The sequence below is a fragment of the Amblyraja radiata genome, chromosome 9, assembly GCF_010909765.2.
Source record: "Amblyraja radiata isolate CabotCenter1 chromosome 9, sAmbRad1.1.pri, whole genome shotgun sequence".
Taxonomy (NCBI): domain Eukaryota; kingdom Metazoa; phylum Chordata; class Chondrichthyes; order Rajiformes; family Rajidae; genus Amblyraja; species Amblyraja radiata.
The window spans coordinates 16,571,196-16,715,374 of record NC_045964.1 but is presented as its reverse complement, the minus strand read 5'-3'; the positions used below and the strand labels follow the sequence as shown (position 1 = coordinate 16,715,374).

Here is a 144,179-nt window from a genome sequence, read left to right as displayed (position 1 = left end):
CGGCCGATTAAGGCACAGCGGGCGATGTAAGGCCCTGCGATGGGCCGATTCAAACCCCGCGATTTAGGGTGGGCGAAGTTGCCGTTGTGGGAGCACCCGAAAATCGGTCTCCCACCAGGGACTGCGAGCTCCCGATTTTATCTGTGGTCGAAGCCTCCGAAGCTCTGCAGTCGGTTCGCAGCCGCCGAGCCACCACAGCCTCCAAGTCAGCCAGCTCCGTGATGGTAAGTGAGTCCATAGGCACTGCGACTGGAGCCCTCAGGTCGATTCCGGTTGGAGGTCGCCAGCGTTAGGCCCAAGCGAAATGGAGACACGACAAGGAAAAGGTCGCGTCTCCGTTCAAGGAAGAGATTAAAAAGTTTAAAAGTTTCCTCCACCCTCCCCACATATACACAACTAAAAATAAACCGAAAAATAAACCAAAAACATTCTCTAACAAGACAAAAAAAAGAAAAAAAGACAGTCGGACTGCAGGTGAGCCGCAGCCACTAGGCGCCGCCACACAATTTTTGTCACACAAAGAAGCTGGGAACACTGCTTGTGGAGGGAGGAACAATGTTCTTTATGTATGATCTCTTATCCAAACTCTTCATATTATTCATCACCAATTGATCTTGCCTGACTTATTAGGGGTTGGGCAGGAACAGGCCCTTCAGCCCACCCTGTTTGTGCTGACCATGATGCTAATATACACTGTGTGAATGTGTGTGAGTGATTGGTGGTGGTCGGAGGGGCCGTAGGTGTTAACGCTGGCGGCCTCCAACCGGAATCGACCTGAGGGCTCCAGTCGCAGTGCCTATGGACTCACTTACCATCATGGAGCTGGCTGACTTGGAGGCTGTGGTGGCTTGGCGGCTGCGAACCGACTGCAGAGCTTCGGAGGCTTCGGAGGCATTTGTTTTAAATTGTTTGAAATATCTATTGAACTACTGCGGCACATGGGCACCAGATGCTTGGGTTCGATCCTGACTACGGGTGCTGTCTGTATGGAGTCAAAACCCTGTGATCACCTGGGTTTTCTCCGGGTGCTCTGGTTTCCTCCTACACTCCAAAGACGTGCGGGCTTGTAGGTTAATTGGCTTCTGTAAATTGCCCCTGGTGTGTAGGATGGGACTAGTTGAATTGAATTGAATACCTTTATTGTCATTCAGACCTTACGGTCTGAACGAAATTTCGTGCCTGCAGTCATACATACAAACATACAATAATAAACAACAATAAACACAAATTAACATCCACCACAGTGTATCCTCCAAACACCTCCTCACTGTGGTGGAGGCAAAAATCTTAGGGTTACTGTCTCTTCCCTCCTCTTCTCCCTCTGCGCTGAGGCGATTCCCCACCGGGCGATGGCACAACAGTCCCGCGGCTCACCGAACCCCACAAACGGGCCGGTTCAAACACCGCGGCCCGGGGTGGTCGAAGCTGCCGCCCTCCAGTCCAGCGTACGCAGCCGCTGGCCCGCGGCTGAACCCAGGACTCAGGTCACTGCCGCCAGAACGCCGTCCCAGCCCCCGGAGCACCGTTCCAGCCCCGAGCCGGATCGCCCTCACGTGAGCCCTCACGGGAGCGCAGTTCCAGCCCCGAGCTGGGCCTCCCTCATGGGAGCGAGCCTAGGGCGAGTCCTGTCAGGCTGCCTCCGGAGTCTCAAGGTCGCCAGCTCCGCCATTAGGCCTCAGCGCAGACGGAGGCAGAGAAGGGGGATACGACAAAAAAGTCGCATTCCCCCGAAGGGAGAGACAGCAAGCCCCGTTTCAAACCCCCACCCACATAAACACAACCTAAAAACCAAAAACGTAACTAGACAAAACGAAAAAAAACAACACAAAAAAGTAAAGACAAACGGACTGCAGGCGAGCCGCAGCCGTTCCCAGCGCCGCCACTTCCGGTTTATGGTGATCGAAGGTCGGCGTGGACTCGATGGGTCAAAGAGCCTGTTTCCATGCTGTATTTCTAAACTAAACTAAATTAAACTACTGCCATAATTACCACTACTCTCCCTCCCCCCATATCACCTCTATTCCAATCTCACTGTCTTTACTTCACCAATAATTAATCTACATTCAACAGATTTGGGCCCCTTTTTCTGGAATTCTCTCCCTAAACTCTTCCCGATTCCTCGTCTCCTTTAAGGCTTGGATTAAATCCGCCTCTGTGAATGAGTTTTAGACTATTGCTAGTTCATCCAGGTTTGGATTAGGTTTTAAGACACGTAAATGGTGCAATATCAATATAAACTATTGTAAACTCATTCTTTTCTTGTGGCATTTGGTTCACTTATTCCAGATTCTCTGGTATCTTGCATTTATTAAGCCTCAGGGCATCCCATATCCCTCTGCAGCTGATGCAGTAATGTTGGAAATAAGGCAGGCAATATGTCCATTGATGATGATGAGTTGATGACGTCCGCTATTATCGTCTGCCATTATCGCGCGAGGGGGGGGGGGTAAAGTTTAACTTAAGGCCGGGATGGAAGAACTGCAGCGTTAGGGAGGGTTAAACCTGTGGGAATTCACAGGCCTGAGAGCCGCTGAGCCCCCCCGGTCCCACACTCGGTGCACCAGGGATGGACCCAGTACTCACGCCATCTTCATGCCGCTCGCTCTCTCCGCTCCCACAACTGCGAGGCGCCAGTTCGTTGTTAACGGGTGGATGTATCGGGGGGTGGGGGGGGCGGTGCAACGGGAACCTTGGTCCACTATAATAGTAAGATTAAATGAGAACTTACCAGTTTGAAGTTTGATCTGTATTTTATGAGGAGTTACGATGAGGGATTACGTGAAGAACCCGCTCAGTGCGCAGGCGCGGCATACTTCCAAGCAGCGGTGTGGAATCACAGATAGACACAGTTATTTTGAAGTAAACATAGTAAAGATAAGGAGACATCAATTTATTAGTTTGATCCATATAATGAGGGTGGGAGCGGAGGGCACGTAATCCCTCATCGTAACTCCTCATAAAATACAGATCAAACTTCAAACTGGTAAGTTCTCGTTTAATCTTACTATTTTACTTCGGAGTCACGTGAGTGACTACGTGAAGATTTCAAAGCTCTGTGATTTCAAACCGTGTAACAGTTTCATTTCACTCACTGCCGAAGTTCTTGAGGGAGGAAGTGTTATCGTAATGAACCAATGAGTCTATTTGTAGAAAAACACAATGGTAGTTTTTAAACAATAACAACAAAGAATTAAGTTGCTCCCCTGGGCTTAAATTAAATATTTGCAGTTCGTAAATCTTTACTGCAAATAAACCAGGTTTTGCCAACGGCTTATTATAAAATTTCTGAACGGTTTTTTCCCTTCCCACCATCCTGCTGTAGCCAGGACGTGGTCTATAGGCATGTCCATTCTTTAGCCGTCGACATGGATGCTGCCCTGGTGGAATAAAATTTGTACATGTTAGTGTTTATCCCAGCAGTTTCTAGCACCTGCTTGAGCCATCTCGCAATGGTTTGGCTCGTACCGCACCATAAGGTTTTTGTGACTGACCCACAAGGCTTTTCATCTCCCTCGAATATTCTGGTTGTGTCTATGTAGGATAGTAGGTGGGTCATGGCACATAACCGTGGTTCTGGTGAGTAAGCCACGACTGGATTAGGTGTTCCTGGTCTGCTCTGTTTGACCAGTCGCTGGATAACGACAGATCTGGTCTGGAGCTGGGATCATGTTGTCCAGTCGCAATAGGTGTAGTGACTGGACCCTCTGAGCGGATACAAGTGCCATCAACATGAGCGTCTTTAGTGTAGCTTGCTCGAGGCCGGGGGATCTGGCTGGTGGCCATTCCCTGAGATATGTCAGGACCACACTGATATCCCAAATATGGGTATACCTGGGCTTAGGGCTTGATATTGTAAATGCCCTTCATCAGTTTTACCACCAGTGGATGGGATCCCATCACCTGTTGTCCTGGCGCCGGTTTGAGATAAGCAGAAAGAGCACTCTGCGCTGTGTTGATGGCACTGTAGCTGATCCCTACATCGTGGTGTAGATGGCCAGGAACTCCAGTATGTTGGTGGCTGTAGCTGTTGCGTATGTTGTCCATGTTTCCTGGCAGTACTTCTCCCTTTTTTGATGCTGGTTAAGTACTGCCTCTTGGTGGATGTTCGAAGGGATGCCGACATGGTGGTGATGGTTTGTTTGGACAATCCCAGTTCCAGGTAAGGTCTGTTCAAACTTGCAACCCAGGCGTTTAATTTTCTCATGGCATGGATGTTTAGCTTACCTGGTAGGTAAGTAGCTGATAGCCAAATATGTCTTTCGACATACCATTGCCAAATCATGTTGACCAATTTGTCGCATGATAATGATTTTATGCCACCCATATGGTTAATATAAGCCATCACCGTAGTATTTATCAATTTGTAACCGAACATGCAAGTGCTGCATATTAGATACATATGCTTTTAAACCATAAAAGGCGCCCAACATCTCTAGATAGTTAATGCCCAGTGTAAGTAGTAATGATGACTCTAGTTTAGTCCATCTACCACTTGTGCTGGATATGGAGTTAGTCGCTCCCCAGCCTTGAGCACTGGCATCTGTTTGAATAACTAAAGTAGGGTTAGTGATAAAGATAGGGCTGAAACTATGCCAAACGTTTTCTGCCCACCACTGTAGCTCTGATATTGCTTCAGTGGGTAAGTTCATGACACGATCATAGTGACCTGTATGTCGTTTTATTGTCTGTACCTTTGCTCTCTGTAAATTTTTTGATAGTGCAAAGGTCCGAATTGTGTAGCCGGAAATGCTGCTACCATTTCCCCAATTACTCTTGCTACTTGTCGAATAGTTGGTCGCTCGTTGACCATTAATTTGTTGCATGATTGTGCTAATTCAACCATTTTTGCCTTTGGCAAGGTAACAGTCATATGGACTGAGTTAATTGTGAAGCCCAGGTAGTCCATGATAGTGGATGGCTTCAACTTAGATTTATCTGGATGTAGGACGAACCCCAGAGTTTCGAGGAGCTGTTTTGTAGCTGATACTGCTGCCACAGCCAATTCCATCGTTTTCCCTACTATCAGAATATCCTCCAGATATGCCATGACAATATGTTTTTGTTTTCTTAGTATTGCCATGGCTGGGTTCAATATTTTGGTGAATAATCTTGGGCTGAAGTTCGCCCATAGGGCAATGCTTTGTACCATCCAGATAAATTTTAGGTATCTGCGATGATCCTTGTATATGGGTACTAGATAGTAAGCATCTTTAAGATAAATGCTTGCCATGAAGTGTCCTTTGGAATTCAGTTGTTTGGCAGTAACATATGTCTCCATTTTGAAATGTATATACTTAACAAATTTGTTTAGTGATGTTAAGTCAATGATGATGCGACAGACACCATCTTTTTTGGTTTTAGTGAATATATTCGATACAAATTCCAAAGGTTCATGTTTGGTCTTTTCGATGACCCCCTTTGTGATAAGTCTCACCAGTTCAGCTTGCCCCTCACGTTTCTCTTTGACGGAGGGAGAAATACCCTTTGGGGCCATTGTTGAACTGGCGGCGTTTTTTCTGACATAAATTGTATTTTGTATCCTGTAATGTTGTTGAGTATATACTTGTCACTCGTGACCATACCCCATGCTTCTTTAAACAAGTGTAATCTCCCCCCTGTTAATAAAGCATCCTTATTCTCTATATGCTGGTAGGGACCAGACCCACCTACCTCCATGGTTATTGGCGATTCTGTTTCTTCATTTTCCTGAAGATTTTGTTCTGACGTGCTGGCGATGTTGGGGGGAGGCGCATTTTCCAGAGGGTCCGCTGCGGGCCCTGATCTGAAAGATCTTTGGGGATAATGTGTGGACCCCAAGCGTTCATCAGTCCCATATTGCGGACGTCGACTGGTGGATGCCGTGGGGTGCTGCCGCTTGGGTATCGGAGGTCTTGGTTTGCTCGTCCCGGGGCCTGCCCTCATTAGGCCGAAGGTTTTTGATGCTTCCTGCATCTCCTTCAGTTTTTTATTGAAATCTTTCCCAAATAGCAGCGCGTCCGTCTCCGCAGCTGGGCCTTTACACAAGCCAGCAAATTTGGGATTGAGTGCAGGTCTTATGTTTCCCTCCGGAGATTGTTGATCTCAAATTGTGTGGTACACATTAATGCCAGCACATCCTGCTGGCAGGTATCCATCTCCGTGGTCTCCACGGAACGAGCAAAGGCTGTGATGGCCGACGTCAGGAGCCTTAGGATCCGCTGTAGCTTGAGTTCTTGGGACCGGATGTGTGACCCACATGCCCCCAGATTTGACTGTTGACACTTTTTACTTTGAGGGCCTCACCGTTTTCTGGTGCTCTGTTGTTTCAGCACCTCAGCGAGCACCTTTTCCAGTAATGGTTGATGCTGGCCGCCATTCTTGGTTCCAGCGGTGCTCCAGCCCGTGGGGTTGCTACAAGCGGTCCATCACACCCAACAGCTCTTCATGTTCCTGCACCCCTGGCATACTCCCGAATTCGTCCGCCTGCCCCTGTTCCAGACCAGCCCAGCCCTGGTCACCAATGCTAGCCTCCAGTAATGAGGGAGCAGTGGGCAGTGCATGAAGCACTGTGGAGGGGGTGCCTGACCTCCCTCCGCCAGAGCGCTCTTTCTGCGCATCTCGCTGGAGCTGCTCCAATTGCTGTTGGATGCAGCTCAGGCGGCTGTCTCTCCTCCATTTAGGTGGAGACATGTCCCCATCCGACGAATCGGACGCCACCGGCCGGATGCCTGTTCGGATGGCTAGACATCCAGCCCGCAGTTCAGGCACTAGCGGGACTGGGCTCGGCGCGGTGATGGGGATAGCGGAGCGCCCGGTAATTGTTCCTACCGCCTTCTTCTGGAGCTTTTGTGCCTTGTAGAAGCGAGAGCGCCCCTCAAGCAGCGCGTCTCGCAGGCACCTGCTCCGTGAGCCGCTCCAGCGGCTCAGGCGGCTGTCTCTCCCCCCGTGCGGGTGGAGAGACGTCCCGTCCGACATCGGGAACACCTGCCGGATGCCTCTCGAGTGGCTATGCGTCCAGCCCGCTGCTTCAGGTACTAGCGGGCTGGCCTCGGCACGGTGTCGGGGAATTACGGAACACCGGGTAACGCTCCTACCGCCTGTTGCTGCCCCCCTCCCCAACGGGAAAACGGGGACAGTTTTGTTCCAGAGACTTTTTCTCTGCCTGTAAAAAACACAAGCAGAAAAAAGGCTCACCTGTAAACGAAAAACCCGACCTCAGGATACTCACCTGACGGTCCGGTTCATTCTGTAACGGGAGCGCCTAGCTCCCGTGGCAGCCGCTGTTGCACTGCTGGCGTAATGCCGCGCCTGCGCACTGAGCGGGTTCTTCACGTAGTCACTCACGTGACTCCGAAGTAAAATCAAAATCGGTCCGTTATTGTGAACGTTAACTGTATTAGTGTCTGGTTACCTAATATAACTGATAATTTATTGCATTCTTACTTGTGTTGTTGCGTTAGTGTGCCTGCAGAGCCGCAGCCAGTAAAAATGGCATTGCTTGGGTCTCGGTGTATGTGACAAATAAACACACATGACTCTTGATGGTTTATGGGAACAATTACAGGGAGAATGAGATTGGTCTGTGAATTGCCTTTGACTGAAATGAACGAAGTGGCTTCCTTCTGTATCACAACAAAGTAACATGGACTGAAGGATGAATATCAGCCAGGGGCAATATGGGATATTTACTGCTACCAATTGGGCAGATCATATTAACATTTCATCCAAAAAGGCAGCATCCATGGAAATACAGTGGTCCCTTGGCATTGTGCTGGAATTCTAATCTGCCTTATGGACTCAAGATAGGCACAAAAAGCTGGAGTAACTCAGCGGGACTGGCAGCATCTCTGGAGAGAAGGAATGGGTGACGTTTCGGGTCGAGGCCCTTCTTCAGACTCAGTAATTAATTCCGACAACTACTTTATTCTCTCTACACCAATGACTGCACCTCCACAGACCTGAACACATAGCCCCCTGACACAGAAGGCTAACTGCTGCCGACTGATTAACAACTGACACTTTAAGTTGCCGATTTGAAGAATTTGATTTTTCTGAATTGTTTAATAGTTCAAACCTGCCACAAACCTTCAACTTGAAATGTCACATTTTTTTTATTTCTTCCAATCTATCATTTTTTAATGACATAGAATTGCCCATTGGATTCATGCCAGCTCTCAGAACAAAGCCATCAGACACATTCCCCCATTTCCCTCCTTCGGACCTATTCTTGCTTGGGTGTTCAACAACTTGCCCTGCCTTCTACCTACACGAGGATAACTGACAGCAGCTGACTAGCTTCCGGCATTTCCTTGGCATGTGGGACGAGTGTGGAATACCAGGAGAAAATGCATGTGGTCACAGGGAGAACAGGCACCTCAACCCCCTACCCTGTGCTCTACCTGGGCTCGTTCTTCTCCCCTCCCACTTCCACCTCTATTCCTTCCTCTAGACTCACAATTTGCAACTCTTCAAACATTTAGTCTCACAACTTCTGCCTTTTCGTCTGGCCCAGCAGGCCACCGCAAGTGAAGACCCGGCGGGTCGCCCTTGACCATGCCTGTCAGCAGTCCTGGTTCGTCGCCATGAAGAAGGACTCGGTGCGCTGTTGCCTGCAGGGAGAAGCTCTGAATCCGCCGAGCTCGGACCCGAAGACCGGAGAGTCGAGGAGTAGGCAGCCGCTGAGGACGATGGAGGTGGGGAGTGGGCTGGTGGGAGAGGGGCTGGGGTATTGCCTCCAGCACCTTCAAGGTCAGCTGCAGTAGGCACCTCCAGGTCAGTGGCAGTCGGGCAAGGAGATGGGCTTCACTTTGAGGGCAGAGCAAGGAGATGGGCTTCACTTTGAGGGCAGAGCAAGGAGATGGGCTTCACGTTGAGGGCAGAGCAAGGAGATGGGCTTCACTTTGAGGGCAGAGCAAGGAGATGGGCTTCACTTTGAGGGTGATGGAGCAAGGTATGCAGCAGCTTGGGGCTTACCTGGGATTACCTGGATCAGGGGCACTCCAGTATATCTAGGACATGGACCAGACTTTGGAGACTATGCAAAAAGAATTTCACAGTGTAGTGCACATGTGACAATAACGAACCATAAAGAACCATTGAACCCTCTGCCTAACAAAATCCCCCCTCACCTGTATCAACCTATTGCCGACCAGGTTTCATCCTGTCATTCCTCTCTTCCAGCTTTCTTCCCCCCCAACTAACAATCAGTCTGAAGAAGGGTCCCAACCCAAGAGAGAGTTAGATTTGGCTGAAGGAATCAAGGGATATGGGGAAAAAACTGGAATGGGGTTCTGATTTTAGATGATCACCCATGATCATATTGAATGGCGGTGCTAGCTCGAAGGGCCGAATGGCCTACTCCTGCACCTATTTTTCTATGTTTCTATGAAACATCACATATCCATGTTCTCCAGAGATGATACCTGACCCGCTGTGTTGCTCCAGCACTTTGTGTCTTTCATTTTTACAAGCAAAGTATCCTGAGATCCATAATCACTGTGCACAAATGCTCAGCGAGTTGGCTACAAAACAGACAATGGGTTGCACAAAGGGTTGCACAAAGAATGGGAACTGATGTCCCATTTTCACCACTGTACAGTTTTACTCACAAGTCTAATGATTTCGACACCGGATACAGCACCACAATTTCAAACTCCGCAGATGGCATCCAATTGGAATTTGTATTTGGTACAAGAGAGGATTCAAGAATAAAGACTTTGCAGAACAAGCGTATGGTTAGAAATTGGAAATGTACCGTGCGGATTCATGTTTATTGATTTTATATGAAAACTTTGGCACTGATCTCTGAAACAAATCGAAAATTACTGGTGTGAAGAACAGAAAGGCCACAGATATTTGTATCATAGGAATCTGAAGGTGGTAGATCAGCAAAGGGGAAAACATGAAGTGCTGGGGCAGCTCAGTGGGTCAGGCAGCATCAGTGGAAGGAATGTCCAGACAACATTTCAGGTTGGTACCCCTCTATAAACTGAAGAAGGCTTCCGACCCAAAATGTCATCTGTCCATTCTCTCCACAGGTGTTGCCGGACCCATTGAGTTACTCCAGCACTTTGCATTTTCCTCAAGATTCCAGTATCAGCATTTTCTTGTGTCTCCAGATCAGCAAAGGAAGCTGGCTGTACATCTGGAGATCACTGAAATTTGTAACATTCCTCTAAGAAGTCCATGCACAGCACAGAAATATTCCATCCAGCCTGTGACCTATGCACGTGTTTATGCATCACGTAAACATCTGTGTCCAGAGATAGCTGAGAATCAGGACTTTGCAACCATAAGGTGTAATTGAGGCAAAGAGAGTTATCTGAAGGGGGAAAAGGACATACTGTGATGTGAACAGAAGTGCTGGAAGTACTCAACAGATTAGGCAGCCCCTCCCCCCCCTGGAGGGAGAAACAGAGTAAATATTTCAAGACCTATCTGAAAACTGCTGGAGATCCGAAATACTAGAAACACTCAGCGTGTCTGTGCAAAGAGAAATCATTAATGGTTCAGGTGTAAGAACCTTATCCACACCTGCACGTTTCATAGCACATGACTAAACTGACACATCAACCTCGCTTCTCCCTCCACAGCCTGTCCTGCTGAATGTTCCTGTCTTAGTTTAGATTAATTTAGTTTAGTTTGGTTTATTTTAGAGATACAGCACAGAAACAGGCCCTTTTGCCCACTGACCTTTGGCCCACTGAGTCTGGACCAACCACGATCCCCGCACATTAACACCATCCTGCACTAGGGACAATTTAAACTTATACCAAGCTAACTCACCCACAAACCTGTATGTCTTTGGAGTGTGGGAGGAAACTGGAAATCGAATAGTTCGCAGAAACCCCACGTGGTCACAGGGAGAATGTATAGATAGCACCCGTGGTCACAGGGAGAATGTATAGATAGCACCCGTGGTCACAGGGAGAATGTACAAGCTCCATATAGACAGCAACCGCAGTCGGGATCGAACCCAGGTCTCTGGTGCTACAAGTGCTGTAAGGCAGCAACTCTACCACTGTGTCACTGTGCTGTCCTGTGTATATTTCATTTTTCCAGCACATGCATTACTTTGCTTTTGTACAAGCTTTTACCGGCAGAGTGAAGAAGATGTTTATGTGAAGCATAAACACTTGGATAGGTCACAAATTGGATGGAATATTTCTGTGCTGTGGTCCTGGCCAGAAAAAGGGCTCTAATCTGACGCACATAAATTAAGGCCAGTCACATGTTTAGTGATTGTTAACAGTTCCAGGAGCCTGGAAACCATGTTGGCCAATCTTTAGAGATGTTCGACTCCCACTTTACCCAGTCATTCTGTAGACTGCATTTCTTTAGACTCTACTTTAGACTTTAGCTTTCGGAGATATAGCATAGAAACAGGCCCCTCAGCCCTCCAAATGAGCACCGGCCAACGATCGGCCTGGACACTACCACCATCCTACACACCTGGGACAATTTACAATTTTACCAAAGCCAATTAACCTTCAAACCTGCATGTGTTTGGAGTGTGGGAGGAAACGCGAGCACCTGGAGAAAACCAACATGATCACAGGGAGAACGTACAAACTCTATACAGACAGTTCCAGTAGTCAGGATGAAACCCGGGTCTCTAGTGCTGTAAAACCCCTGTCCCACGGTACGAGTTCATTCCAAGAGTTCTCCCGAGTTTGCCCTGACTCAAACTCGGAGATTTACGGTAATGGCCACTCGTCGGTACTCGGGGCTCTCGTGGACATTTTTCAACATGTTGAAAAATCTTCACGAGTCTTCCCGAGCTTACCTGCCGTTAGTGAGTCTTCCTGAGTATCTGTCATTAGCGTTACGAGCCGCTAAGAGACGTCCCCGAGCTCCGACGTACCCATTACATTCATTCTACGTGCTTACCACGAGTTTGATTTTTTTTTAAACTCGGGTGAGCGCTTGAATTAACTCGTACAGTGGGACAGGGCTTTAAGGCAGCAACCCTACCACTATGCCACTGTGCTGCCCTCCGCTGCATTACCCGCTCGAGAAGGTAAATGTAAGAAATGGATTCAAAGGGACAGATTGGGTTTAAACAGTGTTACGCTTTAGTGGCTGAACATCATTAGATCACATGCAGACAATAACACATGTAGCACAATGAGTAAATCTGCTGCTTCGCAGCTCCAGCAATTCAGATCTCTGGCGCTACACGCTCTCTCTGTTTATATGTTCACCCTGCGATCATGTGGGTTTCCTCCTGGTGCTCTGGTTTCCTCCCACATCCCAAACATGGCGGCTGTAAATTGCCCACAGTGTATAGATGAGTGATGGAATGTGGGTGGTGGATCTTGATAGAAATGTAGGGAGAATAAATTAGGATAAGTGTAGGATTAGTTTAAGTGGATGGTTGATGGTTGGTGTGGACTCAGTGGGTTGAAGACTTGAATCTATGCTACATGACTATCTTTTATTTTGTTATCACACTAGGGAAAGAGACTACTTGGACCATCAAGTCAATGTAGCTCTCATCAGCAACCCCAGTACTTACTTTCATCATTGCCCGCGGTGGAGTCGCTGCCTTACTGCGCTTACAGCGCCAGAAACCCGGGTTCGATCCTGACTACGGGTGCTTTCTATACGGAGTTTGTACGTTCTCCCTGTGACCGCGTGGGTATTCTCCGAGATCTTCGGTGGCCGATTGACTTACCAGCATGTCTTTGGAATGTGGGAGAAAGCAGCGGTCCTGGGAGGAATAAAGGAAGTCTCAGGGAGAATGTGCAAATTCCAGGCATGCAGCACTCCGTCAAGATCAAATGCACCACCACGTGGCCCATTATGGGCCAGCACTCTCGTTGGGATTGCAGGATGGGAACATCACCACACCAGAAGGAGTGGGTGCAAGGTGTACAACAGTGCAGGTGTGGCATCACTTAAAAAACAAATCCAAATAAACTTTAACCAGAATTAAAAATATATACAAAACTAGAAGCGTGCACAAATCCTTCTGACATTTTCACAGGCTATACATACATTAATTAGCGTGGTGTTTCATAGTGTACATAGAAATGTCCCTATACCCGGCACCCTTGCCACTCATGTGGCTCTCACTGGGATGATATCCCTTCCCTCGTTCGAGGGGCGTCTCCACCATACCCTGCCCCCCCAATGTCCAGCAGCGGAAGGACCTTAGGCTGTTCTCCCACGCAGAGCCTTGCCATTGGCTGCACCAGGCTACATTGCTTCATTCATAGAAACATCGAAACATACAGTGCATTGAGAAAGTATTCAGACCCCTTCACTTTTTCCACATTTTGTTACATAGAATCATAGAATCATAGAAAGTAGGTGCGAGAGTAGACCACCAGGTCCGTCGAGCCCGCACCGCCATTCACTCATGGCTGAACACTAAACAGACACACTTACCCACAAACAGTAGACACAAGACACAGAACACAAGACACTACCCTCCCCTTTATACCGCTATCACCCCTCTCCACCCCAAGAACCGCGTGATCTCCTGGGGGAGGCAAAAAACCGGATAAAAACCCAGGTCCAATTCGGGAAAAAAAATCCGGGAAATTCCTCTCCGACCCCAATCCAGGCGATCGACATTACAGCCTTATTCTAAAATTGATTACATTCATTTTTTTATCATCAATCTACGCACAATACCTCATAATATAAAAGCGAAAACAGGTGTTTTTGTAATTTTTGCAAAATTATTTAAAAGAAATAACTCAAATATCACATTTACGTAAGTATTCAGACCCTTTGCTCTGACTCTCAAAATTGAGCTTCGGTGCATCCTGTTTCCATTGATCATCCTTGAGATGTTTCTACAACTTGATTGGAGTCCACAAGTGGTAAATTAAATTGATTGGACATGATTTGGAAAGGCACACACCTGTCTACAGTTGACAGTGCGTGTCAGAGCAAAAAACAAGCCATGAAGACGAAGGAATTGTCTGTAGACCTCCAATACAGGATTGTGTTGAGACACAGAACTGGGAAGGGTATAAAACATTTTTTTGCAGCAGCACAGGTCCCGAAGAGCACAGTGGCCTCCGTCACTATTAAATGGAACTTTGAATCCACCAGGACTCTTCATAGAGCTGGCCGCCTGTCCAAACTGAGCATCAGGGGAGAAGGGCCTTGGTCAGGGAGGTGACCAAGAACCGGATGGTCACTCTGACAGAGCTCCAGAGTTCCTCTGTGGAGATGGGAGAAACTTCCAGAAGGACAACTATATTTGCAGCACTCCACCAATCAGGCCTTTATTGTAGAGTGGCCAGAGAGAAGCCACTCCTCAGTTAAAGGCACATGACAGCCCGCATGGAGTTTGCCAAAAGGCACCTAAACAAGATTCCCTGGCCTGAGGAAACCAAGATTGAACTCTTTGGCCTGAATGCCAAGTGTCACGTCTGGAGGAAACCAGGCACCGCTCAACACCTGGCCAATACCATACCTACGGTGAAGCATGGTGGTGGCAGCATCATGCTGTGGGGATGTTTTTCAGCGGCAGGAACTGGGAGACTAGTCAGGATCGAGGGAAAGATGAACGGAGCAAAGTACAGAGAGATCCTTGATGAAAACCTGCTCCAGAGCGTTCAGGACCTCAGACTGGGGCGGAGGTCTCCTTCCAACAAGACAACGACCCTATGCACACAGCCAAAGCAATGCAAGAGTGGCTTTGTGACAAGTCTGTGAATGTCCGTAAGGGGCCCAGCCAGAGCCCGGACTTGAACCCGATCGAATATCTCTAGAGGGACCTGAAAATAGCTGTGTATCAACACTCCCCATCCAACCTGACAGAGCCTGAGAGGATCTGCAGAGAAGAATGGGAGAAATTACCCAAATACAGGTGTGCCAAACTTGTAGCGTCATACCCAAGAAGACTTGAGGTTGTAATCGCTGCCAAAGGTGCCTCAATAAAGTACTGAGTAAAGGGTCTGAATACTTATGTAAATGTGATATTTCAGTTATTTATTTTTAATTATTTTGCAAAAATTTCTAAACACCTGTTTTCGCTTTATTATTGTGGGCTACTGATAAAAAAAATGAAATTAATCCATTTTAGAATAAGGCTGTAACGTAACAAAATGTGGAAAAAGTGAAGGGATCTGAATACTTTCTGAATGCACTGTATAAATTAGGTGCACGAGTAGGCAATTCGGCCCTTCGAGCCAGCACCGCCATTCAATATGATCATGGCTGATCATCTAAAATCAGTAACCCATTCCTGCTTTTTCCCCATATCCCTTGATTCCGTTAGCCCTAAGAGCTAAATTTAACTCTCTCTTGAACACATCCAGTGAATTGGCCTCCAAGTCATAAATTGCTTTATCCCAGTTTGTTGATGGAGGTTCGTTCAGATAAACAGTCACCAGCAGGCATGTGCAGGCACATTGTAATGCCGGCGAGGTGGGTGGGGGGGGGGACATGCTTGTACATTGCAACCTTTAAACTGGAGCTTGAAAAGAACCTCCTTCTTATTGATCTTGGACCCAGAGCCGTGTGTGACGGAGAGAATGGGCGCAGTGAAATCGTCATTCTGAAGCAGCATTCTGGAAGCTTAGACTAATGGCCCATATCCCTCTGTGACAATCTAAATTGCTTTAAGAAAAGGAAATAAAAAAGAGGGCATCTTTAAAAATAACTTTAAAGCAGTCATTTGTCATGGAACTCCAACTGGTTTACTGGCATCCCTGAGGGAAGCAAACCTGCTATCCTTGCCTGGTCTGGCCTACATGTTAATCCAGCCTCACATTTGGATGATTTACATTTAATGGCTCTCTCAAGCGTCCAGTGGTTTCAGCAGGGATGAACTATAACTGTCAGCATAACACTCACATCAAAACTTAACATCGTTTCCAGTAATAATTTTCATATAATTAAGGCTTGAGACATGGCCTTGTGAAACATCCCCAAAAAACCACACAGAAAATGTGGTTTTCTTTTCGCTTTCAACCACTGATTAAACTGCACCTCGGCAATCTATATTATATCAACTCTGCAGTTCCCAGAAGAAAGCAGAAACTGTGCACAGACTACTGCACGCTTGTTTGAGGTTTGCCATAAATTACATCAGTCGCTGGGGTAAATCAGAGAAAGTAAGTGCAAACTACAATGGACAATGTTTAATATGCAGTCACGCGTATTACCATTCAGTTGCACTTTATTATTGAAACCTAACGCTAATGTATTCATCCAAGATTCTCCCCAGTAACCAAACATAATCAGTGTTTTCAATGAAAGGAGCCAAGAAGACATCCCCAAGAAAAACAAAAATGGATTATTCAATTCGATACATATCTGATGTCACAAGGCAGATCTTTAACTGAAGTTTACGGTGAGTTTGTCACTGTGACGGGTGAATTTAATCAAATGGCAACACAAGGTGCCAGGAACAGTGTAATGCTGCTGGCACAGACATGCATTGCTTTCCCTGCCACAGAGCAATGCAACAAATAATATGGAGATTGTTTCAGACCTGGGACATGTGGAGTTTTCAAATCACAACTGTGTCAATGCAGAAGCAATTCAATCTGTAGCTCACTTATGCAGCTCTTGAGAAAAGGGCCTTGGTGTATTTTGTCATTAGATCAAGAAAGGATTGCTTGTTACATAATATGTGCTAAGGTCTCACTTCAGCATTCAGCTGAGGGTACATCTCTCTACAGAATCCCTTTGGTTTAAGCTATTGAATCCTGATGTAGAGCATGTTTAGAGATATCGCGCGGAAGCAGGCCCTTCGGCCCACCAAGTCCGCACCGACCAGCCATCCCCTGACACTAACAGTATCCTACACACACAGGGACAATTTAACATTTATACCAAGCCAATTAAGTCACAAACCTGTACGTCTTTGGAGTGTGGGAGGAAACCGAAGATCTCGTCGAAAACCCACGCGGTCAAGGGGAGAACGTACAAATTCCATGCAGACAACACCTGGAGTTAAAGCCCTGTCCCACGGAGTTCATTCCAAGAGCTCTCCCGAGTTTGCCCTGATTCAAAATTGGAGTTTGCCCTGATTCGAAATTTACGGTAATGGCCACTCGTCGGTACTCGGGGCTCTCGTGGACATTTTTCAACATGTTGAAAAATCTTCACGAGTCTTCCCGTGCTTACCTGCCATTAGCGAGTCTTCCCGAGTACCTGCCGTTAGCAGTACAAGCCGCTAAGAGTTGTCCCCGAGCTCCGACGTACCCACTACGTTCATTCTCCGTGCTTACCATGAGTTTGATATTTTTAAACTCGGGAGAGCTCTTGGAATGAACTCGTAGCATGGGGCAGGGCTTTTAGGATCGAACCTGGGACTCCAGCGCTGCAGGTGCTGTAAGGCAGCAACTCTACCGCTGTGCCACCGTGCCGCCCCTTTGATTGATTGAAAGATACAGCATGGAAATAGACCCTTTGGCCCACCAAGTTCACGCCATCTATCGATCGCCTGTTCAAAGTAGTTCTATGTTATCCCACTTTCACATCCAACACTAGGGGCAGTTTGCAGGGGTCTACAAACCCCCATATCTTCGGGATGCGGGAGGAAACCAGGGCACTCGGAAGAAACCCACGTGCTCACGGGGGGAATGTGAAAATTCCTCATAGACAGCACCGGAGGTTTGGATCAAGCATGTGCCTCTGGTGCTGCGAGGCAGCAGCTCTACCTGCTGCACCACTCTGCCGCCCCTGATGCTCGAAGCTGCACAACCCTCTGGGTTACTCCAGCAATTTGTTTTTTTCTCTAGATTCCAGCATCTGCAGCTTTTTTGCGGCAAAGAAGGATTAATTGTGCAGTGGTCACAATACACAGGTCGATCCCTCATCCTGAGCTTACATAGGGGTGGGGACAGGGCAGGGCGACTATGGTGAGACTCAGTATTGTTCCCAACACCGAGAAAATAAAGATACTCAATCTTGGTTTCCATTCCTGTTTGTTATTCAAAAGCTCATTCTGAGTAAATTTTGTGGAGAATGAGTGTTAACGGTGATGACTCCCATAGTAAAATAGCTGGTATATTCTGCTTTGGCTCGGGAGGAGTGGCCACTTATAAAATATAAATGCATTTACAAAAACATGAGCGGAATAGACCCACGGAGCCTCTTGCCCAGAATAGGGACATTGGGAACCAGAGGTCATAGATTTAAGGTGAGGGGGGAATGATTTAATAAGAACCTGAGGGGTAACTTTTTCTCACAAAATAATTGTGGGGGTATGGAATGAGCTGCCGGAGGAGGTAGTTGAGGCAGGTACTATTGCAATGTTTAAGAAACATTTAGACAGGTACATGGGTAGGACGGGTTTAGGGGGATATGGGGCAAATGCAGGCAGGTGAGACTAGTGTAGATGGGGCATGTTGATCAGTGTGGGCAAGTTGGGCCGAAGGGCCTCTTTCCACCCTGTAGGACTCTATGGCTCTGTAAGACCTTGTATGTACAACATAGAATTTAGGCCATTCAGCCCCACAAATCCATGTTCCATATAACTCTATTCCCACAATACTTCACCTCATCTTTTCTCCATTGTACACCTTCAATGAAAATTAATCAAAATGTACTTAGGTGCACAACCTATACTATCTTTCCTTTGATGTGCCTCGATCCTATTCACCTTTACCACCATGTGGCAGCAAGCTTCACATCTGACCACCCTCTGCTACAGACCTTTCTCCTCAAGTCCTGATTCAATGCCTTGGCGATGACCTTATCTGTAGTTTAGAGGTACAGGTTTGTAGGTTAGTTATCTTTGATAAAAATTGCAAATTGTCCCTAGTGTGAAGGATACTGCTAGAGTATGGGGTGATCGCTGTTCAGCATGGACTCAGTGGGCCCGAAGGGACTGACTCCATGCTGTATCTCTAAAGTCTAAATTAAAGTCTAAAGTCTAAAGACCTCAATGTTGGCCTTGCCCCAATCTACAATTTTAACTTGTGGGCCTGCTCTGTCTTCATCTACAACTATCTTTAACTTCATAGAGCAGTGGTCGCTGGTGGCAAATGGCTCTTCAACGAACACTTCATCCACTTGCCCTTCCCAAGTTCCTAAGAGTATATCAAGCGCTACCCTCTGTAAATGTAGGTGGATTTTGTGAGGTTGCAGCCCTGTTTATTTGAAAGGAGACAATTGTCTGAAGAAGGGTTTCGGCCCGAAACGTTGCCTATTTCCTTCGCTCCATAGATGCTGCTGCACCCGCTGAGTTTCTCCAGCTTTTTTGTGTACCTTTGAAATTTGATGGTTGTTTTCAATTTTCTTGATTCACGTAATACTATGTTAAATGGGACAATGGAATAAAAGTTCTGGTTAAGAAAAGATGGGATGGTTTAATAAGTTAATTGTGACTATGAAATAATAGTTCCTTGTTCGAAAAATGATGAGATCCTTTAAATCCAGGGAAATGTGTTGAGATGTGATGGGACAGGGCCAGTAATGCACTGTGAGCTAAATACAAGGCAGAAAATGAGGAGAACCCAGCAATTTGAACCATGGATGAGTGGGGAGCAGATGCCACAGTGTGACCTTCCTGGTATGAAGGGCAGAAGTCTACTTTGGTTTTGTCACTCTCTGCCCACTCCCACATTATCTCTGGCTCAGTTAAGCTCTGCTCTCATTAACTGCTTGCCATGAGTCATTTAGTCCATCTCGTTTGATGTTTCTCTCCATCTGTTTACGGCTGGAGATCTTGTTTTGCTGAGCCGCGACATTCCTGACTAAGGAACGGGGACTGGAGGGGGGTCAGTGCTGACACATGAATTGAATTGAATTGAATTGAATTGAATGCCTTTATTGTCATTCAGACCTTACATGGGATCTGAACTGACCTCCAGCATCAGAGAGACTGGAACTCATTTGGCAACACGACATGAGAGATAGCAACAACATTTCATATTCTACCTGCCTTGAAAGTGGCATCACAGGTAGATAGAGTGGTCAAAAAGGCTATTGGCATGTTCATAAGTTCATAAGTTATAGGAGCAGAATTAGGTCATTTGGTCCATCAAGTCTACTCCACCATTCAATCATGGCTGATCTATCTTTCCTTCTCAACCCCATTATCCTGCCTTTTTTCCATAACCCCTGACACCCATACTAATCAAGAATCTATCATTCTTTGGCTTTAAAATATCAATTGACATCCTCCACAGCTGTCTGTGGCAATGGATTCCACACATTCTCCACCCTCTGACAACTAATTCTATGACTGAGTATACAGGGGATGGGCGGTAAGAATGTAGCATGGAAACAGGTGAGTCAGGCAAAGTCTCAGAGGCAGGGTTTGAGCTCCGTGTCGCAGCTTCTCAGTAAGATACATTTCTGTCAGCTCTGCAGAAAGGCACCCGCAAGACTAGTAGTTACAGCCTTGAACAGCCTTGAGCCTCTGTGCAAGCTTTCATTCACAGTGAGTGTTTCTGTTTTATATTCAGTGGCTCTGATCCACGGACCTGTCACAAGGGGCAGGCCGCCAGCGGGGAGAATGCCTCTCTGTTTGGCCCTTCGTTTTTCCAGAGGCATTAATCATTTTTTAACAAGCCTTTTGTTTCTCAGAGCTCACATTCAAGGTAAGTGTTGCTTGCCAGGTTGAGAAGGAAGACGAGACTGAGTAAAGGTCTCAGTACTATTCATTCAATGCCACGTAGTTACAACTGAAATTGTGGCTTACTGTCTTTTTGACACAGGGGCGCACACACACACACACACACACACACACACACACACACACACACACACACACACACACACACACACACACACACACACACACACACACACACAAACACACACACACACACACACACACACACACACACACACACACACACACACACTCACACACACACACACACACACACACACACACAAACACACACACACACACACACACACACACACACACACACACACACACACACACACACACACACACACACACAGATGGCTATCTCCATTGAAAGGGAAGCAGGGCGAGAAATACCCCGTAAAAAATAACAAATTGTCGGAGGAACTCTGCGGGTAGGCAGCATCTGTGGTGGGAAATAGACTGCGATTTGTGTTGGGAGTCTGAAGAAGGGCGCCCACACGAGACAACACCTGTCCATTTTCCTCCACAGATGCTGCCGGATCCACAGAGTTCCTTCGGCAGCTTGTATTTTGCTCAAGACTCCAGCATCTACAGTCCTTTGTGAGGTGAGAGAAATAGATGGAAACACTTAGAGTCACACGTGCGCACATCTGTGTCCAGGGAGGGAGGGACTTATTTATAAAGGGTGATACTAACATACGTGTAGAGAAGACATGCAGAGGAAGATATACAGACTGAGAGAGCAGACAGGGAACAAATATGGAAGTCAAGCCATTGACTTTTCCTTAATTAGAAAGATGTAGAGAACGTCATCCCAAGCCAGAGAACTAATCATTGCAGTTGGTCTGTAGAAATGAGTCGAGAGCAGAGCATAACCCCACCTGCCATCTCACCCCTCATGTTAATAACATGAAATGGTTTAATATCTGTTGACTAGGTACACACCACAAGAGAGTCAAGAGTGTTTTATTGTCATTTGTCCCCAAATTGGACAAGTTCTAGATGGGAAAATAAACTTTCCCTACAGGTTGAGGACACTTGATTAGCAGGGTTGAGTCCAAATATTGGAACCACCCTTTCTGGATTGAAGTTAGAAAACTCTTCTATACACAAAAGACACCTGGAAATTAGAACCATCTTTAACAGATGGCAATTGATGTTGGGTCAAGTGTGAATCAGAATCTGAGATTGCTAGTTAACTGGTATTCAAGGAAGTGGGGAAAGGATGAGTTAAGTCACAGAGAGTTAAGTCACAGAGCAGCCGTAATCACATTGAACTGGGAAATGCACAAGGGGACATAAAGCCTGCCTTGTTTCTACCTTGCTGTGTATGTGGGAGCTTGTCATTTTCAATGGGGCTGCTGCATTTCCCATGTACAGTAACAGCAGTAATTACACTTTTCAGTCTTGCCCCTAGAAAAGTGGCTAGTTATAGCTACATTAATGGGCCAGGTAGTTTAACATCAGATGCAGTCTGTAGTCACCGTTTCTGAAGTTGACCTGATGGAGATTGACCAATATCATTGCAGGGAGGTTCAGTGGTGATCCTCTGGCAACACAGTGGCACGGAGGTAGAGCTGCCACCTCACAACTCCAGAGATGTGGGTTCAATCCTGACCACGGGTGCCGTCTGTGTCAAATTTGTATGTTCTCCCTGTGATCGCGTGGGTTTCCTACGGCTGCTCCGGTTTCCTCCCACGTTCCAAAGGCGTGCAGGTTTGTAGGTTAATTGGCTTCTGTAAATTATCCCTAGTGTGTAGGATAGAAATAGTGTACGGGTGATTGTGGTTGGCGTGGACTCAGTGGGCCGAAGGGTCTGTTCCCAAGCTGTATCTCTAATTTAAATTAAACTAAACTAAACTAAACTAAACTAAACTAAACAAGGGTTTAAACCAGACAGGCAGGGGGATAGGAATCAGATTAATAGGCTAGAAATTGAACGGAGTGAAAGGAAGATAGATGGGTGGTGAATCTGTGGAATTATTTGCCACAGAAGACTGTGGAGGCCAAGTCAATGGATATTTTTAAAGCAGAGACAGATAGATTATTGATTAGTGCAGGTGTCAGGAGTTATGGGTAGAAGGCAGGAGAATGGGGTTAGGAGGGAGAGATAGATCAGCCATGATTGAATGGCGGAGTAGACTTGATGGGCCAAATAGTCTAATTCTGCTCCTATTACATGACCTTATGATAAAGATTAGGACCAGTAAGTCCCAAAGAAAGAACGGGCAGGGAGAGGTGAAGGAATATGGTCAAGCAGATGGGAGGATGTGTGTTTCTTTCATAGCCAGGAGAATTGTGTGGAAAGCAGATTAACTTAGACCCTGGGTACACAAAAATGCTGGAGAAACTCAGCGGGTGCAGCAGCATCTATGGAGCGAAGGAAATAGGTAACGTTTCGGGCCGAAACCCTTCTTCTGAAGAAGGGTTTTGGCCCGAAACGTTACCTATTTCCTTCGCTCCATAGATGCTGCTGCACCCGCTGAGTTTCTCCAGCATTTTTGTGTACCTTCGATTTTCCAGCATCTGCAGTTCCTTCTTGATAACTTAGAGCCTGGATTGGTGCTTGGGACATTGGTGCTTTGTCCATTGCAGAAACATGATTGCGAGAGGGACAGGACGGGCAGCTCAATGTTCTGGGGTTTCAATGTTTCAAACATGATAGATGGGGGGGGAAAAGACATAGAGGATTTGTTCTACTAATCAGGGTGATGGCGGCACTCAGAGATCATACTGGAGGGTTTGTCCACTGAGGTGATATGGGTAGAGCATAAAAATAAGCAAAATGCAAGCACTCCAATGGGATTATCCTGTAGGCCCCCAATAGCATGTAGGAGATAGAGGAACACATATATAGCCAGATTACCAAAAGATATCAAAGCAGCAGGGTTGTCTTAGATTAGAGGGTGACTTTAACTTCCCCAATATTGATTGGGACTTGCTCAGTGCCAAAGGCTTAGACAGGGAAAATGTGTCAGGTGTATCCCAGAGGATTTCATGAAACAGTATGTGGATGGTCCAAACAGAGAAGGGAACATACTGGACCTGTCTGACGAAGGGCCTCGACCCGAAACATCACCCATTCCTTTTATCCAGTGATGCTACTTGACTCGCTGAGTTACTCCACCATTTTTGGTCTATCTTCGGTGTTTAAACCGGCATCTGCAGTTCCTTCCTACACATACTGGGAAATAAGCCTGGCCAATTGACTGGTGTTTCAGTTGAAGAATATTTTGGGGATAGTAATAAGTTATAGTGATAGTGATAACCATAAGTTTTAAGACTGTTTTGAATAGGCAAGGCAAGGCAACTTTATTTATATAGCACATTTCATACACGAGGCAGACTCAAAGTGCTTCACATAAAAACATGTCATACAATAAATGAAATAATAAAATGAAATAAAATAAAAGAACTAAAAGAAAAGAAAAGTAAAATTAAAAATGCATTATAAAAAGTGCAAAAGTTAAAAGTGCAATGTAGTTAAGATTTAGCTGAAAGCTAAAGTAAACATAAAAGTTTTCAGTCTTATTTTAAAAGTGGTCAAAGTTGAGGCAAGTCTTAAATCTTCAGGAAGTTTATTCCAGCTATTTGTTGCATAGTAACTAAATCCTGCTTTCCCATGTTTTGTATTTACTCTGGGAATCACTAGCAGATTGGTTTCAGAAGATCTTAGCGGTCTAGAAGGCTTATATAGTGGAAGCATGTCAGTGATATACTTTGGCCCTAAACCATGTAGTGATTTATAGGTGAGCAGCAGGATTTTAAAATCAATTCTCTGACATACAGGGAGCCAATGTAAGGATTTAAGAATTGGTGTAATGTGTTCAAATGTTTTGGTCTTTGTTAGAACTCTAGCAACAGCGTTCTGAACAAGCTGTAGCTGCCTGACAGTTTTTTTCGGAAGACCTGCAAGGACGTGATAGGGATGTCTTGACCTTGATCTTGACTTGTAAGTTACTAAATTGGAGTAAGGTAATGTAAATTATAATGTTACCCTGCAGGAGCTTGGGAGGGAACATTGGGAGCAGTTATAGACACAAGGAACTGCAGATGCTGGTATAAAAAAAAAGATATGAAGTGCTGGAGTAACTCAACGGATCAAGCAGCATTTCTGGAGAACATGGATAGGCAAGTGTTCAGGGGTAAGTCCACATCTGACGTATGGGAGTCATTTAAAGGACAGTTGATCACAGTTCAGGACCAGCATGTTTCAGTAAGGAGGAGCCACAAAACTGGCATGGCAAAGGAAACGGATGACCAAAGAGGTAGTAACTTTGATCGAAAGAAAAAAGCACATGCAAGGTTTAAGTAGATGAAATCAGGCAGCATCTTTAAGCAATATAAAGCAAGGAGAAAATAACTGGTGGATGATTAGAAAAGACAAGACAAAAGGAGCCCTGAATGGCTTTGGCCAGTTGGATTAAAGAGAAGCCCAAAGTTGTTTATACCTACGTTGAATATAAGAGGGTAACCAGCGAGAAGGTAGGATTACTCAAGGATAAAGGAGGGAATCTGTGCTTGGAGTCAGAGGATGTAGACAAGGTACTAAACTAGTATATTGTATATGTTTTCATCAACAAAGACATGTAGGACAGTGAGTTCAATGTGGAGAGTACTAAAATGCAAGGGAAGTTTGAGATTAAGAAGGAATAGGTGCTGGGGCTCTTGAAGAGCATTGAAATGAATAAACCCTCAGGGCATGAGATTTATCCCAGGTTGCTAAGAGAGACAGGAGAGGAGATTGCGGAAGACTTGACAAATATATTTGTGTCTTTTCTAGCCACAGGTGAGGTCCCAGTGGACTGGAGAGAAGCTAATGTTTTTCCTTAGTTTTAAAGGGAAAGTAGCGGGAATTCTGGGAATTATAGGCCAGTCAGCATCACATTGGAAGCTACTGGAGAGGATTCTTTGGGATAGGATGTACTCCTATTTGGAAGAGAATGGGTTAATTAGGGTCAGTCAGCAAGCCATTGTGCACAGCAGGTCATTTCTTACTAAATTGGTCAAGTTTTTTGAGGGGGCGATGAAAGTGATCAATGAGAATGATGAGGGAAAGTGCAGGCTTGGCGATCGCTTCACCCAACACCTCCGCTCGGTTCGCAATAACCAACCTGATCTCCCGGTGGCTCAGCACTTCAACTCCCCCTCGCATTCCGAATCTGACCTTTCTGTCCTGGGCCTCCTCCATGGCCAGTGAGGATCACCGTAAATTGGAGGAGCAGCACCTCATATTTCGCTTGGGCAGTTTGCACCCCAGCGGTATGACCATTGACTTCTCCAATTTCAGGTAGTCCCTGCTTTCTCCTCACCTACCCAGCTCTCCCTCAGCTCACTGTCTCCGCCTCTTCCTTTCTTCATCCCACCTCCCCCCCCCCACCCTCAGAAGGGTCTCAACCCGAAAAGTCACCTATTTCCTTCGCTCCATAGATGCTGCCTCACCCGCTGAGTTTCTCCAGCATTTTTGTCTTCCTTTGATTTTCCAGCATCTGCAGTTCCTTCTTAAACAATGAGAATAGTGAAGTGTATGTTGTATACATAGATTTTAGTAAGGCATTTGATAAAATCCCCCATGGTAGACTGATCTAGAAGATTAAAATGCATGGGATTAATAGCGACTTGGTCATACTGATTCAACACTGGCTCACTGTTAGAAGGCAGAGGGTTGTGGTGGAAGGACAATAATCATGCTGGAGGTCTGTGACCAGTGGAGTTCCAGAGGGATCTGTGCTGGAACCTCTGCTGTTTGTGATACATATAAATGATTTGGACGTAGATTTAGACATGGTCATTAGTAAGTTTGCAGATGACCCCAAGATTGCTGGGGACATGGAGTGTGAAGAAGGCTCTCAAAGTATACAGTGGAATATAGATCAGCTACAGGAATGGGCAGAGAAATGGCAGATGGAGTTTAATCCTAGTACGTTTAGCTTAGTTTAGAGATAGAGTATGGAAAAAAAGCCCTTCGGCCCACCGAGTCCATGCTGACCACCTGTACACACTATGTTATCCCACTTCTCATCCACTCCCTAAACATTAGAGGCAATTTACAGACCACTTTTAACCTGCAAACCACATGTTTTCGGGATGTGGGAGGAAACCAGAGAATGTACAAAATCTATACAGAGAGCACCTAAGATCAGGATTGAACCTGGGGTACACAAAAATGCTGGAGAAACTCAGCGGGTGCAGCAGCATCTATGGAGCGAAGGAAATAGGCAACGTTTCGGGCCGAAACCCTTCTTCAGACCTGGGATCTCTGGGGTCCTGGGGTCTCTGGCGCTGTGAAAAAACAGCTCTACCATCTGCATGTGAGGTGTTGCACTTTGGGAGGTCAAATGTAAAGGCAAAATATACAATTAATTGCAAGACACTTAACAGCATTGATGTACAAAGAGATCATGGGGTCCAAGTGTATAAGGTGGTAACACATGTGAATAGAGGGGTAAAGAAATAACATTGTGTGCGTGTCCTCATTGTTTGGTGCACTGAGGATAGGTCAGGCAGACATGATGCACCTATATCTGACTCTGGTTTTGCCACATTTGGAGGATTGCGTGAAATTTTGGTCACCCAAATACTGAAAGGATGTGGAAGCTCTGAAAATGGTGCAAAAGAAGTTTATCATTGATGATAGTCACAAAATGCTGGAGTAGCTCAGCAAGACAGGCAGCATCTCTGGAGAGAAGGAATGGGTGGCGTTTTTGGGTCGAGACCCTTCTTCATACTGCCTGGATTAGGGGGCATTAGCTGCAGGTTGGAGGGACTTTCCAGACAAAAAAGCCAGAAGTTGTTGGAAGACCTATTAAATGTGTATAAAATGATGAGAGGTATAGTTAGGATAGGTAGTCAGAAAGGATGGTGGGTGTGTGGATCGAGCTGTCAGAGGAGGTAGTTGAGGCAGGTACAATTGCAATGTTTACCTGCATTGGACAGGTACATAGACAGGACAGGTTTAGAGGGATTGGCCCAAACACAGGCAGGTGGGACTATTGTAGATGGGACATGTTGGATAGTGTGAGCAAGTTGGGCCAAAGGGCCTGTATGACTTAGCAATATAGCAATGACATTAAAGCTGTAATTATCTTCTAATCTCGAGTAAAGGCATTGACCACAAAATAAATAATTCTGATATGTCGTTATTTATTGAAATCCCAAGTCAAGACCTGCATAATCAGCAGTAATCGAGGCAGTGAAAGGCATTGTTGAATTGCAAATCTTTCACATGCAACCAGTATTAACATTGTCCGCCAACATGTAGCAACATTAACATCTTAAGCACGTCAAATAACAAGCAAGTTGCTGTTACTGAGCTGCCAATGGTATAGAAAGCTGGAGCACTGAAGGAGAGTGTCAGGCAGTGTGAGGGGTGGGTGGCCTGGGATCTACCGCTGCTTATGCTAGGAAAACAATATGTATGACGTGCCTGAATTTCCAATGTTTTCCCTCCAACCGGCAGAGTGAGGTTGGAAAGGTGACCCCTGTCACAGCACTCCAATCACTTCTGGACTGCCCTGGATTCTCTGGGGATTAGAATTTAATTTACAACGTGCAACAGAGGGAAAAGCCATAAGGCATTAAAAAATACGGTGTGTCTTTCATTTCATTTTATTCGTTATTAAAATATTAAAGATCAAATAAAAAAGCCTGATTTATTTGGAATTGCCTTTGATTTATGGCATCATCAGGCAATTTGTACGCCCCCGCCCACGGCTCCTCTTCTCCTGTTTCATCCTGCCTACGTTTTCATTTTGTGCTTGTCCTGTCAGCCAGTTAGAGGCATGGTGTAAGCATGGAGGAACTACATCCCAAAAGAGGAGTTCTTGCATTTATAAAGTACCACCAATATAGTAAAGCATCATTAGGCACTTTATTGGGAGTTTAGTCAGGTAAAATATGACACCATAAGGTCATACGGTCATAAGTGATAGGAATTAGGCCATTTGGCCCAGCAGGTATACTCCGCCATTCAATCATGGTGGATCTATCTCTCCTTCCTAACTCCATCTCCTGCCTTCTCCCCATAACCTGTGACTCCCGTACAAATCAAGAATCTATCTATCTCAGCCTTAAAAATACCCATTGACTGCCTCCACAGCCTTTTGAGGCAAAGAATTGCACAGATTCACCACCCTCTGACTGAAGCCATATTGAGATTGAGGAGTTAAAACTCGGGTCAAACAGCTTGGTTTTAAGGACTGATTTACAGAAATAAAGTGGTGCAAGACAAAGAAGTGGATAGTTTTGGAGAGGAAATTCAAGAGTTTAAGAGTTACGTGGCAGAAGTTGGTGTAAAGGACTTAGGAAACCAACTATTTCAGATATCTTACAGCTACAATAACAGGAGGATACTAAAGAACTGAAAAAACTTATCAGGCGCCGACCTGTAGGGGGTATGGCTGCCTAGCCTGCAGCTGTCTGTATTTCATTTCATTTTTTTTATTTTTAGTTAGTTTAGTGTTTTGTTTTTAAGGAGTTCTAGCTTTTTTATGTGTGGGGGAGGGGGGGGGGGGAGGAGGAAACTAATTTTCAGGGTCCCTACCTGGTCGGAGATGCAGCTTTTCTCCGGGCTGCACTTTCGACCCGTCCTCGCGGCCTACCAGCGGGCCTGGAGCGGCATTTCCTGAGGGGACCGCCCGGAGCCTCGGCATCGGCATCGGCATCGGCGGCGGCTGCGGAGCTGCGGGTCCGAGGAGCGAGGGGACCGCCCGGAGCCTCGGCATCGGCGGCGGCGGCACCGGCATCGGTGGCGGCGGAGCTGTGGGTCTGAGGACGGCGGTGCAGCGCTGGAGCGCCATTGCGGGGCGGGCGGTGCCTTGCCTGGGTCGCCGCGCTGGAACTCCGGTGAGCTGGGACCGGCGTTAAAAACATCGCGGAGCTGCGGGCGGCGGCGCCGAACTTTACGCGACGAGATCGCCAGTTGAGCTCCATTCGGCGCGGCCTTGTCGGCTCCGGAAGCCATGGTCTCGAGTAGGGAGGCGGCCGTTCCAGGGTTCCCATGCCGCTGAGAGGACTCTCCCGACACCGGAACATCACCACCCGGCGAGGACGGCCTGGAACATCGGGCCTCCGTAGAGGCAACTGTGGAGGCCTCAAACAGGCCCGACTATGGGTGGACATTGGGGATGGGACTGGACTTTGTGCCTTCCCCCATAATGGGAACCATTGTGGGGGGATGTTTTTATGTTAAAGCTATTTATTATTGTTATGTTGTATTCTTTCTTATGTGCTGCATTGGCAAAAGGAATTTCACTACATCTAGGTGTATGTGACAATAAATCAACCTTTGAACCTTTGAACCTTTGAAAGGGTAAACTGTGAGGAGCTATTTCCTGTTACAGGAGAAATGGGGAAACATAACCTTAAAATGAGTGCAGTGTCATTCAGTAGAAAAGTATAGAAGTAATTTTTACACGGAGGTTTCTAGACGTCTGGAACCCTGATCCAAATAAACATTGAGACTGAGGAGCTTTGAAACTGAGACAACAGATAACTAAGGCAGCATCTCTGGAGAGAAGTAATGGGTGATGTTTCAGGTCAGAAGAAGGGTCTCGACCCGAACCATCAACCATTCCTGTCCCACTGAGTTACTCCAACTTTTTGTGTCTATCTTTGGATCTTTGGATTAAACCAGCATCTGCAGTTCCTTCCTACAGATAACCATGAAGGATCAAAGGGTCCCAGCACTGAGCCTTGCGGTACCCCACTAGTCACTGCCTGCCACTCTTTGCTTCCTGTTTGCCAGCCAGTTCTCTATCCACATCAATACTGAACCCCCAATACCGTGTGCTTTAAGTTTGTATACTAATCTCTTATGTGGGACCTTGTCGAAAGCCTTCTGAAAGTCCAGATATAACACATCCACTGGTTCTCCCTTATCCACTCTACTAGTTATATCCTCGAAAAATTCTATAAGAGATGTCAGACATGATTTACCTTTCGTAAATCCATGCTGACTTTGTCCAATGATTTCACCACTTTCCAAATGCTATCCCATCTTTAATAACTAGCAATTTCCCCACTACCGATGTAAGACTAACTGGTCTGTAATTCCCCGTTTTCTGGCTCCCTCCCTTCTTAAAAAGTGGGGTTACATTAGCTACCCTCCAATCCTCAGGAACTACTCCAGAATCTAAAGAGTTTTGAAAAATTATCACTAATGCATCCACTATTTCTGCGGCTACTTCCTTAAGTACTCTGGGATGCAGCCTTTCTGGCCCTGGGGATTTATCGGCCTTTAATCCATTCAATTTACCTAACACCACTTCCCAGCTAACCTGGATTTCACTCAGTTCCTCCATCTCATTTGTCCCCTGCTATTTCCGGCAGATTATTTATGTCTTCCTTAGTGAAGACGGAACCAAAGTAGTTATTCAATTGGTCTGCCATGTCCTTGTTCCCCATGATCAATTCATCAACATCTCAACCCAACATTGTCAGTGAGAATCCTGCACCCAAACAAGGAGCGATGGATGAGGAGAGCTGACCAACAAGTTGGCCTACTTTAGTCAGTGGTACTTGAATAATGGCACTGCGGGGTGCAATCTTCATGTGGTCCACCCTGTTTCGACTAATGCAATCAACCCGATGTGCACTAACAAGATCAAATAGAACAAGTTGACGTACAACTTTTAGGCTGTGCACGCCTTTGCAAGAAGAAGAAGAATAGCACTGCAGTGAATTGAACCAAGCTATCAATGGAATTATTTAGCCTATTTAGTTCAAGAAGAAGAGGATTTCGAGTAGAAAGGGAGATGTGGTTTAGAGGTTGCCTGACCTTATAAGAAGATAAGAAATGGAAACAGGAGCAGTCTATTCGGCCCCTCATGCCCATTCATCATTCAACAAGATCACAGCACTGCTACTTTGCTGCACCTATGTCATATCATTTGATTTCCTCAAAACCTAAACATTTCTCTATTTGCATCTAAAATATATTCAAACACTGAGCCTCGATGACATGCTTTGGTGGAGAATTCCAAACATTAGCCTTCTTCAGGATGAAGAAACCTCTTTCCATTTCTCTTCTGAATACTCGACTCCTCAGGCTTTCAGCAACATCTCAGCAGAGATATGATAGAGGGACACTTAGGTTACCAGGCTAGTGGGCGGCACAGTGACACATCTGGACCTCGGGTGCTGTCTGTGTGGAGTTTGTGCGTTCTCCCTTTGACCGCGTGGACTTACTTTGAGTGTTCCGATTTCCTCCTACATCCCAAAGATGTGCGGGTTTGTTGGATATTTGGCTTCTGTAAATTGCCCCTAGTGTGTAGGGTGTGGGAAAGTAGGATAACATAGAACTAGTGTGAGCAGATGATTGATAGTCGGCATGGACTCAGTCTGCCAAATGGCCTGTTTTCATACTCTAAATCTAAACTAAATGTAAAACTAATACAGAAGCTGTAAGGCTGAGTTCAAACCTTAACGGCACCAGTGTGATTTACCTTCAGTTTACAAATGGAAATTATTTAAAATAAACCAACTGATCTTAAGTAACAATGATCACAAGCATTGTCCTTAAAAAACAGCTGGTTCATGAATGTCCATTGGGGAAGAAGTCTGTTGTCCGTATCCAATCTGACTCATTCGTAACTCCAGAGTCATCTATATGTTTGACACTGAAGTGGTCTGGCAGGCCATTCAATAATAAACCACCACCAATACCAGTTGTACCGCTTCCTTGAAATAGAGAAAGAGTAAAAGATGACTGATCACTCAGAATCGACATAGGCACGAAATTCAGAGATAGCAAAGTTCCTCCCAGTTGACCTTGCAAAGTCCTTGTCACAAAAACACGGGACCTGTATCTAAACATGGAGTAATGCCACAGATTAGTCAGGCAACATTCTGACATAAGCTTCTCTGCAGAGGCATAGCGTCTAAATAATGTGCCAGACAACTCCTTCGGTTGAAAAGAAACAGAATTGTTGAGCTGCTTTTGAGTGCTTTGGAAATATTGATGTTCAAAGGAACCTGGGTGTCTTTGTAGACAAATCATTGTTGGTTAACATGCAGGTGAAGCAGGTGATCAGGAAGACAAATGGCCAGTATTGCGAGTAGATTCGAGTACAAAGGAGGGGGTATCTTATTGAATTAACAATGCTGTGGTGAGAGGATAAGTTCTGTGTTGGCCTTGTTACCGAAAGAGGACATCATTGCTACAGAGACAGTCCAGCAATGGTTCGAGTTTAGTTTAGTTTAGTTTATTGTCACGTATAGCAAGGTACAGTGAAAAGCTTTTGTTGCGTGCTAACCATCCAGCGGAAAGACAATACATGATTACAATCAAGCCATTCACAGCCCTCATTCTCCTGACTTTTCCCTGGTATGGCAGGTCTGTCATATAGGGAAGGATTGAATAGTTAAGCCTTGATTCTCCAGAGTTCATAGGAAGAGGGGTGAGCGCACTGGGTGTGCAATATACTTACAGGCCTGTTGCAGGGAGAACGTGTCCCAGGTTAAGGAGTTCATAACAGGCGCTATAAGGGGAAGTCTGGAAAGTCAGGAAATTGGGTGGCAAATCTTTGCTATTCTATGCCCCAGAGGACCATGGGAACTCAGCCATTACATTCAAAATCTAGGTCACTGCTAGGTGTTGGAAGAATAGGGATATGGGGATAGCTCTGAAAATAACAGCGAGGTAGAAGATGTAACAGAATGGTCTAATTCTCCTCCTGTGTAGGAAGGAACTGCAGATGCTGGTTTATGCAGAAGAGTTGGAGGAACAGTACCTCATATTTTGCATGGAGTCTCTTGTCCAGAGTAAGTGATTCGATGACAAGTGGACATAGGTTTAAGGTGAAGGGGAAAAGACGTCATAGGAATCTGAGGGGAAACTTTTCACACAAATGGTGGTGGATGTGTGGAACAAGCTGCCAGAGGAGGTAGTTGAGGCTGGAACTATCCCAACATTTAAGAAACTGTTAGATGGGTACATTGAGGGATATGAACCAAATGCAGGCAGGTGGGACTAGTGCAGCTGGGACATGTTGACCAGTGTGGGCAAGTTGGGCCGAAGGGCGTGCTTCCACACTGTATCACTCTATGACTCTAACCCCCCTCATCCTCCTGCGTTCCATGGGATAAAGACCTTGCCTACTCAATCTCTCCCGAAAGCTCACATCCTCTAGTCCTGGCAACATCCTCATGAATCTTTTCTGAACCCTTTCGAGCTTGTAAAGATGTTGAATACCAAGTCTGTGCTTTGCTGGAGATGATCAATGCCTGGTAATTGAGTGACTGTCAGATCCGCTCTATGTCAATTCTATTAAACGCCATTCATTATCTTGGACAGAGTCCTGAGTATGAAGATGGGATATTGACTGCTGTGAATCCAAGTGATCAAACCTCATATAATGAAGAGACCATACCTACAACGAGGTGCTAACCAGTTACACTGCAATACAGGACCAGATGCATGCTGAACTGCAAAAAACATTATGCACTATACAGAGCTAAGGAATTTTACAACCAATGCATCAGATCGGGGTTTTAGACTTTAGACAGCTATTATGCAGAAACAGGCCCTTCGACCAGAGATCACCCATACACCAGCACTGCCCTATGCACTAGGGACAATTTACAATTTTAAAGAAGCCAATTAACCAATGGGAGGAAACTGGAGCAGCCAGAGAAAACCCACACATGTCACAGGGAGAATGTATAAACTTCGTACAGACAGCACCTGTAGTCAGGTCTCTGGCGTTGCAAGGCCACAACTCTACCGCTGAGCCAATGTGCTGCCCCCTAGGACTGGCTCTGCAGTCTTACGATACCTAGTCTTGAATAGCGGAGAACAATTAAACAGCTTATAAGAAGAGGAAGCTGCAAGAATACTCCTGGCATCAGCAATGAAACAACCCAGCAAGTGAGTGCTAAATCCAGGCTGAACCATTTGCAACCAGAAGCGGTGAGTGGATTGTCTACCTCAGTTTTCTCCAGAGGTCTCCATGATTGCAGATACAAGCCCTCAGCTGGTATGATACTCTCCAAATGATATCAAGACACAGTAGCACCATGGGTCCTCACCACATCTCAATACAGTTGCTGAAGACTTGCGCTTCAGAACTAGGGTAGAAACAAGGAACAAGGTGCTGATTCATACACAAAATGAAACAACGTGCTGGTGTAACTCAGCAAGTCAGGCAGCATCTCTGGAGAACATTGATATGTGCCATTTTGGGTCGAGATCCTTCTTCAGAACTAGCTGTACCTCCAGTCAAGCTGATCCAATTCGGTCGTAATTTTGGCATCTATTCAACGGTGGAAAAATACCCAGCTACATGCAATTCAAAAATGCAGGACCAATCCTATCCTGCTAATTACCTTCAATCTGATGGAAAGTTTCTGAACAGTGCTATAAACTGTGCCTTGCGGTGACTCTTTTGTGTACTTTGTATGCACTGTATTCACTGTACCTTCATAGTACATGTGACAATAAAGTATCTATCTATTTATCTATAAAGTATCACTTACCAATAATCTCCTCCCTGTACCAAGCTTTGGTTTTACTGGGAACCATCAGCACCAGACCTCATCTCAGCCTTGCTCCAATGAGCTACATTCCGGAGTTGAGGTGAGAGTGTCCATGCTTGACACCAAGGCAGCATTGGAGCCAAGTTTGACGTCAAGTAGCGTTGGTAAAACTGACCGAAATCAATGAGTATTGAGAAGACATATTCCAGTGGTTTAAGTCATACCTTGTAGAATGGAAGTGTGGTGTGGTTGTCAGAGGTCAATCATCCCAGCCTTGCGACCTCACTGCAGGAGTTCCTCAGGATAGGGCTCCAGGGCCATCCACCGTCAACTGCTTCATCAAGGAATGGGTTGAAGAATGGTTGGTGGAGTTTAACACAGAAAAGTGTGAGGTGTTGCATTTTGGGATGTCTAACAAGAGCAGGACCTACATAGTGAATGGTAGGCCTCTGGGGAGTGTTGTAGAGCAGAGGGATCTAGGAGTGCAGTTGCATGGTTCCTTGAAGGTCGAGTTGCAGGTAGATAAGGTGGTCAAAAAGGCTTTTGGCATAATAGCCTTCATCAGTCAGAGTATTGAGTATAGAAGTTGGAAGGTCATGTTGCAATTGTATAAGGCGTTGGTGAGACTGCATTTAGGGTATTGTGTTCAGTTCTGGGCAGCATGTTATAGAAAAGATATTATCAAGCTTGAAAGGGTTCAGAAAAGATTTACAAGGATGTTGCCAAGACTAGAGGGTCTGAATTATAGGGAGAGGTTGAGTAGGCTGGGTCTCTATTCCTTGGAGCGCAGGAAGATGAGGGGTGATCTTATAGAGGTATATAAAATCATGAGAGGAATAGATTGGGTAGATGCACAGAATCTCTTGCCCAGAGTAGGGGAATCAAGGAGCAGAGGACATAAGGTTCAAGGGGAAGGGGGAAAGATTGAAAAGGAATCTAAGGGGTAACTTTTTCACACAAAGGGTGGTGGGTGTATGGAACAAGCTGCCAGAGGATGTTGTTGAGGCTGGGACTATCCCAACATTTAAGAAATAATTAGACAAGTACATGGATAGGACATGTTCGGAGGGATATGGACTAAGCGCAGGCAGGTAGGACAAGTGTAGCTGGGACATGTTGGCCGGTGTGGACAAGTTGAGCTGAAGGGCCTGTTCCACACTGTATCACTCTATGACTCTATGACTCTAATCCATCCTTACATTGTATGGTCAAGAGTGGGGATGTTTGCAGATGATTGCACAATGTTCAATTACATTCACAACATGCTCAGCGGAAGAAGCAGCCTGTACCTGCACGCAGCAGGCCTAGATAACCTTCAATCATGGATTGATAAGTGGCAGGAAACATTCACATTAAAATGGTGCCAGGCAATGAGCATCTGCAACATGAGAGAGACTAACTATCCCTCCTTGGCTTTCAGTGGTGTGGCAGTTGCTGAGTTTCCTATTGATGACATCCTGAGATAGCAACAATAAGGTTTAACAAGATCAGCCACGTGAAGGTCATGGCATTGCAGGTGTATAGCTCCTTGAAAGTGGTATCACAGGTAGATAGGGTGGTCAAAAAGGCTTTCAACACATTGGCCTTTATCAGTCAGGTTTGAAGGTCCTATTGCAGTTATATAAGATGTTGATGAGGCCTTATTTAGAGTATTGTGTTCAGTTTTGGGCGCCATGCAATGGAAAGAGGAGGATGGAAAGATGCTGTCAAGCAGGAAAGGGTTCTGAGCAGAATTATGATGATATTATGAGGACCTGAGCTATTGGGAGTGGTTGAGCAGGCAAGGACTCTATTCCTTGGAGCACAGGAGGATGAGGGGTGATCTTATAGAGGTGTACAAAATCATGAGAAGAATAGATTGGGTAAATGTACAGATTCTCTTGCCCATGGTAGAGGAATTGAGAACCAGAGGTCATAGGTTTAAGGCGAGGGGGGAAAGATTTAATAGCAATCTGAGGAGTAACTTTTTTACACAAAGGGTGGTGGGCGTATGGAACGAACATTCAAAGAACATTTAGACAGATACATGGATGAGATAGGTTCAGAGGGAATTGGGCCAAATGCAGGCAGGTCGGACTAGTGTAGATGGGAGATGTTGGTCGTTGTGAGCATGTTGGGTTGAAAGGCCTGTTTCTCCACTCTATGACTGTGCCTACAAATGCATGTAAAGCCCCTGTCCCACTTAGGAGACCTAAACAGCAACCTCTGGTGACCTTGCCCGCCACCCAAGGTTTCTATGAGGTCACCGGAGGTTTTGGTCTCTCTCCCTAATGGTCGAAAGTGGTTTCCGCTTGGTCGAGGCTTCATTTAGGTTGCTTCTATTTTTTCATCATGATTAAAACCGGCCTTGACCAAAAATAGGTTGCCGTTTTAAAAATCGATCATTTTTTAGTCGCAGGTCTAGTCGAAGCCTGTTTTCTTCATAGTCGAGGAAGGTGTTCAACATATGCGTGGGAGGTGGTAGGAGGTTGCAGGTCCCCTCGACCTAGATTTTTTTTGGGTGGCGGGCAAGGTCACCAGAGGTTGCTGTTTAGGTCTCCTATGGGACAGGGGCTTAAGAAGTTGGGTATCCAAAGGCAAGTAACTCACCTTCTGTCACCTCAACATTTTTTCATCATCTACAAGAGATTTGTCTTGAATTGATACATTTTGTCGATAATGTACATGTAACAATTAATAAGGCGTGGAGGAATGTTGATGACAGAGAGACCAAGAGGTCCAACTCCATAGTTCTGTGAAAGTGCTAACAGTGATCAATAGGGTGGTGAAAAAGGCAAATGATGTGCTTGCCTTCATTGACAAGAACATAAAATTTGACCATGAAGAGTTGGGATGTTATCCTGCAACTTTAGAAAACATGATATAAATAGCACTTGGAACATTGTGTGCAGTTCTGGTCATTGCACTATAAGAAATATATGACTGCATGGAGAGCATGCAGAGTAAAGAAGATTCATTTGTGGACATTAGACACAAAGTTCTGGAGTAACTCAGCGGGTCAGGCAGCATCTCTGGAGAAAAAGGGAGGTTGACGTTTTGGGTCTTGACCCTTCTTCAGACTGACAGAATAGGGGAGGGAACTGGAGGCGAGAAAAGGCCAGAACAAAGAGAGGCCAACAACTGATGACCAAGGAAGGGTGGAGACCATAACGGCCCCTTGTTGACTGGGGAAGCGGTGATAACGAGGGATACACGGATGGGAACAGTGGAACTAGTGGGATGACTATGGTGGGGGAGTGAGGGGGGGGGGGGGGGGGGGGGGGAGGCAGGGAATGTAAGGGTTACTTGAAATTAGAGAATTCACTGTTCATACCTAGCATTGGTGGACATTGCCTGGGTTGGAGCACTAGTAATGAGGAGAGATTTTGGAGAACATTGATATGAAAGTTCCATCTGCTCTCTCAGCCGAAAGATACCTCGGTATCAATGCCAGTGCGGGGAGATCTCTATGGCAGCCCAGTCAATAGTTAGCGCTCAATCAATATAACTGAAGTGGATTATTTAGTTAATATCCCATCCTGTTTCTGGGAGTTCGCAGTGCATAACTTGTCTGCGGCATTTCCCAGCGTGTCGACAATTCAGTGGCAGTAACAATAATCTCCGTAATGTCCTGGGTTTACGGAACATTTGTCTTTCATTTCCTTTCTAATTGTGGGCAGATGCAGCCTTCATCTTGCCATAACTCTACCGACCGTACAAGAAATAAACCCTCAAGAATGAGCTTTAGCACTATTATCAGCCCGCATTCTCTCTCTCTCCCGGTCTGTCTGCCTCTGCTCCTTTCAGTTTGAAGAGGGAGCTCCTGGCATTACGCACAACGGGCCTCTGGACAAACCTTCAGAAATCTAGACCTTCCCAAGAGCTGGTCCAAGTGGATGGAACTTTCCCCCTCCTCCACCACCGCTTTATTAATCCCACAGATTCCGGGTTTGTTTTGTTCCTGCGTCGTTTATACAAATGGGATTGAAAGGAATCCGGGCCCATTTATGGTGAATCAAAGCACACACAAAAAACTTGGCCAACGGTTTGAAGTGTTGGGCAAGAATCACCGACTTGTCTAATTTTAAACTCTCTCTCTTTGACCTCCAGGGCACCGTGGGATGAACACTGGACTAACATGCCGTTAGCATTCATCTTCCAAGCGACTGCACAAGAGACCGCGCTCAGCCAGAGCTACTGGTTGTGTGGATGGAGGGAGGGAGGGAGGGAGGGAGGAGGGGGAAAGGAGGCAGCAAGGGATGGAGGGCTGGAGGCACTGATTTTGCCAGTTGCAGGACAACGTGACAGTCTTCCGTACAAACGAATTGCTGACAAATTACCACCACCGGGAGTCAGCGCCTTGCTTCGTTCTGTAGTGCTCAGCAGTGGCGAGCAGAAATAAACGGAGACATGTCGGCAGTTAATGTATTGTTGATTAACGAGAGAGAGAGAGAGAGGTGATGATTTGAGAAGGGTCTCTCTGATCCGAGAGAGACAAACCCCCAGCTCAGGATCCCGCCGCTCTCTCTCTCTCTCTCTCTCCCTCTCTCAATGTCACGATCCAACACAGGAAATCTATCCAGCCGGCTTCCTTTCGCTCGGGGAGGGAAGGTTACAATTAGCTTTTCATCGAGGGCACATTCGGCAGCGCACTGAATTCTCCAGGAGAAAAGCAAGACATCGGGTAAGACAGAATTGCAATTTTACTTGGATCGGCTGAAGCTGAGTGGTTACACAGCGCGAGGATCTAAGCAGGAAATGTCCAGTTCCCCCCAAAATTACAACCATTGGTGATTCTATTCAAAATGCAAGCAATCAAAGCATTTTTCCTTCGCAGATTTCGCCCGGATAACTCGACCCAGTTGTATCGTATCTCCCACCCGTAATCCAGCCCCGGCGACAGTTCTGATTTCAGCATTCTGTCGGGATTGTGGGAGATGAATTGAGGAATTCTGTCCCTTTCAGAGGGATCCCTGACTATTGCGATCTGCGTACATCGCTGAAGGGAATCTCCAAAATGTCCAACGGGCTATCAGTAAGGGGGCGATGGGGGAATGGCTGTCAGATGAGCTGATATCTCTGTCTGGAGCTGCTTAGAAAGCGTTTGAACTTATGTGTGTGTTATGCTGTTGCTACTTAGAACCACAGAAAAAATATGAAAAAGAGATTTCAATGCTATGCTTTACTGTGGCTGTTCAAATCATACCCGGTTAGGCTTCACGGTGGATTATGATTTGTCCTCAATTTTAATTTTTTTTTAAAAATAACTTGTTAACGCAACAATTATGTGACAATTGAAGGGTCCCGACCCGAAACGTCGCCTATTCCTTTTATCCAGAGATGCTCTCTGACCCGCTGTGTTACTCCAGCTTTTTGTGTCTATTTTCACTTAACACACCCGCAGTTTGTTGCAGGAGGTTTTAGATGGGGGGGGGGGTTGGAGGTGGCGATGCGGGGTGAGAAGGGTTTGTATGTGTAGTTTGCAGAAGGGGGAGTTTTCAGACGTTGTGGCTTCTAAAATCGCCACCGACACTAAAAGCCGCGGCAAAGTTTTGTTCCAATGCATTTCTTCGTTAAGCACGGTGGTGGGCAGCAGGTCAAAGCGCAAAGTACATGCGATGGAAATGGCGCTAAATCCACCCAGCCCGATCTTGCTTCCTGGCAGTGGAACCACTGGTTCTTTACAGGACAGGGGTGTGTGAGGGAATCGGAAAGGACGGGCTATTGCAAGTCCTCGGAAGTTAACGAGGAACACCTCAACCAAAGGCTTTCCAAAAGGTTACATTAGAAAGCGGCAGACAATGGATTTGCAGTCAGCTCATTCAGCGCAATTGAGTCTTCATGCCCATCACTGTCTGTTTGCTTTGCAACATCAAAGACAGCACATGCCAACTGGAACCCACCTCTATAGTTATTTAAAAAAAGTAAAGTTGGAACGGGTTTGGATTGAATTCACAGCAGGTGGCAGCAAGGAGTCACTCCCCATCGTCCATAGGCCGAGCTGCTGGGAAATACATAAATATATACACAGCTCTCAAGCGGTGGCAACGCTTACAATAATCATAGAGTCATACAGCGTGGACACAGGCCCTTCGGCCCATCTTACCCACTCTGACCAACAGCATGTCCCATCTACACTGGTCCCACCTGCCTGCATTTGGTCCATATCCTTCTAAACCCATCCATGTGCCTGCCCAAATGTTTCTTAAACGCTGCGATAGTACCTACCTCAACTACCTCCTCCGGTATGTGTAGGGAGGAACTGTAGATGCTGGTTTACACCGAAGATGGACACAAAATGCCGGAGCTACTCAACCGGACAGGTAGCATCTCTGGGCGCTGCATATGTCCATCCAGAGATGCCACCTGTCCCGCTGAGCTACTCCAGCATCTCGAGTCTACCTCCTCCGGTAGCTTGTTCCATACGCTTACCGCCCTTTGTGTAAAAAAGGTTACCCCTCAGTGCCCTCCCCCCGCCCCCCCTCTACTTAAACATATGCCCTCTGGTTATGTATATCTGTCCCCCAACTTTGGTTCATGGAAACACGAGCGGGAAGCCGCTATCTTGCACTCTTACTAATGAGTGACCCGCAGTAAATGAACTTAACGCTAGAACATTTCAACGAGAATAAAACAACAAACGTTGTGCTGGGCAGTGAGAGAGGAACGACGTGCGCCTTGGTGGAGGGGTCGGTTTGTGGGTCCTGTGCCGCGCAGAGGCTGGGACGAGAGTGGCGCGTTTGACTTCAGTGCTTTGTGTGTGTGTGTGTTGGACGTTGCTTTTACTCTTTTACTCTTCATCACAGAGTCCGCTGTTGGGCCCGCTTTGCGGACACCAGACGCTCCACAATGCCGAGTGTGCCTGAGGTTTCAATTAAGTGCCCATTCCGCCACACTGCGTAGGATCAGAGTTTTCTTTCAACGACTCTCCTCTCCGGGGAGAGTTGAAATAAGATCCACAGAAGTTATTTTTATAGCAGGTACACAAAATTGCTGGGGAAACTCAGCGGGTGCAGCAGCATCTATGGAGCGAAGGAAATAGGCGACGTTTCGGGCCGAAACCCTTCTTCAGACTACGTGTGGCTTAATTAATACATGGCGTTTAGTTTGATGAAGAGTATATTTGAATTGGATAACATTAACATTCAGTGAACTGGGTCATTCCAGAGATACAAGCAGCTCTCAGGAAAAAATAAATCTACAACAAAGTAACTTCAGTTCTTTACTAAAAAAATATGCCAAATGGTCTTAAAAGATATTTGCTGCGGGCAGATTTTGAGTGTATGGATTTTAAAAGTAAGCACAATGCAATTGAAACCAATGAATGAATTTGGGTTTATTTTTAGATCAACATGTTTCAACTTCATTTCTGAACCCTTAAATCTTCCAGTGATTGAAGTTGGGTTGAAATGATCAGTGTCTGTGTGTGTGATCAAGGGTTGCTGAGTGACAATGTGGGGGAGCTGGATTAAATCCTGTACAGTTTCGGTCAGTAATACATGGATGCTGGGATAGAGAGGGGTTACCCAGTGAGGGTGATCACCCAGTTCCCATTCCCACACTGATCTGTCTGCCCTGGCCCTCCTCCACTGTCAGAGTGAGGTCGTACGTCAATTGAAGTTAGGATGGAGGAACAGCACCTCATCTTTAGCTTGGGCAACTATTAAACGGTGAATAGTTTTGATCTCTCTCAAAATAAGAGAAGTTATCAAAATTTGATAACTTCAGAAAAACCCTTGCATTCCCTCTCTCTCCATCCCTCCCCCACCCTAATCGTTCTACCACTTTCACTGTCATCCTGCTTAGTTTCACAGTTTGTATCCACTCATGATCCCCTTTTCCACAGCCAACAATGGACCATTGTGGGCTCCACCTTTCCTTGATTGTCGTTGCTGGCTTTGATTTGTCCTTTTCATACCTTTCATTCACTTGTTATTCATAACTTTTCATACCTCTAATTCCCCTCTCCCCTGACTCTCAGTTTGAAGAAGGACCCAACCCGAAACATCAACGATTCCTTTTCACCAGAGATGCTGCCTGACCTACTGAGTTCCTCCAGTATTTAGTGTCTATGTTCGGTAAACCAGCATCTGCAGCTCCTTCCTACACATTGTGAGGGAGTTGATTAACATCAGTGTAGATGCAGTTAGCAACACGTGTCGCAAGGGAAGATGGGTTAATTAGTGGCAGTGAGAGGGAGATGGATTCACATCAGTGGAGGTAGAGACAGCAACAGTGTGTTGGAGGAGAGGCTAATTGAGTGACATTGTGAAGGAGACAAAATGTGTAAGAAGGAACTGCAGATGCTGGTGTACACCGAAGATAGACACAAAATGCAGCATCACTGGAGAAAAGAAATAGGTGACGTTTTAGGTTTTGAGTAGAAGGGTTCTGACCCAAAAAGGCACCTATTTCTTTTCTCCAGAGATGCTGCCTGACCCGCTGAGTTACTCCAGCATGTTGTGTCTATCTTCCACATTGTAAAGGGGATGGATTAACATAAATAAAAATACTAATCTGGAAATTAGATTTATTAGCATTTGATGTTCATCATAGAATAGAGGGGTAGAATGCCCTAGCTTTCATTTCTATATGGAATAATGGTTATCAGGCTATTAAATGTGCCCGTCCAGGTGTAATTTATCTTTGAGAGACTGTAATTTCCCTGGAGTCTGCTGTGCAGCTGAACATGCCACACTTCATGTACCACATGTTTCCTCCACCACTGGCACAAATCGTCACGTTTGGATACAGTCTACGTACTTTATTGAATATTCTCTGACAAGCAAGGAGCTAGTCAGTAGACAATAAACAATAGATGCAGGACTAGGCCATTCGACCCTTCGAAGCCTGCACCGCCATTCAATGTGATTATGGCTGATCATCCACAATCAGTATCCTAATCCTACCTTCTCCCAATATACCCTGACTCCACTATTTTTAAGAGCCCTATCCAGCTCTCACTTGAAAGTATCCAGAGAACCGGCCTCCACCGCCCTCTGAGGCACAGAATTCCACAGACTCACAACTATCCGTGTGAAAAAGTGTTTCCTCATCACCGTTCTAAATGGCTTATCCCTTATTCTCACTGGAAGAAGCAGAGAGAGGGTCTGTCAGATGACATGACTACCCACGGCTGAGGATAATGAAAATTCCATTGGGATGACCCTTCACTGTCCACAGCCGCTGTACAATTCACGTTAGGGCTGTGGGCTGTGACCTCCAGCCCCTTGTCTGACTCTGAACCCACAGGGGTGACGACACTCATAGCATGGATGTTAATCAGGGCAAAGTTCATAGGTTCATAAGCGATAGGGGCAGAATTAAGCCATTCAGCCCATCAAGTCTACTCCGCCATTCGATCATAGAAACATAGAAAATAGGTGCAGGAGTGGGCCATTCAGCCCTTTGAGCAGGCACTGCCATTCAATATGATCATGGCTAATCATCCAAAATCAGCACCCCCTTAGCCCTAAGAGCTATATATAACTCTAAATCATGGGTGATCTACCTTTCCATTTCAATCCCAGTCTCCTGCCTTCTCCCCATAATCTCTGACACCCGAACTAATCAAGAATCTGTCAATCTCCATTTTCTGGCCGTCACAGCCTTCCATGGCAATGAATTCCACAGATTCACCACCCTCTGACTAAAGAAATTCCTTCATATCTCCTTTCCAAAGGTACGTCCTTTTATTCTGAGGCTTTGGCCTTTGGTCCTAGACTCTCCCACAAGTGGAAACATCCTGTAATGGAAACATCCGCTCCACATCCAAAGCACCAACTGGGTGCTGCCCAGAGGCACAGAGCACCATTTCCTCCCGCTAACTCTCCCCTTGGCAGCAATGTCAAGGGCTAGCACCCTTCCAGTGACCAACATAGCCACAATACAACCATTGAGAGTACTCATGCAATCCCCAAGCACACAGTTCCCATTTAAGTGCATAGTTCTCGATGCACATCACCACAAATTTGGTAGAGTTGTCACTTCACAGCCCCAGAGACCTGGGCTTAATCCTGACCTCTGGTGCTGTCAATTTGGAGTTTGCACGTTCTCCCTGCGACCACACGTGTTTCCTCATAATAGAGTTTCTCTTAAAGAAACTTACAAAATTCTTAAGGGGTTGGACAGGCTAGATGCAGGAAGATTGTTCCCGATGTCGGGGAAGTCCAGAACAAGGGGTCACAGTTTAAGGATAAGGGGGAAATCTTTTAGGACCGAGATGAGAAAAACATTTTTCACACAGAGAGTGGTGAATCTGTGGAATTCTCTGCCACAGAAGGTAGTTGAGGCCCGTTCATTGGCTATATTTAAGAGGGAGTTAGATGTGGCCCTTGTGGCTAAAGGGATCAGGGGGTATGGAGAGAAGGCAGGTACAGGATACTGAGTTGTATGATCAGCCATGATCATATTGAATGGCGGTGCAGGCTCGAAGGGCCGAATGGCCTACTCCTGCACCTATTTTCTATGTATCTCACCATAGCTCTTCCCTTTACACAAATTTACAAATTATTTCAAAACCTCCATTAGGGCTCAACACAATAAATAGCACACGTTTAGTGCGCATAAATAGGAAGAAGTGCTATTTCCAGGCAACCGTCTGTACCGCTGGATGCTGGGTAAGATATCATTAAGTGACATCGTAAGGGAATTACGATGTTCCTGTTCCAAAGGTATAATCTAATCTAATCTAATCTAATTAGATTAACATACACAGTCACGGGCAGCACTGGGGTGGTGGAATTGTGTAGCTCTGTGAAGCATCTGGATTAATGTTATGGTCAGAAGCGTTCTGTGTTTGGAAGGGAGTTTAGTGAGCAACTATTGGATTAATGTCAGTAGAGATTCAGTCCATAATTCTGCCAACATTTAGTCAATAATGTAATTTAAACGATGTGTTCGGTAATTCAGCCCTGCATGGAGTGTCTCTGAATGATGTCAACACAGGGTTTTAGCATTAATCATACCATTTTCTGTTGCTACTTAGCTTTCAGAAACAGTAGCTTCAAACAACACTCTCTTCAAAAATCAGAATGACATTCGGATTTAAGTCCGAATGCTAGGTCTCGTTCTTTAACATGGCAACAATACTTCCTCTTATAAAGAGATACCCCTGTTGAGAGACTGGAGTAGATTCACCTTACAAAAGATGGATTGTTAAATTGCACCAACAACCCGCTCCCCCTCTCCTCCCTGACTATTCATGAAATGGGTGTTTGAATGCAGAGATCCTTTTGAATTTAATTTTCTTGAAATAATATTTAAATTACATTAAATAACACTGTGATAAATGATATTTTCGCCTTTACCTCATGGATGAAGAGAGCAGTATATTTAACCCATTCCTTGCTTATATTTTTCTGTGGAAGGTTCTAATAACAAAAGCCCTTTAAGACGTTAACGTTGACCTCCCCGGCATTCATAAAAGTTAGGCTCGAGTAGAACTATAGAAGCAGGCTGAAGCCTGTTCTACAAGGCTGAAGTCAGCTAGAGCAGGAGGCAGTGAGGAAGTGGTAGAGAATGTTTGTTGGGGTGGTGTGGGGTGGTGTGGTCTACAGAGGGGTAAGATGGGGGTGGGGTGGGGAGGGGTAGGGGTGGGGTGGTGTGGGGTAAGGTGGGGTAGGGGTGGGATGGGGTAGTGTAGGGTGGGGTCGTGTAGGGGTGGGGTAGTGTGGGGTGGTGTGGGATAAGGTGGGGTGGGGTGATGTTGGTTGGTGTAGGGGTGGTGTAGTGTGGTGTGGTGCGGGGTGTAGTGTAGTGTGGGGTGAGATGGTGTAGGGGTGGGGTGGGGAGGGGTAGTGTAGGGTGGGGTGGGGAGGGGTAGGGTTTGGGTGGTGTGGGGTGGTGTTGGATAAGGTGGGGTGGGTGGTGTTGGTTGGTGTAGGGGTGGTGTGCGGTTAGGTGGGTTGGGGTGAGGGTGAGGGTGGGGTGGGATAAGGTGGTGTGGGATAAGGTGGTGTGGGGTGGTGTAGTGTGGTGCGGGGTGTGGTGTAGCGTGGGGTGGGATGGTGTAGGGGTGGGGTGGGGAGGGGTAGGGTTGGGTGGTGTGGGGTGGTGTGGGGTATGGTGGGGCGGAGTGGTGTTGGTTGGTGTAGGGGTGGAGTGTGGTGTGGGATGGTGCATGGTGGGGTGGGATAAGGTGGTGTGTGGTGGTGTAGTGTGGTGCGGGGTGTGGTGTGGGATGGTGCATGGTGGGGTGGGATAAGGTGGTGTGGGGTGGTGCATGGAGGGGTGTGGTGGGGTGATGTGGTGCGTGGTGGGGTGGGGTGGTGCGTGGTGGGGTGGGGTGGTGTGTGGTGGGGTGGGGTGGTGCGTGGTGGGGTGGGATAAATATAAAAATTAAAGTCAGGCAGAAGAAGGCACAACATGCTGGAGTAGCTCAATGTCAGGCAGCATCACAGGAGAACATGGATAGGTGACGTTTTGAGTCAGGACCCTTCTTCTGACTGACAAGTTGTATAATAGTTTAGTTTAGAGATACAGCGCGGAAACAGGCCCTTCGGCCGACCAAGTCCGCACCGACCAGCGATCCCCACACATTAACACTATCCTACACACACAAGGGTCAATTTACATTTATACCAAGTCAATTAACCTACAAACCTGTACATCTTTGGAGTGTGGGAGAAAACCAAAAGATCTCGGCGAGAACGTACAAACTCCTTACAGACAGCACCCATTGTCGGGATTGAACCCTGATCTCTGGCGCTGTAAGCGCAGTAGGACAGCAACTCCAACATCGTGCCACCCCAATAGTGGCTGATCCATTTCCCGTGAATAGGTATGCTCCCTAGAATCAGATGTGGACAGTGTCGGGCGGGGACTAGATTCAGGTATTTTTAATTTTTACATCTGACATGGCTTCACCCCACTCATTCCTTTTGTGAGCCCATTGTTCCCACATATTCTTTTCCCCAATTCAAGCATCCCAAAGTACTGTTTCTGTACATTGCTGAATGGTTTGTCAGAACCATCTAATTCCTCTACAATCTTAAATGCATCAGCTTTATTAACACTCAACTTTCTCTTTTCCACAGAGAATATATCCAATATTAATAATTACTTCTCATTATCCTTTTCAATCACGTAATCATTCTGGTTGCTCTTTTGCATATCCTTTCTAAAGCTGCAACATTACTTTCATACTGTTGTATGAAAACAGTATGAAGCGGTAACCCTTTATGTTTTACAATCCAGACACTTCAACTCTCTAGAACAAAGTCTCCACTGTCCATCTTGTACGGTGATAGTGCAAATTTCACACTTCCAATCATTCAGGTTGGAGTTTCATCTTTGTAATACCTACATTTCCCTTTCCAGGTCTGTCATTGGGATGACAGATGGCACAATGGGCTAAGTGTTCGGCTGGCAACCGGAAGGTAGCCGGTTCGAATCCCGCTTGGAGTGCATACTGTCGTTGTGTCCTTGGGCAAGACACTTCACCCACCTTTGCCTGTGTGTGAATGTGTGTGAGTGATTGGTGGTGGTCGGAGGGGCCGTAGGTGCAGATTGGCAGCCACGCTTCCATCAGTCTGCCCCAGGGCAGCTGTGGCTACAGAAGTAGCTTACCACCACCGAGTGTGACTGAGGAGTGAATGAATAATGCTATGTAAAGCGCCTTGAGTATTAGAAAGGCGCTATATAAATCCCATCCATTATTATTATTATTATTACTTGTTCTCCCCTATGGACAAAGAACTGTGGAATTGTTTGCTACAGAAGACTATGGAGGCCAAGTCAGTGGATATTTTTAAGGCAGAAATAGATAGATTCTTGATTAGTACGGGTGCCAGAGGTTTTGGGGAGAAGGCAGGAGAATGGGGTTAGGAGGGAGAGAGAGATCAGCCACGATTGAATGGTGGAGTAGACTTGATGGGCCAAATGGCCTAATTCTGCTCCTATCACTGATGAGCATGAATTGCCTCTTGTCTGTACTATTAGTCATCGTGCCTTCTCCAAACTCACTTTAGGCATCTATCAAAGGTAGAGAAAAATGCTGGAGAAACTCAGCGGGCGAGGCAGCATCTATGGAGCAAAGGAATAGGTGACATTTCGGGTCTGAAAAAGGGTCTCGACCCAAAACGTCGCCTATTCCTTCGTTCCTTAGATGCTGCCTCACCCGCTGAGTTTCTCCAGCATTTGTATCCACCTTTGATTTTTCCAGCATCTGCAGTTCTTTCTTAGGCATCTATCAGTTCATCTCTCTTGTTTATTTATCTCAGAATCCAGCAACATTACTTTTATTGTTTATCTCCCCTCTTCGTGCCATTTCCAATTAAAAATCCTTCCACGATGGCACAGCCAGGAGAACAGCTGCTTCTCAGCTCCTTAGGGACCTGGTTCGATGCTGACCTCGGGTTTAATCTGTGTGGAGTTTGCATGTTCTTCCTGTGACCAGGCGTGTTTCCACAAGTGTGTTGGTTTCCTCCCACCTCCCAAAGCAGGTTGGTTGGTTAACAGTGTGTTGTAGGTTACTTCCAGTAGCTGTACGGCAGGAAAATCAGAGTGGTGTTGATACAAAACTGAACGGAATGCAGGGAAAGGAGCAGGGGAATGAGTTTGATAGACTTGCTCTGAGAGGTGGATTCGATGGGCTGAATGGCCTCCTTGTAAGCTGTGAGAAAATATATGAGGTACCTTTGTAGCACTCCAAGCATGACTTTTCAGGTAAAATCTGCTTTTAACCTGTGCCATTTACCTACAAGGTAGAGAGTGCAATTTTTAGCAATTAGCTACACAGTAGTGCCTCATCTCTCATCAAGTGTCAACTCACCTACACTCAGAATTAAAAAAATCTTACAAGAGGCAGTAATCTGCCAAGTAATTCACAAAACCTAGCTAATTTTAGCAGAGGTTTGGACACAGATTCTATAGAGATTCCAAGAATCTCTATAATCTTAAAATTCATAGAAATTCATTGTTATACAGCATGGAAACAGGGCCTTCAGCCCATCTGGTCTATGTTGATGGAGATTTCTGTGAAACCTCATTCTATTTGCATTTGTTATTGTATTTATTATTATATTGTTAATCCTGGTCAAATTGAGGAGGCCAGGACCCTAAAATTGAGTAAAGGCTTCAGGGCTACTAGGCCATTTGGTCACTTTAAAAGTGCTTTCTGTAGAAATGGGACAAGCTGCAGAATGGTGCCAGTTTGTCTAGAGCCTAGATCTAAGCTGCAGGAAGAGAATGGGAACATCTGCAGACCCTGGCAATTAGGTGCAAAATGCATAGAATGGATTGGATGAATGCAAACCAGACATACACTTTGTAAATAGTTGTAAATAATGTGGCAAAGCTTTACTTTGCTGAATGTTGATTGGATGAGATATTGAGCCTTGTCTAGTTTTCTTGCATATCAGGGCAAATGTTGCGATGTTCGTTTCCTCTGAGAAACACTGTTTGAATACAATGTATTAGCCACTGTATTATTGGGTTAGGGAAATGTCTGTCAAGTATGGGGTTAATCGCTATCTGTAATTGGATTGTAAAGAGACCACCCCCATGTGCTTCGGTCCCTCGAGGTCCGGGGACCTATAAAAGTCCGCTGCCACGAGGTCCTGTGTTGATCTTCTGGGAGAGCACTTAGGACTGCGTGAACTTCTGGAGTGTCTCTGTTTGAGCGAGGCCTAGAGGGCTTGATCAGGCAGATATGAGGATCTAACCCACGGTGGTTAGGAACAGTAGTAGGAACTGTGATTGTGTTTTGTCAAAATAAAGTTTAGATGTGCAAGTGCTTGACTCAGTGATTTTTGACTGAAACTAGACTGGAGGGAAGCTTAGAACGAGCAATTTACATTGGGGGCTCGTCCAGGATCTCAACAGACCCCCAAACGCAAGTTTGCGATCAAGGGTGTTGAGCTGTATCGATCGTGAGTGCAGAAATCGGGCCCACTGTGCAGGTTTTCACATTGGTTTTCAGCACTTCGTTAGTCGGAGCGGATCGATCATTCGTGGGCTTGGGAAAGGGTCTAATCGAGATCATTAGAACAGGATCTAGCAAGCACGGGGGGGTGGTTAGCACTCCTTTGGGTTTGGGGCCCATAAAACCAGGATGGGGTTAGAGGCCCTGCTGGGGTTGGGTTAGAGACCTTTTCCTAGGTTAGAGGCCCAAAATTTGTAGATGGCAGACTGCAACTGCTTTAACGAGAGCCTGAAGCGCTTCATTGGGCAAGGGGTGGCCCAAGGTTAGATTTGGTATCCAATTGGTGGGGTATTGAAACACAGGTCTGACCTACGTATTGATCTATCTTTGCCAGGAGCGTTGATTGGAAAGGTGCGCTCTGAAATTGGCATCGACGACTGCCAGCGCGAAGAGGCTAGGCGTTGAACCCTCAGTGCCCAGCAGAGAGAGGTGTCTGCGTGAAGATATCTGAGTCCCTCCCTGAAGTGACGGACGAGGAATCTCGTAAAGGTACTGGGCTCGGTGGTCGGAGTATAGATTGGCTGGGAATACTCTAGTCCATTCGAGAATTTAATTGGCAATTTCAGTTTGATTCGAGAGCCAGCGTATGAGAGGGATACGTACTAAAACTAGGAGTTCAAGAACGATTCTAGATTTGCAAAATCAAATTTCCAAATACAAAATTTCACATTGAAGTTCTGCCCATAAGGTAGAATTGAATTCTTGTAGATAGAACTTTGGTGTTTATTCATGTCCGTGATTGATTCTGAATAGCGGCTGATCAACACTGAATAGTAACCCTCTGATCAATTGTTGATTTGTTTCTGATAGAGAAGAGTACCTGAGAGACGGGAACCAGTTGACTTGGTGAAAAGTAATCCGAATACGAAGGGTACTCCTAATTCTGTAGAACTTAGAGAGGAGGGATAGAGGTCCCCCTATAGATGTCCAGTCTTAGCGTAAGATAGTAACATGAGGAGGAAATGTAGTCATTTAAGGAGTAGTACCCCTCAGCAAAGAGTAACCTAGGAAGGAGAAAATCTTCGGTATCGGAGAGAGAGGTTCACTGATTGATAACAGCGTGACGCGGCGTTGAGATCGAGTGTTTTCAAACTGTGTGCTAGTGCTTTAAATCATTTTTGTAAATTGTAAAAATCTAGATTTTTGTATTGTTATCGGATCCGAGTTGTGAAAATATTCCGTGTATGTAAATAAATTTAGAGTATATTAAGATTTAGAAAGTAAGATTTGGGGTGTGTTAATTTCGCAGACTGCTATTTGTATTGCTGCTTGTGTGAGTGTTTACAGATTTGGATAATCGAAGTAAAAGTGTGAATTAAATATTTGTAATTGTTTAGATTGTAGTATTGTGAGAATCTGAGTCATGGTGGTTCGATCAGGGGGTGTAGTCTTTCGAACGCTGTGTCGGGGGAGGAGTCATTCCACTGACCGATTGCGCCACAAGGAAGATTTATTAGAGTGTGATCGCTAGAAGATCTATTTTATTTAAATGGAAAGACTCTAACCCTCTGACCACACCCCATTGGTACTCTAAAACGATATCATGTTTACATTTAGAAAAAAATCAGGAGTGACATTGTTGAACCCTTGGTTAAATTTGTTGAGACTTGGGGAAGATTTATTCAACATTTTCACACAAAATAAATTGCTCCCTCTCCAACCGTTAAAAAAATTATTTTACCTTTATATGGTGGAACAGACTTGACGACAAACAGGGACAAATTGTTGAAATTCTCAGCTCAGATTCTGTTTTGCTTTTTTTTCTAGTTTGGGGGGGTTTTGTTTCTTCCTTTTTTCTCTTTTTTTCTTTTTTTTCTTTTTATCTTTTTTGTTTTTACATATATAAGTTTTCTTTTAAACATTTAACTATATTTACATAGAGACCGAGAGGTCTATATTCAATGTGTATTTTGATACCGGGCATATTGAGATTATACCTGTTATTAATGTAATCCTGATCCCTATGTATCAATATCATTGTTATGTTTATCATTATTCTTTTTGTTTTGTTTTTGTTTTTGGAAAAAAAAACAAATAAAAAGATTTTAAAAGAAAAGAAAGAAAAGAGTGTGATTTATTGGATGCTTGTAGTTTATATTGGGGTGTATTGGGGATTACTTGTAATCAGGGGAATACTTTCGTTTTTGATTGTAGTTTTAATAGCGTGGTTTGGATTTGTCTGTCTATGCGAACTTAAAGTGGATTGAGCGAGAGAGATTGCTCTGTGGAAGAGACTGAGATCAAGAGTTAGACTTGGATTGAGAAACCGGAGATCCTTTGTTTGAAACATAGAAACATAGAAACATAGAAAATAGGTGCAGGAGTAGGCCATTCGGCCCTTCGAGCCTGCACCGCCATTCAATATGATCATGGCTGATCATCCAACTCAGTATCCTGTACCTGCCTTCTCTCCCTACCCCCTGATCCCTTTAGCCACAAGGGCCACATCTAACTCCCTCTTAAATATAGCCAATGAACTGGCCTCAACTACCTTCTGCGGGAGAGAATTCCACAGATTCACCACTCTCTGTGTGAAAAAAGTTTTCCTCATCTCGGTCCTAAAAGATTTCCCCTTTATCCTTAAACTGTGACCCCTTGTTCTGGACTTCCCCAACATCGGGAACAATCTTCCTGCATCTAACCTGTCCAACCCCTTAAGAATTTTGTACGTTTCTATAAGATCCCCCCTCAATCTTCTAAATTCTAGCGAGTACAAACCGAGTCTATCCAGTCTTTCTTCATATGAAAGTCCTGACATCCCAGGAATCAGTCTGGTGAACCTTCTCTGTACTGAGTTGAATTAAGTGATTGTGATCTAATTAATAAGAGAGTTGGGAGAGCGATTGAATATGAGCGAGTGGTTTGAATAATTGAATAGGAGCGATTTGGTGAGTGATTGAGTGAGTGATTGAGTAATGGTTGAAAGAGAACGATTGTGCGAATAGATGTGAATCTGAGAGACGATTAGCCATTGTGTGGGAGAGACTCCATTGATCTTGGAGTCTGAGGAAGGAGTGAGTTTGAATAGGTGTTAGTGTCTGGAATTTTATTTTGTATTGTAACTATTGTGCAGGAAAAATGGGGAATGTCTCAGAGAAGGACCGATCAAATAGATCAGGAAGCCCGATAAGGATAATTTGCGAGAAGCTTCCACAAGAAGCAGACAGACTAAGAGGATTATCTGGAGAACTAAATGCAGTTTTGAGAAGCGAACTTTGGCCACTGGGTGGACTAAAATCTGTAATAGGAATAAACTATATAGAAATGATTGTCAAAAAATATGGAAATGGTGAAGAAGGAAATGAATTAATTGGAATATGGAGAATGTTCTTCACTAGAAGGAAAATAAATAAAGAGATCGTTTTACTGTCCACTCTAAGAATGGCGGCATATAAATTAAGGATTTGAGGGGAACACGAGAGAACTGGTCCTTCTCGGGACATTCCAGAACAGGGACAGGAAGATAGTGGAAGCCAACAGCAGGAACAGGAGCAGGAGAGAATACCATCTTCTAAAAGGGAAACTTCTGAGATGGCTCTTAAAGGGGAGGTAACTTATCAAATTTGGTAAGAGTGCAGCAGTATTTGTAGACCTCGAAGGGAGAGGGGCTCACAATATGCCAAGTTGGGCAGAATTTTTCCGAATAGAGCCAGAGCATTCCTCACAGCACTCTCCTGTTCCCAGTTCGGAGACACCATGCGCAGCTTGCGAGCAGGGCACACGGGAGGAGTCAGCGTTATCCTCGGTTCCTCCCAGATCCTCCCAAATTCAAATCTGAATAAAAAAAATCGGGGAAGGATCCTCTAGCTCCTATGATTGCTCCACCAGTGGAGGACAGTATGGGAGATCAAGGAGCTAGAAGGAAGGTTCTGCCAAAATGGAAACCAAAATTAATTAGAAACTCCAGTAGTGAGAAAGTGAAGGAATCCTTCCTGAAGTACAGAGACAGAACAAATGGCTTTTCTGAGGGTAGGATAGCAGGAGGATACAGAGGGATTGATCCGGACACTGATAATATTATTATGTCGGAGCAATTCCCTGACGATGGGGGTATAGAACGGATTCCCCGTAGGCAGTTCGTTTGTAGAATGCTGCCTACTCCACCTTTGGTATAAAGTCCCGCATTAGGTGTAAATGTTCCCCTGGTCACAGATGTTCAGACTTTAATACAGCCTGATCCAACACAGCTCAGAGACCTATATTAAAGATTTGAAAAAGGGAAATAAGGACGAAGGAAGATAAGGAGGAGGAAGATCTCAAAGCTTGGATAGATCCAGTGGCGTAGCGTGGGGGGGGGGGGGGGGGGGGCCAGAGAGGCGGGTGCCCCGGGCGCTAAATTTTTAGGGGCGCAAAAAAATAGTTGGATAAATTTTTTTTATAAAATGGCACAAAATTTGTTCTAAAGGCACGCTGCACCTCTTTAGCAGCCTTCCCCTGAATTATTGTAATAAAATGTAAATGTTTTTGTCATTTTATAATTTTTTTTATCTAACAATTTTTATGCGCCCCTAAAAATGTATCCAATAATTTTAACCAACCAGCGATCTCTGCGCCGAGGCCAGGCCACTGTCCCAGCCATCGCTCTCGTCCACTGGGCTCGTGGTCGGGTCGAGTGGCCGCTGCCGCCGGAACGTGCCCCAGCTCCAAGTTCTGGTCGCCGCTGTCCCAGCTCCGAGGCCAGGCCGCCGCTGCCGCTGCTCCAGCTCCGATGCCGTGTGGCTGCTGCCACTGCCCCCGCTCTGAGGCCAGGCCGCCGCTGCCGCCGTCCCAGCTCCGAGGCCAGGCCGCCGCTGCCGCCGTCCCAGCCGCTGCCGCCGCCGTCCCAGCCGCTGCCGCCGCCGTCCCAGCCGCTGCCGCCGCCGTCCCAACCGCTGCCGCCGCCGTCCCACCCGCTGCCGCCGCCGTCCCGGCCCCAATGCCGGGCGGCCGCTGTCGCCGCCCCAACTCCGAGGCCAGGCCGCCGCTGTCATAGCCGCCGTTGCCGCTGCCCAGCTCCGAGTTCTGGTCGCCGCTGCCACTGTCGCCGCTGCCGCTGCCCAGCTCCGAGTACTGGTCGCCGCTACAGCTGCCCCAGCTCCGAAGCCGTCATTAGGCCTCGGCACAGGCGGAGACAGGGGATACGACAAAAGAAGTTGCATCCCCCGAAGGAAGAGACCAAAAACCGCTAATGAGGAGGCGCAATATTTTAAACTGCCCCGGGCGCGCAAAACCCACCCTACGCCACTGGATAGATCTACCATTCTGAGAGCCAACCTGTCCTCGGTTTGGCTGGAAAGGTTATAGAGCGGTCCGACCTGATCAGTGCTACAACTGTGGGGAATTGGGACATTGGAGTCGGTCATGTCCTGTGAGGGGGTACTGCCGAGAAGCAAGGGAGCAAAGAAGAGGGCCATGGGGTTTCAGAAACCAGTGGATTCTGAGAGGTTACCGGGGCTCTTGGGACCCCAAGGGTAGAGGACGAGGACACTGGCAAGGAGATCAGTGGGCAGGGACATTTTGGCAATCAAACCCATTTTGTTAGCCTTAACCTGGCAGTTAATACCACCTAGTAAATTTGAAGGCGTCCTCACATGGCCCCAAAACAACAATAAGAAATGGAAAGAACATCACCCCTTCCAAATTATAGGTGGAAACACAAATAATCTAATTCTCGAGAAACACTTACTGAAAGGAAGAAGTAAGAAACATAGTAACTGGTGTGAGAAGGAATGGTAACTAAGGAGAAGAAATGGCACTAGGGAGAGAAGAAACAAACTTATTGTGCAGGAGGTACAGGAGTGGGGAAAGAAGTTATTATACTAACGTGTTGCTGAGTTTGAGCCTGCAGGACAGTATAATTGACAACATACTATCTGGGGAGTGAGGTAAAGAATATACAGACCACTTGAGAACGGGCAGAAGACAGCAAAGGTAATGTAGCTCCCCAGAAACATGAATCAACAAGCAGGAGGAAATGATACTGTCCTGCCCCTTTAAGACAAATCTGGGAAGGCCAACCAACAAACAGAGCTCCTCAGTATCCCTACTCCCTTGAAACTGACATCAGGAAAGAAGAAGAAGAAAACCTACCCTAGTGCCAACTTTAACATCATCTAGCTTTTGACAACAGTAAAGGAAAGGAAAGTAACACTAAGCTTTCCTAAAGAAACAACACAGACAACCTATGGCAACTATTGGGATGAGCTCCACTTTGAAAAATTAATTTGAAAAAAAGACATTCCTCTGTGGTTTAGGATAAAACACTTACTTTGATTCTAAATTATGATTATTAGAAATAATGTATAACATTTTGAATTTGGTCTCCTAAAATTGTAAGTTAATGAATTGGAGGGACTTCAATGTTTTGAGATTTAGAACTGACTTGTGAGATTTGGCTTAGGGATATGTGGAGTTTGATTATTAATTGATATTGTTATTGTCTCATTCCCAGACAGGCAGCTAAAGATGGGAAGAATTATTCAGAGAACACCAGGAAGGATGGAATTTGGGAAGATCTGGTAACATGGAAATTATTCAGAGATTAGAGTTGGAATTGGAAAAGGTCAAAAGAGGAATTGTGAGCAGTAGGACTTCACTTTAAGAGACCGGACTAGGAAATTACTCAGTGGTTAAGAACTAGTATAAGCGAGAACCCCTAGACTGAGAGCGGAGCCAACATAGTAAGGAAGAAGTACTGCAGGAGAAATCTAGTGAATTAGAAGGAGAAACTTGAATGGGTGTAGGAATAGCAGAGCCAATGCATATTTCACCGATGGATCTAAATTGTTTAACCCTTGATGGTAAAGCGGCTTCTATTATCAAGGTGGAAAGAAATTGTCCCTAGATTTGGCATTCTTAATTGGATTTATGATTAAATTGACAGCATATAGAAATTGATTGCTTAAATTTGAACAGCTGGGAATTCCACAGGAATTGGAATGGAATTGTGTTATCAGCCACACTGCTGTGGAATGAGACTGATGAGATGGACACTGAAATTTAAAACAGTAAATTGAAGGCTGAGACTGAATTTGGTTAAATTGGAACATTTGCCATGGTTTGCTTTAAAAAAAGTCATGCCTGTAGGGAAATCTAGACTGAACCCAGCTGAGATTTATATGGGAACCCATCATCAGATATACATACTATAACATTGTGTGCATTTGGAGAGAGCTGATTAGCGTTGATCCTAGGATAGTAAAGAGTATATTAGGGAACAGAATAGGAATAGGAATACAATGATAGAGTAGAATATAATAGAGTAGAAAATGGATGGTATTGCAGAATTACAATGAATGTATGGGGAAGCATGGGTGCATGATGGTAACTTGCTTTGTTCCAGGTTTTTCAGGAATTATAGGGTATAGGTTCAACTATGGAAAGGGATGGAAGAATGGGCAACAACACGGATGGAGGGAAATCGCGCCCACAAAAACTCAGGAGGTGAAGACTCATCAGACGGAAATTGTGAAGCTACGCCCACAAAAACTCTGACAAGATTCTGGGAAGAAACATAATCATCTTGTGTTTCTGATAGATGGGAATTGTAATGGATGCACATATGTACATCTGGTTAGCTGATTATTTGACTATTTGGTTATCATAAATGATAGGTTATCATATATGATAAAAAGGAAGGAATGTTAATCCTGGTCAAATTGGGGAGGCCTATTACCCTAAAATTGAGTAAAGGCTTCAGGACTGTTAGGCCATTTGGGCAAATTTCTGTAGAAATGGGACAAGCTGCAGAATGCTGCCAGTTTGTCTAGAGCCTAGATTCAAGCTGCATGAAGAGAATGGAATCATCTGCAGACCCTGACAATTAGGTGAAACATGCATAGAATGGATTGGATGAATGCAAACCAGACATACACTTTGTAAATAGTTGTAAATAATGTTGCAAAGCTCTACTTTGCTGAATGTTGATTGGATGAGGTATTGAGCCTTGTCTGGTTTTCTTGCATATCATGGCTGTTGCGATGTTCGTTTCCTCTGAGAAACACTGTTTGAATACAATGTATTAGCCACTGTATTATTGGGTTAGGGAAATGTCTGTCATGTATGGGGTTAATCGATATATGTAATTGGATTGTAAAGAGACCACCCCCATGTGGTTCAGCCCCTCGAGGTCTGGGGACCTATAAAGGTCCGCTGCCATGAGGTCCTGTGTCGATCTTCTGGGGGAGCTCTTGGGACTGCGTCACCTTCTGGAGTGTCTCTGTTTGAGCGAGGCCTGGAGGGCTTGATCAGACAGATAAGAGAATCAAACCCGCGGTGGTTAGGTACAGTGGTGGAAACTGTAAATTGTTTTGTCAAAATAAAATTTAGATGTGCAAATGCTTGACTCAGTGATTTTTGACTGAAACTAGACTGGGGAAGCTTAGAATGAGCAATTTACAGGATCTATTGTTACCTTGTATCATCTATGTATTTACTGCTGTATCTATCATTACTGTATATGTTTTACTAGACAAGCTTCTTGCAAACAAGGAATTTTATCACTCCCTGGTGTATATGACAAAAAATTAATCTCATCCAATCTATTTGCCTGTGTTTGGCCCATATCCCCTTAAATCTTTCCTATCCATGTACCTGTCCAAATGTTTCTTTTTTTATAAGCAATTGGAAACTCATTCCATATATCACTACCCTTTATGTGAAAAACCTGTCCCTCAGACCCCCTTTAAATCTTGCCCTCTCACCTTAAACCTATGCCCTTTAGTTTTAGAATCTGCCCTGGGAAAATTATTGATTAGTTCGGGTGTCAGAAGTTATGGGGAGAAGGCAGAAGAATGGGGTTAGGAGGGAGAGATAGATCAGGCATGATTGAATGGCGGAATACCCTTGATGGGCTGAATGGCCTAATTCTACTATCACTTATGACCTTATGATCTTATGAAAAAAGACTTTGCCCACCCTACACATGCCCCTCAAAATGTTATAAAGCACAACAAGATCACTCTCAGAAAACAGTCCTTGCCTAATCAATCTCCCCTCATAACACTAGCCCTATAGTCCAGGCAACAACCTCGTGAATCTTTTTTCTGCCCTCTCTAGTCCTGTTGCCAAGCATCCACTGCCTCTCTCGGTCACCATTGCCTTCAATTTCATTGCCTCAATATTTTTTTTAACTATATTGCTATCTCTTCACCATTGCTGCGTCAAAATCCTAGACAGGATTGCAGGTGTACCCACACCTCAAGGATAGCTGGGGTTGAAGAAGGCAGTTCATCAGCACCTTCTCAAGGGCAACTAGGAATGGGCAGTAAATGCTGGCTCAGCCTGCTAAAACCATAATCCTTAAATAGTATGTCAACATTTTAAAGGCATTTGGACGAGTACATGAATAGGAAAGGTTTAGAGGGATATAGGCAAAACATGGGCAGGTGGGACTAGTGTAGACGGGCATCTTGGATGGCATAGGCAAGTTGGGCCGAAGGGCCTGTTTCCGTGCAGTGTGACTATGATCCCATGACTCTAAGTCAATAAACATAAAATTCCAAGGCTCTGTTGGCAATATTCGTAGGTTTCACAGGGCGCAGCGATAGAGTTGCTGTCTTACAGCACCAGAGACTAGGGTTCGGTCCTGTATGGCTGTTGTCGGTATGGAGTTTGGATGTTCTCCCTGTGACCTGCATGGGGTTTTTCCCGGGTGATCTGGTTGCCTCCCACACGCCAACGAGATACAGGTTTGTAGGTTAATTAGCTTTGGTAAAGTGGTAAATGGTCCCGAGGGTGTAGGATAGTGCCAGTGTAGGGTAGGGGAGGGGGGAGGGAAGGGCGGAGGGAGCGGGTGAGAGAAGATAGAGGAGTAGAGAGAGAGAGAGAGAGAAGAAACAGAAGAAGTTAGAGATAGAGAAGAGAGATGGTTAGAGCGAGAGAGAGAAGAGAGAGAAAGAGAGAGAGAGAGCGAGAGCAGGAGAAGAGAGAGAGAGAGAGAGAGAGAGAGAGAGAGAGAGAGAGAGAGAGAGAGAGGAGAGAGAGAGAGAGAGAGAGAGAGAGAGAGAGAGAGAGAGAGAGAGAGAGAGAGAGAGAGAGAGAGAGAGAGAGAGAGAGAGAGAGAGAGAGAGAGAGAGAGAGAGAGAGAGAGAGAGCGAGAGAGAGAGAGAGAGAGAGAGAGAGAGAGAGAGAGAGAGAGAGAGAGAGAGAGAGAGAGAGAGAGAGAGAGAGAGAGAGAGAGAGAGAGAGAGAGAGAGAGAGAGAGAGAGAGAGAGAGAGAGAGAGAGAGAGAGAGAGAGAGAGAGAGAGAGAGAGAGAGAGAGAGAGAGAGAGAGAGAGAGAGAGAGAGAGAGAGAGAGAGAGAGAGAGAGAGCGAGAGAGAGAGAGAGAGAGAGAGAGAGAGAGAGAGAAAGAGAGAGAGAGAGAGAGAGAGAGAGAGAGAGAGAGAGAGAGAGAGAGAGAGAGAGAGAGAGAGAGCGAAGAGAGAGAGAGAGAGAGAGAGAGAGAGAGAGATAGCGAGTAGAGAGAGAGAGAGAGAGAGAGAGAGAGAGAGGAGCAGGGAGGAGAGAGAGAGAAGAGCGGAGGCGAGGAGAGAGAGAGAGCCAGAGATCTCGAGCTCGCGAGCGATAGGAGCCGAACCCTCTCATAACTCTAATACCAAAATTCCTCTCCCATAAATAACTAACTCCCTCCATACCCTCCTAGCTCTCCGATCCTACTCTCTATCTCCTCTCTCGTGTATACACACATACACTCACAAACACATACACACACACACACACACACTGACTCACACACCCTATATATGACAGTAAACATTCTTGAGCGCGCCCTCTCCACTTTAGGGCTTCCGCAGTCAGTGGAACTTTTGCAATCAGCGTGACCACTGCACTTACCGGAAATTACACAATCAGTGCGACCTCTGCACTCACCGGAAATTACGCAATCAGCGCGACCTGTCGACTAAGTGGAAGTCACGAAATGAGCAGGACTTTTGAACCAAGCACAGTCGGACCTAATAAAGCATTTATTCCTTCCAAACACAGTCGGACCTAATAAAGCATTGCAGTTTCAAGCACAGGCAGGGCACCAGGCCAAACAACTCATGGCATTGTCATTAAGGGCTAACAAATCATTTATTGGAAGTACATTGCAGACTCACACCAGTTGATTCACAGCTTAGAATGAGTTGTGGCCTCTCCCTCGCGATCGTGCAGAGTTACTGAATCACGCCCAGGCATCCGGGGCTTTATAGACCTGCCCCCCCCCCGGAAGGGGCACTACCTTCATCATGGTGATTGACAGGCGAGAGGATCTCAAGGTTTATTAACCTTGGGCCTGACACACTGACAAAGTCAAGTCAGAACACTTTTCCTTGAGTGGAATTTTCAAAGACTAGAGAGGGCATAACATGAAGGTGAGAGGGGCAACGTTTAAAGAAGATGTGTGGAGTAGGTTTTTTACAAATAGGATGGAGGGTGCCTGGAATGCATTGACCTTGGTGTAGTGGTGGGAACAAGTATAATACACGCACGCACGCACGCACGCACGCACACCCCCATCCACATTAACGGGACGGAGGTGGAACGTGTTTCTAGCTTCAGGTTCCTGGGAGTCAACATCTCCGATGACCTCTCTTGGACCCACAATACCTCAACTCTGATCAAGAAGGCTCACCAGCGTCTCTTCTTCCTGAGGAGACTGAAGAAGGTCCATCTGTCTCCTCAGATCCTGGTGAACTTCTACCGCTGCACCATCGAGAGCATCCTTACCAACTGCATCACAGTATGGTATGGCAACTGCTCTGTCTCCGACCGGAAGGCATTGCAGAGGGTGGTGAAAATTGCCCAACGCATCACCGGTTCCTCGCTCCCTTCCATTGAGTCTGTCCAAAGCAAGCGTTGTCTGCGGAGGGCGCTCAGCATCGCCAAGGACTGCTCTCACCCCAACCATGGACTGTTTACCCTCCTACCATCCGGGAGGCGCTACAGGTCTCTCTGTTGCCGAACCAGCAGGTCCAGGAACAGCTTCTTCCCGGCGGCTGTCACTCTACTCAACAACGTACCTCGGTGACTGCCAATCACCCCCCCACCCCCCGGACACTTATTATCACTTATTATTATTTATTCAAATCATTTGCTATGTCACTCTTCCAGGGAGATGCTAAATGCATTTCGTTGTCTCTGTACTATACACTGACAATGACAATTAAAATTGAATCTGAATCTGAATCTGAATAGTGGCATTTAAGGAGGCACATGTATGTGCACGGCATGGAGAGATATGGATCCTGGGCAGGTTGATGAGATTAGTTTATCTTGGCATCATGTTGAGCAAAAACATTGTGGGCTGCAGGGCCTATTCCAGTGCTGTACTGTTCGATAGTCTAAGATAATAGGAATAAAGGGATGAGGTATAAATATGGCAAAAATGCTTGAACAGAGGTAGTGCATTCAATGACTAATATATATCCCTACGTTGTTCCACACTGCCATTTGGTGGCATGTTGAGATCAAGACAAGACCTAAGACGTCTTGTTGAGCATCATTGTCTGAAACTCATTTTCTCCTAACACATAGCTAACAATGGCCGTTCCTTTACCATCGTTACTTTTTTGCATCTTTCATTCATTTGTTCAATATCTCTCCACATCACTGACTATAGCCCCTGACTTTCAGTCTAAGGAAAGGTCTCGACCCGAAACATTACCTATTCCTTCTCTCCAGAGATGCTGCCTGTCCCGCTGAGTTGCTCCAGCTTTTTGTGACTATCTTCGGTTTAAACCAGCATCTGTAGTTCCTTCCTACACAATTTCCCAATTAAGATTCAAGGTCTAGGCTTCCCCAGTTTCCCAACATTTTCACTAATCTTCAGCCAAACATGTTGCAGGAGAGCATCGTTAAATATTGTCCCCTTCCCTGTAAGCCTTTTATTGAACAAAGTACTTTCGCAAATATGTCAAATGAACCTGGCAAAGAGTCTGCTTTAATATTTCAGCTCAATTGATTTAATAATAAAAAATCAATAACCATTGTACTTTATTAAGTGGCCGCCTTTTCACATAATGTGATATGATTTGGCTTAAAATGTGCTTATGTAGCTAAAAGTGAAGAGGACATTGCATGCGCTACTCTTGGGGTTTGATGCATTTAATCCTTCCATTTCTTAAAAAGGATACCTGTCCATGATGGGAACTAACGATCAAGGCAAAGAGCAAAGTCCATCTTGTTCATCTTCTATCATTCTGGTTGTTTACTGCAGTAGTGAAGTTGTGACTTATTTTCCCATATATATCTGCTCAGATGTGGGATGAAATAAAACTCAGTGACCTTGAGACTTGAGATAAAAAGGTTCCATGTAGCCTGCTCCTCCAAAAACATAGAACAGAACAGCACAGGAAAAATATCCCGATGTGTGCTCTGTCACGGATTTAACATGTATATTAATGCCTTGAGTTTACGTTGATACAAATACATCTATAGATGCTCCTGAACACATCATCAGTGATGTAACCTGGGGTCATTGGGTGTTTCGGGTCTTTCAACATGAGACACCCTGACCCAGGCGACCCAGCCGTGGTTGATCAGACCACGACGTGTTCAGGTGGCATTCGCTCCTCCCCATGGACCTTCTCTCCTGATCCAGAGCCATCTCGAGGCCTTCTCCGCTGCCTCTGTGGTGTTCTTGCTGGCACTTCTCCTCGCCACTCCGTTGATGACCAGTGCACTCAAGGCTTTGTAGAGCGATTGCACTGCAAAACCTCTGCAGCCAACCTCGATGGGCATACACCTTGCCTTCCAGCCCTGCTTGCGGCAGTCTATGACCAGCTCTTCATACTTGGCCATCTTCCTCTCGTAGGCCTCCTCCAAACGGTCCTCCCACGTCACTGTCAGTTCCAACAAGACGATGTTTTTGATCGCCACTGAGACCAGGAGGATATCTGGCCTCAGGGTGGTTGTGGCAATGAGCTGTGGGAAGTTCAGCTGTTTCACCAGGTCTACAGAAAGCTGCCAGTCCTGCGCAGTCACCAGGATTCCTGACGGATTTATTTTACGGACTACTTTATAACGGGTCCCGGTTATAGCGGATGGTCCTACCGAACATCACCGCCATGCTAGACTTGGCCGGGCTTGCCGAAGTCATCGCCGGCCCACACAGCTACCTTGGCCATGACTGCCACTGCCGCCACCACCACCTGTATTGCTGTATTGAAATCTTGGAGCTTGGTAGTTTAGGGCATATAAGGCTTTAGGTTTAATGTTGCCTCTGATAAAAGGTACCTATGTTAGTGCAGTTCTTGCTCAGCTTAAATGTTATTGTCGGGTGTCTACACGTGAAATGCCACATAGTATTACATTCGGTTATAGCGGACCATTCCCCCTTCTATTGTCCGTTATAAGGAGGGTTTACTGTATTGTGTTTCATGACTCCTTCATCCCGAGTGAGTCTGCACTACATTGCCAAACATGTTCATCGTCCTGCACTGCCCAATATTGATCCTGGGAGGGCAGATGCAATGAATCTTAGGATCACTTTGGGAAATGCCTCAAGACTTTGTTCAGAGGCATTGTGCAATGCAGGCCAAGCAAAGCAGCAGGATGCTGCCTGCTGGAGACAGCAGGTAAACGTTAGTGTCAGGCTGTGGACCAGGAGTCAATGGGCCATTGTCAGGTCCCTGGGAATAGCAAGAGCAAGAGAATCAGGAGGAAGGGGGAGGCTTCCAGGGTAGTGTCCCTATCTTGTAGAATCTATGCATCATTTTTGTATAATTTATGCTTTCATATATCTTCATGTGTATCATGTACCTGTAATACTGCTGGAATCAAGATTTTCATTGTCCTCACCATACTTGTGTGTCTGATAATTAACTGGTTGACTTGGACAGCATGGAAACTACGTCCAACTAACTTCAGCCCAACTAAGGTGCCTTCCATGGGCCTTCCTGAGCCAGTCTCATTTTCCTGAATTTTGACCCATATCTCAAAATATCTGCTACCCATGTGCACAAATATCTTTTAAGTAGCTAAATTGTACCTGCCTCTATCATTTACTCTGGCACCTTAATCCATATACCCATGACCCTCTGTGCGAAAAACTTGCTCCTTGGGTGCCCTTTAAAACGTTCTCCTCGCACCTTCAACCCATGGCATCTGTTGTAGATTCCCCTACTCAGGGAAAAAAGACTGTGATTATCTACCTTATCTATGCCACATGATTTATAGAGATCTCGATAAGATCATCCCGTTCTCCTCTGTTCCACAGAAAACAATTCCATCCTATACAATCTCTCCTTATAACTCAATGCTCCAGTTCTGGCAACATTCCAGTGAATCTTTTCTATAAGGCCTCTGTCTTTATATATATATTAAGGCAGATACACATGCACAAGTACAGTGAGCGACAATTTTGATTACAACAGTATATATATATGTGTGTGTGTGTGTATCCACATCGCGTGTACATACTGTATACACACATATACATATATACATACACATATATGCATACACATGCATATACATATACTAACACACACACATATAATATGTGTGAATATATATATGTGTGCGTGTGTATATATATATATGTGTGTGAATATATTTGTGTGTGTGTGTATATATATATAGATACGTATATGTATATATGTGAATATATATATATATGTGCGTGTGTGCGCGTGTATATGTGGCGTATATATATATATATATATACGCCACATATACACACACACACACATATATACTGTTGTAATCAAAATATGTGTATATATATATATATATATATACTGGACCAAGTGCAGACCCGTTGGGTCTGTTCCCCCAAAGTGCGGTTGAGGGGGGGGGGGGCGGCATGCAGCGTCACATACACTAACTACCCCCCCCCCCGCACTCACGCTAATTACCCCCTTGATATTATATTAATATTATTAATTTGCTCCTTTTACCCCATAACCACCCTATCTACTGACGCATAGCCCCCAACTTGCAGTCACATCTAGAGAGGGGAGGGGGGGGGGGTAGAGAATGAGGGCAGAGACACAGAGAGAGGGGCAAGAGGGAGAGGGGGTGGCGAGGAGGAGAAGAGGGAGGGTGGGTGAGAGGGGAAAGGTGGGGGTGAGAGGGGAGGAGAGAGAGAGTGAGGGGGAGAGAGGGGGGTGAGGGGAGGGGGGGAGAGGGGAAGGGGAGAGGTGAGGGGAGGGGAAGAGGTGGGGAGCAGGGAGGGTGGAGAGGGGCTGGAGAGGAGAGGGGGGCGAGAGGAGAGGTGGGGAGAGGAGAGGTGGGGGAGAGGAGAGGTGGGGGAGAGGAGAGGGAGGGGTTGAGGAGAGGGGGGGTTGAGGAGAGGGGGGGGTTGAGGAGAGGGGGGGGGTTGAGGAGGGGGGGGGTTGAGGAGGGGGGTGGTTGAGGGGGGGGAGGATAGGGGGGGAGGGGGGGAGGATAGGGGGGAGGGGGGGAGGAGGGGAGAGGAGAGGGGGGAGAGGAGAGGGGGGGGGGGAGGAGAGGAGAGGGGGGGGGGGAGACGAGAGGGGGGGAGAGAGTGCCTTTTTATTTCAACCCAAACCCCCCAAACAACCATTTGCAGGCAGTGCTTTTTTACTTTAACCATATTTTCATTTTCAAACCACATTAAGGGTACTTACTCACAGTTGTGTGGAAATGTGTTCAGTGTTTTTCACAGCTCAGAAAAACGTGACCCTCTGCCTTCCTCCAGCTTGCAGACTAATTGAGGCACACCAATTCCTGGTTTTATAGTCCATCCCCCCTGCCACCAGCGGGGGCAGCAGAGAGAATGGGGAATTTTGTAAAATCATTAATATCTCTGTCATTTTTCATCGACTGGAAAAATCCTCGGCACACATACGGCGGAGGGGGGCTCTGAGCGAGGTAGGTGGCCAAAAATGACAGCCGTAGGTGGCAGCGTTCTCTCGGAAATCGCAGCACAGATCGCCAAAACCGGTCAAGAACAGACTTTTAGTAATATAGATATAAATATATATGTATATGTATATATGTGAATATATATATATATGTGCGTGTGTGTGCGTGTATATGTGGCGTATATATATATATACGCCACATATACACACACACACATATATATATATATATATACACACATATACATATACATATATATTTATATATATATATACACATATACACCTGTATATATAGGTGTAGGCAGATGTGTGTATCTTAAGGCATTGCCGCATTGCGTGTGAGGTGTCACTTCTGAAAGATACTACCTTCAGGTTCAGCTTGTGTTGGTACTGGGCATTATTATTAGTAAGTCCCCTGAAGCATAGATCAGTGTCCTTCAGTAAATGTGGGTGCTCTCTTTTTCCCCTCGAGACAAAGTGCATGGTGCTGCCCTATGGCGAACATAGCCAGCAAGTCTCAAGGGATACCCATTTGTCTGATCACCAAACAGCAAAAGATCAGAAAAGGCCTCATCACAAATCAGTTCGAGATTTTTGGTTTGGTTTAAAACATCATAACTTTGTTCCACACTGTATTTCGGCCAATTTGGGGATTTAAAAAAAAAATGGGATTGGTCATTTTTGCCAAACATAACTGTGTTTTAGCGCATGTAAAATAAGTGAAATCCAGGTCTGGAGCATATTTCCTCTGGTGGGGGGAAATTAGCACAAGGAAAACATAATCTTTAGATAGACACATCATCTTTAGATGCACCACCAGTCATTAGAATTTTAGCAGCACTTAATCAAACAAATGTGGGTAGAAAAGTGGGCAGCCTTCTGCACCAGCCTTTCAAGAAGGTCAATAGATTTTTGTTAGATAAAAGTGTTGAACAAAATGGAATGAAGGCAGGAAAATGGTTTGAGGCACAGATCATAATTATCTAATTCTTCAATAAATTACTAGAACAGCTTCACGGGGCTGAATGGCCTTCTACCCCACCTACAGCAGTAACTGATCCGTGACTTAATTTACCTCATTGGCACTCTCAAGATACCTTTACATTGAGCCGTTCAGTCACATGAACAAGCAGTGGGAATATATCAGAAATGTACAGGAAAGAACTGCAGATGCTGGTTTAAACCAATGATAGACACAAAATGGTGGAGTAACTCGCCGGGACAGGCAGCATCTCTGGAGAGAAGGAATGGGATGACGTTTCGGGTCGTGATCCTTCTTATCAGAAATATACCTCATTATTTATGTGACATACAGAAATACTCGGGTTGCTGTTTTTGTTTCCCAAACTCTGCTGTTTATGTAGGTCTCAGTAAACAAGTTATTCAGTCCCAGCATTATTCATGTTGGATGAAAATATTGAGGAAAACCTCCAGAAGTAAAGATTTTTAAGAGAAGGTACTTTGTCCAGAAACTGGGGACAAGATACTCACTAACACATGCAGTATGACCATTAGCAGGAGTAGGATACTTAGTCCCTTAAGCCTGCTTTGTCATTCAACATGTTTATGGCTGATCTCAATATAATCTTCATCCCACAGTCCCTTTATCTACGGTAATCTTTCATCCCCTCGTTAATGCAGTAACTTTCGATCTCTGCCATAAAGATATTGAAGACTTAGGGCAGCATAGTAGCGCATCGATAGAGTTGCTACCTTGCAGCGCTAGGGCGGCGCTGATGGACAGCGCGGGGTCCTGCGACTCTGCCCGGCTCGGCCTGCGGACTCGGGAGCTGCGGACTCCGGTGGGAGGCGGCTGATTGGGAGGTCCGGGCCGCTGAGGAGGATGTTCACCGTCGGGGTTCAGCGTCGGCGTTCCACCAGCCCGGTGTGAGGGCCTGAACATCGGGCCACCCGGGGCGGCGACTGCGGGTGCTAGGAAGGCCTCGACCACGTGTGAACATCTGGGAAGAACGGAGGGGAGGCTGGCTGGACTATGGTGCCTTCCTCACCTTGGTGCCACTGTGTTATGTTGTGTCGTGGACTTTCAGTGTTTGTGCTTTTTTTAAAATTCTATTTTATTTTTAATATGTTTTATTATTTATTATTATTTATTTATTTTTATTTTTATGATACTGCCTGTAACGGAAATTCATTTCGTTGTCTCTAACTGAGACAATGACAATAAATTTGAATACAATACAATACAATAGGGGCCCGGGTTCGAGCCAGATTATGGGTGCTTCTATATGGAGTTTGCACATTTTCCCTGCGACCATGTGGGTCTTCTCCAGGTGCTCTGGTTTCCTTCCACATTCAAAAGATGCCCAGGTTTATAGGATAGAACTAGTTTATGGGTGATTATGGGTCAGCGCAGATTTGGTGTGTCGTAGGGACATTTTTCCTGCATCTTGCCTTTCCAATCCTTTTAAAAATGTATATGTTTCCATAAGATACCCTCTCATCCTTCTAAATTCCAGTGTTTCTATGAGTAGGTGAGACACTGAGACTTTTTTTTTGTAAACCAGCATCCTCAGTTCCTTGTGTCTGTCAATTCCTGGTACCAGTCTAACAAGCCTTCTTAGAATTGCTTCCATTTAATTTATGTATTTTGTATTCTTCCAGAAGTACTCTAATCAATACCTTGTATAACTAATGCATAACCTCCCTATCTTTGTGTAAAGTTGGTGTTAAGGCAAATATATGGAAGCTTTTATATATCACAAATGGGGAGAGGAACAAACAGTCATCCAGCACAGAACTAAGGTCCAACTCCACTATGCCAAACAAGAAATACTTGGATAGATTTATGGAGTTAAATGAAGTCACGGCGGTCACAGTGGCGCAGCGGTAGAGTTGCTACTTTACAGTGAATGCAGCGCCGGTGATCCGGGTTCAATCCCGACTATGGATGCTGTCTTTGCAGAGTTTATACGTTCTCCCCGTGACCTGCGTGGGTTTTCTCCGAGAACTTCGGTTCGTCCTTGTAGAAACGGTGCGGGAATCGTTGGTCGACGCGGTCATGGTGGGCCGAAGGGCCTATTTCTGCGCTGTATCTCTAAACTAAACTAAGTAGGGCAGCGTGGAATGTAAAAATTGCATGAACCATCAAGCCAATTGGCATGTTGCTTCAGATAGACACAAAGTGCTGGCGTAACTCAGCAGGTCAGGCCTCATCTCTGGAGAAAAAGGAATTGGATGACGTTTCAGGTTGGGACCCTTCTTTGCATGCCATCTAATGTTAATGTTAACCATGAGAGGGCCATCACAATGAAGGTGCTTACTTTGATAGAGTGCTGATAATAAGCTGCAAGGCAGAATCCAACTTCTTCACCAGCACTAAGCACATGCAAGAGAATCAGTGCCAATCAAGTCAATGGAACTGAAAGGCAGAAGATGAGACAATAAGAGGTGGGTACATTGGTATGAGTGAGGAAGGCCACATTTATGTCCACACTATCCTTTCAATAAGCATCAACAATGAGTGATTCCTTCTTGCACAAAAGAATTGCAAAGGTTAGTTCTCTCTTACAAATTCAAATGGATGATAGGCACTCAGGTATAATCCCCTGGTGTTGATGCATCTTGTTCCCCTTTTTCGTGGTTATAAAGCCTCAGCGTTAAAAAAAATGATGGTCACTAATTGGTAAATGGCGTTTCAGTGTCACAGCTTGCCTGTCATTTCAATTAAGGCAAAAATCCCTTTATCAATACCTGATACTTAATAGACACTTAAATAACATTTTGTCCTCTTGCTTTGTCCAGACAACAGTTAATACCACCTGAACTGGAGTTACATGACATTTTATAGGAAAGAGAATAGGAAAGCTGTGATATTGTATTTCAGACCAACTTGTTTATTCCCCATATTGTCAAAATTGTCCTGTGTATTAGTATTTAGGATAAAGGATCACTGAGTTTACTGAGGTACAGAATTAATTCATTTTCAAGTATCTTTGGCAGCTCGGTTGTGAATTGTAACTTGTAAAATAGATGTCTAAGTTAATGGTGGTCAGAGCCGATGATGGACTGGGCAGTGTTTACTACTTTTTGTAGTCTTTTCCGCTCCAGGGCGCTCAAGTTGCCGAACCAAGCCACGAGCAAGCCAGCATGCTGTCTACTGTGCACCTGTAGAAGTTAGAGAGAGTCCTACTTGACAAACTGACTCTCCGTAATCTTCTCAGGAAGTAGAGGCGCTGATGTGCTTTCTTAATAATTGCATCAGTGTTCTCGGACCAGGAAAGATCTTCAGAGATATGCACGCCCAGGAATTTGAAGTTCTTGACCCTTTCAACCATCGACCCGTTGATATAAACAGGACTGTGGGTCCCCAACCTACTCCTTCCAAAGTCCACAATCAGTTCCTTGGTTTTGCTGGTGTTGAGGGCCAGGTTAATGTGCTGGCACCATATGGACAGTCGCTCGATCTCTCTTCTATACTCTGACTCATCCCGGAGCTATGGGGGTGCTGAAGGCGGCCCTGGGCCAAGCTGAGCAGCAGGGGGGAAGAGGGGGGAAGGGGGTCAGACAGTCGGTCGGGCAGTTGGCCGGCCAGTGTTGCAGTGAGCGAGCGGGCGGACTGATGGAGCTGGTGTTATGGGGGCGCTGAAGGCGGCCCGGGCGGCGTGCAGGGCAGTGCTGCTCCCCACCATGTTGACATTCGGTGCAATCGTGGCCTCGGATGGGCTGCTGCTGATGATCCAGAAGGGCATGCTGGCCGAGGTGGACTCACTGAGCGGCCTCACATATGGAGTCCGCAGCCGGTCCCAAAGCGGCTCCAGCTCCAGCAATGGGCAGCTCTGGAAGGGGGGCGAGTTAGGGTTAGGGTTAGGCATTTTCCTGTCAGTGGAAGATCTTAGCCTTCCCCCAGCCTGGCACTGCCCAGCCCCACTATGGCTGTGACCCCCACTCTGCACACTGGCAGTCAGTGGGGTTCAGTAAACTGGGGAGTGCACAGGATCTGCCCTCACCCATTAATTAGGCGGGTTCAGGAGCCAGTGAAACCCGGGACCTCTGTGGCAGTCCCGGATTCAATGTTCCCATATACAGCTATATATTATTGAGCACTAGAGGGCGCTGTTACTTTTTCTAATTAGCTTAATTATTTAGTGTGCAATTATTTGCACTGACGAGTTATGAATTCCTTATCAATTATGTTTTATCTAAATCTGTGCCAAATTTCAAGTAGATACCAGACATGGGCCACAAAATTTAAAATCTAGAGCCCATTTGGCACCTTGGCCCACGGCCTATGAGTTACTCCAGCTCTTTGTGTCTATCTTTGGTATAAATCAGCATCCTTGTTTCTACATTCTACACTGTTTCTACATTTCTGGATAAGCAGATAACCAGGTCCCAAATAAAAATCGGATTTCCAGAGTCCATCTCCAACTCTCAAAGTGCTTCAACAGTTCTATACTGCAGGAGACCAAATTGATTTGCAAAACAAATTGGACTTTTAACACAACGGGCCACATCACAAATAGCTGAATTCTCAGTGCATTGAAAATGGCCATCCTAGACAACAGAAAACTATGCCAACACAGCAACCTCTACCCCATTGCCCAACCATTCTGCACACATCATGACACAAGGTGTTATCGCCTACCAAGTACCCCTCTGTGAAAAGCTGCTCAGTTCTTGCCCCAGTGTAGTTACCACCACTCACTGCCTCCCTGCTACAAACTGGTGTGCAATTCGATTCCTCACACTAAATCCTGTCTAATAACTATGGTCAAAAAGTGCAGGAGTAATTCAGCAGGTCAGGCAGCATCTCTGGAGAACAGATATAGGTGACATTTCCGGTCGAGACTTGGTTCGAGGATGAGAAAATATTGGATTTGTTTGTTGGGAGCCTAGTTTCAATGTGGCCAGCTCACAGCCACTGACTTGCTCACGGTGAATAGCAGAAGGTTTGTTCAAGCAGTAACTAAACTTGAGGAGATGAGGCTGACATCGTGTACAAAAAATAAAATAAATCACAAAGAAATTCGACATGATAAGTCTACTGAATATTCAGTTTAGTATTAGCATCTGCCAGTCAACGTTTTTCATCCAACTAATAAAGAACTGGCCTGTATCAGTTACTATATTAATGCACAGTATTCACTATTGTTCAATAATTGCTATAAATCTGTGTCATTTAACCAGTACTGTTGCAACAAGTTTATTCCGCCTTTCTCATCAGTCCCTGTCTCAAGCTGATCCAAACCATTTATAATCTCAGCCCTATTTTATCATGAGCTGATAAACTTTAATATCTCTGTCATCAAGCCTGTCTCTGTATTGATGCTGCATGATCTGCTGAGATACCCCTGTACTTTGCGTATTTTTATGTAAACCAGCATCTGCCGGTTTCTTCTATCCATGTATCTCACTGTGTCCTGGATTCTACTTCAGTTGCTTGAGCCCAAAAGTCAGGAATCTCCTCCCAAAGCTACTCCCATCTCCCCACCTCTCTGCCCTCCTTCAAGGATCTCACTCACTGCAAGGTTTACATCCCTCCTCATTTTAGCTGCTTCTCCACCTTGTCATGTACTTTGGTCTGTGGAGCACATTAGAGTATCAACTTTGAAGGCACCACATAAATGCAAGATATTTTTGTTGTAAGGAAGTATGGGATGGGAAGAAGTACAATGAACATGTGCTAAATATCTGCCAACCTCTCCGATCTGTGGAGATGCAGATTTGCACAGTGTGTGGGATTGGAAGACAAAAATGCATAGAATTCCAATTCCTAACTCAATTACAGTAACTAATCATTCTTTTATCTCAAAAATAAACTCATTTGATTTGGCTCAAAGTGGTATCTTATCTATTAAATCCTGCAATAATATCCCTTCCCAAACTATTGGTTCTTTGCAGATTAGTAGCTCAAATAATAAGGAAAATTGATTCAGGCTAACACAAGTGTCTATAGAAGCCCTTTGCTTGATTATCCATCTTATGTGTTGCATAGATAATGAAAGCTGTTCTATTACAGATAACTGCAATGCTCTCGAATCCCCAACCCTCATCACAAGACTGTTCATTCCAGCACTGAAAGTTGAATTCAATTGACTTGCAGTCTTCAAATGTACCTCAATATGGGACTTTCTGCTGATAAAACCATCCCATCTCTGCAGATACGAGCTGTTTACAAACAATATAATGTAACCTGATCCGTGAGTCAGAAAATCATTGAATCAAATTCCTGAGGGTCTGAGCCCATTTAACACTGTTGGCATGACAACATAAGAGTAAAGAGGTGCTGGGCTGTCAGTAGCCCTGTTTCATAGCTCCAGTTGCAAACAGGATTCATTCACTGGGTCCATGTGGAATATCTGGCCCTAATTCCAGGCAGGCTACCCAGCCACATCTTAGCTGGGGTCATCTTATAATTATGACCTCAGGTAATTCTTCATCCTCATGGTGTAGAGTGTCCAACCTCAACCTCTTAGCTGAGCTGATTAACTGCCACCTACCAATACGTGTGATTTCTAACAGCCCCAGTAGATGCAGTGAAGCTCTGGAGATGTAAAATATCCATAGAGGTCTCATCTGGTGTCCACTTCCAAAACTGAACTAACTAAACATTCTAAGCACACTGCCGAGATAAAACGCTGGAAACACGCAACATCTGAAGCAGTGAACGCTTCAAGTCCGTAACCCTTCAAATTCTGAATATCAAGTCATACAGTTTGGAATCAGGCCTTTTGGCCTACCTGGATCGTAAACATCAACTGTTTCTATTTTCACAGATGAGATTCAATGATTCAATTCAATGATTCAATTATTCAATTCAATGATTCAATTATACTTTTTTTTAAATGATTTAATGATACTGTATTGTCACATGTACATAGGGACAGTGAAATGCTTTGCTTTGCATTCAACCCGATATATCAGACCTCACCTAGGCAGAACACAAGTGTCACCATGTTTTTGGCGCTGTCAAAGTTACAAGAAGATCGTCGAATTGTTTGTGTCTGGCCTGCTGAATGTTTTCTGTTTGTATTTCAGATTTCCAGCATCCGCAGTTTTCATTATTTCCATTGCTAATTTGCTGAGTTGATTCTCAGACTTCTTTCATCAAAGGTACCCAGATAAACTGGTGTTCTCCACTGAGTGGAGGACGTTCAGGGCTAACACTTAGCAGCAATGCTCCAATTGATACAGGACATTGATCAAGGAGAAAGGAAGGAGATGGCGGTGCCAGGTGAAGCAGGTATTTAGCCAGTGATGGATGGCAAAGACATTAGCATTGCTGCCTCACAGCTCCAGAGATCTGAGTTCAAGAGTTCAAGAGTGTTTTATTGTCAAATACACAGGGACCAGAACAATGACATTCTTACTTGCTACAGCTTTACAGACATATTAAATGTAACAACACCACAAACTAATCAGTAAATTTTCTAGGTAAACCAGACCATGACAGTGCAAGTCAAAGTATGTTGTACAATTTTAGTAATTGAGAGACCATAGTAGTTCAGTGCTGAGGTCGGGTTGTAGAGGGTGGTTCAAGAGCCTTGATGGGAAGAAGCTGTTCTTGGTCATATGTTGAATTAGGCCATTCGGCCCATCAAGTCTATTCTGCCATTTAATAATGGCTGATCTATCTCTCCCTCCTAACCCCATTCTCCTGCCTTCTCCCTATAACATGTGACACCTGTACTAATCAAGAATCTATGTATCTCTGCCATAAAAATATCCACTGAATTGGCCTCCACAGCCCTCTGTGGCAAATAATTCCACAGATTCACCAGCCTCTGACTAAATAAATTTCTCCTCACCTCCTTCCTAAAAGAATGTCCTTTAATGCTGAGGTTCTGACCTCTAGTCCTAGACTCTCTCACCAGTCGAAACATCCTCTCCACATCCACTCTATCCAAGCACGATTCTGTACGTTTCAATGCAGTCCCCCCCTCATTCTTCTAAACTCCAGCGAGTACAGGCCCAGTGCCGACAAACGCTCATCATAGGTTAACCAACTTATTCCTGGGATCATTCTTGTAAACCTCCTCTGGATCCTCTCCAGAGCCAGCACATCCTTCCTCAGATATGGTGCCCAAAATTCCTCACAATATGGTGCCCAAAATTGCTCACAATTTCTTGAACCTGGAGGTAATGGTTCATGGGCTCCTGTACCTTTTTGTTGATAGTTCCAGCAAAATGAATGATAGTGCAGGTCAAAGATAACTTCGATGGTGGTGAGGTCAACACCTGCCAGGGACCAATCCTGCCCATAGCTGCTGGTTCAGACCTTAGCTTTTAGAGATACAGTGTGAAAAGTCCACGCTGACCAGCGATCACCTGGTACACAAGCCAGGGACACCAGGGACAATTTACGATTTTTCCAAAGCCAATTAACCTACATACCTGTATATCTTTGGAGTGTGGGAGTAAACTGAGCACCCGGAGAAAACCCTTGCGGTCACAGGGAGTCACAAACTCCGTAGAGACAGCACCCGTAGTCAGGATCGAACCCGGGTTTCTGGCACTGTAAGGCAGCCACTCTACCGCTGTGCCACTGTGCCGCCCCACCACTGGTTGTTAAGCTACAGTTATGGGCCTGTACCACTTAGGCGATTTTTCAGGCGACTGCCAGCGACTGTCATTTCGCCGGCGACTGGAACGGCGACTGTCAGAGTGGAACACACACACACATCGCTTCTATCACCAGCCCGTTATGGCACGCAGGGGACAGGGCAAGCGGGGGGAGCGCTGTCTGAGTGAAATTCACACGGTGCAAATCCAATGTGATACAGACACACACCGCGATTAACAGGAAGGTTGGCGCCGTAATTAAGATGGTGAAAACGGTGTACAGGAAGGGTCACGTAAGTCCTTTAAAAGAGGGGGTGAGATGGGGGTAGAAGGGGGAGAAGGAGTGGAGACAACTTTTAAGAAGCCAGAGATGCACAGCTGTGAAGCTCGGTGGACATTTACATTACCAGTCGGTTATTCTTGGTTCTGAAAACTACTGCTTACGTTTTTTTCCCCAATGAGCCAATGAAATTCACCGGTCAGCACTGGCTACAACCTATGACCTCCTGGCAACCCACAAGAACTTCCTGGCGACCCACCTACGGCATGAGAATTCTCGCTACTTTCCATAGCGGCTTCATTGTGGTCATCGCTAATTTGTCAACATGTTGAAAAATTTGCGACAGCCATAATGAGGCCGCGACAAGTTCCCAGAATGCGGGAACTTCTCACGACCATGAAGGCAACTACCCGGCAACCACCCGCGAACATGTGGCGACCATGTGGTGACCGCATAGTCTCCTGCAGTCGCGTGAAAAGTCGCCTAAGTGGGACAGGCCCATACATTGCCCTAGTGTGGGTGGCAGGGGAATTGGTGAGGAAGTGTTGATGGGGATGAGAGAATAAAGTGGGAGTTACTGTATATTGTTGGTGAAATGTGATAGACCAAAGAGTCTGGCTTCCAAGTTGTTTGATCTGATGTTTGGAATTAGAAAACTCTAGCTGAAAGGCCATGATTGTGACATATTCAATAGTAATTTTCAGAATAGACTGAACAATGTATTGAGGTGATGGGAAGGAAGAGGGGAACAAAAGTATCAGGACACCTTCAAATAGCAGACGTAGACAAGATAATCTGAACTGGACTGTACCCAGGCATAGTGAGCTAAGCCTTGTTTCCATATTGAGTGACGGAATGGAATTCAAACATTGGACAACAGCAGCAAAGCCACAAATATGGCTTGAAAGAGCTTTAACAGCTCATAGTGTCTGTTCAATTGTTGTACAGTGTTGAACATGTTTCCAAAGACATGAGGAGGAAGTGCACAGGTTGGCACAAAGGACTGCTGTGGCCACCTTTATAATTCGGAATCAGTTAGAGGCCTAGAACATAGAACTGTACAGCACAAGAACAGGCTCTTCAGCACACAATGTCTGTGCCAAACATGATGCCAAGACCAACTCTTGTCTGCTGCACATAATCCATGTCCTTATATTCCCTTGCATATGCCTATCCAAATGTCTATTAAATGCCTCCTCCACCATCACCACTGGCAGTGTGCACCTGACACTCACTACCTTCTGTGTGAAAAACAGTCCTTTAAACTTTCACCTCTCACCATAAAATTAGGTCAAACACAACAAATACCTTTGGACTATTTGATGGGAAAAGCAACACCAGAGGCATTTGTGGAGTGGAAGCACAGGCTCATCCCTAAGGATAAGTGCATTGAATTTTCTATAGTAAGGATGACCTTACATCCATTTGCAGTGTTCACAACCTCTTAATGAACCTCACAATTAATGAAGTAATTTTGAAGTACTGTTACACTTTGTAATCACGATGACCAGAAAGCACTACAAGATCTCACAAAGACAATATAATAATGACTGGTTCACTCCTCTATATCTAGTGGCTGGTAGAATAATATTGATAAATATTGATCTGGTCACAGGAGAAAATTCTCACCAAGATTCATGGATTTGTGCAGCACAGAGATGGGCCCCTTTGGCCTATGATGATTATGTTGCCTAATTGCGCTAATCCCACTTACCCACATTAGGCCCATATTACACTATGCAGTTCCTATCCAAGTACCTGTCTGGGTGCCTTGTACATGTAATGATTGTATCCGCCTCTATCACCTCTTCTCCTTCCAGGTATTCACCTGTGTGAAAAACCTTCAGATCCCATTAAAATTTCTCCCCTCTTGTGTTCAGCTTGCGCCCTCTAGTTCTGGACTCTTCTTCCCTGGAAAAAGACTATCCTTATGCCCCTCATAATTTGATATGCCTCTATTAGGTCACCACTTACCCTCCACTGTTGCAGTGAGAATAAGCCCTGTCCAACCTCTCCTTAAACCTATAGATCTTCATTGTAGGCAACATCCTGATATGAAAAGGTATGAACATTGATTTCTCTAACTTCAAGTAACCCTGGCATTCCCTCTCTCTCTATCCCTCCCCCACCCAAATCGCACCAGTTTCTCATTTTCATCCAACAAACAGCTAACCATAGCCTGTTTCCTTTATCATCATTACTTTTTTGCATATCTTTCATTGTTCTTTATCTCTCTACATCATCGTCTATATCTCTCGTTTCCCATATCCATAAACAGTCTGGTCTCGACCCGAAACATCACCCATTCCTTCTCTTCAGAGATGCTGCCTGTCCTGCTGAATTACTCCAGCTTTTTCTGTCTATCCTGATTAATCTGTTCAGCACTCTCTCCATTGTTTCCACATCCTTTGTCCAGTTTGGCAACCAGAACTGTACCGAATAGTCTAGGTGCGGTCTAACCAATGTTTTGTACGACTGGAACATGACGTCGCCACTCATGTACTCAACACTCGGCCAACGAAAGCAAGCAAAGCAAATACCCTTTTCATTACCCACTACACCAGCATCACCACTTTCTGTCAGCTATGTTCAGTTCAGCTCAGTTTAGTTTATTGTCACATGTACTGAGGTACAGAGAAAAGGTTTTGTTGCGTGCTATCCAGTCAGTGGAAAGACAATACATGATTTCAATCGAGCTATTCTTGAGTCAGAGGGTGTTGAGTCTGTGGAATTCTTTGCCGCAGAAGGCTGTGGAGGCCAAGTCAGTGGATATTTTTAAGGCAGAGATGGATAGATTTTTGATTTGTACGGGGGTCAGAGGACATGAGAAGAAGGCAGGAGAATGGGGTTAGGAGGGGGAGATAGATCAGCCAAGATTGAATGACGGAGTAGACTTGATGGGCCGAATGGCCTAATTCTACTCCTATCAGTTATGACCTTATGGCCATAAGGGAATAAAGTTTAGTGCAGGGTAAAGCCAGTAAAGTCAGATCAAAGATAGTCCGAGCGTCTCCAGTGAGAAAGATAGTGGTTCAGGACTGCTCACTTGGTGTGGTAGGGTGATTCAGTTGCCTGATAACAACTGGACTTGCATCCTGAGACCTCTCTACATTAATGCTCACCGGTCTATTTTCCATATATGCCCCACCAGAATTCGACATCCCTTAGTGCATTACCTCAACCTTGTCAGCATTAAATTCCACCTGCCACCATTCTGCCAACTTGCCTGCTGATCTATGTCCCACTGTAACCTTAGATAACAATCATGAAGAAATATAAAGGGGTCTTATCCTGAGAAGGAAGACATGGCTTTGACTTAGCATTTCATGTGAAGAGAATAACACATCTGTCAGTATGGACCTGAATAATGGAGTCAAGGCCATGGAGGGGGCTTTGAAACCGGCCTCCTGATACACAGGCTAGAAAGTAACAGGCTGAGTCAATGGCAATAGTCAGCTCCAGCTTGTCATGTACAACATGTAATGTGATGCAGACAGAATGAAGTATGGTGTGATTCCTATGTGCTCTGTACTTTATGTTAGTAGGTATTTGCTGAGATTGTACCTTGAAGCTGAAAAATCTCCCAAGTGTATTTGAGCTTTTCAGTTCTTATGAGCCTTTGTTCTTCCAAAAGAACATACACTTCTCTTGTTTATCTTCAGGCAAGTACAAAATTCTACCGACTTTGTCCTACCTTACACAAAAATCCTGCTCGGTCCTCACTCACTGCCCTGCCAGCCCCTTGAGTTCACAATTCCGAACCGAATTTTGAAATTCCCCCATTACACCAGTGAATGAAATTCAAAAATGAACTGTGGATGCTGGAAATCTGAAATTAAAACAGAAAATGTTGAGACCACTTAGCATGTCAGGCCAGTACTTTGATTTTATCCTTTGTGATCTCATTCCTTCCATCTCAGTGACATATTTCAACTCTACAACCAGTCTGAAAAAGGATCCTGACTCCAAACATCATCTGTCAACTTTCCTCCACAGATGCTGCCTGACCCACTGTGTCCCTATAGCAGTTTGTATTTTACTCAAGATTTCAGCATCTGCAGATTCTCACGTCAACTCATCAAGCTCTCTCTGTGCTCTCTGTGACAGCTTCATCAGCAAACAATTTCAGCTGCTTCAAATCCTGTTTTCTTCTGTCCTTACTGCCGCATATGAGCCGGCCCTCTGAAAATTTCCTCCCTATACCTCTCCACTCCTGTAAGATGCTCCTTAGATTTTAGAGGTTATGACATTACGAGGACATACAGTAGTTAAGGTAGATAATCTTTTTTTCCATGGTAGGGGAATCTAAAACAAGAGGGCATTTAAGGTGAATGGGGAAGGCATCTCTGCAAGAGGCAATTTCTTAAGGTGAATGGGGAAAGATTAAAGGGGATCTGAGGGACAAGATTTTCCAATGAGAGTGGTGGGTAAATGGAACAAACTGCCAGAGGAGGTGCTAGAGGACAATCTAATTACATTATTTAAAGGAATATATAGATAGGAAATGTTTAGAGGGACATAGGCCTAATGCAGATAGATAGGACTATCTTAAGCAGGCATCTTGGTAGGCCTGAGCAGGTTGGGCTGAAGGGCCCGTTTCTGTGCTCTATAATTAATTACTCTTTTTCACTCTTCACTTGCATCCATCAATCCTAATATCAATATGTTTCCTGGGATGTAAACAAGGCAATGTAGAGGTATATCGGACATTTCCCAAGCTTATGGAATCGAGGGTCCATTTAGAAGCCTGATGATAAAGGGGAAGAAGCTGTACCCATGTCTTGTGGCACACGCTTTCAAGCTTCTGTACTTTCTGGCGGACAGGAGCAGGGAGAAAGAAGCAATGACCAGAGTGGAACAAGTCTTCAATTATGTTCAAAAGGGAACTGCAGATGCTGGAATATCGAAGGTACACAAAATTGCTGGGGAAACTCAGCGGGTGCAGCAGCATCTATGGAGCGAAGGAAATAGGCGACGTTTCGGGCCGAAACCCTTCTTCAGACTCTGTCTTAATAGTCTTCAATTATGTTAGCTGCTTTTCTGGGGCAGGGTGAAGTGCAGATGGAGTCAATGGTGGGAATTTCTCTGCAATTTCTTGAGGTGTTGGGCACAGCTGTTTCCAAACTAAGCTTGGATACAACCCAACATTGTGCTTGCTATGGTGCATCCGCAAGTTTGTAAGAGTTGTTGGTGACATGCAAATGTCCTCAGTATCCTGAGGAAGTGGAGTTGTTGGTGTGCTTTCTTGGCTGTCGCATCAATGTAGTTGGTCATCGACAGATCATTAGTAATATTAATGCCAAGGACCCTGAAGCTTTCAAACACTTCCAGTTTGGCACCATTGACACTGATTGGGGCATGTACTCCACCATGCTTCCTGAAGTTGATAACTAGTTTCTTCATCTTACTGACATTGAGGGAGAGGCTATTATTCTGTCACCATGTCACTAATTTCTCTATCTCCTTCCTATACTCCACCTTGTCATTGTTCACGATCTGGTCTACCACAGTGGTGTCGTCTGCAAACTTGTAGGTGGTCCGCAAAAACATAGCTAGATTTGAATACAGGAGCTCTACTAACACTGGAGCCAAGAAGCATTTTATTCTTAATAGGGAAATACAGGATAACTGGCAGGAAGTGGAGGTTTAGGCTGTGGATGTGATAATTTTTTTATTGACGGTTGAACATTGATACGGAGATTTGGAAGAACTTGCCAAATCAAACTGTGCCAGGGAGCCATTTACAACCATCTGGGAGAGCAGTTTAATCATTCATTTTAATGGGACACCTTAGTCAGTGTTCCCTGGGTATTGCACAATTTCACCAGTTTATAGTCACCTGTGCCGAGGTACAGTGAAAAGCTTTTGTTGTGTGCTAATCGGTCAGTGGAAAGTTAATACATGTTTACAATCGAGCCATTCACAGTGTATAGATATGTGATCAGGGAATAATCTTTAGTACAAGGTAGTAATTGTAATTCTATTGTGCATCTGAAGAAGGGTGAGAGTTGTAGGGGACATGCCAAACTTCCTAAGCCTACTAAGGAAGTAGAGGCGTTGGTGGGCTTTCTTGGCCATTGCTTCAATGTGGGTGGCCGAGGAGAAGTTGTTGGTGATATTGACTCCTTGGAATTTGAAGCTTTCAACAATCTTTACCTCAGCACCATAGAGTTAGAAGGAGTTGGCCTAGATTATATGATCGAAGCTCTTGAGAAGAACTTCAGGCCACAGCCTCCTGACCAAAGCAGGTGAGCCGTGCGGAGCCATGAAAGAGGCTCCTGGACATCCAGAGTCTAGTACTACTTCGATATTGCTAAAAGCTGATAGTAATTAGGTCACAAATTTTTTTTAACTTGATATTATAAATGATGGCTAGGTAATGGATTTAATGGATATTAAACAAAAACAGAAAACCTTGAAAATATTCAGCAGGTCAGAAAGCATTTTCATATTTTGTTTCTGATTCATTTAGTCCATTGAGCCTATTCCATCATTCAGTGTAATAATGGCAGATCAGTGACCTAATTAAATAAACCCGTCTTTGTTCACGAATATCTTGATTTAACAAAAGCCTATTAATTTCTGATTTTAAAGCATCCATTGACCTGGCATGAATTGTCACTTTAGACTTTGGAGATATAGTGCGGAAACAGGCCCTTCAGTTCACAGAGTCCGCACCAACCAGCGATCACCCTGCACACCAAAAGCTATCCTACAGAATTGAGACAATCTTATAACTTACCAAAGCCAATTAACCTATAAACCTGCAGGTCTTTGGAGTGTGGGAGGAAACCAGAGCACCCGGTGGAAACCCATGCGGTCACAAAGACAACGTATAAACTCCGTACACACAGCACCTGTAGTCAGGATCTAACCCGGTCTCTGGCGCTGTAAGGCAGCAACTCTAATGCTGTGCCACTATGCCGCCCCTCCAGCTGTGCAGGACCATGCGGAGCTTCTACCACATTTAGAGTGTGAATGGTATCTATCTATCTATCTATCTATCTATCTATCTATCTATCTATCTATCTATCTATCTATCTATCTATCTATCTATCTATCTATCTATCTATCTATCTATCTATCTATCTATCTATCTATCTATCTATCTATCTCTAAAATGCTGATCTTAAGCCCTTCCAGTTTGCGGGGTTTTTCTATTTGCTCAAAAATGGTACGCGCAAAAACTTGTGCTGCGAGTGCAACAAGTTTCATTCCGATTGGTGGAATATTGTAAAAGTTAGCGAGGTTTAAAAATCTTAAAAAACACGTGTGCGCAGATCGATCTCTCCTGCCATCAGCGCCACATGGATTGGTCTTTTCCCCTGTCACTCCCTGGGACGGTCCGCCCCTTCCTGCGCCATTGCATCTTTACTGGAGCTGAGGGGAGCCGGAGGAGGTCTCCAAATGGACACCATTTTCAGAGGGACCGGAAGCGGCGCTGTGCGGAGTCAGAGATGTTGGAGATGTCGCCAAACGGAAAGTGGAGACTCTGATCCCGGCGGAGGAGAACGACCAGCAGCCAGTGCCCACTGTGAGACCCCATCGCACCGCCAGCTCCAGACCATTCCCTTCTGGTCCCCCTTGCTGGCTCCTGCACCCCTTCCCCGTGATAACCCCCTCTCCGCCATGGCTCTTCCCCCGTCTTTTCTCCAAGCTCTCAGAAATGAATGCAGTATCAAGATCAGATACAATCATAAATTAGTTTCCATCCCTCTATATTCCATCCCTCATATGATAGAGAACTTTCAATTTTTTTTTCCATCTATCCATTAGCTTTTAGCGAGTCCTTCTCTCTGATTTCTAGCTTCTCTCTACTTAGAAAATCATAAGATGTATCTTGGGTGCAAAGTTGACATTCTTCAGCACTTTCAACCTTACCCACCAATTTTCAGCACTTCCTTAACCTATCTATGACACTTTGCAAATATTGATTCCCATCTGCTCTAGTCATCAGTAATCATTGATATACAGCTTGTATTCCTTCACCTCCGCTATTTATCAATATTGTCATATATCTTTATTGGGAGTGGTGCAGGGAAAGACTCCAAATTCCATACAAATTAAATATTTGTGGACTTCGAAGTGTAACGTTATTTGGCAGGCAGCTGAAGAAAAGCTTTTAAACTTTCATCAAGCTCTTCCTTCTGGGCAATTTTTGCAGATCAGAAAGCTGAATGATCAGGTGAATTTCTGAAAAAATATTAATGGAAAGTTCGCAGTTCATGGAATTGATAGAATTGATGTACAGAGGGATGTTGGGGTCCAAGTTCATAGCTCCCTGAAAGTGGCAACACAAGTAAATAGTGGTAAAGAAGGCAGAAGGTAAGCTTGCCTTTGTCAGTCGGGGCATGGAGCATAGAAACAGGAATGTTGCAGCCAGGGCCGGCCTTAGGAGGTGCGGGGCCCAATTGGGAACAATTTTGGTGAGCCCCAGGTTCCCAGCCAAGGTGTGTCAGCCCTGTTATTTAGTATATATTATGAAATTGTACACTAGGGTGCTATGGATTATACACTGTCTTAATCTCTCCTGCTCCCGTTCGACTGTCAGTAGCTCCGCTGGCTTCCAACCTTTACCGTAGCAGCTAATTACCATTAAATTGCATTATGTGATTGGACACAATGCCCTTGGAGACAGCGGCTGATTGGACAGGAGGAGACCGATTTGTTGATTGGACAGGAATTTTAAGGCAAGCTGGTCGGTGATTGGACGCCACCCTGTTAGAGACAGCAGTTGATTGGCCGCCTAATAATCGGGCACAAAAAAATGGACAAATAGGGAAACAAAAAAATTGGAATTACGATTTAAATCTGATATAAGGTACATAGGATGGGTATCGATTAATTTTAATAACAGATTAAAAAAATAATGACAGTGAGTTTTAAGAAATTCTCAATGTGTCATCAATACATCAATCTACATTCCTCAGTAAATGTAATTGTGTTTTGACCAAGTATTAATGACGCCACGTTCCTTTGAATAAAATTCAAGGGAGTCCCATCGATGCATTGATGAATTGTATAACTACGTGTTAACTACTGGCTGTTAACAAGTGCTAACAGTGGTAGTTAACAAATCGTTTTTGTCTGATGGCCGGTGCAGTGGTTTTTATCCATGTTCGTTTTTAAACAAAATCCGTATTTAACAAGTCGAATATTTTTTTTTAAAAACCTGTATAAAACAATGCAAATTCATATTTTCGTATGAAATACGGAAAATTAGCGCGGGGCCCCCTTAGGCGCAGGGCCCAATTGGGAGCAATTGGTCCAATCGGCTGAAGGCCGGCCCTGGTTGCAGCTTTATAAAACATTGGTTTGGCCACATTTGGATTATCGTGTGCAGCGCTGGGCACAATAAGGCTTTAGGGAGGGTGCAGAAGAGGTTTAGCAGAATGCTGCCTTAATTTGAAGGTATTAGATATGAAGGTAGTTTGGACAAACTTGAACTGTTTTCTCTGGAATGTGAGAAGTTGATCAGAGACAATAGAAGTATATAAAATTATAAGAAGCATAGATACGGTGGACATTCACAACCCTTTTCCCAGGGTAGAAATGTGTAGGGAGTGCAGCGTAGGTTCACAAGGTTAATTCCTGGAATGGCGGGACTATCGTATGTTGATAGAGTGGAATGGCTGGGCTTGTATACTCTGGAATTTAGAAGGATGAGAGGATATCTTATTGAAACATAAGATTATTAAGGGTTTGGACATGCTAGACGCAGGAAACATGTTCCCGATGTTGGGGTAGTCCAGGACCAGGGGCCACAGTTTAAGAATAAAGGGAAGCCATTTAGAACGGAGCTGAGGAACATATTTTTCACACAGAGAGTTGTGAATCTGTAGAATTATCTGCCTCAGAAGGCAGTGGAGGCCAATTCTCTGTATGCTTTCAAGAGAGCGTTGGATAGAGCTCTTAAAGATAGCAGAGTCAGGGGATATATGGTCATATGGTTATATGGTTATATGATATGGGGAGAAGGCCGGAACAGTGTACTGAGTGTGGATGATCAGCCATGATCATAGTGAATGGCGGTGCTGGCTTGAAGGGCTGAATGGCCTACTCCTATACTTATTGTCTATTGTCTGTCCAGAGTGCATAGCTTAAAGCCAGAGAGGGAACGTTTATAGGAGATGTTCAGGAAAAGTTTATAGGACAAATGCCGGGCAAGCGTTTGTAGGCACATGCATGGAATACAGGTATATGGATCATGTACTGGCAGAGGACATTAGTTTAACTTGGCATCATGTTTGGCACAGATATTGTGGGCTGAAGGGCCTGTTCCTATTCTGTACTGTTCTACGTTCTATGTTTGTTCCTTAAAGGAGAAATTCCACTCGCACCCCTGTTATGACAGTCAGTACACTGGTACCCAATCCGAATGGACTTGTTGTCTTGATTTTCTTTTTCAAAGCGGCATGGAATAACACACACAGAAATAGGAGCAGGAGTAGGCCACTCTGCCCCGCAGCCTGTCCTGCCATTCAGTATGACCATGGATGAGCCACAGACCATCAGGCCTCATCCCTTCTGTGCCAGTACCCCACAGTTCTCAGCTCCCCGATCTTACAAAAAGCATCTACTTTAACCTTTTCACTGCCACGTTATTTTTTCTACTATTGGTCATGACCCGAGTCTACTCGGGGGTGGCACTGAACAGGTTAAACACCCAATGGATCCAGCCTTCATGACAGAGATTTCCAGGAGTTCACCACCCTCAATGAGAAGATGCTCTGAGGCATCTAATCTTGTAACTATGTCCCCTTTTTGACCAACCCTTTGTTCAAACATTTGATCTCTTGTCTTCTTAATGTAAACATAAACGTAGGCAGCCCAACAGCTCCTCAGACAGCAGTCCTGCCATCCCAAGGCTCATTTTGGTAAACCTTCCATTTATCTCACTCCATGGCTAAAAAGCAGCCAGCATCATCAAGGACCCGCACCACCCAGGCCGAGCTCTCATTTCACTCCTGCAATCGGGAAGAAGGTATAGGAGTCAGAAAAATGCAATGTCCAGGTTCAGGAATAGCATTCTTCACCACGTCCATCAGGCTATTGAATACTGCAAACTCTAACAAAACTCCAACTTACATACAGCCTTGGTTGCATTGTGAACTTCCTGTTTTATTTTGTTTTTTGTACTATATTGTTTTTTTATTTATTGAACTTTTAAAATATTTATTATAGTGAGTACCAAGTTAACAAACCCGTTGTGCCGCTGCACCTCTATCATCAGGCAAAAGGTATAGAAGTGTGAAAACGCACACCTCCAGATTCATGGACAGTTTCTTACCAATTGTTATCAGGCAACTGAATCATTCTACCACAACCAGAGAGCAGTGCTGAACTAGTATCTACCTCTTTGGTGATTCCAGGACTATCCTTGATCGGACTTTGCTGGCTTTATCTTGCACTAAAATTTGTTCCCTTATCATGTATCTATACACTGTAAATGGCTAAATTGTAATCATGTTTTATCTTTCTGCTGACTGGATAGCATGCAACAAAAGTCTTCACCGTACCTCGGAACACATGACAAGACACTAAACTAAATCTTGCAGAATCTTGCAGAAGTAAGAATTTATTTTCCCCGTTTCGGTACATAATGACAATAAAAGACTCTGGACTCTCTCTTGGAGAGTACTTATGACATTGTGTGTAACCAGTCTGATGAAGGGTCTCGACCCGAAGCATCACCTAATCATTTTCTCCAGCGAGCTGCCTGACCCGCTGAGTTACTCCAGCGCTTTGTGTCTATCTTCGGTGTAACCCAACATCTGCTGCTTCTTCCTGCACCCATTAGATCTCTCAACATCAATGTCCTGAAAATAAACATGATGTAAGCCAGAGATTGGAAAGTGATAAGAAACAGAGCTCTCACGTGGTCCGACTGAGCAGCTGCAAAGCTCAGGCACTTTCCAAAGTCCAAAGAGTGTGCAGGGAAACCTAGCAAAGTCAAATTCAAAGTATCCTTTATTGTCATTCAGACCTTCAGATTTGAAATAAATTTAATTGCCTTGCAATCATATAATAAAATAACAAAACACACAATAAACACAAATTTAACATCCACCACAGTGAGTTCACCAGGCACCTCCTCACTGTGATGGAAGGCAAAAGTCTTAAGTCTTTGTCTCTTCCCTCCTTGTTCTCCCTCTGCGCTGAGGCGATCCAGGCCTCCGATGTTGTGACCCCACCGGGTGTTGGCAAGTAAGTCCCGCGGCTCAACCGTGCTCCGCGAATGGGCCGGTTCAAACTCCGCGGCCCGGGGTGGTCGAAGCTGCCGCTCTCCAGTCCAGCGGACGAAGCTGTTGCCGCTGGGTCTAGCGTGAGCCCGTTTTCCATGCCCATGTCACAACCACAAAAGCAGGGGTAGATTACACTCACAGCCATTTCCAGGAGAAATCACACCCACCGTGACATTGCCCCATGCTTTTTCACCCCAGGTTTTCTGCCGCAGAAGGCAGAGGAGGCCAATTCACTGGATGTATTCAAGAGAGAGTTAGATATAGCTCTTAGGGCTAACAAAATTAAAGGATATAGGGAAAAAGCAGGAACAGGGTACTGATTCTGGATGATCAGCCATGATCATATTAAATGGCGGTGCTGGCTTGAAGGGCCGAATGGTCTACTCCTTAACCTACTTTCTATGTTTCTCTGCATTGATCACACACCTCAGATTAAAACTCAACAACCTGAGACGGTAATTCTACTTCTTAAATGCTGCCTGACTTGCAGGATCTTTCCAACATTTTCTGTTTTATCTCAGATCCTTTTTACCTTTTCATTGGAATCACAAAACAACCTGCATGCATTTTCCCCATTGCTGACATAAGCTGCAGCTTCTGACCCGAGTTTTAGGCTTTAGGCATTAGAGTTCTAAAACTTGTAAAACACGTTGCACTGAGGGTGATAATTGAAGGGTTTTAAGGAGCCTGCAAAGTCATAGTTTCAAGTGCAAACTTGATTATCCTGCCACCGTCTAACGGCTCCCAATAATAAGTAACTGGGGAACACAAATGATCCCCTAATCTTGCCCAATAACGTGTTCTGCCAAATACCACGCAAGAATGAATAAATCCCTGCTCCAATTACTTTCACGACTAGTTCAAAACCTCTGTGTTTCCCGATGAGAGACACACATCACTTTCAGAACTCATGGCCCTGCGTAAAATACATTGTGCTGTGTGGATCCTCACATCACAAGAATGAAGGGGAATACCTTTAAGGTGAGAGGGGCAAGGTTTAATGGAGATACAGAGGACAAGTGTTTTTTTCCATACTGAGGGTGGTGAGTGCCTGGAACGCACGCCTGGGGTAGCAGTTGAAGAATGTTTATTGGTGGCATTGAAAAGACTTTTGGACAGACATATGGACATGCAGGGAATGGAGAGGATAGACACAAAATGGAGTCTGGTTCCGACCAGAACCTTCACCCTTTCCTTTTCTCCAGAGATGCTGCCTGACGCGTTGAGTTACTCCAGCATTTTGTGTCATTTTGTGTATAAACCAGCATCTGCAGTTCCTTCCTATGCAGGAAATAGAAGGATAAGGTGAAGGTGCAGATAGGTAATTGGTGGTCTTGGCATCATGTTCGGCATAGACATTGTGGGGCAAAGGGGCTGTTCTTGTGCTGCACTGTTTGTTCTATGTTTTATCATTGTTGGTGAGAAAGGTCCAGATATAAACCATAGTTTTCAGCTAGCCAAATAAATAGATGTACAAAAGCAACCATTATGATCAGGTCTGTGGTTCTTTGATTTTTCTTTTGCTGAATCTCTTATTTATTTTGGAAACAAAAATTCCTGGTGAGAGAGGAATAAGACAAATTTGACTGAGATTTGATTAAAAGCTGCTCTACAGTGCCACCCGATGGACAGATGGTGAAGCTATCATGAAGGCAACAGAAAATTGCCATCATTATTATAAAAAGGCATATGTGGACCAATATGAAAGCAACTAAAATAGAGAACTCATGCATACTGTTGACTTCGGTTTTTTAAATGGAAGTGCAATGAGATACAATGATGTACAAAAATTACATTAGACACCCCGGAAAGTATGGCAGTGCAGGAGTACTAATGCTTTTCAATTTTCCAGCATCTGCAGTTCCTTCTTAAACACTAATGCTTTTCAATTCCTTGATTTTATTGATAGATGCTTGGGATAGACATAAAAAGCTGGAGTAACTCAGCGGGACAGGCAGCATAGAAGGAATGGGTGACGTTTCAGGTCGAGATCCTTCTTTCTGATGCGTCTGAAGAATCTCGACCGGAAAAACATCACCAGTTCCTTCTCTCCCAAGATGCTGCCTGTCCTGCTGAGCTACTCCAGCATTTCTTGGCTATCTTCTGTGTAAACCAGCATCTGCAGTTCCTTCCTACACATTTTGTCTATTCTTATGCTGCCTCACATCAAATGCTGCTTTCATACAGCTTTGAGGATCTGGATCGATCATGATTTCAGGGGCTCTGTGTACGGAGTTTGCCTATTCATCTTGTGACCATATGGATTTCTTTTGGATGCTGACATTTCCCAAAGACCTGTAGGTAAATTAATTGGGCACTGTAAATTTACTCCTTAGTGTAGGTCAATAGCAATAAAGAATGAATGGGGAATTGAGAGAGAATATGTTGCAGGGTGTAAGGAAATGAGGAGAGCGGGAAATCTGCTGGCACACATCCAGTACATGGAAGGTCTCCTTCTGTAGTTTGACTGGGGTAGGATCAGATCAAGGAATTGAAAAGGAATTTGCATTTGTATAGTGTATTTCCTGACAGAATGTCCCAAAGTGCTCTATGGCCAATGAAGTACACTAGAAGTGTTGTTATTGCTGTACAACATAAAAAATACGGTGACCAGTTTGCAAACAATACAATGTAAATAGATAAAATATGTAGGAAGGAACCGCAGGAGCTGGTTTGCACCAAAGGTAGATACAAAATGCTGGAGTAACTCAGCGGGACAGCAAGCATTTCTGGAAAGAAAGAATGGGTGATCCATTCTACATTTCCTTGATCATAATTGTCTTTGATCTATCGTTTTCGCACCTCACCCTTCCACATACCTCTAGTCTTCCTCTCCCCTGACTCTCAGTCCGAAGAAGGGTCTCGATCCGAAACGTCACCCATTCCTTCTCTCCAGAGATGCTGCCTGTCCCACTGAGTTACTCCAGCATTTTGTGTCTATCTTCAATGTTAACTGATGGTTTGCTATAACCAAAGGGCAGCACAGGGCACAGCTAAATATGTTACTACCTCACTGTGATGGAGGCCCAGGTTCAATCATTGTGTCAAGTTCCTACATTCTCCCCATGACCATGTGTATTTCCTCTGGGTGCCCGGGTTTGCTCCCACATCCCAAAGACGTATGGGTTGGTAGGCTAATTGCCCATTGTGTGTCGTGAGTGGTAGAACCTTGTGTGGTAGTTAATGGGAATGCGAAAATTTGAAAAATGGCTTGAATGAGGGATTAGTGTCAATGGATGGTTGATGGTTAGCATTGAGCCGTAGGCGTAAAAGGCCTGTTTTCACATTGTACCTCTCTACGAATGTAGGTGCTGCCCAGTACATGTTGTGCAATGCTCCTGCCTGTTTCAGAAATTATGCCAGGATATGATGGAACATCTCAAGTGAAAGGGGAAAGATAAAAAAGTGACTATCTCAATGTTAAATTGTTTTTTCAGTGAGCGAAGTTGACATGTGTAGTATTTCATGCATTTTTCATCACTGTTGGAGTCAATTTAAACTGACCTATGGAATTAATTTATAAATTAGCTAGTCCAGGATAGGAAAGTATTTGCAGTAAGCATTGACCATAAGATGTTGTTTCTTGTATTGGATTATTAATGCCATGTGTACTGAATACATTGAAAAACATTGTGCTATCCGGGCAAATCATACCATGCATGAGTGCAATTAGTTTGTACAAAAGCTACATACAAAAGATAAAAGAAACAAAGTGCAGAATATATGTTACAGCTACAGAGAAAGTGCAGAAACAAAGAAAAGTTCAAAGGCCACAATGAGGTAGATTGAGAGATCAAGAATACATCCTAGTTTATGAGAAGTGTGTTCTGGGAAAGGTGGGTGGGCCTTCAGTCCCTGGAGTTACATCCACAATTTAAATAACTGAGTGCTTAAAATTTCTTAAACAGAAATATCTGTGATCTGAAAAGGGGTCTGAAGAAAGGTCCCAGCCTGAAAAGTCTCCTATCCATTCCCTCCACAGATGCGAAAGAGTGAGATATGAGCTATACGTGGACAGTTATCCAGGATGACCGAGTTCCTCCATTTCTGGATAATTTCTCGTCCTTTTTATTTTAAACTCATCAATGGCCAACATGCTCTCAGCTGAATCAGCCTGAGCTCTGCAACCCACTCTTTAAATCACTCCACCTCTCAATCTCTCCCTCTTGAAGCCTGTCACTTTGACCAAGCTACCTTAACAGTACCTAAATTAGCTTAGCATTAGCTTTTGGTTGTTTATACACCTCCAAAATTCATTGGATCCTTTCATTACCTTTCAAACCTCATTTCTATGTTTCTATGTTTCTATATTAGATTAGAGCCAACACAAAAAATGCAACTTGTTATTGTTGATTTCGATGTGAATAACTGCAAATGGTAGCAGGTTGGAATTGATGCTTCTGTTATGGAATGGAAGTACAGGTACTACAGATTGCATGGAGTAAACATAATAAAAGTGGAATTATCAAGGGATTTAGCATCCTGGAAAGTTGTTAACCTGCCACTCTCAGAGTAAATGTATTCCAGGATGATAAAACAAAGCAAGAGAGGAAATTGAGGAGGCTTTGACTACATTCCTCCCTGCCTGCGATATAAATGCCAGAGTTATGGAGAACTGCAAATATTTGTTTTACTTAAGAAGGGAGGAAAGGATAAACCAAGCAAATGCACAATTATTCATTTATCTCTGGTAGTTACTGCAATGGCATGGATAGGATAGGCAGTTAGAACCTACTGTATCTCCCAGGGTGGAAATCCCCGACACTAGAGGGCTTAGCTATAAGGTGAGAGAGGGAAAGTATAATGGAGATGTGCTGGGCAAGTATTTCTTTACAGAGAGTGGTGCGAATCTGGAACGCACTGCCAGGAGTTGTGGAGGCCAATAAGTGGCATTTAAGAGGCTTTTGGATAGGGACGTGGAAGTGCAAGGAATGGAGAGATATTGATTATGTACAGGCAGATGAAATCGGTATAGGTCGGCATTGTGTTTGACAAAACATTGCAGGCCAAAGGGCCCATTCCCATGGAAAGCCACAGATTAATCAAGACAGCATTGACATATTAGAGGAAGGTTGCGTCTGACTAAATTGATCAGAGGTTTGAGAGGGTAATAAGGAGAGTTAATGAGTACAATCACTGTTGCACTGAGTTCATTCGTAACCCCAGTACTCCACAATGTGTATCCTTTACATACCCAACTGTCCCTTATATACCATTGTTGCATAAGATTTATCCTTTGTATTTCTTTACTCTTTCACAATTTTTGTTCCCCTGTATGTCATGTGTAGTCGTGTGTGTGTGTGTGTGTGTGTGTGTGTGTGTGTGTGTGTGTGTGTGTGTGTGTGTGTGTGTGTGTGTGTGTGTGTGTGTGTGTGTGTGTGTGTGTGTGTGTGTGTGTGTGTGTGTGTGTGTGTGTGTGCGTGTGTGCGTGTGTGTGTGTGTGTGTGTGTGTGTGTGTGTGTGTGTGTGTGTGTGTGTGTGTCTTTCTTCCTTCTTTGTCTTAGCGTTAATGTTAGATGTATGTAGTAGTCCTTATTTAGTTGTGTATTATGTGGGGGGTGGTGGGGGCGGTTGGGAAAAACGTTTAAAATCTTTCTTCAACGGAGATGCGACTTTTTTCCCGTGTCGTATCTCCGTTCGCACTACGGCCTAACATCGAGGAGCTGGGCAGCCTCCAGCTGGGATCAATCTTGAGGGCTCCAGTTGCAGCGCCTGTGGGCTCGCGGTACTGGCTGGCTTTCGGAGGCTGTGGTGGCGCTGCGACTGTGGCTGCAACTCTACTTTCGGAGGCTTCGGCCACGGGCCCTGTGGTCTGTAACATCGGGAGCTCGCAGGTCCCTGGTTGGCGAGGGACCTGCGAGCTCCTTTTCAGGAGCTCCAGCCACAGCAACTGCGTCCGTTCCGAATTCCAAGTCTTGAATCGGCCCATTCGCAGAACCTTTCATCGCCTGGCTCGGCTCAATATTGGGAGCCTCGTTCGCCTCGACGCAGCAGTTTGACTGCCAGACCGCAGGAGAAGCAAGGAAGAGATAAGATTTTTTAGCTTCCATCACAGTGAGGAGGTGCCTGGGGGAGAGTCACTGTGATGGATGTTTATGTTACATTTATTCAATTTTGTGTTTTGTTTGCTTTTTATTGTTATGGTAATGACATTTCATTCACATTAGTTTTGAATGACAAATAAATTCAATTCAATTTACATTTCCCAGTTTTCAATGGTGTATACCACCTATACACCAATGTGGATCCCTTTTCTTTCTTTCCCCACCCCCCATCAGTCTGAAGAAGGGGTTCGGCCCGAAACGTCGCCTATTTCCTTCGCTCCATAGATGCTGCTGCACCCGCTGAGTTCCTCCAGCAATTTTGTGTACCTTTGGATTCACTTCAATACATAGACAAGTCATCAGTCAGTAATTAGCCCTGAGACAGAACAAATATGAGTGGGTAGGTCAGTGTATATGGCCCCCAAAGCCAATGGAAGTGTTGTGGCAAAGAAACAGCGTGAGGTTTCCAGAGCTGGAAGCACAGAGGGCTGAAGGCACCACCATTGCCACCATTACTTTACAACCCTGAATTCAATCACACCACAATTTTTCAACTGTTAAACAGAATGAGGCTGATGTTTAACAACACATTTGGTTGATCTCAAAGTAGCAGGATGCACAGCAGGAGAAAGAAGCTTAATTAAAAAGCAAGATAAAAGCTTGCTCCCCGAGCTGGAGCCTTGTTGTAATCTCAGCATTCCAGTCACGCAACCCCATGAATCTGCTCCACTTGTTTACAGCTGTTTATAAATCTTAACTCTTAACTCAGCAGGACAGCCCCTTTCATGCTGATTAAACTTCTTTAATAAATGAACTGAATAAATGATAAATTGAGGAGGAAATAGTAGATGGCCGGAAAGAGGCAATGCAACGAATGATCCCAGTTCTGCAAATGCCAATCAGCATGCTCAGAAGCCACAATTAATTCTGGCGAAGTCTCTGCCCCAAAATATTTGCTTTTACTTCTCTTCACACAGGAAGAAGTTGATGGGAATGTGGATACAATAAAAACAGGATTAGTGTACATGGGGTGATTGATGGTCAGCACAGACTTGGTGGGCCGAAGGGCCTGTTTCAATGCTGTATCGCTCTATGAAATGCCACCTGACTTGCTGAATCTATCCAGCATTTTCCATTTCTATTCCACAAATTATAATAGGCTTTGCTTCACAGGCAGTGCTGCCTGTTAGTTTTAACACAGCAATTGCACGCAGACCAAGCTCGACGAAATTGTTTTTGGAGGTGTTGATTGAGGATGAATATGGGTACGTAACAATTCTCAGCTCTTGGATAAAGGTCCAGAGAGCTTTTGCTGGATTGGTACAGAGCCAAATCATAATATTGCTTCTACTATTGGGAGCAAAGTGATTATCTGTGGATAGAGTGTTCATAGAAATGAAACAGCACAGAGCAGAAAACTGTAGACCTGCAGTCAGCTGAACAAAGGGAAAACCAATTAAGACATTCAACCAACAAACCTCTGATGAGCGTCATACCAACTTCACTGGGCATGTATTACACTGGGCTGTATTTTATGTTAGGCTGCCTTTGAGCAGCTCCCAATGAATCTTACTATGGGTGCTGTCTGTGCGGCGTTTGTATGTTCTTCCCATGACCGAATTGGTTTTCCCCGGAAGCTCTCCAGGTCAGTACTGAACCTTCCAGCTGCACTAACTGCTGCACGTCCAACCATCTGTGATCGCTGTATAGAGGTAAGTCAGTGTGTCCTATTACAGGTCCTCCTTAGGTCCGGACTTATGGACACCCCGCATGTATGTATGAGCATTTTGCAGACCAGCGGGATAGAAAGGAATAGATTTAGCGGCTACTTCGGGGCTTCAGGCATCTTCCGCAAGGCGGGAAGGGGGCAGTTCCGCATGTCATCTCTCCCCGATTCACAGCCCAACCCGCAACATTCAGGGGCTGGGTGGAGCTGAGCAGGTATTGGAGCGGTGTCAGACTGACTCGCCCAATGTGCCACCACCGCTGGGCACACGCTACCCCCGCTGGGCCCACGCCACCCTCGCTGACCCCCGCTGGGTCCACGCCACCCTCGCTGACCCATGCTGGGCACACGTCACCCCCACTGACACCCGCTGGGTCCCCGCCACCCCCACTGGGTCCACGCCACCCTCGCTGACCCACGCTGGGCACACGCCACCCCCGCTGGGCCCACGCCACCCCCGCTGGGCCCACGCCACCCTCGCTGACCCCCGCTGGGTCCACGCCACCCTCGCTGACCCACGCTGGGAACACGCCACCCCCACTGGGCCCACGCCACCCCCACTGACACCCGCTGGGTCCCCGCCACCCCCATGGGGCCCATGCCACCTTCATCCCCCCCCGCCCGCTGGGCCCGTGCCACCTGCATCTTCGCCCCCCGCAAGAAAGAGGGGGGATGTGAGAGGGGGAGGGGGAGGGGGAGGGGGAGAGAGAGAGAGGGGAAGGGAGAGGAGAGAGAGAGATGGGGAGGGGAGAGGGAAAGGGGAATTATCTTTAGTGACATTGCAAAATTAAGGTAGGTTTTAGAGCTATTATATTTTCTCCTCCATATGAATAATATTAAAAAATATCAAATAATATCAAACAATCGGAACTGCTTTCTTTTCCTTGATAACAATACTGAAAAATATGAATTCCATAGTTTGTGACATAAATACACATTTTAATGGAATCATTATATACAGATGTAACATTTCCATTTTGAGATCGGGGGGAGGGAGGGGGGGTGCTGCGGGGAAATATGCGTCAAGCCGATAGCCTAATCGTTAAAGAGTAAAAAAAATAGCCTAATCGATAAAGCGCTGAGAAGAGGAATCAGAGCTGCCAAGGAAAGATACTCTGAGAAGTTGAGGAGCAAGTTCTCAGCTAGTGATTCTTCTTCAGTTTGCAAGGGCATGCAAGAAATCACCATCTATAAGAGGAAAGCCCCCCGCTCCTTGGGCAGTCGTTAGCTGACGAACAACCTGAATGAGTATTACTGCAGGCTTGAAAATCTGAAACGTAACCCTGAAATCCCCTCCCCAACAAACACAGCCAGACCCCAGTCTGCAAAGAATGGACCCTGCACCCTCTCCTTCCCATTCACCACTTCACACATACTTAAGGCAAGACACCAGTATGAAAAGAGTGGAACCTTTCCCACCCCACCCAACCACTTCACACCCACTCACAGCCTGACCTCAGTCTGCAAAGACTGGGCCCTTCTACACCCATCCCACTCCAATCACCACTTCACACCCAATGACTGCACCTCCACAGACACCTCTGTCAAGCTTCTCAAGTTTGTGGATGACAAAACCCTGATTGGACTGATCCAGGATGGGGATCTCTGAACTCTTTTCAGTTTGACATCTTTCCTATAACATGATGCCCAGAACTGAACACAATATTCTAAATGCGGTCTCACCAACGTCTTATACAACTGCAACATGACCTCCCAACTTCTATACTCAATACTCTGACTGATGAGGGCCAAAGTGCAAAATACGTTTTGACCACCTGATATACCTGCGACATGACCTTCAAGGAACCATGCAACCATCAACCATTCCTCTGCCCACCTGACTAATTGATCCAGATCCTGCTGCAATCTTTCACAACCATCTTCACTATCTGCAAAACCACTCACTTCTGTATCATCAACAAACTTGCTAATCTTGCCCTGTTCTGTAACGTTTCACAGAGTGCTGGGGTAACTCAGGGGGTCAGGCTGAGTATAGAAGTTGGGAGGTCATGTTGCAGTTGCATAAGGAGTTGGTGAGGCCGCATTCAGAGTATTGTGTTCAGTTCTGGGCATCATGTTATAGAAAAGATGTCATCAAACTGGAAAGGGTACAGTGAAGATTTATGAGGATGTTTCCAGGACTAGAGGGCCAGAGCTATAGGGCGAGGTTGAGTAGGCTGGGACTCTATTTCATGGAGCACGGGAGGATGAGGGATGATCTAATAGAGGTGTATAAAATCATGATTTGAATAGATATGGTTGAGTCTTTTGCCCAGAATAAGTGAATCGAGGAGCAGAGGACACAAGTTTAAGGTGAAGGGCAAAAGATTTAATAGGATTCTGAGGGGTTTGTTTTTCACACAAAGGGTGGTAGGTGTATGGAACAAGCTGCCAGAGGAGGTAGTTGAGGCAGGGACTATCACAACATTTAAGAAACAGTTAGACAGGTACATGGATAGGACAGGTTCGGAGGGATATGGATCAAACGTGGGCAGGTGGGACTAGTGCAGATGGGACATGCTGAGCCGAAGGGCCTGTTTCCACACTGTATCACCTTATGACTCTATCTTTCCCTCTCAAACCCATTCTCCTGCCTTCTCCCCATTACCTCTGACACCCCTATCAATCAAGAATCTATCAATCTCCTCCTGAAAAATGTCCATTGACTTGACCTCCACAGCTGTCTGTGGCAATGAATTCCACAGTTCACCACCCTCTGACTTAAGAAATTCCTGCTCATCTCCTTCCTAAATGGATGTCTTTTAATTCTGAGGCGGTGGCCACTGGTCCTAGACTCTCCTACTAGTGGAAACATCCTCTCCACATCCACTCCATCCAGGTTTTTATCAGGCTGGGACAGACGGCAACAGCTTCACAGCATGTCCCAACGCTTGTGTCCTGTCCTGCATCACCCAAGGCAGCAGAGATGTTATAGGAGAGGGCAAGCACCGTAACAAAGTAGCTCACGATGGTTTGGGTAACATTCAGGAATGTCCATGCATGCCACATCATGAATATTACTGAAGAACGGTCTTGACCCGAACTATAATCTATACCTTTTCTCCAGAGATGCTGCCTGACCCACTGAGTTACTCCAGCACTCTGTGACATATCACCTATCCATGTTCTCCACAGATGCTGCCTGACTCGCTGAGTTACTCCAGCACTCTGTGATATGTCACCTATCCATGTTCTCCACAGATGCTGCTTGACCCGCTGAGTTACTCCAGCACTTTGTGACTATTTTCCTTTCACCCATCTGCCCAAGCCCACTCTCCCCCATCCTTTCCTATGTTCCTTTCCACCCATAAACCTCTCTCTGCCTTTACATTGATTGATTGAATTGAATACCTTTATTGTCATTCAGACCTTACGGTCTGAACGAAATTTCGTGCCTGCAGTCATACATACAATCATACAATAATAAACAACAATAAACACAAATTAACACCACCACAGTGTATCCTCCAAGCACCTCCTCACTGTGGTGGAGGCAAAAATCTTAGGGTTACTGTCTCTTCCCTCCTCTTCCCCCTCTGCGCTGAGGCGATTCCCCACCGGGCGATGGCACAACAGTCCCGCGGCTCACTGAACCCCGCGAACGGGCCGGTTCAAACACCGCGGCCCGGGGGTGGTCGAAGCTGCCGCCCTCCAGTCCAGCACACGCAGCCGCTGGCCCACGGCTCAACCCAGGACTCAGGTCACCGCCGCCAGAACGCCGTCCCAGCCATATCACTCCTCTTTCAAATCTGCTCTACTTATCTACATGCATTTTTCTTCTTCACTTTTTAGTCATAGAATGATGCAGTGTGAAAACAGGCCCTTCAGCCCAACTTGCCCACACCGACCGACATATCCCATCTACACTAGTCCCACTCACACGCGTTTGGCCCATATCCATCTAAATCTGTCCTATCCGTGTACGTGTCCAAATGTCTCTTAAACATTAGGATAGTCCCAGTCTTAACTACCTCCTCTGGCAGCTTGTTACATACACCCAGCACCCTTTGTGTGAAAAAGCTACCTCAGATTCCTGTTAATTTCTGATATATTGGTCATAAATTTGGTGTAAAAATGCTCCAAAACAAGGCTCAGAATGGATTCAGAGAGCATCTAAAACCTCTGGACCCCGGCATCGAGGGACTTCACGCTTCGCGCTTGTGATGTGTGCAGCGCACACATTATTTCACATTCAGTTTTTTGTAATCCTGTCATGCCTCCCCCCTTTTTGAAAAGCTTTGTACGGGCCTGTTTCCGCACTGCCTTTTCTCTCAGTATCTAATAACTTGAACCCTTTTGTTTGACTGCATCCTGTTTCAACTCACTACACACAGTGCCTGCCTTCAGGCACTAACACAGTCATTAGTTCCAGTTTGGTTTATTGTTGCCACATGTACCCCCATGTTATAAAACGTTACAGAAAAAGTTGGCAGGTCTAAAACCAGAAAATGCTGGAAATGCTCAGCTCATCTGATGAAAGGCCATTTCCACCAATCTGGGTTTTTACTTCAGGTTTCCAGCATCTGCGGTATTTGCAGTAAGATACAAACCATTACGGCAGTAAGGAGATTGTAAGAGGCCAACTTCCAGGAGTCGTGCCGAGACCCACAAACAGGGAATGCAAACTGGGAATGCTGCAAACACTCAGCACCTGTGGAGGGAAAATGCTTCACGTCAATAATCCTTCATCAGGATTGGAAACGTGGGAAAACAAATTGGTTATTAGTTGAGGAGAGTGTGGCAAAGGGATGAATAGGATATCCCAGTGATTCAAATATTTACAAAGCTGTTTGGTTGATAGACTAATGGGATGCCTGAGATGAAAAAGAAATAAAGTGCTCAGAGTGATTAATGGAGGGATGTGGAGATAGGGGAGGATCGCCACTACCTGCCAATTGGAAAGTTGCTTTTATAACATCAACTGTACACTGTGTACCCGCCCTAAAGGTCCCATTATTCTAGCTTGCACTGCTCCTCAAATAGAATACATAATCGGTCCCCTTTTGTCTCCATTAACTACATTTGTTGCTGTAAAATTCAAACCGAAATTAACCATCAATAACAAACTATCTAATAGGCTTGATTTGTTGCTTGCTCTCATTATTCCAATAACATGATCTTAGACCATAAGACCATATGACATTGGAGCAGAATTAGGCTATTCAGCCCATCAAGTCTATTCCATCATTCAATCATGACTGATCTATCTTTCCCTCTCAACCCCATTCTCCTACCTCCTCCCCGTAACCTTTGACGCCCTTACTAATCAACAACCTATCAATCTCAGTTTTTAAAATACCCAATGACTTGATTTCCACGGTCTGTGGCAATGAATTGCGTAGCTTCACCACCCACTGGCTGAAGAAATTCCTCTTCATCTCCATTCTAAAGGTATGTCCTTTTATTCTGAAGTTGTGCCCTCTGGTTCTAGGCTCTCCCATTTCTGGAAACATCCCTTCCATGTCCATTCTCTCTAGGCCTTTTCTTGCAAAAATGTATAGCCATGATCATTGGAGATGGGGCTGCTTCACTAAAGGAATAATAATAATAATAATACATTTTATTTATGGGCGCCTTTCAAGAGTCTCAAGGACACCTTACAAAAATTGAGCATGTAGAGGAAAAACATGTAAGGGGAATGAAATAAATAGTAGAGACATGACTAGTACACAAAGTAAAGACAGAATTCAATACAAAACACAGTATGAGGCAATTAATGCACAGTCTTTCAAAAAACGGTGTGTACTTCTGACTGCACAGAAGAATATGTTGGCTGACCAATAGCAGTAAGCAAAGGAAGAGATAGGCAGAACGTATGTACTGAGATCTACAAGGTAACAATGAATCAAAAAGGAGCCTCTAACTTCCAGCATGTAGTTTTCTATTTAACAAATAGTGTTCTCACATAGAAAGAGTCAAAGTACAATTTTCAACAATATAATAATGAGATTTGCAAAAATATTCCTTTAACCAAGCTTCTTAGTATAGTTTAGAGATACAGCGCACAAACGGGTCTCTGGCGCTGTAATGGTTGTAAGGCAGCAACTCTACCACTGCGCCGCCATACCACCCCTTGTCTTCCAAGTTGTTTTCTCCTGGAGTAAGGGTAGAAAGGACCTGCATTTGTAGAGCATCTTTAATGACATGAGGTCATGAACGGAAGTATTTCTCTGGTGTAGTGATTGTTGCAATTTGGAGAAAGTGGCAGTGAATTCACACATAGCAAGTTGCCACATCTGATAATGACAAGAGTATGTGCTTTAGGGATCAGCATACACAGGAGAACTCCGCTACACTTCCCCTAAAGCATTCTTGGTGATTATTTACATCTACCTGGGAGCAGAGAGAGTCTCAGATTGATACCTGATCAAAAGATGTTTGACAATCTGAACTATTCGCTGAGTATTGTTCTGCAAGCTCTTGTGCTTACTTGATAAATAGCAAAGGTGAAACTGCCAACATAACATCCTCGTGGCCAAAACAGTGCTTCAAGCAGCGATTCTATTTGTCCAGTTTGGTGAACTACATTCAGTGCTCCTTTGCATTGACGAAGCTCAGCACATGGTTGGCAGGGCAGCGCTGTGGCGCAACAGTAGAGTTGCTGTCTTACAGCGCCAGAGACCTGGATTCGATCCCGACTACGGAGTCTATACATTCTCCCTGTAACCACGTGGTTTTTCTCCGGGTGCTCCGGTTTTCTCTGACATCCCAAAGACATACAGGTTTGTAGGTTGATTGACTTTGGTAAAAAAATGATGTTGTCGCCTAGTGTGTAGGATAGTGTTAGTGTACGGTGTGATCGTTGGTCACCATGGACTCGGTGGGCCAAAGGGCCTCTTTCCGTGCTATATTTCTAAAGTAAAGTAAAGCCTGACATGGTGACTTCTGTGCACTTTCCCCCAGTTTGAAGGGGTGACAGTAATTCTAATCTTTTTAAGCACAGAAACTGAAAATCCACTGTCAAATAAGTGGAAGAAAGATTGGCATCAAGCAGACTGATATTCATAATATGTTTCAAGGATGATGGTGAGCCCTAATGGCATAGAACTAGGGGAAGTAAATTCAGGATAATGCATCAGCCAGCTAGGATTTAAATGAGACGTGATATCTGCCTTTCTCTTAGAGCTACCATGTGATAGAGATCATGTCCACAGAATGCATAGAATTCACAGTGACTTGGGAAATATCTCTCTCGCCATTGGGAAAATCCAGGTGAGGACAACTTTGGTGATGGCTTTCTTTTCAATGCTTTGGGAGCGCACAGAAGCACTCGATAAACAATAGGAGTGCATCACCTCAGAAACGAGTTACTGCCCCATCTAATCATCACTCCTGACCCATCAGTGGATTCTGTAGGTTCCACACCAAAGCCTCATGAGTCACTTCAGAACTCACAAAACTGGAGTGGAATTGGTCATCCTTGGCGTCTGAAGATGTAAAGTAGTGATGCAAATTGATTTTTGCTGTGAAAATGGTCTTCGGGATCATTTGATTAGATTGGCCTCTTCTACACCTCTCAACTTCGCTTGTTTTATGATCTTGATATTCATCACCAATAGATAGAACATCTCCAATTGCCCTCCAATATTGAAACAATTTTAGGCAGGGTATCAACCTTACTTCCCAATATGTGTTTCATTAGAATTAATGGAAAGTAAGTTTGGCTTGGAATCCCTATAGTGTAAGAGAGAGAAGTGATCTCAACAAGGATTCTAAGGTTCCAAGAGGGATGGTCACTGCAGATGCTAAGGGGTTGCTTTCTCCAGCTGGAGAGTTTAAAACTAGAGGAGATCAATTTGAACTAAGGGATCAGTCATTTAGAATTGACATGAGATGTAACATCTTTATGCTCAGGTTGTACATTAAGGGCAGCATGGTGATGCAGCGGTAGAGCTACTGCCCTACAGCGCCAGAGACCCGGGTTCGATCCTGACTACGGCTGCTTGGCTGTACGGAGTTAGGATGTTCTCCCCGTGACCTGCTTGGGCTTTCTCTAGGATCTTTGGTTTCCTCCCACATTCTAAAGACGTACAGGTTTGTAAGTTAATTGGCTTGGTATAAATATAAATTGTCCCTAGTGTGTGTAGGATAGTGTTAATGTGCGGGGATCAGTGGTCAGTGCGGACTCGGTGGGCCAAAGGATCTGTATCTGCACTGTATCTCTAAACTCAACTCAACTGAAACCCTGAAGGTTCAAATTAATAGAGATATGGACATCAAGGGATTCAAAGGACATGGGAATTGGGAAATGTGCCAAAGGAATGGACATAATCTTGATTAACAAGACAGAGCCAATGCAAGGTCTGTTTCTCATTCAATTTCCTTAAATGAACTTTCCCAATTCCCAGAGGAAAGGTGGTCTAAGCAATATTGAACAAAGTACTGAAAGAATTACCATTTATATAACACCTTTCATTATTTTAAAATGTCCTGAAAAAATTTGACAGACAATTAGTTACTAGGAACGTGCAATCACTCATCATGTAAGAAATGCGGCAACCGGTTTATGTACAATCAAGGGTCCATGGAAAGTGGTGAGATAACGGAATAGATCAGTGTTTTTTTGAGGCATAAATACTGACCATAGAACACTGCACAGCCAGCTGGGTTGGCAACATACTCCCTCGGGTTAGTGGCGTTAAGTGGCACTCCTGAGATTTCAGCACAAAGAAACGAAAAAAGGGGCAGCACGGTGGTGCTGCGGTAGAGTTGTTGCCTTACAGCGCTTGCAGTGCCGGAGACCCGGGTTCAATCCCGACTACAGGTACTGTTTGTATGGAGTTTGTACGTTCCCCCCATGACCGCGTGGGTTTTCTCAGAGATCTTCGGTTTCTTTAGTCGGAGGGTAGTTAATCTGTGGAACTCATTGCCACAGAGGGCTGTGGAGGCTAGATCAGTGGATATGTTTAAGGTAGAGATAGACACATTCTTGATTAGAATGGGTGCCATAGAAACATAGAAAATAGGTGCAGGAGTAGGCCATTCGGCCCTTCGAGCCTGCACCGCCATTCAATATGATCATGGCTGATCATCCAACTCAGTATCCTGTACCTGCCTTCTCTCCATACCCCCTGGTCCCTTTAGCCACAAGGGCCACATCTAACTCCCTCTTAAATATAGCCAACGAACTGGCCTCAACTACCTTCTGTGGCAGAGAATTCCAGAGATGTCAAGTGTTTTGGGGAGAAGGCAGGAAAATGGGATTAGGAGGCAGAGATCAGCCATGATTGAATGGCAGAGTGGGCTGAATGGACTAATTCTACTCCTATTGCATGAACATATGAACGTATTTTCTATGAGTTCAGACTCGGTGGGCACAATAGCCTCCTTTGATGCTAGGAAGTTTAAACATTGTTTGATTCAACACACTTTGCATACCTGGAGGACACTGGGGGTGAAATAGTTAACTGGAAGTGCCTTTGGAGGCAGGGAGATGGGCAGCATTGCTTCCTGGTGACAGAATTCACATAAGAGCTGATAATCACATTGTTATTTGTGGGAGCTTGCTGTGTGCACAATGAATTTTTAACTTCATCCCTTGCTTTCTCTCTCCACCCCCTTCCCTTCCCAGTTCTCCCACCAGTCTCACTGTAGATTAACCCTAATTACAATGCGTTCGGTATCTCCCACAATATAGCAGGGAAATATACAGTAGCATTAACCAATATAGTAGTCCTAAAAAAAAGAAACTTCATTATGTCTAATGTGATTGTCCACCGAGTGGCGCCAGCAATGGCTGCCTCGCCAACAGTCTGTCTGTCCCTTTCCTTCTTTGTGTTTTAATAGTATGTGTTAAATGAATGTTTTTAGTGTTCTTTAGCTTGTTTTATGTGGGGGGTGGGGGAGGGGGAGTTGGGGGAAACTTTTTCTAATCTCTTACCTAGACGGAGATGCAATTTTATTCTGTACCGTATCTCCGTCCGCACTGCGGCCTCACATCGAGGAGTTGGCAGCCTCTGCTGGAGACCAACTTTTGAGAGCTTCACCGCGGGTGCCTACGGGACTTTAACATCGCGGAGCTCGCAATCAATTTACCAGGGATCGACCTCGGAGCTCCAACTTACGGACTTAACATCACGGAGCTCACGGTCTCTGATCAGAGACCGACTTCGGGAACTCCAAGTCGCAGTAGCTTCGACCACTCCGACGCATGTTTTGATCGCCCCGACACGGGACTTCAATCTGCCTGACGCGGGAGCTTCAACCATCCTGATGTGGGAGCTTTGACCGCCCCTACACGGGAACTTCGATCGCCCGACGTGGGGGTTTCGACCGTCAGCTGTGGGAGATTCGATCGCTCCGACTGCGGATGGTTCGACTGCCCCGACCGTGGGAGAATAAAGAGGAAGAAGTTTGGACTTTTTTTGCCTTTCATCACAATGAGGAATGTGGGAAATCTGCTGTGATGGATGTTTATGGTAATTTTTATGTTGTTGCTTTTTTTTTCATATGGCTGTATGGAGACCAATTCACTGGATGTTTTCAAGAGAGAGTTAGATTTAGCTCTTAGGGCTAATTGAATCAAGGGATATGGAGAGAAAGCCAGGAACAGGATGATCAACCATGATCATATTGAATGGTGTGTGCTGGCTTGAAGGGCTGAATGGCCTTCTCCTGCACCTATTTTCATTGTTTCTATGATTCTTAATGCTACTGCACAGCTTCAGCGGACTAAGATCAATCCTGACCTTTGGCGCTATTGTGTGGAGTTGTCACAAACTCACTGTGACCATGTGAATTTCCCCCGGGTGCTCCAGTTTCCATCCACACCCAAATGAGCATGTTTTGGTATATGCATTGTCAGCTGTAAATCACCCCTGGTGCAGGTGGGTGGCAGGAGCATTGAATGGACTTGATAGGCTTGAAAGATAATAGATAACAGGGAGAATGGGATTAACGGGATGGTTCTGAGAGCCGACATAATCTACATTGTATTTTTCTTCCATATAATGCTTGAGAGGGTGGAGGTGGTGGTCTGAAAAGGGTCTTGACCTGAAACATCACCCATTCCTTCTCTCCAGAGATGCTGCCCTGTCCCATTGAGTTACTCCAGTGTTTTGTGTCTACTGTATCTTCTTTTACACTAGCAGTTCCTTCCTACATGCCTTGATTTCATTGTTCACTTGAACGATGGCAATCCTTCTGCATTGCATTATGTGTCCAAAGCTCTGGAGCAGGACCAAAGCTTTCTACCGTGTAGATCAGATTAAAGAGCACCACCTGCAGAGCCATAATTAACCACAGTACCTTCTTTTCTCAACTAAGAAGTGGAGAGATCGGTTGCGAGTTCGCTAAGTCTTTCTCCAATGATATCCCTAATGCAGTTCAACCAGAGTGAATATGACGTTATTGTCCCACAGAGAAAAATGGAGGAACAAGGCTCAAGACTTGCCCTGTGAGAGTACTTGGAGAGTGGATTAGCATAGAATAGTGTCACAGCATAGTCACAGTAAAGGTCCTGTCCCACTTACGTGTCCTTGGCAAGCAAATTACGCGACCTCGTGGTCGCCTTGAGCTGATGCGGTCCCGCGAAGGTCGGGCGCGATTACATGCATATGCACAGCCGTCTGGAGCGTGTGACGTCATTTGAAGATGGTCACAAAGCTGGAGTAACTCAGCGGGACCGGCAGCATCTCTGGAGAGAAGCAATGGGTGATGTTTCGTGTCGAGACTCTTCTTCAGTCTGAAAAGAAGGGTCTTGACCTGAAATGTCACCCATTGCTTCTCTCCAGAGATGCTGCCGGTCCCACTGAGTTACTCCTGCATTTTGTGTCTATCTTCAATTTTCTTGGCCCCGCTCTGGGAGTAGAGTTGGGGGCGGATCTGGATCCGCAACGGCCGTGAGCCCCAGGCCGAGTTCGACGATCGTTTGCCTGCTTCTGCTGCTATTGGAGGTGAGACTTTGCGTCACGCTAGGGTTTTGGCCATCAGTTCCACGACAGGCCGTTGGCGCACGAAGATTTCGTTCACTACAAAAATTTCGGAGCCCCGCGCGATGTCGCGCACAACTACGTACCCCTCCGCACTTCTAAGTGGGACCGGCCCCGCGCAGCCATACGATGCCCGTACGCCTCAACGCAACCACGAGGTCACATAATTTACGTGCCAAGGACATGTAAGTGTCACAGGCCCTTTAGTCACTGTTTATCTGCTGGAGAGAAGGAAGCCATTCCACTGAGCACAATCATCTCCTTCACAGAAGTCCTACTCTTCCTCATAGACCTGCAATTTTTTCAAGATCAGGAATTTATCTATTCCCAATTGTCAATCTCAAGTATTGATGTAACTTTATTTTGAACTTGGCTCCACCATCCTTACAGACAAGGCATTCAGAATCACTGCAATCTGTGCAGTTAAAATACATTCTCGTCCACTTAGTGGTTCCTCAGCCAATTATTTCATCCTTCTGCCCCCACCCACCCCCATAAATACTTTGCCAAAACACCTCTGAGTTTTGAAACCTTATATTACATTTATTTCAACCAGGAGAGCAATCTCAGCTTCCCTGATCTCCATTAACTGTAGGCACTGTGTCAATATGGACAAGGAGAGGGAATCGGCATTAATGCCCTCACAAAGGCATAATTAATAAAAGGATCATGTAGATCTGCTTCGGGTACAAGAGTTACAAATCGCTTTTAATTGGTGAGTAATGACTGCCTAATAGACATGTCCCCATGGTCCTTTTTCAGCAGCAGTTAAATTTGCCTTAACTGTTGAACCAGGATTGTTTCATCAAAATAAATGAACTAATTAACACTTGGTCAGAAAGACACTTAGAATCGCCAGTCAGGGATCTGGGGAAAGGTTATGCATCTTTCCATTTGGATTAAGTTGCCCTTGTGTGATCTGTCCTCCTCCCTCAATATAATCCTTCACTTTGCACATAAAATATTTAATCTGCAAATGAGCATACCCCATTAATAAAAAATTTTTGCCCAGGTTTACGTAATTCCATATTTTCCAAAATTCTCTCAATACAGGAACTGTTCCTCTGGTTTAGAAAATTACATGTGACACTCTGCCATTTAGAAAAGGTGAGAGAGGCAAAGCAGGGAATTATAGACCAGCTAGCCAAACATGTATTGTCGAGAAATTATTAGAGCCTTTATTAAAGACAGAGATATTGAACCCCTTGAAAACCGTCAACTGATCAAAGATATAGCATAAATCTAGAAAGGGTAGGTCATCCTTGTCAAAACTGATTGAATATTTTGAAGAGGTCACAGAGTCATTGAGTCAAATAGGAGCGAAACAGCTTTTAATCGGTGAGTAATGATTGCCTAATACTTGTATTCCCCATGGTGCTTTTTTCAACAGCAATTTAAATCACTTTAACTATTGAACCTGAATTGTTCCATAAAAAAGGAATTCATTAACACTTAGTCTCAAAGATGCTTAGAGTCATCAATAAGGGATTTGGGAAACACCATGCTTTGCATTGGGACTACTTTTCCTTTATCTAACATGTACTGTTTTCATCTCTCCATTCAGCACAACAAGTCTTTGCCAATCGTTAGCCATCCATTTACACTAATCGTACTCAATCACATTTTATTCTCCTCATGGTCTCATCTAGTCCTCCCAGATTCTACCATTTAGCTACACTATAGGGACAATTTACAGTGGCTAATTAACCTACTAAACAGCAAGTCATTGGGACTCGAGGGCAAAACTGGAACATGCAGGAGAAACCCACATGGTCACAGGCAGATTGTGTACACTCCACACAGATAGTACCAGAGGTTGGGATTTAACCCATGCCACTAGAGCTCTGCGGCAGCACCTCTACTAGCTACGCCACTGTGCCGCCCAAGGTTGCAGATTGCCGGGACATATTATTGAAGTAAAAAAAAAGGGTCTTGACCCGAAATATCCCTTTTCCATTCCCTTCACTCGAACTGCCTGACTCGTTGAGTTACTCAAGCACATTGCTTTTTGTCAAGATTCCAGCATCTGCAGTTCCTTGCATCTCTCAACATGACATCTGTGTGGACCTCGAAGGGGAATTGCATATAGTCCCACTTAGCTAAAGTCAAATGATGCAAAATTGAAGGAAATTTATTGAGATGATTTAGAGACTGGCTGAAGAACTGTGAAAATTATTAAACTGTGGATACTACATTTTGTCCGGATGTAACATGTTGTGTGCCACCAAAATTTGTCTTGGGACCACACTGATTTTCACATCATTCACCTAATGATGTGATGATTGGTAGCATTGTAGGCAGTGCAGATGGAAGCATTAAATTACAGAGCACTTAGTCAACTAAAATAAAACAAGCAAGACAGCCAAATGATTTCAACATAGACAACTGTGAAGTCATCCATTCTGGAACTGAAAATAGGATGGTTCTTTTAAAATGCTTTAGAGCTAGAAAAGAAAGGCAGTTTTGCAAATCATTATAACGTCAAAATAAATTTGAAAGAATAATGGAAGTTAATATACTGGAGGGTGTGAGTGAAAAACACATTTTAGCTGCACGAAAATTTGGTGAGACCTCAAAATGGAACATGTGACCAAAGTCTACACTTGGAAGTTGGGTTGTCTAAAGTCCTGTGTTTAGTGGAACACCCTAGGGAAATTGGCCATCTCAAATGAGATCAATGCAGGATATTTTCTTTCCCTTTTTTATTTTACCTATTATCCATGCATTTAACCCACAAAGAGGGGAAGGGAATTATGGCAGAGAGGGGGAGAGGGGGAGAAGGGGAGAGAGAGGGGGAGGGGGAGGGGGAGAGGAAAATAGTGGAAATGCACGGAATGGAGGGAGTGGATCTTGTGCAAAGGTGATTAGTTAAACGTGGCATCATGTTTGACACAGACATTGTGTACCAAAACAACTGTTCCTGTGCTGTACAGTTCTACATAAATATATGTGTGTACATATATAACCACTTCAGTTTGACAGGTTATGTTGTATTTATGTTTTTTATCCCCGTTCTGGGTTCATAGGGCCAAGGATTGTGAATCTCAGATTTGAACCAAGGCAAGTTACTGACATAAAGGAGGATGGATCTGTTGGTATTGGAAACCATGCTGAGAAAATTCACCCGCATGAAACCCAAATTGAATGAGTTCATTAAAGCATCCAGGTTCAATGGGACTAGTCTTGTATTCACTTCTGATTGAAAGATTAAGGGATTACAGCATTTAAGATTGAGGACTTGATAGCAAGAAGCAATGGTTTCTATTCACAGAGTTCTGTACAGGGGGAGTAGACTTGGAGTTCAGGAAGTTGTGGAAGACATGCTTTCTGAGAGGCTGAGGCATAATTGAAAGTTTCCAAATGGAGACAAGGTGATGTATGAGCCACCCTGAGGGGTACAGAGCCAAGGAGGGATGAAGGAGCCACAATATGGAAACATTATGACCTGGTTGAATGGTAGAATAGGACCTAAGGCTAAACAGCCTCCTGCTTGCTATAATAGACCAGACGTAACCCCTGCTGTTTACAACAGCTAATTAATAACCTGGCGTGATCCTCAGCCTTCAGGTGCAAGGAACCTGGTGAAAGAATAGCAGTACTTTCTTGTTTCACATGTCCAGAGGATGCTTGGTCTCACAGAATGATTCACTTGGACTGGAACAGCAAGAAAGCAGCACAAGTACCAAGAACTAATGAAGGTTCTGAAAGGCTGAGTGAATTGAAAATGTCAGATCTTGCACAGATTGATTTTTTTTTTGCCAGGATATTAAAAGGGAAGGGAACTAAAATAGGTAAACAGCAAATCACACGACTTAATGACATTTTGAGTTAAGCTCCTTCATTCTGACTGAAAGAATAGCGGGGATTTAGCGCAAGGAGTGGGGAGGGGGGTGGGGGGTGCAAGAGCTGGCAAGTGATGGGTTGGGGGCAGCTGAATAGAGGTTTGATTTGTAGAAGGAGTTAGGTGGGGGAGGGAAGGGTGATGATAGTAAGAGAAGATGGAGACAACAAAGGGGGTGCGGATCAATGGGGTGCTGCAATACACAGGGTTCCTTGGAATGAACTCCACTTGTTCCAACACTAAAAAGTCAAGACAGCTTGATGTTTCAAAAAGTGCTGTGGAATGGCACAGTTAGTGGAGCCACATACCTCACAGTGCCAGAGATCCGGTTCGATCCTGACCTTGGGTGTTGCCTGTGTGGAGTTTGCACGTTTATCCTTTGACCGTATGGTTTTCCTCCGGGTGCTCCGGTTTCCACCTGCATCCCAGACACGTCCAGGATGGTAGGTTTAATGGCCTGTGTTAAATGGCCTCTGTAAAATTGCCTCTAGCCTGCAGGGCAGTAGTAGGGGGGGAATTGGTGGGAATATGGAGAGAGTAAAAATATTATTTATGTAGGATGAATGCAAATGAATGGTTGGTGTGGACTTGATGGGCTGAAGGCTTTGTTTCTATCCTGTATCTCACTTTGACTCAAGCTTTGAGCTGTTCAGTACCTGAAAGTTTAGATGGCCAGACTGTAGAGACAGATGAAGGGCGAGGGAGGCAAGTCAGGCAACAAAGGGGAAAATTGCTGCATCCACAAGTCTGAAAGGCTGGTGGCTTTGGGTCAGCCTCATTTTCCTCCTCTTGGTCTCCTGAGGATGAAGAGGTTAGTTTTAGTTTGGAGATATACAGCGCAGAAACAGGCCCTTCGGCCCACCGAGTCCGCACCGACCAGCAATCCCCGCACATTAACACAATCCTACAAACACTAGGGACAATTTAGACTTATACCAACCCAATTTACCTACACACTTGTACATCTTTGGAGTGTGGGAGGAAACCGAAAATCTCGGAGAAAACCCACGCAGGTCATGGGGAAAATGTACAAACTCATTACAGGCAGCACCCTGAGTCAGGATTGAACCCGGGTCTTCGATGCTGCAAGTGCTGTAAGACAGCAACTCTACCACTGCGCCACTGCGGTGTTTGTGTTATCCCCGCTAAATAATTCTTCCAAGGAATTGAAAATGATGCGCACTTTGGCAGCAATCTCTCATTCCACTGTCTGCTAAACCATGAGCATTTTACCAAGCCCTCATTCCCTCCCACTCATGATGTACTATTCCCAACAGGCAGGGATTTAAACTCTCCCTCACACTGCAAGCTGGTGAAACACCCTGGTTATTTGTCCCTGCTGATTTCCTTGTGTCCCTCCAACTCTATGAGCTGCCTTCCGGCAATCCTCAGACTTGGAGGGATTCTTGCTCAGAATTCACCCTCACGGCAAAGTATTTTAGTATGAAAAAAGATACAAAGATAGTAAAATAGTATAGAATCAAATTGTTCCAAACAAGGAAGGTAATATTGAAAATAGTTCAATCTGATGGGAACATCTCATTTAGATTTTACTCAATAAGTCATCTTCCATCATGCGATTAATTAAATTATAGAGTGAACATCAGACGTGGTTTATGTAAGGAGATGCGGCTGCTGACTTGAATGCATTTGCATCTCACAAACCTGCAAGCAGAACTACAATGAGTTAAGTCCTGGATAATGACAGTTCACTAATTTTGAGCCGGAAGTATTGTCTAATACTCCATGGTCATGCTTAACAGTCAGAGCCTTTGTCCCAGAGTGGAAATTATAACTAAACCTAAGGTGAGATGGGGAAAGTTTAATGGAGATGTGCAAGGCTAGTTTAGGAGACAGTGGCCCACCGGCCCTGACTACTCCCGCCTGAAGCCATCCCCCTGCCCCGGCTGCAGGACGTCCCCTCCCGTTCCCCACTGGCCCCCGACTGAAGCCGTCCCCCTCTCCAGGCTGCAGGACGCTCCCCTCCCTGACAGCCCCCGCGTGAAGCCATCCCTCTCCCCTGCCTGGAGAATGTTCACCCCCACCCTGACAGCCTCCGCCTGAAGTTGTGCCCATCCCCTGGCTGCAGGACACTCTACCCCTTGACAGCCCCTGCCTCAAGCTGTCCCCCTCCCCCAGCTGTTGGAAGCTCTCCCCCCTCCCCCCCCCCCGACAGCTGCCTGAAGCCATCCCTTTCCCCTGCCTGGAGGACGTTCACCCCCCTTCCCCCCCCCCCCCCGCCAGCCCCCGCCTGAAGCCGTGCCCCTCTCCCCCGGCTGCAGGACCCTCTCCCCCAACAGCCCCTGCCTCAAGCCACCCCCCCTACCCCAGCTGCAGGATGCTCGCCCCCCCCCCCCCCCACCACCAATCTGATCCTCTCCAAAGTTAGCGGTCAAGGTGATGTGGCTATTGCTGCAGCATCATCTGGGATAGCAGTTAAATTAATGGCTGGTGGAAGAACTGCACATTCTCGATTCAAGATACCCATCCAAGTGACCCAGGATACATTCTGCAACATTGACAAGAACTCTAACACGGCATGTTTGATGAGGCAAGTGAAACTCATTGTTTGGGATGAATGTCCAATGATTAGGAGGGAGAGCTTTGAAGCGGTGGATAGAACTCTTCAAGATGTATGCACCAACACTAAGCCTTTTGGCGGCATTCTTACCATTTGTTGCGGCTATTTTTGACAACCCCTTCCTGTAGGGAAATTATACTGATATTGAAAATTCCTGCATCAAGAAATCCTACTTGTGGAGACTTTTCACCAAGTTTCAATTACAGACGAATATGCGATTGAGAGAGGGAGAAGGAGACTATTCTCATTTTTTGTTGAAAGTTGGAGAAGATGAGATTTAAAAGAATGAAGATGATGAAATTGAAATGCCAGAAGACATGGTTCTATCAGCAAAAACACTGGAGGATTGTATAGATTTCATCTATCCCGCATTTTAAAATCCTGCAGAATTATTCTCCGACAATTGTATCTTGGTACCACACAACAATACGATGAGGCATCAATTCTACATGTATCAGACACTTCCCTGGAATCATTATGAAGTACTTTTCGTTCAATGCTGTCACTAAGGGAACTGATGCTACTCACTTCCCAACAGAATTCCTCGATTCACTCAACATCTCTGGTTTACCACCACTAATTGTAGTTGAAAAAAGGATCTCCGATCATGGGGTTAATGAGAAACTTGGAACCCCCAAAGCTATGCAGTGGAACGAGGATGATTGTGGAAGAGCTACACAATAATCTGATTGTTACACGAATCAACATGGGAGCCTTCAAAGATGACATTGTTCTCATTTCTGGGATAACACACAATTTGACAGAAGGCAAAGACATTCCCCTTCAGTGGAGCCAATTCACGATTCAGTCAAGTTTTGCTATGATGATCCATAAAGTGCAAGGACAAACCATGGAAAATGTGTTTATATACCTCGAGAAACCAGTATTTCAGCATGGAAAACTATATGCGTCTCTTAGCCGAGGAAAGGTGAAGGAAAATTTGTTTTCCTGAAGGATGGAACATCGACCAAGAATGTTGTCATTAAGGCATGCTTGGTTGAGCGATGACTTCTGAGGTAAATTCTCAACTTTTCTTCAAGTTAAAGTTTGACCACTCAATAATGTCTCTATATTAAAATTGTGTCTTTTTTTTCATCAACAGCAAAGAGACATTGAGACGTAGTGAGCAGCAGAAAGCAACAAGAAAGAACTGAACTGAATAAATCTCATCTTTAACATCTAAATTGTTGTTATATTTTAAGTTATTCACATTTTAAGCTTTAATAAATCTCTTTTCCACTTGCCGTGCCCGTCAGCTACGCCTGCACAGTAATACCTGCGTGTGTTACATCACAATGAGAACCCAATGGGCGGGAATGGCTGCTCCGCCAGAGAGCCGCTAAGAGTGGATGGGAGGGGGGGTTGGGGGAATGGAGTGAGTGTGTGTGTGGGGGGGAGGGATTGAAGGGAAAGGGGCGGAGTGGGGGGCAGTAAGGGGAAGGGGATCAGGGGCATCACAACGGGAATCCGTCAGCTGCGCCTGCGCAGTTGGGGGCTATGGGTGAGTGGTGGAGTATTGCGTTGGGGGACCAGGCCTCCTGTGTGCCAATGGGACCCAAAGGGTCCCACTTAGTCTAGTATGTTTTATCTTCCTGTTCTTACTTGTTTTTCCTGAGTTATGGTCAGCCTTGTTTTTTCTAACTACAGGGAATTAACTACAGACTTGGCCTTCTGTTTATGCACAATGTTCCATGGTTACACTAGTGGCAAGACTATGCAGTACAGTATGTCCTTGCATGGTTCCTTGTGCAGGCATTAAGCTCATCCTGTGAACCTTTGCAAATGCTGTTGCCTGTAGAGAATAGTTTTCTATTAGAAACCCACAAACTCCAAAATATGTTAGATTCTGGATTTTCCCCCCTCAATGTACACCAGTTTGCAAAGGATTAATATGCGGAATGTTGGCTTTCAACACTAACGTTCCTCTCTTCTTTCTTCTCCCCCTCCCTACCCCCCAGATCTCATGGATTTAAAGCGAAAACCAACGTAAGGATTCCAGGGAGAAGGTGGATGCTCTGGATAGATACAATGGCTGATATGAGGTGTATGACGAATCCAATCCATGAAAAGCAGCTGATGAATGTGTCCAAGCCGTCGGGTCCATCGACTGGAAGATTTGCAATTGATTGAATGCACTACCATGCATTCACACCTCAGGCTGTCCACACCTGCACCACTCCTATTGCCATCGAGACCCCTACAACGATCCAAATGATGAACCTTTACTCAAGACTCCACATCTCAGGCATGTCAGGTATTCTCAAGGATCCATGATCTCCAGAGATATGTCGGCCTTTCTCCATTTGATGAAGAGTTACCTCATTGTCTTTCATGAGACACAAAGCACCTCAGGCATCATTGCACCCATTACAAGAGCACAGATGGGAAGAGATTGCCAGCAGGAATCAACCAGATTATTTAGATTTATTATTGGAGGACTAGGACAATAGGCGACCACATTTTGAAGCAGATTAAAATAATGGGGGCTATTATACTTGTCGTCATTTAATAAGGCGTGTGACCCTTCAGCAATCTTCAGCCAAGTTACCCTATTTCTTCAGTCCCGACAGGACAGCCCTGCAATAGTGGCCTCAGGGTGCTCCTTCACCACGAACATGGTCCTGCCAGCACCGGACCGGCGGCATGTGTGCCTCTCCACCATCGTCATCATGAGCAGCATGGCCTTCATGGACGCCTACCTGGTGGAGCAGAACCAAGGGCCGCGGAAGATCGGGGTCTGCATCATCGTGTTGGTGGGAGACATCTGCTTCCTCATTGTGCTGCGGTACGTGGCTGTCTGGGTCGGAGCTGAGGTGAAGACCGCCAAGCGCGGCTACGCCATGATCCTCTGGTTTCTCTACATATTCGTCTTGGAGATTAAGCTCTACTTTATTTTTCAGAACTATAAGGCCGAGAAGAAAAACACGGACATAGTTGCTCGAAAGGCACTGACCTTACTGCTCTCCATATGCGTTCCCGGGCTATACCTCATCTTGATCGCTTTGGACAGCATGGACTATGTCAAGACTTTCAAGAAGAAGGAGGATCTAAGAGGACGTCTCTTCTGGGTAGCCTTGGATTTGCTGGATATTTTGGATATCCAAGCCAACCTGTGGGAGCCGCACAAGTCTGGCCTTCCGATGTGGGCGGAAGGCCTCATGTTTTTCTACTGCTATATTCTCTTGCTCATTCTGCCATGTGTCTCTCTCAGTGAGATCAGCATGCAAGGCGAGCACATAGCCCCACAGAAGATGATGCTCTATCCTGTTTTGAGCTTAGTAACCATCAACATAGTCACGATATTCATCCGGGCGATCAACATGTTACTGTTCCGAGACAGTCGGGTCTCGACCATATTTATTGGCAAGAACGTAATCGCGATTGCCACCAAGACTTGCAGTTTTGTAGAGTATCAAAAACAGGTCAAGAACTTCCCAGAAAATGCAATAGCTCTCGAGCTCCAGCAGAATTCCATCCCACACAATCAGACCATCCACAATACACAGGCTTCCTCACACAACCCAACCCCAACCAGAGAAATAGTGGACACATGACAGTGGGCAGTTCAACTATGGATTAGGAAACAGATGCTTTCCAAAGGTGGTCTGGGGAGAGATCTAATGGGGAGGAAACACTTCCGGACTCTGAAGAGCAAAGACTGTTCCATATCCCATAAGAATGCATGGATGGGCTGACAGAAATCAGTGTTCACCCCCTCTCTCACTCGTCCCCCTTCCTGATGGTTTCCTATTGCTAGCCTCTTGCTACAACTCAGGCACCAAAAGGAGAGTTTGACAGCAGCTTTGGGATTGGACCTGAAACAGTTCAAAAGATTACCTTTGCCCTGGAGCTTGAAGCCACCCAGCGAAGTCACGACAAAGTGTTGTTTTTTTTTCTCATAATGAATGATATATTGGATTTGTCATTCCTAAGACTCAAGACTTTAAATGTTCAAATTTCTAACATCCGAATAAACATGTTTACTATGATGGCCACGGTTTTACAAAACATATTTTGAGATCTAACTGTATTTTCAGAAACAGAGTATTTAACTTATTGCAGAAATTACATTTCTGTCAAATTTTAATCAGAAGATGACTGGGATGTAAAGGATACTAAGGGAATAAGTCTAGCTTTGACCAGGGACCAGTTGGCCTTGAATCATTACATTTTTCTGTTCAGGTAGACGAGTCATTTAGTTGCATTCACCTCCTTTGCATTTGCAACTCATGAGCATTAATTTAATCCCAATTTCTCCAACTCATGTGAAACCACTCAGTCTTTTGATTTACTGATCTGGATAACCGATGAAAGTTGATATCCTGCGCAACAATGAAAATATATATTCAATTCCAAACTAAATCATAGGCAGTCATTGTTTTATAGCCCTCAGTCATGCAGCAGAGAAACAGGCCCTTGGGCCTGCATTGCCTATAAACTGCGCATTGCTGCCTTTAAAAGAACAGATTATAATGGAAAGGTTTGAACATACTCCAAGTCACTATTTTTATGCTGTATCCATTTCTTCTATTTGTTCACAGGCCTGACCTGCGACTCCCCTAATTGCTAGTGTGAGTTCCAATGTTACCATTTGTTAGTAGTGATGAAATACCTTTTGGAAACCAAATTGAGAAACTGACTACTATCTTTAAATAAATGAGCCAGTGGGGTTGATGAAGGATGATGTTAATCTAATATCTCTGGTAGAAGGAAAAGTGACAAGGAATTACTCAATTTCAATCATGGTGGATGTGTTTTGTTTTAGAGCATCTTTGTTGTGCTTGTTTTACATTCTCAGCCCATTCCCTGTCATTACTGAGCTAACAGCTGCAAGTGTCTCCAAAGAGATTTTGCCCCATCAGTCACTCAACTGCAAGACTCTGTTAAATCGTTTTTGACAGTTCATTTTTGTCTCCTGGCAGAGAAAGATAGAAAATGAGTTGATATGCTGAAAATGAAATAAAATATATTTGTTTGACAGACAACAAAGGGCCTTATAATTGAATAATGAGAGGAACTTTGGGGATTGCATTAGAAACCAGGGAGAAAACAGAGCTAAAGAAATCAACACTTTCCAACAGAAAAATAAAAACTGCAACACAGACATTAATTTCTCACATCTTGAAGATTGCGCCTTTGTTTACATTATTGATTATTTTTTTCAGTATTTGGCAGTCACTGCAAAACCAAAATGTGGTTATATTAATCTAGCCTCCCCTTTAATATATCAGGCTAAGGAAATAGAGGGTCAGATTGATGGATTCAATTAAGGAAGCACAGTGGCACAGTGGTAGAGTTGCTGCCTTGCAGTGCCATCGACCCGGGTTCCATCCTGACCTACGGTTGGTGTCTGTACAGAGTTTGTACATACTACCTGTGACCGAATGGGTTTTTTCCGGGTGCTCTGGTTCCCTCCCACACTTCAAGTACATACAGGTTTGTAGGTTAATTAGCTTCTGTAAATTTCCCCTAGCATGTAGGATAGTGCTTGTGTATGGGGATGATCGCTGGTCAGCTGAAGGGCTGTTTCCACGTTGTATCTCTAAATTCTAAAGTCTAAAGTAAAGTGGAGACTCAAATGCAACTTAAACACCAGCGTGGATGATGGCCCAAATGGTTTCTAATATATATTGTAATCGTGTGCCTGAGTAATAATATTTTGGGCTCAAACTCCACTCTAGAGACACAAGATCATAATCAACACCGATACATCAAGCACTTTCCCAAGAGAGCGCTGCACTATTGAAGGTCCTACCTTTTAGATGAGATGCCAAACCAAGGCTCCATTTGAGCTTCCAGGACTGTGTAATCAGAATATCACTCACACTACAACATAAGATTTCCTGGCCAATATTTGCCTGTAACCAACATCACGTGACCTTATCATTATCTCAATAGTGTATATAAATGTGTAGGAAGGAACTGCAGATGCTGGTTTACACCGAAGATAGACACAACATGCTGAAGTAACTCAGCGGGTCAGGCACCATCTCTGGAGAAAAGGAATAGGTGACATTTCAGGTCGGAACCGTCTGAAGAAGGCCACCTGTGTTACTCCAGCATTTTGTGTCTATCTAGCATAAATAAATTGACTGCTACCTTTGCCAATATTGCAATCATGCCTAACTTCAATAAGCACATCACTGTCTGAAATGTGTTTTAGATATCAACGGGATAATACAATTGATCTTGGATCAATGGGTGAATTACAAAGGATCACATCTTTATATCATCTGGTCACACACAACTTCTGTGAGCTGAACGGTTTATTTAATAGAATTTTGTCTTTTAACTCAGTTAATTGGCTTTACAACTGATCTTTCATAAATGTACAGGTAACATGTTTTGAGTTTACATAACCTTCTGTGAAGAGTTCTCAGCTGAAGACGTATCCACCATTGGCGAGAGTGTAGGGAGTTCCAAAAGATGGAACAACACCATAGGATTTGCCATTCAAGAAATGATCTAAATTCCTTTGCTTCAGCATTTGTCACATTGAATATTAAAAAAAATTAATATTTACTAGAGTTCTGATTAGCAACATGCAATCTTAGTCAGCAGCCAGCTACACATGAAAGGATCTCCTGGTTTTAAGATCGATTTAATCTAATTTTGTCAATGGCAAATGATGGAGGGGTAGCTTTGCTGACATTAATTTGAGGCTTGTAACATTGACCAACATACTGGCAACATTCCTATCAGAATTACATACTATTTATTGTATAGGATTAGGTTATTGAGCCAAACATTTTGTAGATACACAAAGTCTTTCTCTCTTTCATCCAACCCCATCACCATGGGTAACACAGTGGTGCAGATGATGGAGCTGCTGCCTCCAGCACCAAGGATCCAGGTTTGATCCTGACTTCAGCTGCTGTGTGTGTGTGTGTGGAAATTGCACCTTTTCCCCTGTGACCACATGGGTTCCCTCCGGGAGCTGCGGTTTCTTCCAGAATGATTTGTGGGTTTGTAGGTTCATTGGCCTCTGTAAAGTTGTCTTTCATGTGTAGGGAGCGAATGAGAAAGTGGGATAACATTGAACTCGTATGAACGGGTGTTCACTGATCAATGTGGATTTGGTGGGCCGAAGGGCCTGTTTCTGTGCTGGATCTCCAATTACACCACATTATCATGTAACTCTTCTCATTGAAACACAACAAAAGCAATTATGCAAATAAGTGCTTCTCTTGTGATAAAGCATTGTGCAAAACATCATTCTCCTATTTAATTAACACTAGTTGGAAACATTTAAGGGCCTGACCCACTTGGCTGTCATTTACGCGACAGGCCGGTCGTGACTTGCGCGCGTCATCACGCGTCTTCATGCGTCAGCACAGCCGTCTGGAGCGCGTGACGTCATTTGAATACCCAGTTTATGATATTTACCCAGTTTATGATATTTATGGTGATTTTCTAAAATGTTCCAGTTTCTTGAGTGGTGCTAGCAATTGGAATACTGCAGATGTAATGCCCCTATTCAAAAAAGAAGTGAATGAAAAGTAGCAAGCTGCAGACCAAATTAATCTGTAGGAAGAAACTGCAGATGCTGGTTTGAATTGAAGATAGACACAAAATGCAGGAGTAACTCGGCGGGACAGGCAGCATCTGTGGAGAGAAGGAATGGTTGATGTTTCTTCAGTCTGAAGAAGGGTCTCGACCCGAAATGTCACCCATTGCTTCTCTCCAGAGATGCTGCCGGTCCCGCTGAGTTACTCCAGCATTTTGTAACACTTATCTGGTTTGCTCTTCTATTTCTACCAACTGCACCCCTTCTCATGTCTTTCGTTCATCCAGCTGTAGGAGACACAACATTTGTCTTTTTAAACCTCTTCCTTACCCACAATGCAGGGACCCAAGCAGTCATTGCAAGTGGAGCATCAATTCACTTTTGCACTTTCCGGTTTAGTACATTTTGGTGTTCACCACGTAGTTTTCTCTACGAAACTGTGCAAATGTTTAAATCGCGCGCGCTTATAGCCATGACGCGTAAAAGGCGGGCCGACTGCGTATGGGCAGCACGCTGCGGCGCATGGTTACGCACGGTTTTGTGCCGTACAAAATCCTGGAGCATCGCGCGATACCGTGGGCAACTCCATACCCCTCTGCGCTTCTCCATGCAACCTTCCCGCGCGGCTCACACGCTACCCATGCGTCTCAATGCAACGACGGGGTCGCATAAATGGCGTGCAAATGACGTCCAAGTGGGACAGACCCTTTACTCATCAGCACACAAAGTTCAGGATAGCTTTTTCATTTTTTTTTCCACAAAAAAATCACATCAAAGGCAAACAATTACTCTTAATTTCATTTTGTGGTGGAAAATATTGAAGCATTTAAGAAATGCCTGAATGAGAACTTGAATTGACTAGCTTTGAAGACTACAGGCCAAATGCTGCAAGATGGGATTAATTTGGATAGGTGACACTGGTCAGCATGGATGTGGTGGGTTGAATGACCTATTTCCATGCTGAACTGGTTTTGGGTGTATGGAACGAGCTGCCAGAGGAGGCAGTTGAGGCAGGGACTATCCCAACGTTTAAGAAACAGTTGGACAGCTACATGATTAGGACAGGTCTGGAGGGACATGGACCAAATGCAGGCAGGTGGGACAAGTGTAGCTGGGACATGTTGGCCGGTACAGGAAGGTTGGGCTGAAGGGCCTGTTTCCACACTGTATGACTCTAAGTTTATTCACAGTCGTCAACGATGGAGGATATTTCGACAAAAGGTACTGACTTTCCCTAAAGAGTACAAGAAGTAAACTGTACATGTGCTGCTTTGGCAATCAACAAACTCCTCACACCTCCTATGCTGGTTAATCTCTAGTACTTGCAGCTTGATAAATCTTATCTAACAACCTCTGCGGCATGTGAACATAGGAAGATTAAATACATGATAAAAATGCAGGTGATCAGTCAAGACTTCAAATCCAATTTAAAACACAAGAAGGTAGTTAGGGTTTGTTGTTTAAATCAAACTCAAATTCCACTACTTCTGCCTTTATTTCAATCTTGTCTGTATTCTGATCAAACCAGCAAAGTTGAGGAAAATTATTATCCACAATTGTACTAATTTCTAGAATGTATATGGTTGCAAAGCTTTTGTGAATGGACTATCCATTTTACTGAAACCCTTTATTCTATACCAACTACAAACTTTACTAATCACTGCAGTTACATTGATGTCCATATGGTTTCACTTGCTGCCGTTATTTCTAAATTACTGGTGAGTTTTGCAGATTTAACAGGAGAAAATTTAAAGAAAATTAATTTATATTCAAAAATGTCTGGATTACTGAAACACATACATCATTGTATTACAAAAGAAACGTGAGCCACTCATGTTAGCAGAGACACAAGATAATCCTAGCAAAGATGTACAAGTTTGTAGAATAATTGGCTTCGGTAAAAATTGTAAATTGCCGAGTGTGTAGGATAGAGTTAGTGTACGGGAATCGCTGGTTGGTTTGGTCTCGGTGGGCCGATAGGCCTGTTTAAGCACCGTATCTTTAAACTTCTTCTCCTTGCGTATGGCCTGCACAGCCTAAAGTTGTAGGTCAACTTGTTCTATTTGATCTTTTGTTTGTGCACGTCGGGTTGATTGCATTCGTCAAAACAGGGTGGACCACGTGAAGGTTGCAATCTCCCACACCATCTTTAAACTAAATAAACATGTGGCAACCTACACTGCTAATTACCCTACCAACTCATAGTAAAGTGGACACATTTTCACATCAGCCAATTAGGTCCTCACTAGATCCTCACTATTTGACCACACTACCCAGGATACACAGAATAGGTCAGCACTGTTAGATCATTGGGGGGGGGGGGGATTTGGAACTGGGATGATCATTAATTTGCTCAAATCGGTTCTGCCATTCCATTAGCATGAGCCATTCCAGTGGGCCGTTCCCTGTGGGGGAAGCTCGGAAGTCGCCGAGCTTGGCCTCGAAGAGCAGGGGCGGCACGGTGGGGCAGCGGTAAAGTTGCTGCCTTACAGCGCTAGCAGCGCCGGAGGCCCGAGCTCGATGCCGACTCTGGGTGCTGTCTGTACGGAGTTTGTACGTTCTCCCCATGACCTACATGGGTTTTCTCCGAGATCATCGGTTTCCTCTCGCACTCCAAAGACGTACAGGTTTGTAGATTAATTGGCTTAATATCGTGTCAATATTGTCCCTGGTTTAGTGTGTGTAGGGTAGTGCTAATGTGCGGGGATTACTGGTCGGCGCAGACTCTGCGGGCCGAAGGGCCTGTTTCCATGCCGTATCTCCAAACTAAGCTAAAATGGTACCAAAATATGGCGATGTCCAAGAACTCAACTGTGCAGTCCATACGTGACAATAAAGAGCCATTGCCCCATTAGACCATTGCTGATCTGTACCTTAACCTTGCCCAACAATAATCAATACATATCAGTCTTGGAAATTACAATTAAAACGCAGCACCAACACCATCTTGGGAAAACAACTTTGAAATTTCTACTCCTTCCGATCAATGTGTGTTGAATTCATTCCTGAGTACATGGGGTCCAGCATTTGTGCCTTGTTCAAACATGGGAAGGAAATAGTTATTATTATTCACTATGCTACTGTAGTATATCTAAATTGACGCAACTTCTCCTCACAGTATGGACCCTTGTGATGGCTAATATTTCTCAAACCAGTTTAAAGACACAGCCTTTATTATTCCCCACCTTGCCAGAGTCAGGTGAACAGCAGGTCATTTAAGGGGAAGAGAAGCCAAAATTTCAGATCTTAGGAGCACGCACCTAGACAAATGTTTATTAAATGCTATTTGCCCCGCTCAATGAGGTCATATTTTAAACCAGCATTTCCTTTCCCGCAAACCATGTATAATGTATTTTGCATGGTCTCGTTATCCGAGATTGGTCTTGGTTGTCACATCAGTGGTCAGATGCAGAACACAAGCAATAATGTGAAAATTAACTAATCTATCACTGCAGACCTCAAGGACAAAATGAATTCTAACATTTACAGTGTGTAAGGAATGAATGTCCAAATGTCTACTACGTGACTAGTTGATTAATGTGAGGGCTGGGAGGAACAGAGGTGGGATACATGAATGACAGAGAGGCTAGAGGTGACGAAAGCATTGTAGCTGTTTGACCTTTTAACCAGTTAAACACTTTCCCATATCGTGTGTGTAGGAGTGTGAATGTATGGGGATGGCCAGTTGGCGCGGACTTGGTGGGCTGTTTCCGCTCTGTATCTCTAAACTAAACTAAAAAGAATACTTGGCATCCTGAACAGTATTCACCCAGTCTCCCCCACAACAGCACCACTGGAAAAGGTCATTCCTGGACAAAAAAAACAAACATTTATCTCCATTTTGTACCTGAAGAAGTGGGACCAATCATTCCCCCGATTTGCATCCTTTCGTCTAAAATATGATTCAGTCTTGCCTGTGAATAAATCTTAGCTGTCTTCCGATCAGATAATTGTTGTTTGTTTGGTCACTTTCCTGCAAGCCTTCCTTCTCATTAGTTGTGTCCTTCCGTCTGTGCCTCAGGAAGCGGCAAATTACCTCCCTTATATTTTATTGCCTTGTTTCTAAAATGTCATTCATTTTTTGTTGAATTTCACCCTGTAAACATGCCCAGGATCCTGGCCTTGACAGCAGACATCATCACTTCTCCAGCAGAAGAGACCAAGTGGAGGAAATTTAAATTTTCTGTGTGGCTCGAGGCTGCTTTGTGATTGCGTTCGTAAGCAGCGAGCAGATGCCATTCATAACTCGTTTGCAATGAATGCTGATCACAAGTGGGAGCTCGGATTGCTTGCAGGTTACCAAGTTCAAGCCAGTTTATTGTCATGTCTCCCTGATAGGACAATTAAATTCTTGCTTTGCTTCGGAACTCAGCTGCATAACCGGTTGAACAATATGGAATGGAGGTACATCTCTTGCTACAAGGTCTAAAGAAGCAATGTATTTGGATCCAGCAGGTAACTGAACCAGGAGGCGGGTTGAAATAACAATTTTAATTGTGCTTCCCACTCCCCTCCAACCCCTCACCAAACTTGCTCTGATCTGTCCTGGTGCTGATTATACCACCTCCTGCAACCTCCCCCCATAGCGATCTCAATTGTCTCTCCTGCTTGAGGTTATTGCCAATGGGATCTCACCTTCTGCACTCCTACTGAGAGCTCTCTTCCTTCGATATCCTCCTGTGTTCCTGGGCTTTTCTTCTGCCACGATTTCTCTGCCCAAAATAGTTTTTTAGTTTAGTTTAGAGATACAGTGCAGATACAGGGCCTTTGACCCGCCCCGCGTACACGCAACCAGCGATACCCATACACTAGCACACCAGGGACAATTTTTACCAAAGCCAATTAATCTACAAACCTATACATCTTTGGAATGTGGGAGGAAACCAGAGTACCCAAGGAAATCCCATACGATCACAGGGAGAACGTACAAACTCCGTACAGCATACGTCCGTACATCAAGATATCTCCAACTGTGACCTACTTGCCTCAGCAGTCTCTCTTTCCATCATCATTGCTGTTGTAATCTCTAGAATTGTTGATCCATCCTCAATGATGCCGTTCGCCCTGGAGGTACTTCATTTAGACTATTACTAATGAGGTGTCCAGGATTCCTGAGATAACACAGACTAAAATCTCTGGAGAGCATGAGTGAATCACAGGCACTGCCAAAGATTTTATAGCAGAGCAAGATAGAGCACTCCTCCGAAATCCAATGGACTGACGTGTAGTACGTGACGGAACGTCACGGCCGCCATTTCTTTAAGCGTAAGGGAGGGAGAGAGAGAGATCAGGAGAACGAGAGAAGAGAGGGAGAGAGAGATTCGAGAGAAGAGAGGGAGAGAGAGATCGAGAGAAGAGAGGGGAGAGAGGGATCGAGAGAAGAGAGGGGAGAGAGGGATCGAGAGAAGAGAGGGGAGAGGGATCGAGAGGGGAGAGGGAGAAGGGGAGAAGGGGGGAGAGGGAGAAGGGGGGAGAGGGAGAAGGGGGAGAGGGAGAAGGGGGAGAGGGAGGGTGGAACGATAGCATGTTATAACGTTCAGCCGTCCCATTCCGACCAAAGATTATAGAGCAGAGCTCCTCTCGTATATCTTTGATTGCAACCGCCGCCGCCGCCGCCGAACCCCCCGGCCCACCATTGCACCCAAAGATGATAGAGCAGAGTTGTATAATCTTTGATTGCACCCTTCTTCATGGCGGGCTTGTGATCTTTGCTTGTGATGTCTCGACAATTCAAGGGCTATAACGGATAACAGCCGCCGCGTTCTCGGACTTGAATCTGAGCTCGAAAAATCTCGTGGTCACTGGGCCTAATGTGTCCCGCGGGCCATATTGTGGAGACCAATCCCTTACAAGAACAAAACCAAAAACGTACAGAAGTGTTAAAATTGTCTTTATTATAGTGGTAAGTAAAGATCTATTAAAAATAAGTCTAATACCTTTCTAATGTACCGACAAACCCAGTTTCCCAATGGCCGTTGATGGGAGAACAGAAAATAACATTTTCACGACAGAATATCAACAAAAAATAATAATAATATTTTCTTTCCTTTCTTTTTTATCGGGGAACCTAAAGAATGACAGGTCTGGTCGTTTAGATTTACGATTAGAACAATTGATAGCGGAGCAGTGAGATGAAGATTTAGATGAGGACGCCATGACAGCCCAATAAAATGCTCAATAAAATGGCGTCGACAATCACACACGTCATACTACGCGTTTTTCGAGGAGTGGTCTATCTTGCTCCTCTATAATCTTTGGGCACTGCATTATTCCAGTTCACAGCCACTCACTTGAACTAATGAGCAATGTAAAGATGATGTGAACTTCCCTTCACCAAATCTACAGGCAAGATTGCAAAGGCCAGGTTGCTCTGCATTGGTGATATTCACTGCCTATTTAACTCAATGATACAGCGTCTACAGATGACTCTCTGAGATTGTCAAGCAATATGCACAGTTGAAATCAAATAAAGCTCACCAATTAACACATTGAACTTCCATGGTATGATCCATTCAGCCTAGAAATCGAAAACAATGCTTTAAAAAAAAAAATGCTATCTTGATTATTATTATAATAATAATATTATTATTAATAATAATTATTATTATAATATATGTTTTAAATACCACAGAAACACTTTGAGACCAAACTCCCTCCCACTGGCTGAATTGCCTGGGTTTTATAAGGAGTAGGCTGATGAGGTTCAGGAGGCCAAAGCAATATCTGCTAATTAGACCCAGCTGTTACCAATGATCATGTCATAACTGAAAGGAGCAGAATTAGGCCATTCAGCCCATCAAGTCTACCCCACCATTCAATCATGGCTGATCTATCTCTCCTTCTTAACCCCAGTGTCCTGCCTTCCCCCCATAACCCCTGACCCATACTAATCAAGAATCTATCTATCTCCGCCTTAAAAATATCCATTGACTTGGCCTCCCCAGCCTTCTGTGGCAAAGAATTCCACAGATTCACTACCCTCTGACTAAAGAAACTCCTCCTCATCTCCTTCTCAAAGGAACATCCTTTAATTCTGAGGTAATGACTTCTAGTCTTTATTTTATTTCATTTTAGTTTAGTTTAGAGATACAGAGTGGAAACAGACCCTTCGGCCCAGCGAGTCTGCACCGACCAGCGATCCCCTCACACTAACACTATCCTTCACACACACACAGGACAATTTACAATCATACCAAGCCAATTAACCTATAAACCTGTACATCTTTGGAGTGTGGGAGGAAACAAGAGCACCCGTAGAAAACCCACGTGGTCACAGGGAGAATGTACAAGCTCCATACAGACAGCACCCGTAGTCTGGATCGAACCCAGTTCTCTGGCCCTGCAGCAGCTCTACCGCTGCACCACCGTGCTGCAACTAGTCCTAGACTCTCCCACTAGTGGACACATCCTCTCCACATCCACTCTATCCAAGCCTTTCACTATTCAGTACGTTTCAATGATGCTGGGGATTGGCCTCTCCTGGCCTGTCCACCAGTGATAGAGATCAGAGAAGCATTTAAGGGAGGGGGCGCTGTCACAACCTCAACAAGGACTCTCCTCTCACCTTCAGATAGTGCAAGGCCATTTGATGCCAATTTGATATTAGAAAGCACATCCACGACCCCATTCCATTACAGTGGCCACCTTACCTTCTAACTGAAACGTGAACACAATTGCAGAATAAACACAAGCACTTCATCATTATTCCAATCGATTTTTATGCATCTGACTGTGACATGAACAATATAAATCTAAACAAGCCCTTTGAATGTCCCTACTAATGTCCCCGTCTACCTGTCCCATGCATTGGTGGTTCAGCAACTGCAGCAAGGCTGGTGCAGCCTGCTGCGATGCAATGGAAGAAGCGGCAGCGGATGACCCGGGGGCGTGAAACCCTGGAACGAGATGGACCTGATTCACACAGCGGCATTTTGTCAATCGCAGTGGCTCCCTTTAGCATGGGTGTCAGGGGTTATGGGGAGAAGGCATGAGAATGGGGTTGAGAGGGAAAGAGAGATCAGCCATGATTGAATGGTGGAGTAGACATGATGGGCCAAATGGACTAATTCTGCTCCTAGAACTTATGAATTCTGGTGTGGCTTGTTGGCAGTCAACAGCCAGACAGTCCCGCATGCTCTTACTACTGCGGAAGGAGCAGGACCCAAACCTCGTCGTTCTTGGGTCCTGCTTGGTCATCCTTCATGGTGTAGTGATACAAACAGGTTCCGAGAATTCGGATCTGTGCAGAAGAAAGAACACGTCAAACATATAGGTTAAAAATGTAACAATTATCAACAATGACAATAAAAACGATTAAAATAATCTCACATGCCTCACAACCGCATGTCGGGATAGACGGTCCTGGCACCATTCCTGATCTTGGCCCAATGAGAAGATCAGTGAGCTCTAGAGCAGCGCTCCATAAACCAGTACTTCTTCCCCAATCTACAAACACCAGTCAACTATATTTTAAAACCAGCTGTCCTCCCTCATATTGAAAACAAGAGTTATTTATTATACCAGAATACGAGCTAATCGCTGTTGTCCGGGAAGAAAAGTGTGTCTTTTCTACTGCATGTCCATGTAGCTGCATGATACGAAGACTAATTCTTCTATGTGATCACCATTATTTTTCAGAGCACTCAATTGTTTTTCTAAGCGAGCTTGCTTGCTCGATCTTTCATATAGTCAGTCGCACACAACTCAATTTTAGCTGAAATGCCTGTTCAACCCCGATGTTACACACGGCCATTTTGCAACATCTCCCGTGATACTCCACAGCTCTCCAGGGCAAATGTACCATCATGAACACTCATTAAGTTTTCTCCTTAAGCTGTTTAGCTGAAGTCTCCATTAAAACATAGAACATTGACCAGTTCAGCACAGGAACAGGCTCCCAATGACTATGCCAAACATGATGACAAGGTGAAGGTTATGGATGTGGAAAGTATTGCCTGAGGATTCTTGGTGAGTGGCTGTAGATGGTACACACTGCTGCTATGGTGAGTCAGTGGTGGAGTGAGTGATGGTGGGGGAACCTATCAAGCAGACTAATATGTCTTGTAGGGTGTCAAGCTTCTTGAGTGTTGTTGCAGCTGCACTCATCCAGGCAAGTGTAGTGTATTCTGTAACACTCCTGACTTGTCCTTTATAGGTGGTATATGGCATTATAGTATATATGACTATGTGAGAGTCATAGATGGTGGACAGGCTTTGGGGAGTTAGAAGATGAGTTATTCACCACAGGATTCCTAGCCACTGACCTGTTCTAGTAGCTATCTGTATATATGGCTATTCCAGTTGGGTTTGTGGTCAATGGTAACCTCCCGAATATCGATAGTGGGAGATGCAATGATGGTAATGCTACTGAATGCCAGGTAGAACAAGAATAGAGTGCATCTGGCTTTCACCTTGCATCAAACTAGCCTCTGCATTCTCCACGAGTGCAAGAGTTTAGAACCAGAGGGCATAGCATCAGAATCAAAGGGAGAAAGAAGATGAGGAATTTATTTACAGTCAGAGGGTGGTAAATCTGTGGAATTCATTGCCACAGATAGCTGTGGAGGCCATCATTGGGTATTTTTAGATGGAGATTGACAGATATTTGTTTTGTAAGGGTATCAGTGATTATGGGGAGAAGGCAGGAGAATAGGGTTGAGAGGAAAGATAGATCAGCCGTGATTGAATGGCCAAATGGCTTACTTCTGCTCCTATAACTTATGAACATGAATAGATCATCCATCACAAATTCTTCCACGATCAATGAGATCCCACCACCAGACACATCTTCACCCTCCCCTTGCAGGCATTCCAAAGGGACCATTTTTGTTGTGACTCTCTCTTCCACCTCCACCAATTTTCATGCAACTGGAGAAGATACAACAGCTGTCATTACACCTCTTTCCTTCCCAATATCCAGGCACACACGACACTCCTTCCAGATGAAGCAGGATTTAGATAGGCGCATGAATATGCAGGGAATGGAGAGATCATGTCCGGGCAGAGGGGATTAGTTTATCTTAGCATCATATTTGGCACAGACATCGTGGACCGAAGTGCCTGATCACGTGCTGTACTGGCCTCTGTTCCAGAGTACTGCATTCAAAATATGGCCTCTCCCTTCAATACTGGAGAAACCAAATGCAGATTGAGTGCCCTCTGTATGGGGTAGGTCTGCTGAGGTGACCCTGTGCTTCCAGTTGCCTGCCACTTTAGCATTTCATCTCATTCTCACTAACCTATCTCTCTCTTCTTTCCATTCAACCAAGCCTTAACTTATAAATGTGTCGTTCTTTTTGTATCATCAATTCCAGGATCATTTCAAAAAGGGTGATGCTTGCCCAGATGTATTCCTTAGCCGAAGACATGAATATCATTCTTCAACTATGCTTCTCTGAAACGTATCAATGGAAATGCAGTACCTTTTCTTTCCATTTTGAAGGGCTAACGCTAAAATTTTTGTACATCGGACTTATTTCAACAGTTCAATTGTCACTGTTTTAAAATGTACTTTAATCCAACAGCCTCGGAGTAAAGTCTTAAAGGTTAATATGACTGCAGAAATCGATAGTAGGATAACACCAGCAGAGCTCAAGACGATCTGATTAATTATTTCCTTATGACAAAAGAGCCACAATCTGTTTATTAACATTATTTTAAAGAAGAATTTTCAGGCACCATTGCAATGATAGTAAACTTGCAGGCACTATTGCAATGTTTAAGAAACATTTAGACAGGTACATGGATAGGATAGGTTTAGAAGAATATGGGGCAAATGCAGGCAGGTGAGACCAGTGTAGATGGGATATTCCAGTCTGAAGAAGACTCTTGAACCAAAACGTCACCTATTCCTTTTCTCCAGAGATGCTGCCTGACCCGTTGAGTTACTCCAGCATTTTGTGTCTAGCGTAGATGGGACATGTTGGTGGCTGTGGGCAAGACCCTGATTCAACGCTATATAACTCTATGATTCTCTAAATGTGGAGTTCTCTCGTGTCCTCTGATTAATACTTATCTTTCAAATATAGTTGGATAATTTTGCCATTATCACGTTGCTGTTTGTTGGAGCATTCTATGTCTGAATCAGATACAATTTTTCCTGCTTAACTTCACTGGCCATACAACATCCTGAGATCATTAAAGTACTGTGGGATTGCTGGTTTATTGTTTCATTCTCTAGGGCACTGGAGGAAGGTTCCTGTTCCTCTTCACTCCACAAAGAACATCGACTAGGTGGTGGCACTGTGGTGCAACGGTAGAGCTACCGCCTTACTGCGCCAGAGACTGGGCTTGATCCTGACTACGGGTGCTTGTCTATACAGAGTTTTATGTTCTCCCCGTGATTTGCGTGGGTTTTCTCCGAGATCTTCGGTTTCTTCCCACACTCCAGAGAAGTACAGGTTTGTAGGTTAATTAGCTTGGTATAAAATTGCCCCTAGTGGGTGTGGGGTAGTGTTAATGTTCAGAGACTGCTGGTCAGTGCAGAATCGGTGGGCCGAAGGGCCTGCTTCCGTGCTGTCCCTCTCAACTAAACAAAACTAAGTCTAGCAATTCTCTGGGCTTTCACTGGCTCCAATTCCTCTTTAAATTGGGCTGGGCCTGATGGCAAACTCACCACAGTTTGTGTAGAAAGGAACTGCAGATGCTGGTTTACACCGAAGATAGACACAAAGTGTTGGAGTAACTCAGCGGGACAGGCAGAATCTCGGGAGAAAAAGGATGGCTGACATTTCGGGACCCATACCCGCAGTTCCTTTCTCTGGCCTGTCCAGTAAAGCACGACAATCTTCACGTTCAGAGTAAGATACTGTCCCAGGTAACCTTAAAAACGTGCACTCACCTGTCCGGCTTCACTTGAGATCACCATGCAACTTTAGACATAGAATTATTTAACAGCCTTGATCCATTTCATAATGAGGATGTGGGATCCACACATTTAAGCATTTAAGGCAACACAAATCAACTGGAATCAATAATTATATCACAAATATTTTTCCTGCTCTAGCTCTTAAGGACAAATAACAGCTTCTGTATAGTCTCTAGATAGATTCAACTCCACCACCTCATCAATCACCCACATTGCTGAGGGAAGCCACCTTTTCCGTCTTAGGAAATGGAAACCGTCCAAGTTGTTCAATCAAAGAAAGCAACGATATTAAAACATGGAGGGGCGAAAGAAATTAAAGTGATAGAGATCGATAACAATTTCAGTCTGTCTTGCAGTGCAGGGGCTGGATATGCATACAGCCCTTTTGCCAAGCTGGGAGAGAGAAAGGGGTCACAATTCTGAAATGGTGGTCCTGCCGATAGAAAAGGTGATTGACAGTTCTCATGGCTTTGGATCCTTGCTAAGCAATTTACAGAAAAAAATTAAAAAGCTTTGACAAGTGGTCACTGAAAACCAGTCTGCTTTTTGCAACTCCCAGAATGAAATAAATGGCCACAATATCAAATCGCTGATTGATTTATGCTGCTCTGAATATTGGGAAGAACTTCCTTCCCTTTCTTCAAAACAGTCTGATGGAATTGTTCATGTTCATCTGTAATTGCATAGAAGACTTTGATTTTTATCTCAATGAAGCGGCAGCAGCAGAGTTGCTGCCTTAGATCTGGGTTCTATCCTGGCTACTGGTGATTGCCTTTACGGAGTTTGCACATTCTCCCCGTGACCGTATGGGTTTTCACTGAGTACTTTGGTTTCATCCCACACTCCAAAGACGTACAGGTTTGTAGGTAAATTGGCTTGGTATAAATGTGAATAATTGTCCTAAGCGTGCAGGATAGTGTTAGTGTGTGGGGATGGCTGGGCGGTGCGGACTCAGTGGGCCGAAGGACCTGTTTCTGCGGTGTATCTCTAAACTAAACTAAACTAAGTTATCATTGACATTGTGGCGGCCTTCACTGCTGCATATGTGTCAGTCAGGATTATGCATTTGGTTGCAGAAGGACACTCACACAATCAGAAGGATGTAATTGTGTTGGACAGAGTGCAGTACAGATTCACCAGGGTCTTGTCCTGGATTGGAGGGTTTCAGTTACAAAGAGAGAATGGAATAGGCTGAGTTTGAGAATCCAATTAGGGTAGGGTATATCCAATTAATGATAAGGCACTAAGGAATGCTGATGAACGGAGGGACATTGGGATTCAAGTCCACAGTTCCCTGAAAGTGGCAACACAGGTGGAGAGGGTGGTGAAGAAGACATATGGCCTTCATAGCCTGGGGCATGGAATATAATGCAATGTTCCAACTTTAGGAAACACTGATTAGAATATTGCATGCAGTTCTGGTGGCCACACTATGGGAAGTACGTCATTGCATTGGAGATAATCCACAGGAGATCTATCAGGATTTTGCCTGAGTTAAGGACCTTAGCCATTGGGAGAGATTGCAAAGGTTGAGTTTGTTCAACCAGAGCACAAAAGATGCTGAGTGGTGAATTGATAGAAGTGCAGGTCCACCATCGATTTTCCCACACTCGCGGTTCCAGAGTTTTGCTGAACCAACAGAGGTCACAGCCTTTGGGGACCGAGATACCAGCCCATAAAGTCAGCTGTGGAAGTCGGCAAATGAGAATAGATCGGTTGATTCAGGCTGGACTGGAGCACCAGACACCCGGCCACAAGGGGCAAATTCAACCTGCCGATTGCTGTAGAAGCCGCCTATGGGAACAAATCTGCCAGCTCCGGCGGCCAGGCTTGAGTCCCAATGCCCTGACCTCAGGGGGCAAATTTCATCCACTGGTCGGCCGTGGAAGTCCCAATGTGGTCAAGGTCGACCGCCTCATCTGCCTATGTTACACTTTGTCAAGGGACTTCCAGGGGAGGGATTTCAAGTGCGCTCTGGTAATTTTGTGTGGATTAATGGAAATGCCGGACCACCAGTAACTGGAAAATCAGTGGCGGACATGCACATAAAATTATCAGAGGCAAAGATAGGGCAGATAGACAGAATTTTTTTTCCTTCGTGGAGGTATCACAAACGAGAGAGCATAGGTTTAAGGTGAGATTAAAGTGCTTTAAAGGGGATTTAAGGCTGCTTTTTTTCACACAGAGGGTATTAGGAATCTGGAATGTGCTGCCTGAGGAGGAGTTGGGAGCAGATACTCTCACAGCATTTAAGAAGCATGGAGACAAACACTTGAATTGTCAAGGCATAGAATGCTATGGATGAGATGCAGGTAACAATGGATTGGCACAGACACGGTGGACTGAAGGGCCTGTTTCTGTGGTGTATGACTCTGTGACTCCAAGCGATGAACGCCTGCTTTGCACTGAGCCATCGACAGAGTGGATGTGGAAAGGATGTTTCCACTGGTCGGAGAGTCTAGGACCAGAGGTCATAGCCTCAGAATTAAAGGGCACTCTTTTAGAAAGGAGGTGAAGAGGAATTTCTTTAGTCAGAGGGTAGTTAATCTGTTGAACTCATCTGTGGAGGCCAAGTCAGTAGATATTTTTAAGGCAGAGATTAGGTATGTTGCAAAGCCTACCTGAAGCGTCGCTGAAAATCTGTCGCTGCGGGTGTGCGCGATTTTGGCGCCGTTTAGAGGGGGGCGGGTTTAAAACGCGATTTTCTCTAGGCTGTTCAAATCGAAGATGTTCAGCCTAGTTAATTATTACCGAAAAATCGCTGGAAGACCCCGTCGCAAAAGCTATTATTAGTTTTAAAGGCCTCGTATAATAGTTATAGTAGTTTAAAAATCAATCTCTAAACCTGCGACCACCGGCAGCTGTCAGGGTCGCATAGAGCAAATACAGAAGGTATGCTGTATATTTTTACATTAAAAAGGGCTTCTTAAGATCCCTTTATACAAAGTTTAATATTGCGAGCAGCTCATTTTGGGCCCATTATATCCCGCAGTATTTTTCTGGGCATTTGAGGGCACAAATCTAGCGCAATGTGAACGTTCTAAACCAGCGCGTTCACAGGATCCCACTAGAAAGCTGATTTAAATGGACTTTAATTTACAGCAATTGAACACTAAATTCCTTCCATTTGGCCTATAAATTAATGTAAATGAGATTTAAAAATCATGTTTTATTGTGAATTATTTATGAATATTATTTGGACACTTAGGCTATTTAAAAATGTTAATCATTTATTAAGAAATGGATAGATGTTTAGATCTAGTAATTGAAGTTTGAAATTAGCTACACTTGGGTAACTAACTAATTATATGCTTTAATTTCAGGTCATCCAAGTAAGGTTATTTTATATTTGTTTCTGAATGGTTCACTACGATAACTGAAAATTTCATTCAGTTCTCTTAATTTTTAAGAAGGTTATGGGCTTTTGACTGCACACGATCACAGTTTTTTTGTTATGTCCATAGAAAATCAATAGGGAACAAGATGCTAATTTCCGAGTATGAAAATGGCCATAACTTTTTAAATACTTGAGATATGAAAGTGAATTAGGTGTCAAAATAAACTTCTTTTTATGTTTTATCTGATGGGATAAATGACAGACTTGATTTTTTAAATCTCAAAGTTTTGTAACATTGCTACAGAGATAGGCAAATCCTTGATGAGAACGGTGTCAAGGGTTATGGGGAGAAGGCAGGAAAATTGGATTAGGAGGCTGAGATCAGCCATGATTGAATGGCGGAGTAGACTTGATGGGCCGAATGGCCTAATTCTACTCCGATAACTTGTGAATTTGTGAGCCATACTGACACAGAGGAGAAAGGGTAGGAATTGATAACATATCATCCAATCCCAGGAGCCACTTTTGGATTGAAAGCCTTGGTGTGCATAGTGCATAGTGCATAGTGCATAGTGCATAGTGCATAGTGCAATTCAGCCAAAGTCTTATATGTGATTTATAAAACTCCTCAACATTTTGATCACCTCTCTTATATCTTCCCTCAATCATCTGTGTTCTTAATTGGTCCTGGGTCCAGGAGCTTCTGCACTGTGGCTAATGCCTCCAAAAGACTGTCCCGAAAAATGCCTTCCATTTGAGAGACCGTGCCTGTCTACAACACCAGGCAGCATTTGCCAGCCATTCAGGACATCCCATTTGAATGGAATAAATCATGTTTCATTACCAAGCCATCTGTCTTGTCAAGGCTAATGGTTTTTTTCAGGAGGGGGAATTCATCTGTTTGTACAATGACATGCAGGCGTAGCTTAGCTAGTCATCACTGGCTAAACCCTTATGGCCTGCACAAGGACTGAGGATCAGCAGGCATTGCTTTGTGCTCTGTCATTTGTAAAAAAATACGGCAGCTTTTTTTAAATTCCCATCAATAATCCTTAGCAACATTGGTTTGACAAGAAACATTTGTGAACTCAGCCAGCCTTGCAATTCCCTGAATTAAATTATTTAGCTTCCTTTCAGAAGAGGGGTGACCTGTTGCAACAGATCTGTCAAGAACTTTAATCTTCCTCTGCACCCCCCCACCTCTCCCACCCCGCGATCCAGCAGGACCTGTTGAGTTGATGGATTTTTTATTTAAGTTTAGAGATACGCAGCGGAAACAGGCCCTTTTGCCCACTGAGACTGCACCGACCAGCGAACCCCGCACTTTAACACAAGCCTACACACACCAGGGACAATTTACACTTATACCAAGTTTCCAAATCCAAGCCAATTAACCAACAAACCGCTACGTCTTTGGAGTGTGGGAGGAAACTGAAAATCTTGGGGGGGAAAAAAACGCAGTCACAGGGAGAACGTACAAACTCCGTACAGACAGCACCAGTAGTCGGGATCGAACCCGGGTCTCCGGTACTCCAAGCGCTGTAAGGCAGCAACTCTACCGCCACTGTGCTGCCCCAAACCTCAGTTCGTCCCGTGCACCTACCTCACGAGCCGCGCGGTGACCTTTCACCTTTTAGCTACTTGCTCAATCAGTCCAAATCTCAGCTCGCGCATTTTGGGGCCTTGCAATCCTGAGCGTGCGATCTACTGGACTTACAAGCATGGAGTCAATCCCACGCTATTTAACAACATTAGTTATCAGTTGGGGGGAAAATAAAAATTCTGCAGATGCCGGAAGTCTGAAATAAAAACAGTAGGACAGGAGCAACAGAAAAAAAGACAGAAATACTCAGTGGGTCCAGCAGCATATGTGAAGAGAAATACAAAGTTATAATGCTTAAGATCAAGGATGTTTCACCAGAACAGGGAAACATTTGCATTTCTGATGAAGAGTTTTTGATGTATTTTTGTTTGAGCTAACCCATGTTGAATGCTGAGGCCTGTAGCAAAGCACATAAGAAGAGACTATAAGTCCCTTGAGCTGGGTTCACTGAGGGCTCGAAATAAATATTGATGCTTAGTATTTAGAAAATACTTAACCTTCGCCCTACGGCCCCTCACAACCTCCACCACAAAAGAGGTGGGACATCTTCAAACTGTTTTCAAACTGTGTGCTCTTGCCCCACCAACCCCACCCCACTCGCGATCCCTCACCCTTAACAGTGAGAAGAACAATTAGTTAGCTGTGGAATATCAAGCTAACACGTGCTCCTGAACCTATTTCAGTTGTCCTGATCGTCAATAACATCATGGCTGGTACCCTGCCTAGATGGAATTTTCCATGCCTGTTAATATCCAACAATCTATTAATAATAATAATAATAATGTTTTGTTTATAGGGACAGTGCATATTAATGAACATTTGCATGTAAATATGCGGGATTGTAGCCAATCAGTAGCTAATTTCCGTCTCTAGTCCCAGGCAAAGGTAGGTGAAGTGTCTTGCCCAAGGACACAACGACAGTACACACTCCAAGCAGGATTCGAACCGGCCACCTTCAGGTTGCCAGCCGAACACTTAGCCCATTGTGCCATCTGTCGTCAATCTCTATATTTCAGTTCACTGACACCCAGGCCTCTAGGTTTAATGGTTCAATGGTATTTTACAAGTTATGATGGCGGATCCTCGCGGCAGCGGCCTCTGCAGTCCGTCTGTCTTGTAAAAAAAATTGTCCTGTTGAGTGTATAGTTTGGTTGTAGTTTATATATTATTATTAGCTGTGTGTATGTGTGGGGGAAACTTTTAAATCTCTTCCCTGTATGGGGGACCCGACCTTTTCTCTGTCGGGTCTCCGTTGTCGTTGGGGCCCAGCACCGTGGAGCGGCCTCCAACCGAAACGATCTGGGGGCTACAATCGTGGAGCCTGTGGACTCACCATCGTGGAGCTGGCTGGCTTCGGAGCATGGAGAGCTGTGGTGGCGCGCGGCTGCGACCCGACTCTGGAGCTTCGGAGGCTCCAGCCGCAGGCCCGGCGGACGGTCACATCGGGAGCTCACGGGTCCCTGGTGGGAGACCGCTTTTCGGAGCTCCCGCAACGCAACTTCTCCCACCTGGGTTGAAAATTACCAGGAGCGGGGCCTTACATCATCCTGTGCGGCTTTAATGGCCGTGGGACATGCCATCACCCGCTGGGGGCTTTAACATCAAGACCCGGAGCAGGGCCTTACATCGCCCAGTGCGGCTTTAATGGCCGCGGGACTTGCCATCGCTCACTGGGGGCTTTAACCGGGAGAAGAATGGAAAACAGGGGAGAGACAATAACTTTGCCTTCCATCACTGTGAGCAGGAGATTCACTGTGATGGATGTTTGTGTAAACTGTGTTAATTGTGTCTTGGTTTTTTTTCTTGTTGTATGACTGCAGAAATGAAATTTTGTTTGTACTTCATTTGAGGTTCAAATGACAATAAACGGTATTGTATTGTATTGTATTGTATTGTATTGTATTGTATTGTATTGTATTGTATTGTATTGTCACATGTGCAAACACACAGTAAAATTATTTTTTTGCATACAGTCCAGTAAAGTATTGTCACATCTAAGTACAATCCCCGATTAGCAAAATGTTCAGAAATAGTCCACTGTAACCGCATGCAAAAGGTGCCAGGCTTTTTGTGCTATTTTCAAAGTCCAGTCAGTGCCCCAGGTATTATGAGCGGTGCCCGATCCAGGTAAGCCCCTGGCTGCTACAAGGTCTCCAGCCGTCACCTTCCTTGGACGTCTGAAACGGCCTGTGAAGCATTGTCCCTCTCCTCACCCATCCACCATTGTGGCCTTGGGGCATCTCCCACAGCCATCCTTGAAGATCCGGTAGGCCAGACCCCGGTCCCTCTCCTACCGGCCTCGCTCCTCGTGTCCATTGTCCACGTCGGCTCCATCGTCTCTGGTCTTCAGGAAGCGAGCTGGAGCCAGCTCGGTGACTTCCCCACTATAGGCCTCGGCCCGGCCCACCAGGAACTTCTGCCATGTGTGGTGCGCTGGGGGAATCCCAAAGATTTACATCCCTCGAAAGAAACCTAAAGTGGCTTCTCATCAACTCTGTGGCTACCCTCTCATTCTGAGGTTTTAAGCCCATTTCCAGTCAGATACTTATCTTCCCCATTAAGCCCTTGTTTCAATTAAGCCATTTCTTATTCTTCACAAATCCAAAGAATAAAGATTAGTCTGTGCAACATCTCCTCAAATAATAATCCCTTCCATTCCCCGTGTGGGCCCTTGAATGTGCATTATCTTTTACATAACCCTTATCATGTATCTAAGTGGATCAATTGTAATCATGTATTGTCGTCCTGCTGACTGGTTAGCACACAACAAAAGCTTTTCACTGTACCTGTGAATATGCGTGACAATAAACTGAACTAAACTAAACTAGAGACCAAAAGTCTCATTGCAGTTTATAGGATGGTGGGCGAGATTACATCAAGAAACTATAATTGCAATGAGATTTATTCATACTTAAGCCTTTTAAAGTAAATATGTTTCTTTAATTGCTTGCTATACCTACATGTTACAGTTCCATGATTGATTCTCCCTGCAGCAACCATTGCAGCAAAATGCCAAGGACTCAACATGATATCCCTTCTGTAATTCCTACTGCAGGCTGCCTCTTCCCGCTCCCCCATGACCCAAGTCACACATCATACCTGACGATGAATAAAAACAAGAGTATGACAAGGACGTCTGGCAAAGGAGGCTTTTAAAAAGCGTGATAGAGAGAGCCAACGTGCCTGTTAGAGTGAGGGGCAAGACTGGCAAGATTGGGGATCCCTGTCTGACGAGGAATGCTAAGGCCCAGGATAGGAAAAGAAGGAGGCAATTGTGCAGATATTGGCACCTGGGATCAAGCAAGTCGCAAGATGTAGCAGACTAATGCCTCTATCCCACTTAGGAAACCTGAACGGAAACCTCTGGAGACTTTGCGCCCCACCCAAGGTTTCTGTGCGGTTCCCGGAGGTTTTTTGTCAGTCTCCCTACCTGCTTCCACTACCGACAACCTCCAGCAACCACCTGCAACCTCCGGGAACCGCACGGAAACCTTGGGTGGGGCACAAAGTCTCCAGAGGTTTCCGTTCAGGTTTCCTAAGTGGGACAGGGGCATAAGGAAACCAGGAGGGTAAAAATGAGACATGAAGATAGACTTGGCAGAAAAGGTAAAGGACAATCTTCGGATATTCTCCAAGTATATAAAGATCAAAAGGCAGAGAATAAGTACTCTTTGGCATCAATGTGGTTTCTATGTTTGACACAACAGGAGGTGGGTGAGGTCTTAAATGGAGGTTTCTTGTCTGTATTTACTGTGGAGAAGGTCGTGGAAGATAGGGAAGAGAAGTGATGTTCGGAAACATATTGATTAAGAAACAGAATATGCTGCCAGTCTGATGTGAATAAAGGTGGATAAATCCCCAAGGGCTGACCAAATGTATCCTGGATGTTTGTGGAAAGCAAAGGAAGGAGTTGTTGGCCCCCTGGCAGATATTTTTGTATTCTCTTCAGCCATAGTTGAAATGCCTAAAAATGGGATAGTGGCTAATATTGTGCTTTTATTT

General features: G+C 44.9%; 1 protein-coding gene across 1 annotated transcript; it reads left to right on the top strand.

Moving 5' to 3' along the window:
* Positions 1-39,262: 39,262 nt before the first annotated feature.
* Positions 39,263-119,855, top strand: tmem121 (transmembrane protein 121). Its single transcript, XM_033026788.1, has 2 exons — positions 39,263-39,659; positions 117,823-119,855. The coding sequence occupies exon 2, from the start codon at positions 118,480-118,482 to the stop codon at positions 119,416-119,418; it is 939 nt and encodes a 312-aa protein (XP_032882679.1). The 5' UTR covers positions 39,263-39,659; positions 117,823-118,479; the 3' UTR covers positions 119,419-119,855.
* Positions 119,856-144,179: the final 24,324 nt, after the last annotated feature.

Bases quoted from the DNA above. Each gene is read 5' to 3' on its own strand.
- tmem121 (XM_033026788.1), top strand. From the start codon at position 118,480: ATGGTCCTGCCAGCACCGGACCGGCGGCATGTGTGCCTCTCCACCATC.